Genomic DNA, 123,937 nt, shown 5'->3' on the forward strand with positions numbered 1-123,937 from the left:
AAAAGTTTCTGTGTTTATGGTAAAATGACCAAAAGCAAGGCCTGAGAGGATTCTTTTATAATCAAGATCATTTTCTATCCTGCAAGCAGGAAAGCAGAGGGGCATTGCAAGAGAAAGAGATTTTGTTAAGTGGATTAACATATTAACTAAAAATAAAGATTGGACATATTTGGAATTCTAGGATAATCTTGCTTTTCTGGTGACAATAGAAACCACTCATGCCTCACTCTGCTTTCTGTAGTGCTCAAATTCGTACTAGCCAGTTAATTCATGAGTTTATCTATGTTGTGCATAAAAAAGATATGTCTATGCCTAGAGCACATGGTGACATTTGGGCCCAGATGATCTAGTGATTGGCATGTTTTGATTCAGCAACTACATGCTGAATAGTTTACCAGAAGCTTTATTTTTAAATACAAAACTGGTCTTTTTTGACTTAATTACTTCACTTTTTTTTTCCATACAGCATCTCCCTTTCATTTTGCCCTTCCAAACTCACAAACCTGATCAGGGAGGGGATTTTTAAAAACCTCCTATAGCCTCCACTTAACCTGAAATGTCAAACCTCCCTGCCCTCGCGACAGCAGTCCTGGTGCTATGCCTGAGCCAGTCCAGAGCCTGAAGGAGTATGAGTATTGGAGACATCCCCTGGGGATAATGGTGTCCACCCTGAGCTGTGCTGTCTCATCTTGGCCAGTTCCAGTCCCAGAGGTAACTCATTTCAGCTGGCTTGGGTACCTACTGGTGTACTGTGACTTGTGTGGCATTCACCGTATGATGTGCAGGCATGCACAGGCTTTTGCCTTTCCTCATGATCATGGCTCCTGCTCGGCTTTTTCTGCTGCAAATACACGTTTGGCTAAGCAAGCTGATACACCTTCTTAGCATTGCCCCTTCCCTTGCATTGAAGAGGATTTTCTGTGGCGTCCTCTCAGGAGAGCACCCAGAAAGCCCACAGCTCCACAGGGGTACAGGGACTCCGCTGCCTGCGTTGTCTCCAAGTTGTGTTAATGAAGGTGACTGATTTGTTTTCCCATCTGTCAGCCCTGAGGGAAGCCTCTTGGTGCACACACTCAACACACAAAACTGGGTGACCAGTTTTACCACTGCAGTTCAAAGTCGTGGGGGTTTCAGACCCCCCTCCCCCAATCCATTAGAAAGCACAAGAAGCCCTGTGGGGAATTATTTTGGCTACCCACCAGTGGCACAGATATGGGTGCAGTGTGTCTGCTAGCCAGCGAGCAGCCATTTACCTTCGTATTGGCGTAGTTCTATCCCACAACTCCTATCTACCCTACTCTCTTGCAACTTAAAATTATTTCCTCTTTCTGAGCTGCAAAGAGAGCTGAAAACTCTCAAGAATTAATGAAAAATAAATGCTATGGCATTCTTCTGTAGGAACATTCCAATGGGTTTATATGCATATGTGTGTGTTTATGTATATACACACGCACACACAGACTGCACCATTTCAGCAGGGGACTTTTTCTATTTTACATTCTACTCGGGCTAACACTTGCACTTTAATACCAGATATCACTGCGAGACATAATGAGAGTCATTAAATGTATTTATTAGCTTATTAAACTGAACTGCATTCACTGTTGCAGCTGGCCTGTGTTTTATAGAAACCCCAGCAAATCCCCAAAGTCACACAACAGGAGCCCAACAGACTTTAGCTGATGACAGTGTAAATATCAAATTTACTAGGGCTAGCAAGTGGCAAACACAGTTCTGGTATGTTATTTAAAAACCTGCCATGAGGCATAGTATGTAATTCTCAACTCTTAAGGGTAGAGTTGCTTTGGAAGGAAATATGAGAAGAATTTGATAGGATTTAGTGATATTTTCAAGGATACAGTTTAATTATAAGCAGTCAGGAAGCTCTTAGATACTGGCTGCAGGTCTGATCCAATGACCACTGAAGTGAGAGGAAAGACTTAAGCTGGTTATATGGGTTGGTCTAACATGGGTTTTAATCATAACACGAGACAGATATACTTGAAGTGCCCACATCTTTATCAAAATCTCTGTGGAAAATAAGTTTATATTTTTAGTTAAGTTCAGGCAGGAAGAGGGAGAGCCCAGTGGGTGCTGGTTGTGTAAATGGGGTGTATCTGTGTGTGTGCAGGTAAATGCACTTACGTTTTTTCAGTGGGCAACATGCTTTTCTCACAGGCTGTTGTCTGCAGTGCAGCTTTTTCCCTGATTTTTGAGACGTGAATGTTTCTTCTTTCGCACCGGGGTTCCTCATCCCTCATTTCAAACGTTTGGGAGACTGTCATAACGGGGTCTTCTCCATGCCCTAAGCACGGGTGAAGGCAAGCATGGTGCCAACACAGGATGGGGTTCAACTGCTCACCACCCGTTCCTGGGGGACTTGGCTGGAGGGAAACACCACTAAGAAGCCTGACTGAAGTCCCTGTGACTGTGGGGACAGGCTGACTGAGCAGGGGGCTCTGCCCCAGCAAAACCCCAGCAAAACCCCAGGAGGGCTGGGCTCAGTCTCCCAGCCCTGGGATGTCACAAGGGTTGGGATCCTGGAATTGCGCCAGGGTCAAGCTGCCCTTTAACCCTCACTTTCCGGTAGTCCCACACGTGCGAGGATGATGGGAAAGGCTCCAACCCTCTCAGACATTTCTTTAGCTGTTTCTCCAGGGCAAAGACAAATGGGCAAGTCCCTGGAGTGATTGATAGATGCAGTATCAGCCACACTTTCGGCCAGAGATGGCTCTGCATCACCAAAAAGAAATCAGAAAGGGATTAATCACAAGGAAGTACACTTTGTTTTTAAAAGCTCCTCTCATCCAAACAGCCCTCTCAGCCCTGGTCAGGAGGAGAGTCTCCCAGGGCACTGGATGAGCAATGCAGCCAGGTGAAGACAGAAAAGCTACTCAGCTGCTGTGAGATAGCTGTGACTAAGAATGATGACCTCACAAAACCGCTGTCTGCCTTAATCGAAAAAAAAATAAATCCTGTGTCCCTTTTCACTCCCATTACAAGGAATTCACGAGTGGTTTTGCATCATTTTCCATAAAGCAGAAGGAAAACCCCTGCTGAGGTATTTTCACTCTCGCTCTATCTCACTGTCCTGCTCTAACACCCACAGTTCTCCTGAAGATACAGTCACTGCTTATTCAAAGTTCAAGTGTAGGGGGACCTTGAGCTGTTGTGCCAAAAGCTTCCCCCTTCCACTCCCCCCCTCTGCCTGAATCACTGGCAGCAAACATAATGGCAAAGGGAGTCACATTCTTCTTCCTGTAATTCTGTAAAGCAGACTGCGATATTTCCCGAGATTTCTTGTAAAGCTGGATGCAAGCAACTGTGTGTGTGTGTACGTGTGTACACACCCAATTGCCAGTAAATCATCTTAAACTCAGATGTTTGGAAAATTAATGGCTGATTTGGCTGTTTTCCCATAATTAAGAGTGTGTATTCTAATTATAACTGAAGATTTACTTCTTCAGGCTTTGTTCTTCCAAGCAATTTGTTAAATTTCATACACAAACAACACAAAAGCGTATCCCAGATAGCTGAAAGGCATGAATTAAGTACCCACACCCCTATACACATATTTGTACAATGGCTTCGACCAACACGAGCCAGGAAATTCAGAATTAGGACTCACATGGCCTTAATTCATACCTTTGAACACACAAACTCTTCTGTCTATAGGGCTATATTTTAAAAATAGCCGGTGGGACTTAACCCCAAATTTCTGCGCAACCCTGATTATATTGCCTCTTCCTTTTTCAGCTTTATCTTTTACAGCCTTTCTTGCTCGTTTTTCAAAAGATAACACTGAGAAAGAAGGATTGAGAAAGGATTAATTAGTTTTCTGTAAGACCAATGTTATTTTGGAAGTGCTGGGGTATTTTTTTCATTTTAATATATCTTAAGCATATGTATGTTTTATATGTTCTTATCAATACAGTGAAAAATAGTGTAATTAAGTGATCCAAGGGCTCAACAGTTAAGAAATGCCAGAATTAATTGCTTGCACAAGCCCATTCGCTTCTCTTATGCTTATGTACAGGATGATGGCTTCCACTTAGGGTCAATTCCTGTTCACTCTGGTGCTTGCTCTTATCAGCTTCCTCTGCCCTCCCTGTCCTCCCAGGTCCCTGTCACCTTGGCCAGCCAAGCCCAGTCCTCCAAAGCACTCATCAGATCATGGCCTGTCACTCATCTTTCTTACTCTATTTTTCCACCCTGCTCCTAAGTTCCTGGCCTGCAAAAGCCACAGCCATCTCCCAGCTCTCCTGTCAAAGTGTGGTTCTCACTGAAGACTTTGGCAGATCATGGTGGAGGGAAACTGGCTGTAGATCATGCAATTATTTTGCATGTACACAAATACACCTTCTGTCAGCAAGTCTCCCATACACTTTGCCTGCAGTCTGCCCAGGTCAGTAGAGGATAAAAATAGCCCCAGTTTGCAAATGAAGGCAAAGGAAGGCCATAAGCGCTAAAGGCAAGAGACGAGAGAGAGTTTAAAGCCAACCTGGCAGTATAGGACATTTGCTTGAGCTGAGCAGCCTGGGCACATAGGACACCCTATGCATGCACAGAACTGACTGCTCATGTGCCATGAGTGAGGCTGATGTGCTGCAGAAGTAATTTGTCAGGGAGCTGTGGACATCTGGTTGCCTGAGCTGCTCAAAATTTGGAAATTGCAAGATCTCTTGTTGCACGGAGGAAGAAGCTTACAGGTCTGGCTGTCCTGACTTAAGCAAAAAGCAAGAAATCACATCTGCAAGCTGCTCTCCCCAGTCGCTTTATCACTGGGGCATCAAGATGCACTCCCAGCTTGCTTTGAATGTTCATTTGACCTGTAGGCCAAGAAAAGAAAGAAGAAAACTGAGCCCCTGTCAAAGGGTGGGTCTTTCTTCTAGGAAACAGACCTGAAACATTTTGACTGAAGAAAGAAGCAGTGGTCAAAGCCACCCCTGCATGAGAAAGGACCTTTCTCACCGTGCAGCTTCCCGGAGCCTTCCTTGGTTGAAGCTGGGCCAGAAGTGAGCAAGGCTCTAAGGCCAGCAAGACAGCACGGACAGGACCGTGGGTCGACATGGTGGGACTTGTCTAGAAAGCAACGGAATTCTGGTCTCTTCTGTATTTTCTTTTTTAACTCAGTGACCAGCCCCTTTCAAAATGCATTACCAAGGCTCCCCAAAAACAGGCTGTGGTGTCATGCCCCTTCCTATGCCACCTGGGTGATTCCTGCGTTGCTAAATTTGTCCACAAATGTGATTCTGAGAAAAGCCTGAGGAGATGCAGTATCCTGAGCAGAGTGCTGGCTGACAGCGACGTGAAACAGGGAGCAAAAGGAGTGTCACCTGCAGCTTGAGACCTCCAGGGAAAGCATAGTTTCTGAATTTTTTTGTAAGTAAACAGGATTGCCTCAGAGAGACAGCTGACTCCATCTTCAGTTTCCCGTGCAACACCTGCAGCTCCACAAATTTGGGTAAAGTTTGGGTCAAAAAAAGGGTAACATTAATATAATCAAAAGTAATGTAATGAATTTAACTGAGTGAATGGTTTCTAAACAGCCCAAGGTCTTTTGGGCTGTGGACTGCTGGGATTCTGGACCTGAAACTTGTCAGTCTTTTCCAGAAATGCCAGCAGGTGTTAGAAGGGATATTGTCCTCTCTGACAGCTTGATTGACCCTGTGTTCCCAGGGAGCCTAGAAAGGCTTCCACCTTCATGGACACATTTCTAGTGCCCTCAAAAGTGCTTGAGGGCTTCGGCTCTGCTTCCCCTTTTCCTACCAGTGAGCATGGGACCAGTGCTGAAGACCACAGTCCTGGCATTGCCCACTGTACAGCTGAATATAAAGAGCATGAAGGATTGACACCCTCAAAAGAAACATCTCTGAATCATATCCTGAGTATTCCCTTAACTCTGTATCATCTTACTTACTTTGTCCAGTTCCTTAAGATGCGTTTTTATTCCCAGCTTTGCTCATGGCATCTTCCAGAGATCTGCGGGTTCCTCTCCATCGATCTGTTCCTTAGTTTACATCTCTCAATACAGATATTCTCCTTGGCTGAAAGGATGTCCCCTCCCCCTCCAACCCCATACCTTCTCATGAGTCTTTGAAAAAACCCTGGTGATAAAGACCAGCTTGTTGGTTATTCTCACTGCATTGGCAGGTAAGTCAGCCTGGAGGAACAAGGAGGTTTCTGCTCTTGTGCCAATGGAGGCACAGCCTCCCCTCCACTGCTGCCAGCGGTCTCCAAGAGCACAGAATAACAAAACAAGTACCTCTAAAAAGCCTAGGAAATGAGACACTCTGTACAAATTCAGGTAAAAGGTTTCTTTACACTAGTTGCTTTGTGTGGTCAGGAACGCTGATGGGGTAGAGAAGTCGTGGAAGCTGTTTTCGTGCCTTTCAGCAGAGGCAGCATCAATTGGCTGGGTTTAATATAGTACCACTTATGACAAATATATGCAAAACTGCTGCAAGCAGTAGAAAATTGCTTGCCACGTGGACAGATTTTACACAGAATAAGCTGTGTGGTTTGGATGCAGATTCAGGGCACTGAATAAGAGGAGGTGAGACTGAGAGTTTTGTGGCGTGTGTGTGTGTGTCCATACCCGGTACCTCTCTCTACAAACCCCACATTATAAGCTGTATCATTTCAAACTGAAGAAACTCAAGAAAATATTGTCAGAAGCAACCGGTGTGTGCAGGAAATAATAGATTTAAAACCTAAAATCTCTTTTATTCTTTACTTCTAGTCCACTCAAGTTTCAGTTGTTTCAAAGGACTTTCCTAAAACTAACAAAAAAGAGAAAAGAAGCCTGAGCAGCAATTTGAGCTTATGCTTTGTGTAGAAGTCTCAAGCTTGAGCTTGAGAAAGTATTTTGCTTTGATTCAAGACACAAGCTGCTTAGTTCACTAACACAGCTCAGCGCCTACAAGTTCTCACATGGTTTGCTCCTGTAACCTAGGCAGTTAGCTGAAGGATCCATCCCACTGAGCTATTTTTATTATCCTGGGTTTTTGTTTATCTCCCAGCAGACGAGCTTTTTCAGACTCATTGATACACTTTTTGGGTATTCGCCATTGGGGTGCTGAGTGCACAGGTGCTCTGAAAGAGGTGCAGCATTAGGTTACAGAATAGCTCTGATATGATCTTTTGACTTCTGGGTCTGATTGTTTAAAAAAAAAAAAAAAAAGAAGAAGAAAAAGCAGCAATCGACTACGTTTCATTAGAGCTTTCTGTCCAGCAAACAGGCCAGAAGAATTTCTTAATCCTATATGTTTCATTTTGGGACCTTATGTGTAATATCAAACAGATTAAATGAATTGCATCACTCTCTGATTCAGCATATGCAGACCCTTGCCATTGAAGTTTCCCAGTCAATCCATCCTCTTCCCCCCAGTCATAAATAAAGTCAGGAGTGGAAGATTCCCTTCAAGGAAATTTATCTCTTTGACAGTCAAGCAGGTGGCGAAGTTAATGCTAAGTCTCAAGAGAACTTGGTTGGTAAGAATGGCCCTGCAATAACTAACCACAATGATTTACAAGGGACTAAATTGCCAGATTAGGCCTTGATAATTTTTCAACTCTTGACTTCATTATTACCTTGTGGATCTGGATCTTACATCACCTCTAGGAATGCCTGGGATCAAATTAAAGTGGAAACACCTGGTTGAAAGTCAGTTCAAAATACAGATTTAAGAACTAGGGGGCTATTTTCGTGTGCTGGATCTGCTTTTCATGCATGGTAGACAGCTATAAAGCTCTGTTTCTCTGTGTTTGAGCTTTGTTTTCAAATGCCAGTCTGCCTTGCGTGTGTGCTTGCTAATAACCGCTGCTCTTTGCAAGCGCACTGACTGCTTAGACGTCTACAGATCTGACATGTGAAGCAGATTTAGTAGTTAAATGAAGTGCTCAAGCGAGGTAAACTGCAAACTCAAAGACTTAGACCAGGATGAAAATCTGTGGTTTGATCTAACACAGCATGACTATCGAGGGAAGAAGGCAGAGGTACTCATGAAGCAAGGATTTGCAAAGAAGAGAGATGATCCAGTAGTTAAGATGACATGCAAACCGTTCTTTTTTTAGCAATGTGTGAGATCCAGATAACAGATTTTACCAGGAATTTGTAGCCTGAACAATCCAGTGGAACACTCAGAGGCACAGCGGGCAGTTATTTAATGGCTGGAGACACAGTACCACTACACAGTGCTGTTTGAGGAGGGTCTCCTGCACGCCTTTATGCCTTCTTCCCCTTTGCATCTCAGTAGTCCTTCTCCAGCTCTTCTGCTTGGCTGGGGAGCTGCAGCCTGAACTCACGGCTGGGTTACTGTGAGCCAGGGACTTCAGCACTGGCACAGGACAGGTGAAGCCATATGACAGAATGGCAGTAGGACCCTTTCATGGCACACCAGCTGGAAAGTCAACAATATGTCCAGTCCAGACTACTGCCAGGCCATCTAATGAGAAGATGGTTATCTATAGAGCAAAAGAGAAATCCTATGGTTTTGTTCTGCTGCTGCTGGCACACAAGCAGTGGCTGTTTCAACAGAGAAAGCCTCCACCTCCCAGTGAGCCCCACTAATTTTAATCGGAGCCTGCCTGGATGGCTTCAAGTGACATATCTGGCCTAACAACCCTGATCCTTGAACAGTAAGCAGTTCAACCACGATTGTCACGTGGAATGGCTTAACTTGATCTGGAGCTATTCCTTGAGTGTACCGCTGCACATGGCTGATAGCACTGGTGGGCATGACATGCCTTTCAGAGATCAAGGTACTGGCAAGGCCAGGAAGGGCTTGTCTCCACGTTTCAGCAACCGATGCATTGCTTTCTCCTTTTTAAGGGATGAGGTTCTCCCATGTGTGGTGACTTTCTGTTTGAAAAAGCTGCATGTCCAACTGGCTCCTGGAGGAGTCAAAGGTGCTTGACAGAGAACGACTGCCTACGGGAGCATTGGAGCTACCTGCAGACACCGCTCTGCCCGAGGGGTCAGAGATTCTTAACCATCTATGTACATTCACGCACATATATTCTCACACTCTTTTTTTCTGCCAGGTGACATGGGTGTTAGGATATGTGCTCTCTGCCTATGGCTTTATGTTTTATTTTTCTGGGGCTAGAGATGCTTTCATAGGGCTGTAGGTGGACAATGCAACACAGCGGCTCAAGGGGCAACTTCTCCAGCCCAAAAGGCTGGGCTAGAAAAATCACCCCCATGTGTGGCCCAGCCTGCAAGTGGCAACTCTCTCCTGTTTCATTGTGGGCACTTGAAACTTCCCAGTGTAGGCTGGGAGAGAAGCAAAAGCACAAAGATGATGGTAAATAACTTCCCTTTTCCCCTTGTGAGAATGAAACGACAGATGGGGAGTGTTCGCATTGCCCATGCAGTTCAGTTCCTGGCCCCCCGGGGTCAGACCCGTCAGCCTCGGCAGGGAGAGGAGGCGAGGATGCAGCACCTCGGCAGGTGAGAAACCTCAGAGTCCTGACCATGACACTGGAATTGTCTTCAGGGAGTGGGACTTGAGGAAAAACTCCAGACAGTGACAGAACAGGAAGTTACAGCAGCTGTAGGAGCTGTGGTTAATGAATTTCCCAGTGGGGCTTTAGCTTTTGCTCTGCCTTGCTCCCTCTGGCCCAGAGTGCCGTATTAGTTTCTCTGCTTCCCATCCATCTCGGTCCCACAAGCTGTTCTGTGTAAGAATTTTCAAGGCAGCAGATTGTGTTATGAGTCCCCAGTGAGAGAATAATTTTAGGTCCAATTCCAAATATTTAGTAACAAAGGCTCGGCTTCCCAAGGTGAATCCCAGGAACACTGACAGCATCTCCACATCTGATCATTCGAGCATCAGGAGGAAGGCAAAAATGAAAATATGCCTTTTTTGAGAAAACAAGAAACTTGGGTCCCACAAGCTTAAGGGTCATGGAATTTCATGTGCAATTTTGCCCCTTCAATAAAAAGGGGCTGCCTTGGCTGACCTGACTGTTCTTATTAGATGCTCTAGGTCTTCAGAGGAGAACCTTCACAGGGGACTGCAAATATTTATAACACCAAAAAGGCAGAGAAAGTTAAAAGCTGCTTGTTGGAGACTCTGGGAACACTTACCTCCAAGTGTATTGTCCTTGTTAATTTCAGCTAAAATCTTGTGTCTTTTCCAGGAATGGAGAACTTGGGCAGAACTTTTCTTCCAGTCCCTGTCCCAGTCCCAGCCCCAACCTGAGTAAGACAGTGGCTTGGTGAAAGTTACTACTGTTCTCTTTCAGTAAAGGAGAAATTAGTTATTTCCTTGAGAAAACACCATCTCACCAACAGCTGTGGCTCAGCAGTGCTCTGCCTATAAATAAGGTTTCCATATTAAAATATAGTTCAAATTATTTTTAAAAACTTACTCCCACTTATAACCTTTTCATAGACCTGGCATTACTGCAGAGAGCTTAGTTTGTTCGCTCGTCTAGTAAGGACACTTACACATCTTCTAATTGCTCCATTTGTTCTAGTTTGCTGCACCAAATAAAGATGTGAAAGAATGCTAGACCAGAGTGAACTATCACTTGAACAACCTGCATTTTCAGAACCCCCTTAATATTCCTCAGAAATTCTCAGTTTAGCCCTGGGACTAACAAAGTGCCTTATTTTACACGTGCTAACAGATGATGTATTATGTGAGCCACACATTATTTTTAAATGTCAAAATTGTTAGTTAAACAACCAGAGAAGTGGTCACTTCTGTAAGTTCAGAATTAAAATATAGAGAGCAATTGTTTAAATTATTTTTATTTTGAGTCACTGCAAGCAGAGAAAAGCTGGCATTTCTTATGAGGTTGTTTGGATTGTGGATACAAGTGAGAGATGAGAAAACCCATGTATCAATGTTTTTGCTGGACTGTTCCAGTTTATGATCCCTCCACTGGAAGCCATGGGCTCATCTGCCTCACGCCTATTTCCCACCACTGTGAGCACTTGCTGGACAAGAAGCTGGCAATCCTCAGCATTTCAAGCATTGCAGTTCACAGGCAAGCCCTGGGAAAGCGGAGGCCTTGAGGAAACACTGGTCCCTTGGAGCCGTATCTGCATTAGGGCTCCCACTGTTGCTACCAGAAGCAAGGCTGCACTAGCAGGAGTAACAAGACAAGAACTGGTGAGGAAACCTCTCTGCAGGCACCCATAAAATGATGAACATGGACACTAGCTTGGTTTTGGCATACTTGGGAGACCTTAATTCCACCCTCTCCTCCGATCCTGCTGTTGACATGAAACTCCTCACCTTACATGCCAGAGGTTTAACTAGCTGGGAGCTGCTTTCTAAAAGACAGCTGGAAAGGTCAATATTCCTGGCTCTCATCATGGCAGGAAAACCTAACATCCTAATCACCCTGGCACGCTTCCACCTGCCTATTAACTACTGACGTATGCAAAGGCCTAACTTATATCAAGTAAGTTTGTTCTAAACAGTGGATCAAAATGTTCTTGCCTGTTAAGAAAACAGAACAAGTTTAAGCTAACTTTGCTTATCCGTAGCTTAAGTGGGCGCGTCCCAAAGAAAGTTTGTAATTATCTTCTAAGGGTTTGTTTAGACATGACAGTTGATGTAGATGAGAGTATGACAGACATTCAAAATGCACTGGCTAGTCCTGAATAAGTCCCAGAGCACAGAACTTCTTATTCCAGAGCCGTGTTCTTGTTTAAGTTAGGCTGGAACGGTTTATGCTTATTGCAGAACATAAGGGTACACACACCGATGCACAAACACAGGCACACACTTAAGTGTAGTTATTCCAGAATAACTTCTGAGTAGGGACGGGTGTAGACGAGGACTGGTAGGTGAGCTCAGGACTATGGCTGCCTGCAGCTGTGATGAGAAGAGAGGGCTGGATGTCAGCACACGAGCGGGATGCTGTGCGTGCACACACTCTGCAACAGACGCTGCTAGCGCAGGGCATGGAGGGGAGATCCCTAGAGCCATCTTAGCACCCCGTTCTTCCTCTCCCACTAAAAACCTGACCCTGGATACAGCTACCAGCTTTCCTAGTGGCTCAGCTCTAGCTGTTCCCTATGTCTCACTGTCACAGCAGCTTTTATCGATAATTGGATTAGGAAAGAAAGGCTCCAGTTATCCCAGTGCCATAGACACTGGCCCAGGCACATTGTTTGCCGAAATGTTTTCAATCAGAACAGGCTAATATTTTGAAGGCAGTTTGGTCAGCCTGTACAGACAGGGATGTGCTTAAAGGTTTCATTTTTCCAAAATACATTGCGGCTCCTTGACTAAGAGCTACAATTGCCCTGTTTAGGAAAAGGGAAACAAACATCCTGCCAATTTAACTTATGCACAAACACACACACGCACAAACACTTGATCCTGACTTCTGCACATTCATAATTTAGCTCAAAAGCTTTTTTTTGTGGAAGAAATGAATTGTTTGTGTATTGTCAGCATTAAGCAGATAGGTAAGTATGTAAGTTGGAATGTCACTTCTAAAGGTATTTTAAATATTTGGGTTGTCCACTTAAATTATGTTTAAATAAAGTTGGTAAGAATGTCTTCATTTCTTTGATGGCATGATAAAGCCATACTTTCTGTCATTACATACATCAGCATTTAACGGTCAGGCTGAAACGTGACAGGCTAATTATGACACCAGGTTTGGGGGTTTTAGGTAACTACATAAAACACACACTTTGTTGGGGACCGTCCCTAGACTTCCCAGCTTTTTTTGCAAGGGAGGGGAGCAGCTGTGTGACTAAACACCTGGAATTTAGGGTTAGGAGCTTCATGACAAAGTCAGCCTTAAATCAGGTGCCCCCATCAACCAGTTCTGCCTAACCCCCTGTTTCGGGGGCTGTTAGAAGACCTTATCTCTGGGAGAGACAGTTTTATTTCCTGTTCATGAAGTATGAACTCGGCAGCAACGGAAAACTGAGCAGAGCCCCAAAGTTTCTGTACTTGGAAAACTTGGGTTTAAAGCATTAATGGATAGAAACAGACTCTGAGGCTAAATACTTACCAGATTACCATTTGTGTTATGATCATCTGGTTTTGTTGAACAGATGCTTAGGACTTGTCTACTCAGAGACACAGAGAAAAATTAGGAATCAAATTCAGAGGTTAAGTTAATGCTTTTATATGCATTAAACTCTTGCACAGATGCACGCTTTGAGAACCATAGTGGTCTGTAACTTAATCCTTTAATTTATGTGCATTCGCTACACAGCTTTGATTCCTCCGAATTTTCCCAAGTTGCTCCTGAAGACAAGGCTTGTCAGATTTTGTCTACACACAAAAGTTACGACAGACGATGATGTAAAGAATAATGATTGCTCCTGAATTATTTATTCATTATGAAGTAAAAGGGTATTGTTCCTGATTATACCTCATTTAGAGATCTTCTGCGCAAGTCAGTATGATGTAAGTTAAAGTATGCACTTAGTGTGCATTAACAACTCTACATACACCACCGGAACAGGCCTACCGGGGTGTGGGGGAAAGAATATATTATATTATATTGGGCATCTAGCTTACGTGCTCCAAGCTGCAACTAAATTAATACATAAACTAACGAAGTAGTATGTGGTATGAGAAACTACTAACACCAAAAGCAAAGATACTTGAAGGCCAGACTTGTCTTATCTCACTCCAATTACTTAATGGGTACACCCAGTTTAGAAACCTGGTGACCTCAGATTCCTTTTAAAGACTAGGGAATGGAAGAGAAGGAAGACTCACTTTGAGAACAGCTCAGTTTTTACAGGGATAAGTTTGCTCCCCCAGACACCTTTGTCAGGTGGATAGAGGGAAAGTCTAGGTTTACAGGCTCCTATTTAGCTACATAAAGTTAATGAGATTAATCCAAGCTCTACTGCCCATCGGGACTGTCCATATAGGAGGTGGGTATAGGAGATGTGAATTCAGATTACTCTACATTTGCTTCCTACATGGTCAAGCTCTTAGAAATGCTAATTCACGTTCATAGCATGTCTACTAACCAGAAACCAGGCTCCCTTTTTTCTGGAAGAATCACAGAATGGCTGAGGTGGGAAAAGACCTCTGGACCATCAACTCTCCCCACTCAGGGAGGGCCATTCAGAGCTGGATGCCCAGGACCATGTCCAGATGGCTTCTGAATATCTCCACAACCTCTCTGGGCAACCTGTGCCAGTGCTCAGCCACCCTCACAGTGAAAAAGTGTTTTCTGATGTTCAGAAGGAACCTCCTGTGTTTCAGTTTGTGCCCATTGCTCCTTTCCCTGTCTCTGGGCACCACTGGAGAGAGCCTGGCGCTAAAGAACTATTTGTGTAGACATTTACATGGGAACTACACGGACAAATTCTCAAAGCATAAGCCCAGGAGAAAGCTACCACAAGGTAAGCCTGGTTGTGAACATGCTTCTGACATATCAGTTATATTGCAGCAACTGTCCATGCACATATACTTACCATGGGGCAAATGTGAGGAAGTTTGTTCCTAAGAGAGGGAAAAGTTCTCTCACACCTTCTGAGCCTTGGTTTAAACAGAACATATACAAACCCTTAAGGTACCATTCCTCTGACCAAGCACAGATAGTAATGCCTGCACTTGTCATCCAGACATCTTCTGTAGCGACAAAGCAGCCAGCTCCTGTCTTGTGAAAGTATCTAATCATCAGACTGGAACTCCACTAAAACACACTAAAAAACCCCCAGGTCCCTAAATCTGACAGCACTGATTTCTCTCTGCTGACTGTTAACCCTAGAGCACCACTGTAGATGTGCCAAGATAAGGGTGTAGTTTGTCCTGCTTACTGGGAAGTACAGTGCTATAAAATGATCTTCAAACACCTCGTTTACATGACTATAAGCTTAGCACCATTAAGATAAGAGCTTTCTGAGAAAACTTCCATCAGGTACCTATCCCACCTGGTTGTTACAGCAAGACAAAGACAGGAAGGTGCCCAGAGGTACATCCATATTGGCTCATCCGGGGTAACAGTAAACTTTTGAGGCATTGTCCTACAGAACGAAGGAAAAAGCTCCTACGCTAAGTTACCAGTTTAAAGTGTTAATTTGAAACTTCTACCTGAGCTCCTTAAACTGCACTGGCTTTATGCTGAAATAATGCAGTCTATCAGTTAATTGGTGAGTAGCCACAACCCTAAAGAGACACAGTAATTCTCATAGTTTCTGATCATAAAGGAAACTCTCAGCATCACATGGTATCTGCAGCAGTTTTGGGTAACCTAAACAGGGGAACCCCCAGTTCCCACTCCATCCTCAGTCACAAGTCTTCTCTTCCTGCTTCATAGGAGTCACCCATGCAACTGAGAAGCCATCAAGTCAACAAAAAACCCTCTTGGGCAGGTGACCAGCTTCTTTATGTGCTGGTTTTTTTAAGGTGCGACTAGAGGTGACAGAAGTTTCAGCATTGTTTCTAGAACAGCTTGTCTGTATCAGGAAAAACTAACACTGAATTTGTTTCTCTCGAGGCTTGAACTGAATTTAAGCTCAGTCTCCCATTCTGCAAGACAAGCACTATCCATTTTGTTAAGTCTGGATCCAGGGCTGTCTCCAGGGATGTTGTGTGCAATAACTTTGATATTACTTTACAAACTAGAACAATATAAAATTAGCCTCAAAGATCCTCCCCACAAGCACTTACGCAATTCTCATCAGATCTACAAGGTATCTGGTATCCCCTTTCTCTATATGTATCTACTTGACTTTTGATTAGGAGATTAAAAGTTAAGGGTCTGAAAAAGTTTTAGAAACATGCTCACAGAATGCACCAGTCACGAGCCACCCCTCAGCCACACAGTTTAAGAACTGAAATGGATCGTGATATTTCTGGAATGCTAGCACATTCAGAGAAACCAGGATGACAAAATATTCAATAATTAAAGCAGAACTCTACAAGCCCTGAAACTTGCTTTTTAAGTAAGTCTATAACCATTGTAAATTGGCACGATGCTTTACAGAAACTTGATATTACTGGTCAGCCGCTTATTCTTCCTTTTCCGTCAGGCTAATAAGTGTCTTGAGTATGAATATATCAAACTTTAAAAGTCGCTTTTTAGTCTGAGACAGCAATATAGATTGACACATCTTTGAAAAATAAATGTGTATTAAAATGATGCTATGTAATAGAATGAAATTTGCTGTACTTGCTCTTAGTGCCTTTGCTGTAAGAACATGGGAGTTAATTTGGCCCTGGGGAAGTCATTAAGAGGCTTTTTCAAAAGAGCATGGAATTTGGACTAAGGGTTAATGTAAACAGTTTCTTCTACTTTAGATTAATTTCTAAACAAGCTTAGTTAACAACACTATTCTCCACACAGATACCATTTTTTTTGTGTGTGTGAGATAGATATATATACATATATTCAGTAATAACTGCAGCCGTGCTGAAACTACATTTCCTTGCTAATTCATTAAAACTGCATCCACACCAGGTCATTTTTATGTGGATCTAAAAGATCCATAGAAAACCAAAATGAATATTCTTCAAAAGCTCTTTGACCGGTTACTTTATCGATGAGTTTAGAAACTAGAGAAAACTGTCAGCTCCTAAAGCCTAATTTCACAGTACTTATTGATAGACTTAAGAGGCTACTCTGTAAACCATGTAGCTGACAAAGTGGATACAGGAACTGAGCAATAAATATTTGAACTGTGTTGATACTAAAGAGCTACGGAACAGGCACAAGTAGTTTGCATTAGTTTAGTCTTTCAAGGAAGCATTGCAACCACTGTTTTAAGGAAAAGGTGGCTCACTTTAATAACCACAGGCATTGGTCACTATTTAACAAGACATTCTAAAAAAGTAATCACAATTTGCCCGATAGTAGTTTACAAGTGGATGGTATACATTAAGATACAGAGGTAGAAGTTCATTTTTACAATGCTTCACTAATACAGATTACCAAATTATTCAAGGCACAAAATTGTTCGCTTTACAAAAAATACTGTAAAAACGTCATTTGCTGTTCAACAATGTGAGTACAACTCAAAAAAATCTTTACACCCTTCCATATTCCGCATGTAGAGTTGCATCAGGCGTTATTCTATTTTTTCTTTGCTAATAATTGGCGTATGACCAGCACTTACATAAACAGTTTGTATCTCAGCTGAGTTGCTTTGTCTTTTAGGCGCAAGTCCAGTTACAGAAATTTAATACAACAGCTTCCTCAGGGGGTGGGAGAACTCTGTCGGAAGTAAGAATGAGGAGGAAGAAAAGAAACACATAGTCCATAATATTAGATTGGACTCTGACATATAGAGGGAAACAGAACAGAGCATATTTCAAATCAAGTGACTTGAAAAAAGTCAGTTTAAATCACTGACTGCATTCCTAGAAAACCAGATGCCCAGTACAAGTTTGCTCTGAGAGTATTTGAGACATTCACTTGCCTTTGAATCGTCAGAGATTTACAAATTTCTTTTTATCTTTGTTTAAATAGAACACACACAATTGCTACAAAAGAGAATTACACCACAATTTGGCCATGTGTCCTTTAGAGAGCTTGGGTGAACAAGTGAAGAGACGCATTCAGAAACTGTCCTTGAATTTGCCAAAAAGGTCATGAGCAGTAGCTTAAATCTCAATATTTCCCTCCCCCTTCCCAAATAACATAGGGAAAGACAAACAATTTCCGAAACACTGCATCTTCTAGTTGGCGACAGCTCTTATAAACCTTGGCAGGCTGAGGAAGAGATATCACACAGTGCATCTCTACAAGAAGTAGTATGACTATTTTACTGTACATACAGTGATATTCTAAAGGACAACGGTGGCAGCTACATTGTAAATTCACTTTGCTTACCTATCACATTTTCCAAGTACTCTAGTCAGTTTTATTTACAGTATATAAAAAAAAACATTGATTTTTAGAGTTCAATACACAGGTTTAGGACTCAAGAGAATGCCACAGTAAGATGTTGACATTTGCATCTGTTAGATGCAAGTGCACTTCGCAATTCAGTCATGTAACATTATCGTATTCACCTCTAAATGTTAGTCCATCCAAAACAGTGTTAAATTCCATTTTTTGCTTCATTGTTGTTTGTAGCCTGTTTCCTTTGAGCGATGAAAGGGTACATACATTTGTCTGCTCCCAAAAACCGGTACATGCATACAACTGCTTCAAAGGGCAGAATACTGTGAAAAAAAACGTTACAAAACTGTTAGAAGACAGCATAAAACAAAATCTCTGCTTACACTATGCACTTGGTCTCCTTAAAAGCAACATAATACCTATTGGAGAGGCTTCCTAACAGACTTAAAGGATTTTTATTTCACAGGGACACTTAGAGAGAAAATTGAAATTCTAGAGTCCCAGCCACACAGGCAAGCAGAAAGGAGGAAGAAGCTACTTATTCGCAGGCCTCCAGCTTAGACCAGATTTCCTGCTGCTTCTTCACAAGCAGTGTGATAGCTTGTTTTAAAGCGGGGGGAGGGTAAGGGCATCGCCGAAGGCCTACTAAAAGCAAAGCATCTGCTCAAAGCCACATCAGCAGAGGTCATCAGACATTTAAGATATTCTTTAATGTGGGATTAGTGTTAGTTAATGCCATTCTTTGATCACCAGATGTCTAACAACCTGGACTTATTCTAAACTCAATCATCCATCCTCAAAAAGAGAGGTGGTCTGAAGTAAAGAGAGCAATTTCCTTTTTCCCCCTCCAGATAAAATTCCAAGAGGTGACTATGTGATGGATACCGGGCTACAGACCCTCCCCTTCCCACATCCACAAAATATTACCTTTATTTCAAGTATAATACTCAGGGGCTGTAGTGAAGATGGGATTTCCTCAGCCCCTGGAAATAGTGGCAGACACTCATTCAGTGGAAAGCAATGCACGGAATCTAGCCATTAGGAGTAATGACCACTGAAGCACTGAGAAGTAGATGTCACTGGTACAGGTGTCCTCCCCGCCAGTAGTACTGCTTGTGCAGTAGCCACTGGAGGGCCTTTGATCTAAGTGCTGCTGCCTGGGGCATGGATTATATGGAAGCTTTGATCTCCCTGTTGGAAGCTAAAGTGTTGAAGCAAGGCAACCCAAAGGGCCTTTGATGTGACTGTTGCTGCATAAGGCACTGCTCGTGCAGAAAGCACTGAAGCACTCTCTGAGCTTCTGGTTGAAGGAGCTAGTTCTTAAAGATGCTGACAGTGGCCTTGATTTGTTGGCAGAAGAGACACATACATACTCTCTTCCAGGAAACAGGTGAGCGTTTAAGGCTCCTCTAGTCTTTGGCGATCCTGTCTACCACGAGAGACTTGAGACAGAGGAGAACCACTGCCTTGTAAGCAGAATAAAAATCACCAAGGTTCTGTTTCAACCATCCCTTGCGGAAGGAAAATAAGACAATGCTGTATTTTAAAGGTTCCTCCTACACACTACAGTTTTTAAAAAAAAATAAAAAAAAATGACAGACAGCTGTGAAGCTGTTCTCTATAAACTAGAATGCAAGTGATGTTCCCGCAGTGGAACTGAGCCAACTGCTGATTTACCCTGCACCATTGAAATGTCAGCCTGGTTACAGATTAAACAGAGTTCCCATCTAAAACCTGTAGTGCATTAGACAGGACAAAGGAGGTAATTCCTTTAAATAGCCCCTCCTCCAAACTTAGACTCTGAAAATTGGTTCTGAATGTGCAGATTTTCAGTTTATCTACCATATCTGTGCAAGTCCTAGAGAATCTGCAGGCAGGGCCTCCTACACACTGGTTCTAGAGACAAACAGCTAGAGGTTCCTTTGCTGGAAGCTGCCTCATGCCCCATTCCTAAAGAGGAGCCCAAACAATGGAAAGAAAAGTCTGTTGAAAAGGAAATAGAAATCTAAGGAGAATGGAAGATACCAGGAGCATAAAACAAGGATGCATAATACACAGGATCTCCGTTTTATGGAGCTTCCCAAGCAAGCAACCTACACTCATGCAAGCCAAGAGAGAGACTTATGAATTCTAACAAAACAGCACCTATGGCCTGTGTGGGTGGGAGAGTGTTTATATCCAGAAAGTGGACTCATCTATTTTACTAGTATTCTGTAGATTGTACTGCCAATGAACTGGCATTTCAGCTCTTACCTTTTCATGAAGGTGACCATATACATGAGGCGAGGCGTGCATATCATTGGCTGGTCTGTAAGGATAGCTCTCATAGCCTGCTTCACACAGTATTCTGGTTTCAAGGGTGGAAGGAAAGGCTCAATTTCTTTTCTGAAATATTTGATTAAGACAGATTAATAAGATACACAAAGGACTGCAGACCTCAGTGAAGAGTTCATTAACTCACTTTCTTTGGAATGCCTCAGCAGGGACAAAGACTTCAATTTTTTTATATTCACTGTTCAGTTACAAAGACTTGTGTTGCCTAAGCACAAAAGGACAGAAGATACTCACTGAATTTCAGAAAGTCCCTTTTTTGAGTCAGGATTACAGATCCCACTAACATATATTAAAGCAGAGACAATACTTATTTTAATATTTTTACAGTAGCAGTTTAGCTACCTTCAAGTACTTTTATGACACCACAAACACAGGGCAGAAGAAGAATTTTACTCACCTGATCCTGCACCCTCTGAACATTCCTGTATCTACAAGATAAGGGCAGACTAAAGTTGTTTTGATTCCGTCCTTTTCAGCAGCCTTCAATTCATGGCTCAAAGACTCATGGAAACCTACAGCTCCAAATTTGCTGGCGCAGTAATCCTGTGTTAGCAATGAACAAGGCAAAAAAAGAGGCAACTTAAAAAGGACAAATACAAATCACGTTCAAAGCCAAAGCATATCTGAGGTGATTCTGCACAGATTTTCAAAGCAACAACAAAAGACACCCACTGAATAGAGCACCACATCAACTTATTTATCACTTTACTTTTGAGGCAATTAGCACAGAATCATGAAAGCAGGAAATCTGCCTGTAGGAGGATATTACCTTGGATTCAAGTCTTTGAATCAGGCAGGCTCACATGGCAAGTTGCTCCAGTTACCAGTTTGCTGAATATTAAACATTACAACAAAGGACTGAGATACCTAATACTACCTTGGGTCAGATTTGAAAAAGCTTGGAGAGTTGGCAGGGCATATGTGTAAAGATCTTAAATGCTTTATTTTTAAGGTTAGTTTCAACAGAAGATGTAATGGAGATTTGAATGTATTATTTAATTTTCAGAAGAGGACATAGCTCATATACCTCATAAAAATACTAAGTTTGGCAACATTAAAAAATAATTGCTTAGACAGCAGAAGCATTCAAGTTTTCCGCTGGATGTGTCCACCTCTGCTGGTGGTCACACCCACAGTCCAGGAAATCCTTTGTAGTTTTCTCAAGGCAGTAAATATTCTAAAAAGCCTTAACTTATACCAGCTTCATTCATTTCTGTTATGAAACACTGCAGTTTAAGGTCCTGGACTAAGCCTTACCTATATGCAAAGAAGCCTGTGCTTATGGAGTAATATGACCATTATTCTGTTAGACACATTAATTCATTTTCACTAACTAAATGCTTTTTGTTCACACTTGCATTTGTGCTAATGACCCAAAAAGCAAGATAATAGGCTCTAATCCTAACCTAGTTTTATGTACCAAACAAGTCTCACAAACTGCTGTTCTTGAATAGCTGCTAGCAACTAGACAACCTAACGCTTATATAATTGGGAGCCTAGTAAAGCATGTGAGACACATTCTGGAAGGAAAGCTGGCAGATATTTCCTCACAGAAACAGGAAATAGAAAACATTACTTTTGAAAATCCTTGCCTTTGGCTTCAAGCTTAGCACTGAAGATCTTGACAGGAGTAGGTAGGTGGGCACCTTTCAGGTTCCTAAATTTATATCAGGTAATTTAAGATCATTTAGCATTCTGAAATCCTTAGCTGTCCTAGGCTTTGACTCTAAGTGGCAAGTCCACCTGCAAAGTAAGTAGCTGCCTGAGTCCTGCGGATCCCACTCACAGGGAGCCATGTGTTGATATGGTACTCAGTACCATAGCTTCCAAGTATCTTTGAAGATTTGGCTTTATTTTCTCTAGCTGATAATACAAAAAAGCTTATCCTAAGCAAGAAGTGCCAAATTTATTGTTAATCATAGTCTAACAAACCTCCACTCCAGCAGTGCTGAACAATCCCAAGGAACTTGCAACTGTCACAATGTGTCCATGATTCATTTCCAGCATCTTGGGAAGGAATGCTTTAGTGGTCTACAAAGAAAAAAAAAAAAAACCAAAACCCAAAATAAAAAACCACGCCATGAACATACTACATAAGCAATAAGTGTTCAAAACCTCTATCTCAGTTTATTATCAAGAATTTAAAAGTAAGATCACTGTACAGGTTTTGAACTTCTGAGTTTGTCAAAAATGCCAACAGAAAATCTACAGCTTGTTTGTGAATTCAGACAGCAAGGCAGCAAGGATTATATCTCCAGAAATCCTAAGGTTAAAGGATCAATTGAGCTCAGACATGTTTATTTTTCTGCAAGAGACTAGTTATCAGAAGGAGATAATTTGACCCTAAAATGGAAGTCATTTTTTTTTAAGACATAAAAAGGAATGCAAAGTGTTTAATTACGCCATCCAGCACATCTGCGTTAAGACCAGTGCCGATTATCAGTTCTAATTATTGACAGCATGTTTTGGAAGTTAGATATGGTTAGTTTTATCCAATTAACTTATCATCTTGGGCATTTTACATTAAAAGAAATACTTGAGGCAGAGTTTTGGCTGATGTTACTTTTTACATATAAAATATAGTAAACATCTGCTAGTCTAAATTACTTTTCATCTTTCTTAGTATCCATAAGCTTTGTTCTAACTAAAAAGACAAGTTTCTATTATCAATTCCTTAAGAGTTTCAAAATAAATAAAATAAACCAAAAGCAAGTCTCAAGATGAAGCTTTGATTTTAACCTCCAATTTTTATGCTTTGATTATAACAAAGTTTGTTTCTGTTTAAAAACACAAGTCAGAGTTAACACCTTTAAAAAATTAAGTTTTAAGCAATAAATTGAAGGCATTTGCTAGATCACCTCTGCTAGAATACCTACCTTTGTCACATATGTTTTCTGAAGCTGACTCAACACTTTCCTTTTTTAAGTATTAAGCAGAGCACCATATACGCTAAAAAAATCAATGAAGTAGTAAAATGGTATGCATAGTTATGATTTACTCCAGCTTCTAGGATGTCAGTGTACTGTATGAGATCACTTTTAAATTGCCAAAGAACTTCAGACAATGCTTTTTAAACACAAACATGCCTAGTTAATATATAAATCTGTACATGACAGAGCTATTATTCTATTCTAATTTACTCAGCACCATGAATGCTTAATCCTCCCAGAAACCTGGTCTTCCCATGTAATTTGGATACAAACCCAGAGCATGCAAATGCCCCTGAAGTATTTGCTACTTCCTTAATTGTTGGTCCGAGTTGTGTCAACTGCATTCTTAAAAAGACGTGCAAGCTACAGCTGAATCCATCTAATTCCATTCTTATGCTGTCTGCATTTTCCAATCACAGACGTCAGGACAGTTTTGCTCTAATGATTTTCACATGTTCTTGTACAACGTTTTTGCCTGCAGGTGTTAAATGACTAATCCAGACCTCCTAACACCACACAAAAGAGTGTTTTCACTGGACAGCTGGCAGATGATAGAAGATTAACAGACCTCCTGACTCCTTGCCTTTTCTACTGTTGATTCGTACAACTCCTAGATTCTCTCATAACTGCATAACAAAGCTAATTATAAAAAATAATCTGAGAGCAAGCTGCCTTGCATTTATTTCTTTCCTCATGGCAGGGATCTCTAAACCTCTTACATAGATCCTCAGATAAGAACTTAGTTCTCTGTTAAACTAACCTGTGCCAGGCACACCAAGTTTCAGCCTCTCTTCCCATGTTGCATGGCAACAAAGCCCAGCCATCACAGGGCAGCACCATCTGAAAAGGTAAGAGGCTTCGCTTGGACCCCACTGAAGTTTTACAGTGTTTTATTTATCTGCAGCCTGCCTTACACACCCCAATGCCGACGGTGTGTACACTAGCCCTGACCTTCCACACCATCCCTGTAAGAGATCCACGCTCCCAACTCAGTCCTGATCTACTCCCCTCCAGAGCATTAGTCAGCTCCATCAACAGTTTCCACTTACGTCTCAGTTATCTCTCCACATCACGTTGGAATGACTGATTGACACCTCTCATTGCCAGAAAGCTTGATAATGCAGACTGAAGCTCTAGCTGAAAACCACAGCAACTACAGAAATGAAGGGGCACTCACCTTGGAGTTTGTCTTGGGGGAGAGAAAGAAGGGAAAGAAGTAGTAACAAATGTTTTTTCCTACCACTTTCAAGGCATGAATCAATGTTTTCTTCCAAGAGATAAACAACAGGCAAGTACACCAAGATTAGTTGGACTGGCTTTTGTATTGGCTTTACTATAACGCTGTTCTGCTTTGAGTATGATGAACTATAACTAGGTGTCCATCAATGTCTATATTTATCTATGGCTGAAGAAGAGGAGAATTTTCACAAGCATACATATATATATATAAATATATACACACACACACACACGGGAAATAACCAGAGCAATTGCAGAGCAGTAAATTTCAGAAAGCCCAGTCTTAACCACACTATACTCCTTCAAAGCATAAAGATTACAAAGACTGAGTTTTCAGAGCTTGTGGCTAAAATAACTCTTTTTCACTCAAGAGGAAATTGGCACACGACAAATAAACCCCGTTAAGGACACTTTTGGGTGATGTCTTCAGCAACTCAAGTGTAGACTGAACAACTCCCAGCAGCAGAACTACAGTCACTTCATGTAAGTAATCTCTTAAAAGGCCATTTACAGCCAAATAGGAAAAAAACGCAGCTACTCTGCTCTGAAGACAATTAGCAATTCATGGAAATCTTTGCCTGAGACCTTAGTGTTCTGAAACAACAGGCCCCTGTACTTTGTCATGGGACATTATCCCACAAATCCATTTAAAACCTGAAGCTGAGGCTGTATATAAAGATAGCACAACCACCATATGTACAAAACTGAGTAGTCAACTATCAACGTCTCAGCTAAATGGATGACAGAGAAAGTCATCTCGGTTGCTGCCATCCTCCAGCCATCTGCTACAGCTGGAAGTCAGTACTTGAAAACAAGCACTGTCAGAGGCAGACACACCCTATGGGGGAAATGCATTTCCAGTCTCAGAGTAAAGGCTTGCCCACTGCTCCTCCCAGCCTCCTCTTGCTGGGAAAAACAATCCCAAAGTGAAGTTATTCTCTTTCGTGGTATAAGCAATCCCCAAATAAATCAGTGTTCTTACTAAGCTTCTGGCACAGCCCACTTCCTTGACCAAAGCAGCTTCCTCCATACTCTGGTCCCCAGTTTTTCTGCTTGTTACATAAACCAGATCAACCTAGTTTCTTGTTTCTAGTTTCTTTCAGCTTCAGCTACATCTGCCTACCAGACCTGAAGTCTTCTGTGTGCCTGTTGTGCTGCTGAGAAACTAGTTAAGAGTTTGACCAATTCAGGGGCAAGATGCCTCCTGGGTGGCCTTCCCATCTGGAGTTTGTCTGAACAGGTAGCACAACCCACATTAGTCTTCTGAGCTGATGCATGGACATGCTAATCCTCCATAAAAAAAAAAAAAGTATTAGAAGATACCAAGCAAGACATGTGGTATTGTTCATGACATTAGAGGTCACGAACCAGGCCCCCAAAATAATTCAAATCAACTCAAGTGATTTAATCAAACTATCTGCCTTCTGGTTTGATCCTTTAGGTTTCAGTTTTACCTCTCACAGCTGCAGAGGAAGACATTTAACCAAAACATTTAAGTACTTAAAGTCAGAGCTGGGTCTTTTATTAATGACAAACATAAACTTTTCAACACTGAGGAGAAACCAGTAAGTAGAATACAGTGGATGAAAGAGGAGAAACCAGTAAGTAGAATACAGTGGATGAAAGAAATTGTTGAACAATGTTCAACATCAAGAAATTCAAGTTAAGCATCCCCTTCACTCAGAATTAGCTTTTTTTTTTTTTAAGAATGAAAAACCTCCAAAGCATACTGCTTTTTTTGCATGTGTTTTCTAACCTACAATATAGTTTAGATACAGCAATGTGGTAGGATAGATAGAACATATGAAGCTGTTCTGAACAGAGAGCAGAGCTAGTTTAATCTTTAAGTTTTTTGGAGCATAGAGGTCAATTCCTAATCTTCTAAGCATTTTTCTCTATGCTTCTGAATATACCAGTAAGAACAAACTATTCCCAGTAGCTGTAACCAAACATCTATTTTGTGTGCACACAGCTTTAATGACTTATTTCTCACAAGTGTGAAACTGAACAAGCATTTACATGTCACTTCATAGCTTTCGTAATCTGTTCTCAACATTTTGGTTTACGGCAAATTAACTTCTAACAGTCTAGCACTTCTTCCCTCCCCTTCCCCAAATTCTTTAGTTCCATTCCTAATGAAACAAAACTCAAAAGATTGTGCAACACAAAGAACAGCACAGCTGCAATGTCAAGACAAATTAGTCTAAATACAGCAAATGAGAATATGAAGAAATACTGTGTTTGGGAAAGTGATTTTTTAATTAAATTTTGGATTAATTATTCTTAAAGTAGAAAGCAAGCATCCACAGAAAACAATGTTAGCTGTATGCAGCTCAAGACAATGGATACTGAATGCAAAAAGCACACCAAAGTGGAAAAGTACGTGCCACCTCGTAGTTAGAGAGTTGTCTTTATATCAAAGAAAGAAATAAAACAGGTACCAACATGTAAGTTCCTTTAAGTCTCTATTTTTTCAATACAGTTTTGTTTTTTTTTTTCATACTTTCTGCCCTCTGTCAATGTTCAACAGCCCTTTTAAACTATTTTGATGGCCTAAACAAGCTGCTTTACTGTAAGGCAGAAATTCTTTTATGCCAAAGGAACAGCTCATGTTCCATACAGCCCCTTCAGGTAAGGAGAATGGATCATGGTTATTCTTCTGGGGTTGATCAAAACAGGTGAGTTTTTACACTGCTATAGTTACCCACAACAGTGGTGTACTGGTATAACAGACATTTCCTCCCAAGCTACAGCTATTCCTGACTGCCAGGACAGCTGCCTAACAGTGCAAATGAGTGCAACATTTGGGTAAATGTATTGTTTCGTCTTCATGTTAAACACTGTTTGGCTGTACCCAAGAAGCAAAATTGGTGTGATTAGTCAAGGACTCACTCAGACAACTCTGGGAACCAAGGTACCAGACATCGTAAAAGACTGCTGCCATGCATGTTAGCTAATCCTACAACTACTATCATGAAGCAACAAAGCTGGTGACAAGAAAATGTTGTTCCAAGTTTTTGTCTAAAATACACATTATATCCTCTCTCCCCCTCAGCATGGACATTCAGCCTTCTTTTCTTCCCATTCTTCATGGACCACAGCAGGACACACTGCAGGTTCTCCTACTCCTGTGCAGGACAGCACATGGCCACTCACTTCACCATGGAATGAAATCCAGAGATTTCCACATGCCCCAATTTCTCTTTCCGTTCCAGTAACTAAGGAATGCACAACGGTCTGACGAAATAGCACCTCTAACTCTTCTGCAGACAGGCTGTGGCAGCATTGCCTTAAAGTAGGTTTGTCCAAACTGGGTAGTAATGCACTACTGTATGTTAAAAAGGAAAGAGAGGTGCCTGAAAGGCAGAAAAACCCCATGGCAATCTTATCAGTAAATAGACTGAAGTTATTTTCAGCTACAGTCATACCATCCAGCTTATTTCAGAAGATAACCACTTTAAATACATTTTATAAACACAGGGTAAAACTTCACTTACAGGATTACGGTGAAAGCCATTGCCAAATAGTTTTAGAAGAGGCCTTGAAAGTATACCCTAGAACTGTGTAACTCTCAAAGGAGAATTTATTCAAGTTAGAGGCTATAATATCCAAAATGCCTTCTCACGCACCAAAGCACGCAGTTACAAGCCTGGATTTAACCATTTATTTCCCTTATAGCTTTTTTATTTGGTTCCAATGAGTACTGGGAGTAATTACTTGTCACTTGCACTATCATCTCAATTATTTTTCCTGTATTATCTCCACATCCTTCTTAAATTCCATTTTACAAGCATCTCTAAAATGTTAGGCTAAGGTGAGATTAGTAACTGTGCTGAGACTACATGAAAACACCAAGTACTGAGTTGAACACTAGAGACCGCACAGCACAAAGGATATGGCTCTGCCAGTAACAGGCTCAACATAGAAGGCAGACAGAAGTCTACAACTACTGTTGACCTTGCTAACATAAGGGACCAAAGCGGTGCTTTAAAGGAGCTCAGATGTCTCTCCTGACTGTTTTCAAGAAGTGCTGGGCCTCTTCTGGATAATTAGCCACTGTCTAAGTAAATATTTTAATAGCTGTGGAAATTAGTGCTATTTTTGATCTTCAGTTTCTATTCTCAAGAAACGATAATGAAAAATAGGCCAGAATTACCCAATCTGCCTAAAGTAATGAATTAAAAAAAGTCAGTCAGAGATTTCTCTGGATTGTTGATGGATCTACCCAGATCCTTTCGGACCAAAAAGGATCAGGAGATACACATGATGTCCTCAAGCCAAGCTTCCATAGACAGCTGTATTAAAAGCATGAAAGGAAACTATTCAAGGATTGCCCTCAAGTGTGCCTTGAACAGGCTCTGCGTTCAAAACAAAAAAGCTAGACCTTCCAATATTTCATTTCAAAAGGAGTCCCTTAGTTATTTAGCTCCTGGCAGGCAACACAACCTTCAATTTCTCACTAAAGCTTTATTTGTCCTTCACATAAAAACCCACTGTTTTGGGGCCATGGGGATTCCTTCAGTATTGAACTGCAACAGCAGTTAATGCTTAACATACATGCACAGTAATAATGTTTCAGTTGCCCTGCAACCAGAAGCTCATGAAAGAACAAGATAGACTTAAACAGGAGTCTATAATGATGACAAGTACCAAGGAAGCAAAGCCACACACACCCCCCCCAATACTTTGTATATCTTACATTTGCAGACAGAGTGAAACTACAGATAAGATCTACCCAGGTTAAGAAATGAAGGTAACAAAGTAAAAACCCTGAAGAATTAAGTCACAATGAAAAGCAACATCAGTTAATTTAAAACTGTATTTGATTTACAGAGAAGTAAGTATCTTTTTTTCCTCTCCAACTCTGCATGAAATACTGTTTTGAAGTGCATAAAGTCTTAGATTAGTAAAAACATTTTACTAAGTAAAAGTAAACATTTCACTAAGTAAAAACTATTACTTGAATCACTTGCTTGGTTTTTCATTCATTATTAATTCATGTTAGTAATTAACATTCCTGTTTTCCCCACCCTCATGACCGATCCATACACATAAAATCCCTTGCTTCTCGAGAGACATACTTAATCAGCTGAGAAGCATCAAAGTTGTACAAAACTAGGTTAAACCTTATTTACTGAAGTTTGTAAATGTGTTTGTTAGTAGTAACAAACATCTGTCATGCCATTTTCTAAAGAACAAGTATGCTACAGTCCATATTTACATTAATACCTTGTTCAGCATTTGTAATGTTTAGGGTCCAATTACAAAATTTCTTCAATTTCCAATGCTAATAGTTACCACTGTTTCCCATGAACGGTTCAGTTATTGTAGTGGTTCCTCTTACATGGAGTCAACTCATGTTGAGTATATCAGAAGAAAGCTGAAACTGAGTTAAGTAGTTTCCTTAGTCAGAACTTAGTGCCACAAAGCTGTTTACAATGGGTAGACAGTAAAGATAAGATAAGTAATGCTGTTAAAAAAAAAAATCACAGGAAACTAATACCACTAGTTATCTTCCAAACATTAATCATTGATTTCCATTCTTTACTACTAGAACTAATTATGCCATGCCTAGGGCAACTGAACATTGCCTAGCTAAATTGCCTTTTGTATAGTTTGTTAACAAGGCTTAGCTGAAAAAGGGTTGTGCGTACAGAGAGTGGGATATGAAAAGTGCTTAGGAAAGGACATTGCAACAGAAACTTTTGTTACTGTTGCCTTATCGTGTCACTACATTGTCTGCCCCTCCCCTTTCTTTTAAGGACTTCATTTCCTGTGATCTTACCCCAAATTGGGTAACTAAGACTGGAGTAGAAAACGGCTTTGTTCTCCTCTCTGAAGTGTAGGTTAAGTACTCAAGAACACTACCTAAGTAATACAATTTCTGCTTCAGAAACTTTCTTCCTGAGAGTCAAGGTGGGAAAGGTATCATTACCTAAGGTTTACAGTGGTCTGCTGGTAATCAAACTCCCAGTTGCCTTACATAAAGCTTTTCTGCATTACCCACCATTGCATCACTCTAGATTTTGAGTGCACCTTTACCTAGGGCAGGGGTTTAGGTACATAGAACACAGCCAAATGTGGCCCTGATTTCTCCTTAAGAATGTTTCACTTCTATTTAGAGAGGCCACTACTTTATATGCTTTCTGGGCATGAAGAAGTTCAGGTATTCAAGCTCAACTACCCCCTTATTATTTCTATAACAGCAAGTGGAAGTTAGAGCCTTTATGTTTTTGGTATGCAGTCTCCATCTCTGGTCCAGAGAATTTTTATATTCTTTCTTCCTAAGAGGAAACAGATTTTGGATTTACATGCTTTTTAAATTATTTCCACCCTCACATGTCAGGCCTGTCCTGTAAAGTGTATGATCTTTCTAAAGACTATATGCCAACACTCATTTTTGTGGAAGCATCTAGCTGCCTTTAATGGACATGCTTGTATATATACTACCATACATGCACACCAACTTGTGTACTTTCATCTGTACTTGCAGATATCACTTTTTTGATGTATAACTGCTTCATATATATGCAGCAGTATATATCATTGTTTAAATTACTGTTTGTATATGTAGCCCTCTTCCCTCCAGTTTTTGCAAATCTTTGATTTCATATGTCTATGAAAAATGAAGCACCTTCTCACAGGTTGCCCAGAGAGGCTGTGGAAATCTCCATCCTTGGGGATACTCAAAAGCCACCTGGACACAGTCCTGGGCCATGGCTCTATGTGGCCCTGCTTGAGCAGGGCAGGTGGACCTGATGACCTCCAGAGGTCCCCTCCCACCTCAACCATTCTGTGATTCTCCACTTAAGTCAAGTATACCAACTCCCTGCTCAACAGCCCATTACTCTTCCTCTCACAGAGGAAGAAGTTCATAAGCCAGCAGAGACCTTGCACTCTGTCCCTATGTTAACTGCAAGTTTATCAACACAAAATTTTAACTAACTGGAAAGGATGCCAGTTTTGCCATCTCTCTCCCGTATCTCCCTATAGGAGCTCTTGCCTGTAATAAATTATCCTGCTCTGTCCGAGACAGTGTCTGTTCTACTTCCATTTCTCCTTCTCCTTTGGCCTCAAGTACTTTCAGCTGGAGAGAGGGTCCAATGAAGCAGTGCAGAGCACCTAAATGCATTTCTTGTGGAATTAACATATTTTCAGCTGAGTCCAGAACATACACATACAATACTGTTTTCAAAAACTAATGATGTCTGTCCATCCCCCCCCCCAGCTATTAGATGCCCTCCAGGAATGACATTCCCTTGCCAGCTTCTTAGAGTATTCTGAGCCCTCACAGACAATTCTGCCTGCTTTGAATTTTAATGGCTTTTAAAGCTTGGACAGAGTAATCATATTGGATTCTAGACAGCTAGCAATGAACACGGAGAAAGACAGTATCTTTGCTTAAGCAATGTAAAAGTGCAGAACATAAGTTGCCAATAATGTTTGTTGTGGATTTCAAATGCCAAACTAATCTAAAAGCTAAGAAGGATGAGTAGTAGGTAAGATGGCATGATAAGAGGGCTGTTGGAGGCCCAGCTATGTGTTTAGTCTGCCTTATGCTGCAAAACAAGCAAGATATAAGTCTAGACTGAAGTGGAACTTGGGAACAAATGTATACATGCAGACTTCTCCAGCCGGCACAAATTTAAGGCATAACCAAGCATGAGAACTGAAGCTTTCAAAGTACTCATGCTCAAAAGCTGACCTCTTCCCTCCCGCCCAAAGGCATCTTATTAGACAAGTTGATATTTATTCTCCACAAATTTTAATCTCATTATACTCTCAGACTATCATAGCTACCAAACCACAACTACTATTCGATTTAAAGCAAGTATTACACAGTTGGCAGCAGCCACTGAAAAGTAACATGCAGTTTAAAGAAAGTGAATCCTTCTGCTCAGATCTACCATGTCAGCATTTGCACTTTCCTACACCCAAGACTAACACAGAGCTCCAATATGGCTGTGACAGCCCAGTTACACTCCTGTAAACGCAGGAACTTAAGTTATAGTCCCAGCAGGTAGCACCACCAAACCTGTATTCTTCCACAGGCAGACCTATCAGTAAAGATGACCTAACTTGTATTTATTTAAACATCAAATTTGAAATTACTTCAGTGTTTGCTGGTCAAGTGATGTAAGAAGTTAACACTTGGCTACTCCTTTCCACAAAAGCTGGTTTAAGCTCTGTTGAAGCCAAGCAACTAGAAATTCTACTTTGTTTATATACTGACAAATGGCCGCGTCAAAGGATTTGTAGTGTTTCAGAGCTATGTTGACATTAGTGTAACAAACACATTAGTCCCTCACCTTCGTTAGCACAAGTTTGCAGCAAATGTCCAACCATTTGGAGAGCAGTTATTTATTGCCAGCTATTTGATAATCTTGACAAAAATGAAAACATGCCCCTATGAGTCAGTGAAAAATCCACATAACAAATTCATTTTACAACAACTGTTAGATAAGAGCTCAGAATACTCTGTTCAGTGAACAAGAACACGATCCAACTTTTAAATACACATATCTCTCCAGCTTGCCATAAACTTAGTCATCCTCTGGAATATTTAGTAAAACTTGGTATTTTAGTCTGCATGTTTCCAAAAAATTACTAGAGAACCATACTGTCAGAACTACTTACGGAAAATATGAAGTCATCATTCATGTTATGATTTATGTAACAGACTTTTCAAGAAGTGGCTAAACAGAAAAAGACTGTCTCACATTTTATAGATACCTTAAGGCCAGTACCTCCATAGAACTGCAACTGCTATACTACTTGCATGCAGATGAAAGCTGAGTCACTTTACTCATCCTCTCCAACTCAGTCACTAAGTCATTGTTTTGAATCAATTACTTTATAAAAAGGAAAGTGACTATGCCCTGAGTATCTCACAAGAGGAACAAGATTATAAGGAAAGCTTCCCTTTTCATGTAACAGTCTTACTTAGTGGAACAGAAAAATTAAGAAGATATTATAGTTGAACGGAGATTAGCTTCAAGTTTGTTGAGGAAACACTAAGGCCCTAGAAGGTTCCAAGTTACTACAAAGTAACTCACTGAATGAGAAGTAACATTTTTAAAATGCATGGAGAATAAAGGTTTTTAAAAGGGCGTTCCTGTTTCGTGCTTCTCCCCACCCACTCAAAAAAGGGTCTGCAGAAAATAGTCTTAGCAGGTAAACTTTCACTTCATAAGCCCACAAAGGCTAAAATGACAGAAAAACTCCAGCCAATACAGTGACCAAAACAGTGGCTAATACAATTTTCAAAGATTCTGCTTCCACAGGCATTTTAACCAAACACCAAACTACTCACTTTCTTGGCGGTGAGTTTTCAAAGACAGAGAGATACTTCCTTTGCCTGCCTGTGGAAACTATGCTCATTTCCCACAAGCTGAAACATGGCTCTGGCCTGTTTTTTCCACATTCAAACAGTGTTAGTACAACTGATTTCCAGAGAAGTCAAACAGTGAAGCAGGCACAGAGATCATTTCTCTCGACGGTACACAACAGCAACCATAGTATCAGTGCAAGGCAAATAAGCTAGAGCTGTTAACACAACATTATTTGATGTGTTCAGAAAACTAACTTACCTTTATCCGAGGGTTTTTAATGGTGTGTAATTAAAATACTGCAATCTCTTTAGAAGTCGAGTTGTTACATTCAGACTTATGACAGTGATGGATTTGCTATAGCTTGGAACCATTTATGACTATTTATTTAACTATTTAGAGCCTGTAAATCTATTCCAGAAAATCTCTCCAAGAATAAGGTTTCATTAGACAGCCACAGAGGTCCTGTTCACAGCTATGTGGTTTTATCCTATTCCTCCTCACCCTTTCCCCAGCACACACACCCCATACACCAGCTAATGCAAGTCTGAAATGTCGATGAGCTGATTCTAGTCTCTAAATAGAAAAACTCATCAACTTTGCCAAGAGAATTAACGGCTTTCCTCCTCACCCTCCAGACAAGTTAGTGAGCTGAACTGGCTCACTCAAAGATCAGATGAATACCAAAACTAGTGCAAGGTAAGGTGCAGATTCAAGATCCTATGTGACAGCTTGCCACCACTAAGCTGCGTTGTAGTTTCATACTAAGTCAATAGAAAATTTGGACAAGTTACTTTTAAGCATACGCTCAAGCACTTTTCCAAACCAACGCTGAAAAGGGAGTGCTTGAGAAGCTGTCACACAAGTTCAAACAGATGGCAGAAGCAACCGGCACCAGGGCACATTTAGGTGCAGAATTCCACAGCCAAACAAACTTGAATTTCAAAAGGCTCACACCAAGTCGCTCACCTCGGCTCCACAGCTGTTTTGGCATTCCTTGGCCTACCATGCCCTCCCATCCCAGTTGTGGTAACTCACTCGTGTCAAATGTTAATTTGAGTGGCATATAAATCATTATACTAAGATAATTATTTACAAGAACAAAGTGTTCATTCAGAAGTGTAAGCACAGATGTAAATCTCTCCCCCGTTTGTGACACATCTTCTTTCAAACTAAACCTCAGGAACTGAGATTCTACCAATCTCAAAGTCTATGCCTACTCACCTACACTGTAACTGCATTTTGAAAGACTTTCTTTTTTTTTAACAGACTAAGAAGCCAAAGACCACAGGCAAAAGCATATAGCATCGCATGTAAATCAGCTTCAGTTTGCCTTTGCTGAAAGACCTCTACCATTTTTCGCAAAAGACAGACAGGTATCAGTAACTCAGTTTTACCATCAGTGTGAATAGCCAGAAAACCTCAGAGGTCAAGGAAGTAAGGTTTATCAAGAGAGTGATGCTCTGGCTTTTACATACAGAGGACTGTGGAAAGGTTTACTACTAGAGATACATAACAAAAACCTTCCCTTCCCCCCAAAAAAAAACCCAGAAGCAAAATCAAAGCATGAGAAGCATTGCGAAAGAATAATACTTGGGATCTGATAAAGATAAAAGTAGAAAAGGTTTAAAAAGTGCAGTGCTAAAATGGCAGGGATGGTGCTAGAAAACATAACATTCATCTTTCCTCAACCTGTCTAGTCAGAGTAATTGATGACACTGAGAGCTACAGAAAAGGAGCTCACCCACACAGATCAGTTAAGACAGGTCTTAGGCAGTGATGCAAACACTGGGTTAGAAGGACACTTAGCCACATTATAATTAGGATTGCTTTTCTCCGCAGTGGAGCACATGAACACGCTTGTCTTCTAAAAGTCTGCCATAGTCGCTTGGTTATTACACAAAGTTAATAACATAATGAGATCTCATTAACTTAGCTGCTTTTCATAAAATAAAAGTGGATGTTACTTGTAGATAGAATCACAGAATGTCCTGACTTGGAAGGGACCCACAAAGGTCATCGAGTCCAACTCCTGGCCGTGCATAGGACAACCCCAAAATTAACATCATATGTCTGAGGGCGTAGAAGAATCTGGAACTTTAAACTCCATTGCTCTCCTAACCTCCACAGGACAAGACAGACATACACATTATCTTTTAGACCAAGTATTTCACTGAGACAGTGAAGAATCACTCTCTCCACTTCTAGCGAGGTTAGGCACCATGCTGGCAAAGACTATCGTTCCATCCAAGGTTTTCCTGTCTCCCCAAATCCTTCACAAGTAACAGCATAATATCAGACCAAAGCCAGTGCAAAGTTTTTGCTTATTCAGCCAATGTACCTCATTCCATAAGAAGCAGGAATTTAATCATCGCATTGATCGCTTATTCAGGACCATTTTTTCAGAGTAGATTAGCAATCCTGAAAGCATTCATATGGTTTGCTGACAAGTCTCCGAGCATCAGAAAAAGTCACAGGAGACTGAAGAGTGAGATTACCCCAAGTGCCTTACCTCTGCAAGCTATACTGCAACTCCAGCTAAAATAAATTTAGATAGCTGTAGAATTGCAAGCCACTAATAATTGATTAATACTTCAAATATGTTTCAAATGGTTTGAGAAGTTTTGGCATGTTCGCTTCAGGACAACTTTCCCTTTCCTTAATGGAATTTTCACATTGCTTTTCTGTGAAATATATTACTGCTTTCACCTAAACTCTTCAAGCTTCCTATAGTTTAGCGCATGAAAGTAACAGACTGATCACACCTTATGCTACCACCTTGGACACCGACCTACAGGCAACAAACAATCCATGGGTCACAACCTGAGAATCTCTATTTTCTGTCATTTGAGAGTCTAAGATCCATGCACCTTTCAAATGGCGCAGCAAATCAATTTCCAAAGTATGCCTGAGAGAAGCTGTCGCAAAAGCTAGGGTGTAACTGAAACAGTTTAAGGAAAACATTCTGAACAGTCACTTCACATTTGTTAACTGACTGGGATGAAAATCAAATACTTTACATCATTAAATAGAAGGGAAATGCATGAATTCTGCTGCTATTTGAACAAAAGAGGTCAGCATTCTCCACCGTGCAAGCAAGATGCTCTAGCACAGAAAGTATACGTAGGAAGGTCAGTGTTGTGAGTAACATGCTCGAAGAATCTTCAATATGATTTCCCCACTCCCCCGATAGAAGTGGTGCTAATTAAACAAGTCAAGAGCACTATAAGCTGTTTTGTTCAGACTCCTTGATATGTAATACTCATTTATCATCAAGATACAGTTGACAATGGAGAACCATGGCTGAACAGCCTCAATGGACCTCAGGGACTAGAGTTGAGTAACTTGTGGAACAATCACAGGTCGGTGGGCAGCACTCTGGAATCCCAATTAGGAAGTGCTTGAATTCATGTGATTCCTACACAAGGCAAATGAAGGGGCATTTTCCATAAGACTAAGCACATTGGGATGGGGCGGTAGGTGGATCTTAATTATGCTTGCTGACTCTCCAGATGAGCACGTTGTCCGAAGAGTCATTTTTATCCTCACCCATGTTTACTCTGAAACCAATAAGATCACTCCTATAGCCAAAGCTTAGACATCCAGGTACCTAATAAATGGTTTGGCTTGGTGCACCCCCCCCCCCCCCCAAAATCAGAAAACTGAAACAAAAAAAACCAACTTTAAATGATTTTTTTTTTTAAAACAATCACTACAACTAAAATGTGACTGCAAGGCTAGATTACAGATACACACAGATTGCAAGATACAGGTTACAAAATTAAAGATTGCCTGCTGGTGACAACTATGCTTGACACAATGCTAGACAAGCTCCTCGTAGACCATAAAATAAATCTGTGAGAGAAGCTCTGAGCCAGTAGTCTTGTGCCCACTCAAGCTCCAGAAATATATATCCACCCATTTATTTTCTAAAACTTGTGTTAAGTATACTCCTTCAAAAAAATGGGAAAGTGCAGTTTTCTAGAGTGTGCATCTGGAAGATAGTATTTTCTCAATTGATAGTTTCCTTCTATTTTCCTGAGAAATGAACTCAAGAACATATGAACTGCAGAACCATACCAAAGCACTTATAAGTTTTAAGTACGACTAATATGACTATTTCCGTAGCTAAGAGTGTGACTGCTTTTTCTTTCATATTCACTACCCAGCATGCTACCACAGTATATGAAACACATGTGCTATCCAGGGTAATTTACTGGTGGCATGTAGCTGGAATGATTTTGCAAGGGAAGAGTTATTTTTGATGACACTTTTTGGATCACATGCACATGTTTTGCTTGAACTTGATCCAACTCATTTTTCAAAGAAAAAAGTCAAGAACTCGTAGATTAAACTTTGTAAGTAAATTTATGCATCTTGGGATACATTATCATGAAATTAAAAAATAAATTAAAGCAGCTAATTCCACTCATCCAAAATGCTAAATATAGCTAGCTGGCCTGTAAGTGGAATATTGTGTCTATATTTTATCGTAGATACTAGAATCGTAGAGATGAAAACAAAAATCAAACTGCTATGCCAACAGGCCACAAGACTCAGCATGGTATAGTTTCATAACTTAAGCCATCTTTTCTTCTGTAGAAGGTTCAGTGTGCACACTAAGTATAATACTTCCCTATTTAAAATAAACAAACTATAGGCATAAGTGAGTTTTATTTAACACTGGGGAGCTTGAAGAGACTGGAATAACAATACATAAGTATTGATACATTATAGATAACTAAGCCACTTATTTTGCAATGCTTTAGCAATCCTGTCAGTCTAATTAGACTGACAACTACAGCAGCTGCATAGAGAGGTATTTGATTTAGTAACTCTCCATTAACTTTCTTTTCAAGGTACATTTAAGTTTAATTTTTAGACTATTTATTAACGCCTTAATTACTTGAGTAGTATTTCCCTCTTTACTCAGTTTTTACATTTTCCTGTATTAAGGTCAGGCCACCTAAGAGATATGCTCAATTCCTACAAAAACAAATATACCTGCATAACTTCAAAAATCAAGTAGTTTGTAAATGAATGAACATAATACTCCAGTTAAGACAGCAGTATACAAGTCTTGAAACTCTGGGCCCTAGTCTCTCACTATGTGGATTTTTTTTTTAGTAGACATGACAGCTGGAGCTGAATGCTTTTGCTTCCCCCTTTTGGTAAGTTGAAGAGAACTCCTCTAGGAGGAGAGCTTTAAGCTGAAAGTTTCAGATGATCCACATTCACAGGGAAACACAGATCACTTTTCTCTCAGAGCTGAATACTGAAGATCTGCTGTACAGAAGGACCTTCACGTCACAGAACTTCACAGACCCTGATCATTGCCTTGCCCCTGCCCCTCCATGAGTCCCATTCAACGACCAAATCTAGAAGGATTTCTCAGGTACTATGCTGATACACAATATTAATACCTACTTATCCAGCAATAGCATTATTCTTCCAGAAAAAAAAATGTTAGAGTAGGTACAAGAATCTCAGGCTGTCCTGAAATAAGAGTTTGTGCAGCAGTTTTAAACACAGTTACATGACCTAAAACAGACTATTTTGATACTTCACTTAAGCTTTATTGTAAAACCACAAGAAAGAAAAACTGTTATTTCTGTATTTGCTTAAAGCTAATTAAGCAACAGCTTTATCTTATACTGCTATTTAACATTTTTCAAATCTGAATCCTGACATATCACAGGAAGAAAATTTCCTAGTCTGCAGAAGTTCAATTCCAGTAATTAACACATGCAGCCAAGTAAGTTATTATTCTTACAACAGACTGGCAGGAAAGATAGCATTACACTCCTGCTACAGTTTTATGCATCTGCAAATTATAGTAAACCAGAGCTGGCTTGTTTCAAACCAGGAATGGATTTTGTCCCTACATTTTCAATATCAGAAGCATTCAAGTTATCACAGCATGAAATAACAGGGTTTTAATACTGCAGTGGATTTTATGCTGTGGAAATTGCTACATGATGCAGTGGTGACATGTTTATATAGAACACTCATAGGAAGCATTACACAAATCATGAATGTCAGCAAAATGGAAAGCATCTGTTTAGGTTGTGGCATGCTGCTAAGGCTCTCTTGACTGCCAGTTTGTGATATGGTACACAGCCCAGCTGGAGTCACAACAGCAAACCAGTGACAGACTTTCATGTCACTGCCTACTGCAGAAGTTGGGCAGCCTTCAGATTGTAGCTGCTAACATAAAGCAAGCTCAGATCACCTGCATTCTGCACAGACACCAGGCAATCAATCTTATTTCAGATGTTTCAAGGGGACAGTACTAGAGTCCCATTTTAGGTTTTTATATAGAAAGCACACTAAGGCTTGATTAATGATCAAGGGATAAGGAAGAATTTCCTGTTACACATTAAAAAACCAACAAAAACCCAGAAAGTGCAGACACTTAACTACTGAAGCAATATTACATGGAAGATCCATGTCTTTATAAAATCCATTTACAGCTTTTTGGACGAGACACCCTCCAAGAATAGTTAAAAGCCTACATAATGCTCCAGAGTATTAGCTTTGCTTTTGGACCACCAGTTTAGCTGACATGGAAAAGACTAGCTGTACAAGACTTCACACATCTAGACACATTGTTCTATTTAAGTGAGCATTGACTTGCATCAAAAAAGTTGGCTTCAAATCAGCTGATTCAGATGATCTCTTATGAATTAAGTACTATTACTTTTAATAGAAGTCCACCCACTGTTGGTCAAGCCAACCTTTTCTGGGATCATGAAGAGGAAGACAAGGAAAAAAGCTTTGCCAACAGCAAAAAATAGAAGGAAAAGCAAGGCAGGACACAGGATCTGCAGGAAGTATACATATGAACAGATCTTCAATTAAATATGGTGTTGACTGCTCCTCAGAAGCTTAAGCCAAGATCTGAAGTTCCACAGTTCAGATCTAACTATACCTTCTTGGAGTAGGTTTTTTTTAAAGTCACTTCACAATGTAACATTTAGAGATGAATGAAACTCTTACAGAAACCCAATCATAGCAATACTAAACTCTAAGTTTAGTTTTCTATTACTGTGAGAGACTCGGAACACACAGAGGGTGCTTTAAAAAGGTCTCTGAAACAATGTTATAAATAAGTGTATGACTTAGGCCTGAAGGAAGAACAGCTGGAGAATTTAGGATCCTCCCATATTTTAATTCATGGTGATGTCATAATTTAGAGTTCTTGGAAACTTTGTCAATTCGGCATTTAAACCACATCAATAACAGTCATTAAATTTAGTGCACATCTCTGTTTGCTTAAGCATCAATTTAACTTCTATGAAGGGGAACACACAGAGCTCTCAGTTGTAAGAAGTCATAAGCTTTCTCAGAACTTTTCAAATTGCCTTAAAATATACTTCTGGAGTTTAAAATAGTTTCTAAACATACTATCTCATGTGCACTGAAGTTTAAGCACTGTCTCTGCAAGCTCTACAATACATTGGAAAAAAGACTGCTCTGCCATTAAGTGTTCCACAGTGCAGATTTGCAGGGGCTCCTTTAGGGTTATGAAACAGCATTTCACTTCCATGTTAAAGAAGTTTGGTTTGGGAGGGCCTTCTAAGTTTTGAAGATGAGGCATTTTACAAGATTTTATAATGAAAAGGTAAGACTAGCCAAAGAAGGCTTAAGTTGAAGTATATTTCAGATTGCTTAAGCCTTTGACTGTTATGCAAGTGTATTTCATAACCTTATTTGAAGGACCAAAGAACAGTTTTAATACTAACAATGGGCTCAGTCTGACAGCTAATGCTAACCCGAGTGTGCATCATGCCCTCCTTCGACACTCCAATTTATGTAACTCCACACTACTGTGGGTTTAAAAATAAACCACACAGGAAAACAAGGTTTAGACAGACAAAAAGAGTAAGATCACATAGCTTGTTCTCCTTGATTAGCATCTGCTAGTTATGGAGACAATATCACCCCAGAAATCATATTAAAGATCTTCTTACTTCTACTGGCAGCCCCCAGAGAAAGCTATGAGGACAAATACGCAGGATTCCTGAAAAAGTGTTCTTGGCTTGATTTCTTGCGAAATCTTTTTTGCCTTTTCTCCCAGCCTTCAAAAGGAACAATTTGCCTCCAAGGCAATTCAAACAACATTTCCAGCAGGGGTTTTAAGTATTTTTTCCAGAAATGTGCAAGTTTGCTATTGTAACCATCATTAAAACAGCATCTTAAAGCTGCTAACATGCTGGCAGAAGACTACGGGAGGAAGGCTGAGAGTCATTCATTAACAGTAACAACCTTTAAGCAGATTGAGAGGTTATGCTTGCAGAGGATTTCATATCCAGGGCTACAGAAAAGGGCATGAGACTTGAAACTCTGGATTCCAGGAAGATATAGTCGATTTACAACTATTTGTTAATAATTTTAATACCTACCATTCCTGTTGAACAGAACAGTAAGTTAAAAACAAGAAACCACCACAAAGTAGCGAGCTTGCAAATGAAAGACAGCAAGTACAAAACTCAAGGAGACAAGAGTTAAGCAACAGCAGTTAATTCCCCAAAATTAACTGACAAAAAGGGCAGCAGAAAGGAGCTTATGGTTACCCAGAAGTGTGCGTGACAGTTAACCATCATGGTCCTCTCAATAAGCTCATCAGGACACTCCAGAAGATGGTGCCCGGAGACCACACCGGCATTGTTAACCAGGACAGACACCTCGCCAACCTCCTTGCGGACCCTCTCAGCTGTTGAGTAGACGTTTTCTCTTTTGCCCACATCACAGGTGTACGTGTAAACCTGCAAGTTGCAATGGAGCAGCGCATCTTTTTCTCCATCTCCAGGTACTAAGGAATACAGACAAGAGAACAAGGGGGGGGTGGGGAAATAAAGTTCTTACTTGTATTTTGACATTCAAACAAGTAGCCGAGTGGAAACAGCAAACGTATTTGCATTACAGTAAAACTTCTATTTACTTTGGTGTCACCACAGTACACAAGGACTCGTCTATTTACTATTGCTGCCAAAGTGTTTAAAAAAAAAACCTGCCGGTTTTAAAGCCGCTGTTGGAGTCCAAGGCCACACGAAGCAGGTCTCTCTGCTCAGAGCCAACGTGGAGCCCGGGCACTGACGGGGGCTTCAAGCCCCCGCACCCGGCGGGCTCCAGCCCGTAGCCGCTCTCACCTGCGGCAGGTGAGAGCGGCTCCGGGCTGGAGCCCGCCAGGCACCCAGCCTCGTCTACCTCCTCCCCGGGCCGGCGGCCGGGCAGGTGAGAGGCGCAGGGCAGCGCCCGGGCCCGGGCCGGGACAGCCCGGGCAGCCCGCCCCGGCAGGCCGCCGCTTACCTCTGGGGGCGGCGGCGGCCGCCGCCTCGGCCATCTCCCGGTAGATGTGGCGCACCATGCCCGCCGTCTCCTCGTTGCTCTGCGTGTTGATGTCCCACAGCACCAGCAGCGCCCGGCGCCGGGCAAACTCCAGGGCAAAGAGGCGGCCCAGGCCGCTGCCCGCTCCGGTGATCAGGCACACCTGCCCCGCCACGCTCTTCTCCTTGGGCCGCACCAGCCACTTGGCCGCGGCCAGCACAAAAGCCCACAGCACTCTGAAAGTCACCACGAAGAGCTCCAGCAGGATGTTCATGCTGCCGGACCCCGACCGCGCACGGGGCACCCGCGCGTCCCGGGCACGGCCGCCCGCGGAGCCGGAGGGGACGGACGCGGGCGGCGGCTCCTCCTCGCCGCCCGGCTCCTCCACCTGGGGCCGCCCCTGCCCGGGACAGGGAGGGAGACCCCGCTCCCGCGGGTCCCGCTGCGCCGCCTGGGGCCGGGCTCCCCCTCTCTCCGCGCCGCTCGCACTCGGAGCCGGGCGCCGCCGCGGCCCCGCGCCCTGCCTCAGTCACACACGCCAAGGAAGGAGCCCGGACACGGCGCTGCCTGCCTGCCCGCCCGCCCGCCGCCTCCCCGTCCCCACAAGTCCGCGGCCCCGCTACTGGCAGTGAGCATCTTGCTCGCTCGGCCCCCTATATAGGGCGGGCCGGGCGGCCGGGCCCCTCCCCCGGGCTCCCCAGCCCTCCCCCGGGCCGGCCCAGCCCGCCCCGCATTCCCGGGACCCCCGCCCCCGCCGCGGCCCCTCCTCGCCCCGCTCCGCCCCGCCGCCGGGGCCGGGCCCCGCGGCCGCGCCAGGCCTCGCCCCGGAGGGAACGGGCCCGGCCGGTGCTCCGCGCCGCCCAGAGGCGGGCATCCCGGCGGCTCACAGCGGCCGGGGCCCGGCAGAAACCCGCCTCCCGGCGGGGGCCGTGCGGACTACATGTCCCAGGGTGCCCAGCGCCCGCCCCCCGCCCGCCAGAGCGCCATCTTGAGGCCTGTGCGCCTCGGGTTTCTCTGCTGAGCTGTGAGAAACTGCTGAGCAAAACCCCGATGGTTTTTTTGGCCTGTCAGCCAGACATAGAGGCTATTAATATCTAACCAGCCGCCGACTGAAATGGGAGCCCAGAAGTACCAGCATGCGGAAAGTATTTTCTTCCGTGGGATAACGACTGCCGCTCCCCGTGGATGGGCGCCCAGCGGCGGGAGCAGCCCGGGCAGCTGCCCGCTCCTGAGGACGACGAGCAGAGCGTGCCCTCGGCGCTTCCCACATGCGGGAGGGCAGGACTCATCCCGCTGCCTCTGCCCTCCTGCAGCCGTGTGCAGAAGCCACGTCCTTTCTTCCCTCTGCAGCCACCAGTTTTCAGAAGAGTTGTTGGGACTTTGTATTTGCGAACACTGCCTCTCCGATTTAGCAGAAATTCGAGTTCAAAACTCTTGGGAGAAAGTGCAGACCACCTCTTCCTTCAGCAGATACTGAAGGTGTTTTATTGCACAATCGCGTGCTGATTTTAATTCCCCCTTTTTATAATAGTTTTAATGAGATCAAGTGATACAAGCTTCTGTATTAGCATCAAGTAATACTATTTTACAAAAATCAGCGCCGATACAGCTGCAGCCTAAACCCAAAGCATTCTCAATAACGTTCTTCAGCGCTACCTAGCACCTCTGCGTGCTGTCAACAGCCAACAAATAAAAGCAGCAAACGCAGAGCTCGGCGTTCGTTACCCCCAGCCCAGCTGCCTACGTTTGTATGGGGCTTTGAGCAACTTATCTGGTGAAAGATGTCCCTGTCTGTGGCAGTGGGGTTGGCGTAGGTGATCTGTAAAGGCCCCTTCTAACCCATTCTGTGATTCTTTTTTTTTTTACACTGGATAATTCTTTGCCGCTCCAGGTTCCACTAATTCCCCTTCTTCCCGGTCAGGGCCGGTGCCTCCATGGGTGTTTTTAAGGGCACATTCACGGGATCCAGCCCAAGAGCCACGCTCGGCAGCCTTACGCAGCCTCCCACATGCAAAGCCGCCATGCTGCGATGGGCAGCTCTGCTGGCAGCACAGCTCCCTGAACCGTCCTCCCGTCTCCATCTACGCAATTATTATTTTTGTACGGTGAGTCGAAAAGAAACCCAACCCAATAAAGACATCGGAGCCCGCGGTTCCCATTTCCCCGTGCGCCCTGCTGAGCCATCCCGCAGGCGCGACGGCCGGGATGACCCGGGCCAGGGCAGGGGTGAGCGGGGCGGCAGCCCTCGAAGGCAGCCGAAAGCCCTGCTCCTCACGCACGGCTCCGTCCCGCTGCAGGGATGGAAAGGCAGCGGGAGCTCGGGCTCTCCCGCGGGAAGCGCTTCGGCCCCCGGGGCTGAGCAGGAGGAGCACGGTTATGGATCAGTAGCCGGGCTCGGCCTGGCTTCGGCCTGACTCCCGCTTCCCTCACCCCTCAGCGGCATTTCCCCGATCTCGGCCTCCATCCCCGCCTCGGCGCTGGAGGCGCAGGGCGGGAGGTGGTGTCCCATCGGCTTTCCGACAGGTTTTCAGGCTGGAACAGGGGAAGCCCTGCCTTGCACGGGGTGCCTAGCAGCCCCCCACGTTTTCAGCCTCCTGCGGTGAAGGCTGGGTTTGACGGCGGAGCGCCTCCCGCACCGCAGCCGGGCCCGGGCCCTCTCTCCTCAGGCGCTCGCTGACCACCCCGGCGCCCGCACCGCGGTCAGGCACCGCCGCGGACGCCCGGACCCGGGGCCCTGCCGGCGCCCAGGGCCCTGCCTGCGCAGGCAGCAGGGTTAAGTCGTCCCTGCGCATGCACCCGCCCTCTCTCTTCCGGAGCTGATCATGGCGGAGAAGGAGTAAGTGGCTGTCCCGCCCCGGGATAATCCGCCCCCATCGGCGGCTGCGGCGGTGTCTGCTCCATGCCCCCGCCATCGGGACGCTGGCCCACCGCTCCCGGGTCGCCAGGCCTCTGCCGCCGGCGCGGGAGGGGGCACAAGTGGCCCGGGGCCGGGAGTGGCGGAAGGAGAGGGCCCGGCGCGGCGGGGATGCAGCCGCCGCCGGTCCTGTTCCTTCCGCAGGGGGTGGCGGTTGCTGCCCCGTCGGCCCTCGGTGGGGTGGGGAGGGAGAGCTGGCCCCCAAGGGCCGTCCGTGGGCGAGGGACGCTGGGCGGCAGAGTTTCGTCTGGCTCGGCGGGCGGGCGGGCGGGTGGGCGGTCAGTGCTGCGCCGGGCTGCGCCAAGCGGTGTGCGGCTTGAGGAGGGAGTCACAGGCGGGTGCGCTTAGGGTGGGAGCTCGGCCGGCTAGTTACGGGTCTATAAACACTGCCCTTGCGAGCTTTGTCATACGTAAGAGTTTAAAATCTGAGTAAGCTTGAAGTCCTGTGAAATAAATTTCAGAATACTGCCAAACTAGTTTTTCTTCTTAAAGCACCTGTTGAAACGTTTATTAATCTGAAAGAGATGCGCTTTTCAGACTTCGTTTTATTACAGATTGGATTACGGCAAAGTAGGGTAGAAACTTCTTGTCACTGAAGCGCTCTCAGTCTTTAGGGTTGCGTACATAGGTTGCGTGCAGCTCAACAGCTGGTCTGTCAGAGTGCTTTGTCTGGTGTAACAGGTGATCTCTGCAGGCTGCATTGAGGCTTGGCGACAGCGGGAACAAGGAAAATGCCTCGGTGAACTGGTGCGAGGCAGCAAGGCCTGAATGCGCGTTGTCTTCAGAGTTTGCGTTGATGTTTTTCATGTGTTTACTTTAAAGCCTGGTTTCTTTATATCAGCTAAAAGAGTTTTTTTTTTTCTCTTTTCCTTTAGAGCAAAGAAGGTGCCATCTGTACCGGAAAGCCTGCTGAAGAAGCGGCAGGCTTATGCAGCTATAAAAGCCAAGCGTCAGAAGAAAATATTGGCTATAAAAAAGGTGAATATTTCATGACTCCTTGACTTGAATTGTTTATCTGTTGCGGTATCAGTTACTACCACTGATACAACGCAATACAGAAGTTTACAGTATTTAGGTCTAATGGGTTGATATTTTCTTAATATTTTGGACTAAAATATGCTTTTTTTTTTTTTTTTCCGCCAATAACAGACCAGTTCTGGGCAGAGTAAGGGCAAAGTGTACAGTTTTCTATAAGATTAAAGTTGGCCTTCTACAAGGCAAGAGGTTATAGCCTTTGTGAGGGTAAGGTCGATGCATGATAACATTGTTCATGGTGAAGCATCACTGCTGTGTAAGTCTTCCAGATTCTGTAGAATATCACTGAGAGTGATTCTAAACTCCATGATATGGGCAGGTGTTCCTTAAATCTGTGTTATTTGTGGGAAATTCTAGAATGTCCTACATGATTTTAAGGTGATTTTGATGTGTTAAGAGGCATTGTATAATCCTAAGTAATTTTCAATTGGTTTCAGTTTCGTAAGGCGCAAAGAAAACTCATCTATGCAAGAGCCCAAGCTTACCACAAGGAGTACAGGCACATGTATAGGCAGGAGATCCGTATGGCCAGGATGGCCCGAAAAGCTGGCAATTACTACGTTCCAGCAGAACCAAAACTGGCATTTGTGATCAGGATAAGAGGGTAAGATTGAATATAGATGTAAACAATTGTATGTTCAAAAGCACTGAAATTGGCTTTCCTGTTACCTGTCTGTTTTGAGGGTTTAAATATGTAAATAAAATCCAGCCTTCCGTGGGTGGCATGGAAAGTTGTTGGCAGTAGTGTTGTACGTGCATCAGAGGCTTATTTAATTAAGTGCAAAATCCTTGTGCTGGCTGTGCCAGCTGTCTGAAGTGTTTGTTTAACTCTCCTTTGGTAAAACGTTAGAGAAAACTAACAAAAGGTGTGATTGGAAGAATTATGTTCAGGAGAGCACAAGAATAGTTCTGAATTCTTTCAGTGTCATGCTTATCTCAATTCTTTTAATTGAAATAGATCTGTTTTAACTTAATACTGAAATAGATAGCCACAGTAAATAATTCACTAAGCTTGCTTTGTAAAATAGTGGTGGATTTCATATGGGAACAATGCTATTGTGGGTTTTTTTTAACCTGATATGTAGTGTTTTCTGGGATGTAGATAATTGAGGCATATGTCCTATGTTCTCTAGTACCAATGGTGTCAGCCCTAAGGTCCGCAAGGTGTTGCAGCTTCTTCGCCTGCGTCAGATTTTTAATGGCACATTTGTAAAACTCAACAAAGCTTCTATCAACATGTTGCGGATTGTTGAACCCTATATTGCATGGGGGTGAGTGAAATGGCAACTTTTATCAAATCAGGGTGCAAATGCTGAGTGCCTTTTGCATTTGGCTATACTAGACTTGCAAGTTTTCCTTGTGTTCAAAATGTTTTTATGCCTTCTGTGTGCTTTCCCTGCTTTGAATTGAAAACATGATTAAGGCAGTGCTTTAAAGGGCAATGCTTGCTAGATATGATTACACTCTCATACTAGTGCTGTTGGGAACTTGGTATGAGTAAGATTTGCTTCTCTGTTGCTTTTGTATTTACAATTGGGACATGCTGAAATGATCTTAAATTGTTTGTTATGGAAGTTTCATTCGGGGATGTTAACTTGGAAGGTGGCTTGCAAAGACTAATAATTCTTTTTTTTTTTAACATGACTGTTTCAGTTATCCCAATCTGAAGTCTGTGCATGAATTGATCTACAAGCGTGGTTATGGCAAGATCAACAAGCAGCGCATTGCTCTTACTGATAACTCCTTGATTCAGAAACGCCTTGGTAAATACTGGTTCACTTAACAAAACAAGAAATGGACTTGTTGCATTTGGGTGTTTAACGCTAAGATGGGCAACTATTCTTATTGATCTCTGGAGAATAGTAGTGATTGGTTAATAATCTCTACTTCTGTCTTTATAGTTTAATACAAAGAAAGGTGGAAGTAACTTTCATTATAAAGTATTGAAAACCAGTGTAAAGAATCAAATTTTAGTATTTTAAATCTGTAATTTTAAATGTAAATTCCTTGACCTTTAATAGATCAGTAGATCTTTCAGTAATGAAAAGGTGCTGCAGCAGGAAAGAAGCTTATCATACATAGCTCTGAAGTTTCAAATTTAATATTAGACAGTGTTTGTCTCTTAGACCTTCATGGTCTGGTAAACAGACTTTTTAAAATTCCTGTCAGAAGAACTGGCTAGTAAAAGCCATTGGTGTATTTAGTAAAAACAAAGCATGGTGGTCAGTTGTCACTTGTTGCTCTAGGAGGCTCCTCCTTTCCCAGCTGTGCCAGAAATGAAAGCAAACACTGATGTCTCTTCCATTTTTGGCACTTGATTTGTGTATCGTTTCAAATTTGACTGTCATGTTTGTTCTTTTTCCAGTGCAATAGGTAATCAGATTCTAAAGGTACAAGTATTAGCTATAATCACTTTCTTTTTTAGCATTGTATTTTACGAGCAGTTAACTCGTAACGTGCCGCTGAAGATTCTGGAAAGGGATTAAGAAAACAGGCTGTTGCATTATTCAACAGCATAAGTAGTTCAGTGAATTTCCCTGAGCTACACATAGCTAGGGTTTAAGTGTATTTAATCTAGCTTTTCTTCAAAGAACACAGTCTTATTTTCCTAAGATTCACTAAGTGGGGTTTGTTTGTTGTTCCTTACTGCTGGCTACAAATATTCCAACAGTTGAAACTGATCCTCTTGCCTAATGTAACAACTAAATAATGTTGAGTTGGCTGCAGCTAATCTATTTTAATTGGAAAAGTCAGTCACTGGGTGTTGTGACAGAGCGGGTGCTTTCTGACTTCCTGAAGTTTATCAAAATAAGTAGGTATGACAATAATAACTTGATAATTTTTAGCCTGTCATTGACCAGTGGCTCTGTAGCCCTTCTGAAAACGACGTTTCTGAATTTTAGGAAAGCTTGGTATCATCTGCATGGAAGATGTGATCCATGAAATTTACACTGTTGGCAAGAACTTCAAAGTTGTGAACAACTTCCTTTGGCCCTTCAAGTTGTCCTCTCCTCGGGGTGGAATGAAGAAGAAAACGATCCACTTCGTGGAAGGTGGGGATGCTGGTAACAGAGAAGATCAGATCAACAGACTCATAAGGAGAATGAACTAATGGTGAGATATTACCAAAGGTTAATACTATCCACTCTTCTACCTCTGCTGTGTAGCCTGCTGCCATTACTGGTTGAACATTCAGGTTTAATACGTATTCACTCACGCTTGGGTGGTATCTACAATATAAAGCTACTTGGACAATACAGTGTTCTGATTTTATTTTTAAAGTCTTACTAAAGCTTCAAAAATCTTTAAGAAATTAAATCGTTATTGTAGCTGATCTGTTTAGGAAGTATAACCATTACCAATAACTTATATTTCATTTACCAATAATTTGTTTTAAAACCTTATTTGGGTTTTATGATGGGAAGCCTTGAGATCTTGACTAAAATCTTCAACCCTTACTAATGAATTCTTAATATGATCAAAGTCTTGTGATTGCAAGTACAGTGTTTTTTCAGATTGGCTGATTTCTGCTATAAAAGCCTGTTTAGGACTGGAAGAAATAAAATTTTCTATTTAGACCATTTTAATGGTTTGGGTTTTTGGGGTTTTTTTGTTTTTGTTTTTTTTAGAAATGAGATGTGCAGTTTGCTTAGGAATTTCCAACTTCCAGAGGGTTGGTTAATAAAAAATAGAGGGTGGTGATGTGACTTCACAGCTTAAAACAGGTCCAGTTGTTGTTTGGATGAGTTCTCAGAAATTAAATTTTACTGAAGGGAGGGAAGTCATCTTTTTTCTTTTTTAAAAGGCTTAAAAAAAAAAAAAACTTTTTATAGCCAACAAGGCATAGCACATTGAGGTCATCGAGGTCTGCTGTCTGTCCAAGGAGCTAAAGGAGACCTATGAAATATCTTTCCATTTGACTGACAGCTTTTTTTTTTTTGAAGCTTTTTTGTACCTGTTCTTCCTCGGTTTCCACTCCCACGAGCTTTTTGCATGTCGCTTTGTTGTCTCCATCTGTGAAGCAGCAGAGCTTTAAAGCACTGGTTACATGGCATGTGGAAACCTGCACTTTAGGAAGATAGTTGCTTACTGGGGGCAGTTTTCTTCTAAAGCTTTTGAGCTCAGCTGTGGGAAGAAGTGGGTAACTTTGAGAAGCAGAATTGCTGTTATGTTTGGTGCCTGGGGTGATGTTACATTACTCATAGGAGTATTCTTGTAGAAATTTTGCTGCTGATAGCATAAACTGTTACAAATTCAGTGCTGGCAGATGTTTCCCTTAAGTTAGTGCATGAGGCTTTGCAACCAAGATTGGGCAAAACTACTTCCACTTTCATGCTCCTGTCTGGTTTCTGGGCATAAGATGGAAACTGCTATATTTAATTGAAACCCTGCAGTGTTTCTGTCAGTGTAGATTCTTTCTCCTCCATCTTCCCTGACAAACATCAGAAGTTTACTGGTGGTTTGAGTTTTCAGAAGCCTTCCTACAGAAGGGAAGCTGCTAATTTGCTATTGCAGTGGCTATAAATGTCTCTGAGGAGTATTGCATTGTCAGAGAAACTAGGGATATTCAGCTGGTTGCTCCTGTTTTTCATTGGACTTTTAGCTCAGCATCCCATGTAAGTAGCAGACATCAGAGCTTTACTCCATCTTTCAATTTAGGAAGTGACCTTGCAGTTTCTTACTCTATGCCTGTAAGCAGTTAGTTGTTCTCTTGGACTGCTAACAAACATACCTCTGGTCTAAAGCTAAGATAACTGATTGTTCTCGTCTCCTGCACTTTCTATTCCTGCTGTTTTCCTACTGTTCTGAACAGAGTGCATGTTTTAAAATACAAGTAACCTACATGTAGAAAATAGGAAAACATTGTAGTTTCTACTGAGGTAATGGACAACTGGAGGAGTAGGTTCAGATGAGATATTGGCAGTACTCTCAGTACTGTCAGTCTGAAGGGCCGTGTATCTGAAGATGAGTATTTATTCCTCTTCCCTATATGTAGATGGTTTCCTGCTACTTGTCTTTGTCTTATTACTTAAGTGGTAGTCTCAGATAAATTTAAAAAAAATTAAAGGCCTCCAGTACCGATTCCTCAATGTAGATTGGGGAAAAATAGCATAGTACTTGATACTGAATAAATACCCGGTTGTGCCCTTCTATGCTTTCAGAAAAATAGGAGAATATTTACCAATAGTTCAAGGTAGAAATGTTTATCCTGTTAGTTCTGGCACTTGAAATCTGTATTAACATCTCTTCACTCAAAACACAGAAGTTACTTGTTGTGTGCAAGACTACTGAAGTCTTAAATCCAGTGAAATAAAATTGGTATTTTCAGCCTAAATTATAAACTGTAGAAATGTATTAATTCTTCGTGCGGCCAAAGTAGTTTCAGATCTACATAAGTCTAATGATAATTTTTTTTTCCCTTTCAGATTCAGATGCCCAGCAGCAGTCTTTCAAACTCTGACTCGTTAATAAAACCATCTTGCACAAAACTGTGTCATCTTGATTGGTCTCTTTGTGATACTCTTCTCTAGTGGTGGCGGTTGCTAAGTTAACTTTGGAGTAACCTGCTTCAAAGAGCCATGTGTAGTTTGAATTAGCAGTATAGAGATTCATTAGTTTCATTAGTATGTAGATTCATACTATCGATGTACTATTCATAATCTATGTACTATTCATTAGTATATAGATTCATAGTTTCATCTTCATTTGGAGGAAGAAAATTTGGAAGGATTCATGCAGGTAACAGATTAGGTTTTGAGTGGCAACAATTATTTTTGTTGTGATTAAAAGTACAGTAAACGACACTGAGCTCTATGCTGTTGAGTGGACAGGATTCCTACTCAGTTGTAGTGCACCAGAAAGCTGTGTGAGAAGATTTTTCTATGAAAAAAAGAGGTGAGGGTAAAACAGTTCCTAACATGTTAAGATCCTGATTTTAAGATCATCGTAATTACTTCCAGCTCTGAACAAGTTCAGGTATTTTGTACCAAAGGAAACATTAAATACTTTACAAAATAGCAAATTACTTTCCACATTCTAGATAATTACTCAGCTTTACATAATTTGTTTGCAGTGTTTTATTTCAGATACTATAGAAGTGGAGACCACAGGATTCACAAGGATATGAATAGTTGTTGCTCATGCATAGGTCTAACAGAGTACAGATTAGAAACCCAGGGACTGGTGAAATGCCTAACTCAGTTTGCATGCAAGCTGACCTCGTCTTGTGAGCGCTTCCCTGAACAGATCAACAAGTCACGTCTGCTCTGACTGAAATGCTGTTCTCAGCTACAGGCAAGCTGTATTTACATACTTCACCAATGAAGGATGCCCGTTTAAAAATCACTGGCATTGATTATATTTTTTCCAATTTGTGCAAAAGCTTATTTCTGCACTTTAGTTTAACTAAAACTTTTTAACAGCATTGCTGGTTTATTAAAGCTGTCAAAAGCTAGTTTTGTTTTTAAATAACTTCGGAAATTATGATAGTGGCTAAACTGAAAATTGTTGTGTGCTTTTGTTTGTTAATGTGTCAGGACATGGGCAAAAGCTGAGTGTCCGATGGGTCAGTGTTTCCAGATACTCGAACAACTGAGTTCTACAACCTAAAGTGACAGTTGCCCTATCGTGAGTTGAGCTCCAAAATGTAGTAGCAGCTTGTGTCGAAATACGAAAGTACCAACACCTTTGTCCATTTTAGCTAATAACCACTAAATCAGAAGAACTTAGCAGTTCCTTACAGCTGTTCAGTGCAAGTAATTCGACTACTGATACATGCTTGAAAAGGGTTTACTGAATGAATGAGGTGAAAACTATAAAAGTACTTAAATTTGTCAGGCATCTTTGTAAAGTGATAAGCAGTATTATTTACAAAGAAAAACTTTTTCATAAAGTTGCTGAATGAAGGGAAAAAAACCTTACAGTGAAAATTATAATAACCACTTTGCACTATTAATGGGAAACCTCGGTTCTCGTCTTGATCTTGTAATGTAAATCTGACTCCTTTCAGCTTAAAACTGCACCAAACAGCAATGAAATCCAGGTATTGGAGGATGTACCTGAGAAAAGTTTTGTTGACCTTGGTATCCTTGTTTGTTTCAATTGGTAGCGTTCTTCCATTACTTTGCTACCAGGTGTTGAGTTATTTCCCTTTGACTCATACGCATGTTCTAGTATATTCTGAACAGAAAAGCGTTTCATGGGTATAACGAAGCCATACAAATGCGTAGCAAACTTTGTATGATAGGTGCAGAGAATAAAAGATTAACTCATGAAGTTAATCAGTGCCGCAGGACCTTGCTGGTCCGATAGGAATGCTCTGTAGGTTAAATTTTGTTTAAAGGATTACATGCACTAAAGCATTAGCGAGGAGAAAGTTAATTTGGTCTTCATGCTACTCGAGCAACTAATTTTTCTTACCTGCCTCTGAAGGCATTTTCAGATAACAGCTACAAAATGTTAATACATAGTGTGGGAACTAATATTAAAGTGTAGCTGTGGTTAAGCCGGTAATCCTGCGTAGATGGTCACCTTTTATACTAGCATAGCTTTCAGGTTTTTTAGTATTGTTCTTTAGGCATACCCCATAGTAGGGAATTGCAGAAACAGCTCATGATCTGATAGTTAGGGTCAGAATTTGCTGTGGAAATGAGACACGATTCACTCAGTGCATGAGTAGTACGTTTTGGAGCATTCATGAGGTAACCTGAGTTAAAAATGTAGCTGATGAAGACAATCACTCGGTCCCTAAACAATAAATAATGCAGATCCTTTGTCAACATTCTATGGTAAAGTTCGGGTTCTTGCGAACATGCTCTTATTTTCTCACTGTCCATAACTGCCAGCTGCTGACACATTCTGGAATAAAATTTCTATGAACTCTTATCCTTGTTCAGAATGACCAACATCTTCCTTTTTTTTCCTCAGAACTGAAGCCAGAAGCTTTACCTAATAGCTGTTGGAGAAGCAACAGGAGACTGTTTGAAACGCTAACAACTCACAAATTTTTCAGGCATGCTGAGGTTTATAGGCTTTACAGTTAATTGGTATTCCTTTTTTCGCTGGTGTCCAGCTCATACAGCCTGTTTCACTATCACCAAGTGTAAAGTCATACATCTGGAAATGGAATGGGAGCCTGTCCCAAGAATCAGTGTTTTGAGAGAAAGTTAGGAGACGTGATGGATAGTCAGCTGAACATAAGCTCCCACTTGGCCAAATGCAATTCTTGGATGCATTAAAAAGGGAATATCAAATGGTAGGGGGGAGGTAACGTTACTTTTGTTCCAGTAGTGCTTACACTAGTGCCAAATGCAGTATCCAGTTCTTGTGCCAAAAATCAAGCACATGCCTTACAATACTTGGAGAGCTTAATTTATTCAGTTTAAAGGCAGACATGGTTATGAAATGAGTATCTACCTATAATTACCTCCGTGGAGAAAAGTAGTTTGATAATGGAGAATTCTTTGATCTAACAAAGCTATAGTAGGATGAAATGTCCTGAAATTGAAGCCAGATAAATTTTGGCTTTAAGCAAACAATTTTAATGGAAGATAATTAGACACTGGAACACTTAACCAGTGGTGTGCCAGATTCTTTGTCAGTGGTCATTCCTAAGTTGAGGTTTGGGTGTTTTTCTTCCTCTAAAGCGTATGCTATACTTGGAAGAGATTTGTTGAGGGCAGTCCTGGAGCCTTTCTTACTCATAAGTTACTAAATGCAGGCTCTTTAGGTACTCAAGGGATACAAGTTAGAGCTTTGTTTTAAGATGTCCGGCTCCCCAGAGTGGAAATCAGAACTGTGGATGAGGTGGGTGTAATGTGCTTCACAAGGGAACTTGGACTAATGCAGCATGCCATGTAGCAGGTCGCCTAAACCTTAGCATAAATAGAGGCCAGGAGAGGGCTGGTAGGACTTCGTATACCTTTTATGGGCTTTGCTGCTTCTGCCTGTTTGGAATCCAGATCTCACAGCTCTCTCCTGAGGACTGGGACCCATGTTTTTTTCAGAGAATTAAGCACAGCTTACTGTCAATTCTGAGTCCCCAGCGAGCAAAGTGGTGTCCCTGCTTCACACAAGAGCTGGTTCGCTCACACCTAGGAAACTGGATGCATGAGTTTTGTTCAAACCATTCCTTCCATCTCTCAGTTTCCAGAAGACTGTCCTTTCCACACAACTGTAGGTGAGAAAATCTCTGCATGTTGCCCCTTATTGAAGTTGTGCCAAAGTCTAAGGCAGAGAGAAAACCACGATTTAAGCTTAGATTAGGAAACTGCAGAGCAGACAGAGATACAAATCTGAAAACAGCTGAGCTTAGAACGGAAGAAAATTTTAGTCTCCCAAATCCCAGGTGAAATGTTCTGCTCAATTGGTTTCATTAGGTGTGAGTTGTAGTGGGAATTTCTGTCTTCAGGGATCTTTAACATGATTGTGTCAGTTGTCTTTTGTGAAGTTCCCATTCTTGGCATACTTGTTTTTTCTAAAAGCTTTTGTACCATACCAGACTACTCCAGGCATCTAGGATCCCAAGAATAGCTGTGCCCTGCCTAAATGCAGGTTTAGATATAAGCGGGCTCTTACATGGTGCAGTTTTTCATGACTGAAAAGCCTGAAAAGTCAAGTACTGAGCTCATGAATTGCAAGTGCTAAGAAAGAACAAGGATGTTGAGAAACAATTTTCTACAGAAAGCTTCCATCATTTTTCAGTCTGTAGGTGATCACACCAGCCGTTTCTAGCCTGATCTGTGAAAATAAGTACTTGTGACCTTGGTCATATTGCAAGTAAGAGCAAATTTTCAAAGTTCAGAGCTGTAAGCAATTTTCCCTGAATTATTTTTCTAAAGATAAAAAACTCCACAAAACGAGTTTTTTATCTGCTCAGTATTTCTTCATATAAACTATTCATTGCACCAAATATCTTTCATTATGAGATAAGTAGGTACTTGGTTGGAGGAAAACAATGAGAAATAAGGGAGTGTACAGTCATAGGGCCACGGGATGTATATGGGGAAGAAGCCACATGCAAAGTAAAATCTAGGGTAGAGGAGGAAAAGGGAGCAGAGGGAGGTATAAGCAGCAGTATTACTCCTCGCTTGCTTAGCACTGTTTTGGCAGTGCAGAGAGGCTGTAAATCCAGTTTAACTAGCCAGCATGCCACATGCTTCACATGCTTCCCATCCTGAGTTGCTCTGGCAGTCAGAGGCACTCTGTACAACTTAACTAGTCTTTGGAGGCTGCCTGGAGCGCGGGCTGGCTGTGGTGAATGTGTGCTGCCCAGGCCCTGCCGCGGTGTCGTGAAGCTCTACCCATGGCACGTTTCCACTCCGACTGCACTTTGTTAGGACCTATGCAAGGATTACTGCACTCTGCCATATCTGATGGCATCTGTTATCCGCAACATTATGCTCTTTTTTTATTGCACAATAAAATTCAATTGACGTTTCCAAGTCTTGATCGCTCTGAATATCTCATGTATATAATACAACAGTAGTACCTAATAATTTCAGCACAATGTATGTTTACATTTTTGATACTAATACTGTATATCACACATCATTATAACAAAGCCTCCAAGACAGAAAGAAATAAGATGTAGTGAGCCAAGACAAGTAGGAAAATGCGATTCAAGGAAGGCTCTAAGCATCTCTAGTTTTAGTTTGAAAAGCAGGTAGACTCCTTTTTTTTCCTTTAGCTTCTTTTGCCAGGTATTATTTAACACAACTGAATTGTAAGAGAAGAAGTCGAGCTGGTAAATTGTAATACTGGCACTCTTTTTGTGCCACTTGTAATTTTATAATCTTAACTTCTTTTCTTTAACCTGAAATTTTTTTTTTTGTTATTCTCTCCTACTACTGAAATATATTTTTGTGAAAGAAAAAAGAAAAATTGGGTGGGAGTTTTCTTTATGCAGATGGTCTACTAATATACCCCCCCTTTCTGGGAGAAGACATCAGGATTGAAAGCAGCATAAATAGTGGGTGACAGTTCAGTTGGTTTTAATTAGGAATAGGAAGTGTTAAGTATGTGTTAAGAAACTAAACTAATTATGTAGTAGTGTTTAGCTCTATAACATTCTTTAATCTAGAAGACTAAAGGAACCAGGATGTAAATGTTGCATTTATTTATAACCCAAAGTGTTGAGGGTGAGGGGGTTTTAGCTCTGACTTGAGAACAGTGTTAAATAATCGATGGTGTTACTGTTCTTCTTATTCTAGTTAAGTTTTAATGATTGTTTTGTCAGCGTAGAGCCTGGTGGTTCTTTGAAGCTTCTGCACACTCTTTGCTGTTTTACTTCTTGTGCCTATCTCTGAAAACATCGCTCTCAAGTAAGTGTTTTGAGGACATGAAACTTGGTAGACAAAAGGCCCAGAAAAAATCCCACAACACTCCTTTAATCCTTTTATTTGCTTTTACTTACTGTATAAAACTAACAATTAGCTGGCTTAATGTAGAACGAAGTGAATGACTCCAGAGAATATGTACTTTGAACAGTACTTCCAGGCTAGCTTGTTTCCAATACCTTATGAAGAAGGACCAAGTTAACTGCCTGCTAGGCTCATCTGGCTTTCTGCTGTTACAGTGTTCATTTCTACTTTGTTGGATTGCAATCCCTGGCTTTTCCAAATTAAGGGTAAATGTTTCTAACTACTGTTCTACACTTTCCATTTCTAAAGCCTTTGTATGACAGTATTCTTCTCAGCAGACTTTGAAGTACTGCACCACTGTCAGCAGTGCTATGCTCTTCTTTCTGCTGGGAGAACAGACCTGCATAGACAGCAGGACTTGCCAAGGTTTACCTGGCAGGCTGGTAGCTGAGCCAAGACTCAGCCCGCAGGGACGGGAAGGGAATCTGCATCCTGGAAGAAAGCCTTTGAGCAGTGTCAGGGAGCCGGTGGCTGTGGCTGGGAATGGGATTTCTGCCCGCTGGTGTGCTGTGACCAGGGAGGGCTCTGAAGCCAGGTCGCTGTGATCACAAATGCGGGGAGACGTACCCGAGAAACCACCATTATAAAACTGTGATTGCTTTCTCCGTCCCCATGACTCCCCAGCTGAACCAACCTTGCAGGCAGGGTTGGGACTCAGTGTCCAAAATCCTGTCCTGAATTTAGTCTTTTTGAACATGTATCCCTGACTCAGGTTTTCAGAGGTACCTGGAAAGGTGGTAATAATCTGTGCTCTTTTTAGCAGATTAGTCTAGTGCACGTACCTGGGATGAGGTTGTCTGTGTGTACTCAATAATCTTCTCTGACTTAGATGGGTTCAAATTCACATCTATCAGTCTGCAGCAAAAATGAACTACACTTCCTAGAAATTGAGTTTTTCTGAGTAATGGCTATGTTTTCTTTGAGCTCAGTGTTACATATGGTCTGAGTTATTCTACTGGCTCGAGTATCTTTTGGTCTATAGACATCTTTCGTGGATGTTAAATAAATTTAGACTTGATATAAATACAGAGATTCTTTGCCCTGCCAAAGTGTTCATTACTTTGGACAGGCACAGTAGGAGAATTTTAGGAGACAATTTTGGCTCCTGTAGTCCTGCAGGACTAAGCTTGTAGGGACACTTTAAATACGAGCTGAGGTACCTACCTGCAAGAAGAACTTGGTCCAGAGCCAGGTCTGAGCCAGCAGGGTTTTCAGTTGGAGTGAGGGCTGGGCTGGACCAGCAGCATAGGGGCAATATCCTTGGATTACTCCCTCTTAGGTCTGCTCTTTTTCATATATTCAAATGAGCAAGGCCCTCTTTTGAGACTCAGTGCTTGCTTCTTTTTATCTAAACTGGTTTCTTTTCTTACAGTTTTTACCCCTGGGTTCTGTGAAAACTTAGGTTGTGAAAAAACAGGGAATGGGAATGCAGTAACACTTTAATTTCTATCCCTTCCCTTAACATGTTTCTTTTCACCAAGCTCGTTGATTCTCCACTATAAAAGTAATCTAGATTAGTAATCAGTTATGTTGGAGTAGTAAAATAAATGAGATTTATCTCAGGTACCTGAGATAATTTTGCAGAGTTTGTGTTCTGGATGCTGTACTAGCACTTTCTAGAAGACTGTTGTACTGAGGAAACTATAAATCCAAATGAATGGAGCTTGTAAATCAAGTGATAGCACATACATGTGATCTTTAAAATATAATCTTAGTGAACTATGTTATACTAAAAACATTGAGGGGTAGTTAGATTTAAATGTACTTTTTGTTAAATGCCTGGATTATTATTGGTTTTGTTTGTTCCCTTGTCTCTCTCTTTTCTTAGAATTAGATCCCACAAAACATGCGTGCTTGAGCAGAAGAGGCTATTTCTGCCTGAATTATGCTTTTCAGTATGCAAATCTTGATTATAGTATTTAGTTTCTTACCGTGTTTTAAATCTGAGTGCTGCTGAACCAAGATTTTGCAATGGGAGTAAACGTCTCTTAACTTTTGCTCAGAAGCTGAGCTTTTGAAGTGAATATAGACTTTTTTCAATGATAAGCTGTCACTTCTGAAAAAAACAGTAAAGATATTAAATTTTTCTTCCTATTTTTTTATGATGTGTTTTAACAGTATAGATAAATGTGTGTGGGTAAGAGTTGCTGTACATGGGAAGTGGAAGGAAATCTGTAGGAAAAGTCTGTGTATCCCTGAAGAAAAGCAGGACTTTTCTTCAGCTAGGAATCAGAATGATGAAGTTCTCCCTCCACAGATTATTTTTCCCAAGGAGTCTTGTTACTTAACCATCTGCAATGTCTCCTCTTGAAGTGCTGAACTTAAACCTGTGTATTCCTAGTACAGAAGTACTACGAGTAGCTTCTGGGTCTTTAAGACCGTCAGGATCCTATCGAGATGCCAAAGTTAAGGGTGCTGACAGCTCTATTAGACAGAAAGGCTCCTTCTGCAGGAACACGTTCCTCCTCGTAACACTCCTGTACAAAGCTACACGTAACTGAAGGCTACAGAGGCAATTGCTCTAGTGTGTTGAAACGACTTTATTTCAAAGAATTGTGTTTAGACTGAGATCCAACTATGCTACTATTAGTTACATGAAATTTCATTAAAATTGCATCCAGAGCAGGCTTTGTTTGGGAAAAGAAAATAATCCCTAGTTCAAAAGCTGCCTATTATCCAGCTGGAGCCTTCACAAGTGAAGTACAGTTCCTGTAATCAATTTATAGTTTTGGATGCTGCTGAATACCTATAAAGTAGGAGGTATCGGAGCATATGTCAAGCTATAACCTCTGCAGAAAGTTTTGGTCACTGTCTGAAAGTTTACTTAGGCAAAAAGAGTCACTTTTAAGCATGCATGTTTCGTGGGGTCCATATTCTAGGAATGGCTGGGAAAGACGGGGCATGTGGTTTAGAACCAGTAGTAATCTAAGCACTAAAATTAGTTGTAGCTACTCAACTCCACATACCTTTTCGTCTCTTACATGAAGCCTGTAGGGACATGGCAGGTGACTGTACCACAGTCAATTTGTAGATGAATCTCTAGATGGAGCCAAAACAGATTTAATGTATGAGTTTTGCAGACCTTAAGATTTTCTACTGAAGGCCTACAGCTATGAGAAAACATCTAATTCCATAACAGATCTTTATACCCACCTGAAAACTACTGAGGTTCCTTACTGATTTTTTTTAGGGCTTAAAGCCTAAAGAGTTGCAGTGGTCATAGTCTAAACAATTCCATATGAGGGCATTTTGCTACACATTAATGGCTAATGTAATGCTAGAATCCCTTGTCTCACAGTAAATCTACACCTGTGCATCCATTACATATACAAAATCAGTATGACAATCTCATGGTTCGCCTTCCAATACCTACTTGCACATTAACGATTTTCTGAATTGTCAGCATTGATAAGTGCCAGTCACACATGTTCCCTTTTGGTGCTGTATTTATGGTGTGATGTCTGGTTTGCCAGTCATTTACTTGCCCACTGCTTTAGAAAAGCACTTACCAGCTATGTTATACATACAGGCTTAAGAATCCCAACACTGCTGTTGCCTGAAGTACCTATTGATAGTTTAGGATAGACCAATGCTTGAAACCCTTCTTTTCCTTGAGAAAAGAAATTGCAGAGTGCAAATATAACACTGAGTAAAAATAACCCTTGTTTTGTTTTATATATTATTCTCAATTATTTCCATAATGTAGACCATATTGTAATAAAGAGATTGCTTGCTTTTGCTTTCATTTTTTCCTCGTACAGCTTTATAGAAATGCATGGTTTCACAGACTCACAACAGTAACTGCTGTATCTGGAAGAGTAGGAAAGCATCTGTGTTAAAACTGACCGAATTAAAAGCAACTTTATGAGCTATCAAGGTCCTTTTTTGGCACAGAACCTCCTCTATCCTGCTGTCTCACTGGAGCTGAAGGTAGCTGCACTATGGGACAGCACCTTTCCAGCTAATCTTGTAACAAAACGTAGTGAGTTTGTGCTATATTGTGTTAAGACTAAGAGAAAACTACAGCTCTCAAATATACAGCTTTCTCCACTGTCCCTGAACAACTGCTTAGACCGCATGATCTCAAGTGGATGCTCCCAGCCTCACAATTGCTTTCTACCTTGGCAAAAAGATGAGATGCCAGCAGTGACTGTGCTCAGATACTGCAGAATACCCAGTGAAGCAAGTTGAGAACTGTGAGCATTGCCTCACATGGAACCCAGCTGGCACTAATTCACTTAACTCCCCTGTGATGTTGCAAGTCATCCTCAGCAAGGGCTCTTGGAGAGACTGCAAGTAACCCTTAGGTACTCAGTCAAAAGTCCCACACGACCTCATTTTATTTCTGACTTCATTGCATGAGATAACTCCTCTTTTCAGACAGCAATACTCACATGCTGAGTGACCCACAAACTTTTTTCCCCAATTAGTAGATGATCCTTACTTGTAACATGTAACTGACAGAAGAACTGCAAGTGTGTCCATCTCTCTGCAGACTCAGCTGCAGGGCAGGAACTGCCTTTGCTCAGTCTGTTGCTGAAGGAAGGTGTCCATTAGGCACAAAATGTGAAAGCAGTTATGGGAACTTTGTCAAAGTAATAAAACCACACTCTGTTTCAGTGATTTACTCCTGTTGTGGTGACCTGTGAAGAGAGATCTGGTTAATGTATGCAGAGAGTGTCTTTGCCATTATCTGCTGTTGAATGTGGATAACTGCACTAGGTGATATGGCAGCTCTAGTTCTACCACGGTATTCCTCTGTGATCCCTGGCAAAGCACCAAGAGCCAGATAAACATTCATAGTGAAACATCAAATAGTAGAACTTTATCTCTAGCCTCAGAACAACAATGAAATGTGATTTATGTGAAGAGAAAAGTGTGCTCTGTAGTGACAGAGTGACAAAGGAGCTAACTTTAAAGTAAATGAGAACTTGGATAAACTAGAACTTGGAGTCGTGAAAAAAAATAGGTTGGAAGGAAGCTCTTGAAGTCAATCACCTGCTCAAAGTACAGTAACTTAAAAGTTCGGTCAGGTTACTCAGAGCCTTGTCCCTTGAGTTTTCAAATTCTCCAGGGATGGAGATGCTACAGTCTTTCTCCATGATACCCAATTACTCTCATGTAACCAATTTTCCTTCTTGCAGCTTATGAGAGTTGCCTCTTGTTCCTCTTGCTGTGCGCCTCCATGATGATGGAGTCTGGTTTCATTCTCTCTAACTTCCATTTAGGTACTTCAAGATTGCAATTAGAGCCCCCTCTCTCTTCTCCTTTAGCCTTCTTTTCTCCAGGCTAAACAAATCCGGTTCCTTCAGTCTCTCATCATGTATGTGACATCCCCCTTAATACCTTAGTAGCCTTCTACATTTTCTGTTCTGTGGACATACCTCTTCGAAGGCTCAAAACTGCACGCAGTACTCCAGATATAGCTTCACCAGTGCTAGGCAGAGGGAAATAATCCCTTTATTCCGTCTACTTGCCATGCTCTAGCTAACATAGGTCGGTATGCAGCTAGCCTTCACCATTGCAAGGACAAATTGGTGGGCTCATGTCCACCAGGACCCTCACATCTTTTTCTGAAGAAATGCTTCTTAAATCTAGTTTAAAGCCCTCCTCACTAGGTTAGCAGGTCTGTTGGCAAACATGCCCTTGCCCCACTTCTTCAGATGGATCCTGTCTTTCACTGGCATTTCTTCATTCTTCCCATAGTCATAGAGGCCTAAATCCTTCTGATGACATTGACCAAACAGACAGATACTGAGCTGCATTTCCACTCATGCCTGAACTGTTCCCCATGATCAGCAGGGTTGAGAGGAATGCCATCTGGAGCTCCATACCCTTCATCCTTGTCCCCAGAGGACTGCAGTTGTCTCCTCAAGGTCTGCACTAGTAGTATAGTACCATTAGTGCCCATGTGGAAGAACAGCAAAGCATAATATTCCAAAGACCAGATTACTCAGCAATTTATCCACAGTGTCCCAAATCCAGGCCCTGGGCAAGCAGCAACCCTATTGAGACAGCACATCCATGCAACAGAACGGTGCTCCTGTCTCCCACAGAAGGCCATCTTTAAGCACTATCATCCATTGCTTCCCTTTTTAGCCCTGGTTGCCACCAGTCAGTCAGGCATGGCTGGCCCAGATGCCTCTTCTGTCAGAGCTTGCTCCTCCTCTTGTCAAGGCCCTGTCATTGCTCTCCAGCTGAACAGCTGCAATTGGCAAAACAGCTCTATCTTGCTGTGGAAGTCACCAGTATCCATCCCGTCCTCTACCAGAAGCATAGCTTATCATAGAATCATAGAATCATAGAATTGTTTAGGTTGGAAAAGACCTTTAAGATCATCAAGCCCAACCATTAACCTAGCACTGCCAAGTCCACCACTAAACCATCTCCCTAAGTGCCACATCTACACGTCTTTTAAATATCTTCAGGGATGGGGACTCAACCACTTTCCTGGGCAGCCTGTTCCAATGCTTGACAACCCTTTCAGTGAAGAAATTTTTCCCAATATCCAATCTAAACCTCCCCTGGCACTACTTGAGGCCATTTCCTCTAGTCCTATCGCTTGTTACTTGGGAGAAGAGATTGACCCCCACCTCTCTACAACCTCCTTTCAGGTAGTTGTAGAGAGCAATAAGGTCTCCCCTCAGCCTCCTTTTCTCCAGGCTAAACAACCCCAGCTCCCTCAGCCGCTCTTCAGAAGACTTGTGCTCTAGACCCTTCACCAGCTTCGTTGCCCTTCTCTGGACACGCTCCAGCACCTCGATGTCCTTCTTGTAGTGAGGGACCCAAAACTGAACACAGTACTCGAGGTGAGGCCTCACCAGTGCCAAGTACAGGGGGACGATCACCTCCCTAGTCCTGCTGGCCACACTATTTCTGATACAAGCCAAGATGCTGTTGGCCTTCTTGGCCACCTGGGCACACTGTCGGCTCATATTCAGCCGGCTGTTGGCCAACATGCCCAGGTCCTCTTCTGCCGGGCAGCTCTCCAGCCACTCTTCCCCATGCCTGTAGCATTGCATGGGGTTGTTGTGCAGGACCCAGCACTGAGTCTTGTTGAACCTCATACAATTGGCCCTGGCCCAACGATCCAGCCTGTCCAGGTCCCTCTGTAGGGCCTTCCTACCCTCCAGCAGATCAACACTTCCACCCAGCTTGGTGTCATCTGCAAACTTACTGAGGGTGCACTCAATCCCCTCATCCAGATCATTGATAAAGATATGAAACAGAACTGGCCCCAGTACTGAGCCCTGGGGAACACCACTCATGACCGACCGCCAACTGGAGTTAACTCCGTTCACCACAACTCTTTGGGCCTGGCCATCCAGCCAGTTTTTTACCCAGTGAAGAGTACGCTCGTCCAAGCCATGAGCAGGCAATTTCTCCAGGAGAATGCTGTGGGAAATGGTGACAAAGGCTTTACTTAAGTCCAGGTAGACAACATCCACAGCCTTTCCCTCATCCACTAAGAGGGTCACCTTGTCATAGAAGGAGATCAGGTTAGTCAAGCAGGACCTGCCTTTCATAAACCCATGCTGACTGGGCCTGATGCCCTGGTTGTCCTGTATGTGACGCATGATGGCACTCAGGATGATCTGCTCCATAACCTTCACTGGCAGGTCAGGCTGACAGGCCTGTAGTTCCCCAGATCCTCCTTCCGACCCTTCTTGTAGCTGGATGTCACAATTGCTAACCTCCACTCCACTGGGACCTCCCCAGTTAGCCAGAACTGCTGATAAATGATAGAAGGTGGCTTGGTGAGCACTTCCGCCAGCTCCCTCAGGACACTTGGGTGGATCCCATCTGGCCCCATAGACTTGTGTGTGTCTAAGTGGTGTAGCAGGTCACTAACCGTTTCCCCTTGGATTATGGGGGCTTCATTTTGCCCCCTGTTCCTGTCTTCCAGCTCAGGGGGCTGGGTACCTGGAGAACAACTGGTCTTGACTGTTCCTCCCTCTGCACAATGTGGGGCTTGGGCTCCTGTCTGTCTTTGCAAAGGCCCTATCTTCTGTTCACCCTCTCTCATGCTACTGTATGCTCAGCTCCTCTGCTGTTCCTTCAACTGGTTGCTCACTTGATGACTTCACCAGGGCCCACTTCCAGCAGGTGACACTGCTGTAGCCCAAGCTGTGTTCTCAGGGAAGAGCACCTAGCAGTCTTTGCAGCCTGGGACCTGTACGGCTGCATCCTCCTTCCAAGTCGTGTCTGGAGGTGGGCCTCCCACAAATGCATCTTGTAGCTTCAACTTCCCATACTAGGAGACAGATCACATGTTATGCACATGACTGTAGACAGTCACCTCACAAATACAGCTTGACTGCAACCCCTTTTGAATTGTGTTGGTCTTCGTTACATGACTACATGCAGTGGCTTGCCATCATGTGTCAAAGGGACCTCAGATTTCTGCTGTGTGGCTTCCCACCCCTTGTCCCTGTGTCTTCTCATCCACCTAGTCTGTTCATAACCCTTGCCTCTAGGAATGAACTGAGTTTGTGTAGGCAAGGACACTTTTGTTTTCAGAATCACTGTGTGTTTTACTGCTGAAGTTCAATGACAGTGAGCAAGATACAGGGATGCTGGGAGAAAAAAGAGGTCCCAGTTCATACTATTGTGAAGAATTGAATTCCACTGCATTTAAATGGTTGCAATTGCATGTTTCCTAATTTTCTATGTGCCTGGCCAGAGGTCGCAGGCTATTACTTGCAAAAGCCTTGAGAACTCACAGTAAGAGCAATGGGATCTTCATTTTTGCATATGAAGGGCTATTCATTGCAAATACTTTGAACAAAACAGATCCAGAATGCCTTAGATTAGGCAACCAAAATCAGCAGGTATTTTGAAATGTACTCTCTGTGTGAAGCAGCTCCTCATCTACAATAACAGTAAAATAACTTGCTTTGTGAGACACATGCATGCACTGTAGTGAGGAAAACTCCTAAGAGAACTCATAACTCTGTCTTGAGAACAATATGTAATAAATCAGTTTGAAGGCCACACACTGAGTAACAAAGGGAAAAAAGTACTGAATTGTTGTTCATTAAGTGAGCATCGTTCATCTGATGCACAAAAGGAGGCAGGAATGCTGCTGAATAAAGAGCCTGTGACTATGTAATGACACTACAGGTTATTCAGTCAAGTGAAGGAAGAACATGACTTCCATGATACAAACTCTAATATTAGTACATTATGGAGAGCTTAAGGTAGACATAAACTTCCCACCGCAGTTATCATCAGGAAAGTTTTTGCTTTTTTGCTGAATGCAGACCAACCCCAGAATGTCTCATACCACTTGCTCAATATACAGCACAGCAACACCCTGCACTGTTGCTTTTTTAGCTGTAATTTCAGCGTTACATCACTAATTGTTTAACAGCCTTTCCTGCTCACCGCCATTTCCCCATTCATTTTTCCATCCTTCATGCTTTAATGACCTTAATTTATCTGAGGAAGATGATGACAGTGATGAAAGCATAAATATTCAAAAGGAGGCAGTAAGATCATCAGGCTTGTCAGCTGGAGGAGATGCTGGCTTTTAGCCAGATTTCTGCCTTTCTACATTTGTAGCTTTGTGTCTGTCAAACTTGGTCACTGTTACAAGGCTGAAAGCCTGACCTTAATATTTTCTGCCTCCTAGCCGCCTATTACTGAATGGTTACATTTTCATCATTGCCATCATCTTTCTTTAACTTGAGTGAATTTGAGTTATCTATCAAGGGTGAAGGATGGAAAAAGGAGGTAACGATGACAGTTAGCAATCTGTGACAGATCATACTGAAACATCTCAGCTGCCAAAAAGCCAGCATCTCCTCCAGTTGATGATCCTGCTTCTGACTCTTCACCTTCCACACCATATACACCGTCTTTGTGTATTTAAATTGTACTTAAGTCCCTGTATGTGTCTCCCTTCTGTTACATTCATTCTTATGGGAAAAACTGCTTTGCTGTCTGCTGACTTGCTGACCACTGCACTTTTTAGGAACACAGCCTTCAGGGATGGAGGAGTAAGGTTGTATCAAAGTACCCAGAAGGATAACTGCTTTGTGACGTTGGGGCAGATGAAAATACTGTTGCATTAGGATTTGTTAGCAACCTCCTAAGTCTGCTGATACAATAAAGGAATCCTTCACCACTTCAGGAAAAGTGGACCAGCTCAGTTTAATCCATCAGTGAAGGTGGTTTCAGCTAACCTGCTTGACTTTTACACATACTTTTGCAGGAACCTGTAGAGGTCGTAACCTCCAGATGGTGGGCAGTGATAACCAACTAAGGGCAGTACCGCTAGATCTGAAAGTGGACAACTAAGGATTGTTATATCCAATCCGAAGGATTTATAGCAATGATCCTTTGAAGTTGGCCTTTTGTACTGGTAGGAAGCAGAATAAACTATAGACGGAACAGAAACCCGGTTTAGATTGTGTGTTTTTTCCTAATGGATTCGTAACAGTCCAAAGACAGGAAATGAATGCATTTACCTGCTAATGTCAGGTACCCAGCTACTATAATGAGTGTTACAAAGACTCATGAATCCAGGTTTCCCTTCGAGATCACGGTGCTGTGGGGTTTCTGCTGTGTCCCTGTCCTATAGGATAAAGGAATAATATACTTTGTAAATGTCTCTTTCCAAAACAGAGAAATACTTTATTTTGGGATACATAAGTAAAAGTAGGAAAAGCCACTTCCCATCATCTTCCCACCACATGTTCCTGGAGAACTCAGTATTTGTAAACATTTTTTTCTGCTGTCCATATTTACACAGGAGAAATGTAATTAGAGGTTAGGATAAAGAAGGCTCCAAGCAAGCAAAACAATCCAGCAAAGCATTAGAGCTAGCTTTAGTAATTCTTACTGTATTTCTTGTTCCAAGAAATAAGCAACTGATTCTTTACTGATGTTGCACCACAGGAAGGGTGCAAGAGCAACCACAGAGATCTTGGGCTGATGTCAGTGTTTTCCATGACAATAGTTTGCTTGAGGTAGTCTTTCTAGCAGTCAGGTCTTATTGCAAGATTTCATCTATTACTGGTAAGAAAGAAAAGAGAACACCCACAGACACTTTCTTCTGGGAAGTGGGCAAAATGATGGTCTGGTTTTCTTCCAGCAAATAAACTAATAGCAGCTAGATTTCAGTCTGCTGTAGAGATTTCTCACAGGCAGATTCTCCTTCAGTGGAATCAGGTTAACTCCTTTTGCTTGTTCAGTGTTTTCTTTTAAAAACTGCATTACTTTACCCAGGAAATGTTCAGTATTTGCAAAATACTCCTAAAAAATAGCAAATTTAACATTTTTGTGCTAACACATACAATGACCTCTGAGTATCTAGAGTAATAAGGGCTCCATTACTTCAAATTATGAAGAGAAAAACTTTGAAAACAAGGTATCCAAGAGAGAGTTTATGGATAGCATGACAAAGATGCCTCTGAGTAGCTCTGCATGGAGGTGGTTCAAGCTGAGCTGATCTCTTTAATGTTAGGTCTGGCTTAACATTACTACTTGGAAGTAGATGTTGTACAGAAGCCCTGCTGCCTCTTCCTCGTGCTCCCCAGTACTCCAGGGAAGATTTATTATCTTATGCAGAATCCTAGATAGGGCTGGCTTAGAAATTCACACAATGGAGGTCATGAGTAAATAAACCTTCTGGGAATCTAAAGACCAAGGCAGATGAGCACAGAGATCTTTCACAGAATGACTCTCACCTGAAAGTCCAGCAGGGTTGATGCTGAGACTGACCTGTTAGAGCCCAACTGGACTCGTGCAGAACCACACTGATAAAGCCTACCTTTACAGTGTCTTTCTCTGGCTGTGTATGGAACCAGCTCAAGGGACATCTAGGCTAAATGTGTAACCACAATGGTGCTGAAAGCCGAACAACTGTATTAGTTCATGTGAGTGCTGCACCAGTAGGCATAGTCAGAAATAGGCTGGCTCTTAATGGCACCAGCTCTGCATCTGGGACATGGTTAAAATCTCTGCCACAAATAACATTGATAACTGATAACTGAAGGCTGAGTTCAGTGATGAGTATTGCATATTTTTATGATGAATTTTAAAATATTACTGGTGTTTCACTGAAGTTCATGCATGTAAAAGCTACAAAGCCAAAAGAACTCAAGACTTGCGTGTTCTAGGAGAGACCAGCAAGTGTCACCTGCAAAAGCAAGACACAGTGAGGTCAGCTTTATGCAGATACGGCAAGAAAGAATTGATATATATGTCAAGTCACCTCTTAATTATCTTTGAGTAGTCTCCCTGGGTTGTAGATTAACTATACCATAGACAAGTGCCAGACTGGTTGAAACTACCAGGATTTATTAACTAAGGACAGAACTGTACTAGCATGGCTACACTGCTGCTAGGGCAGGTTTGCAACAGGTTAATCCCTGGAGCTCTAGAGACCTACAAATGATATCCTGCTATTGCCCCATACTATTCTTTGAAAGAAGTTTCTTTTAACAAGAGCTTATAAAGACAGACTTTACCTAGCTATTGTATATGAACAATACAGATCAGTAGATGGAGAGGAAAAAAATGACCCTGACAGAAAACAGTTATGATGGAAGAAAGTGAAATCATAGAATCATAGCATACCAGGTTGGAAGAGACCTCGAGGATCATCTGGTCCAACCTTTCTAGCACGATCTAGACAAGATGGCCCAGCACCATGTCCAGCTGAGTCTTAGTGTTCAGCGTAGCAGAGTCAACCACTTCCCTGGGGAGATTATTCCAACCATTGACTGTTCTCATTGTGAAAAATTTACCTCTCGTGTCCAATCGGAATCTCCCTGGAAGTAACTTGTACCCATTACCCCTTGTCCTCACCATGTGACTCCTTGTAAAAAGGGAGTCTCCGTCTTCTTTGTAGCTCCCCTTTGAGTACTGGTACATGGTGATGAGATTACCTCTAAGCCTCCTTTTCTCAAGGCTGAACAAACCCTGTTCTCTCAGCCTATCCTCATACGGCAGGCTTCCCAGACCCTTGATCATCTTGGTGGCCCTTCTCTGGACCCCCTCCAGCCTGTCCACATCTTTTTTGTATAATGGGGACCAGAACTGTACACAGTATTCCAGGTGTGGCCTGACAAGCGCTGAGTAGAGAGGGATAATGACTTCTTTATCTCTGCTGGTGATGCCCTTTTTGATGCAACCCAGCATCCTATTGGCCTTCTTGGCCACAGCAGCACACCATTCACTCATGTTGAGCTTCCTGTCCACCAGGACCCCCAGGTCCCTTTCCACAGAGCTGCTCTCTAGCCAGGTGGATCCCAGTCTGAGCTGCACTCCTGGATTATGTTTTCCCAGGTGCAAGACCTTACACTTGTCTTTTTGTTAAACTTCATAAGGTTCTTGTTAGCCCACTCTTCCAGCCTATCCAGATCTTCCTGCAGGGTGGCTCTCCCTTCCAGAGTGTCTACTTCCCCACTCAATTTGGTGTCATCTGCAAACTTCATCAGGCTACACTTGATCCCGTTATCCAGATCACTTATGAAGATATTGAATAGCGTTGGGCCCAATATCCATCCCTGGGGGACCCCACTTGTGACGGGTTTCCAGTTTGAAAAAGAGCCATTTACCACCACCCTTTGGGTGTGGCCCATCAGCCAATTCCTCACCCACTGTACAGACCACTTGTCCAGGCCATAATGCATCAGTTTCTCCAGGAGGAGGCCATGGGGAACTGTATTGAAGGCCTTGGAGAAGTCCAAGTAGACAACGTCGACCGCTTGCCCCATGTCAACCAAGCAGGTCACTTTATCATAGAAGGCCATCAGATTTGTCAGGCACGATCTGCCTTTTGTGAAGCCATGTTGGCTTTTCCCAGTCACGTGCTTCATTTGACTCATGATGGCCCCCAGGAGGATCCGTTCCATGACTTTCCTGGGGATTGAAGTAAGACTGATGGGCCTGTAATAACCCGGATCCTCCCTTGAGCCCTTCTTGTAGATAGGCGTAACATTTGCCTTCCTCCAGTCCTCTGGGACATCCCCTGATCTCCACAACTTCTCGAAGATTATAGAGAGTGGCCCCAGGTAACAAAGGATAACCAGATAGAGATGCATTATTTTGCCTTTTTTTTTTTTTTTTTTAAAGGATAGGAGGGAAGAAACTGTGAAGCAATGAGAAAGAAACGTCACATTTTTTAAGCCTTTTTCCCTATAGGATTCAAAAATATTTCAGGTAATATTCAATTCAAACGGAAGACCAACAGTTCTCTAAAAAAATAAAAATTAAAGTCTTTTTTTTCCAATGAAATGATTTTCATTTAAAGCAAACTGAACTGATCTAATCTTTATCAGAGAACCCTTATTAGGGACACACAAGCTGATGTCCTTCCCTACACCCATGAAGACCAAACCAAAGGAGTTCAGGATGGTTTGTCATGTGATCATCATCTAAACTCACTTTCCTTAAAGATCCTTCATCTTGGGTATTTCCTCCCATACATTCTAAACTTGGGAGTGAAAAATTCCAAGTTTCTGGTTTTGGCACCTTTTCCTACCTTTCCTCCTTTCACACATGCTGCTCACTCTTTAGTGAGATAAAACACAGATCTTAAATGAGCTTTGAGGAGAAATGTATTGGTGTCTTTCTAAAGCACTTTCACTGTCTTACTTGTCCAACTAAATCTAAATGCTGTTGCCAGTTATTTATTTGGGAATAACTCAGAATAGAATGATTCAGCTCATGCAGCTGGCACTGATTCAGGAAAACTGATAGGCTGAACTTGATCAGATTTTTATCAGTTAAAATGCATTAAGCTTTTTAAAACACTAAAAAAATTGCCTAATATAGGTCAATGCACAAGCCCATGTAATGACATGGAGAAGTTATTTTTGGAAATTAATGTATTGTCTATCAATTCTAGATTGTCCTTGTTTAGCAAAAAACAGAAGAGACATGCCACAGCACTTATGCATGAAGCTAGAGCTAGTGCTCTTTAAACAAAAGAATCATCATGAGAGCTCTGAGCATATTCTAAAACTAAAATAATTAAAAATGCTGTTGGAGTCTTAAATATTTATTTTAAGGCTGAATCTAATTCTAGCTTTCAGAGACTCAAGACTGCTTACCAAATAAGGCATCAGATTGCTTAGTTTCTTTGATATACACCATTTATTTCAATATTATTTAACGGTAATTCAGTCAACCCAAACTTGACATATTCAGAACCAGCTGTTCAGAATTATACTCCACAACTTTCCAGATTCCAGCAAGAAAGGTAGGAACAAAATTTTCTTTTTTTTTCCCATGTTGTCTATAATGATTACAGAATAGCAACTATTTAAATTAAAAAGCCAACAGATTTTAATTGTGCCAAACCACCCAACTGGCAGCATTAAAAACACCATTTTATGAATAAAATTCAAGCTATAAATCGAAACCAAACTCTACAAAGACTAATCCAAATAATTACAGAAAAGGCATTTACAATAATAAAACTAAATTCGTTCTGCTGAAATGACCAAGAAAAAGTTCTAGGTGTTCAGGCCTTGGTAAAGGCTTTGGAACTTTTAGCTATGGGACCAACAAGAAGAGCTTTCCAGCTTATCTCAGCTAACATGTTAACGAGATAAATATGTTCCTGGGTATTCAGGATTTTAAAGATAGCTTAAGGATAGTTACACAATAGTACCTGGATATTTGTATCCTGGAAATCCTAGGAAGCATTCCTAGAAAAAAGTTCTTTGTCATAGGGAAACAGCCTAGGGCAGAACATTAAGCGCAACCAGCTGCATTCCTTGGTTCAGGGAGCTCTGCCACAGACGTCAGAACTGCTGGACTGATATTGTCAGACAAAGTGAAGGCACACAAGTGCAGAAAACAGTTTAACGGGCTGAAGAGAGTGCAGAAGCAGGGGAGCACTGACATCCTGGCTGATTGCCTTAATTCAGATTTAGACTTATGCACTGGGGATCAGGAGTAGCATTAAGGATAAATTATTTCTGCACCTCCATTTGATAAAGATGGCCATGTCAAATGGCAAGAAAGTTTTTCAGGAAGGAGACTGTCCTCAGTATCCATAAGATGACCCCCCAGTTTTGTTCAAATTCCTGAGACGACTGCAGCATGTTGCAGTTGAACAACATGATGAGGGTGAGGATGACAAGATAAATACCTGAAATTTGGAAAAGCCAGAGCAAAATGATAAATAATTCAACTACAGGAAAGAGCACTTCTACCTCTCTGAATGTAATATATGAGAAGGAGCATCCTTTTATTGCTGCAACAAAATGGTATCATGGTCCATATGTTCAAAGATTGGTTACATATTCAAGAGTTTTCTGAACCTGTGAAGGTTCATTCTGCAAAGGTCTGCAAAGTCATACATTCAAATTCCAATGAAACATTAGTGGAAAACATTAAACAGAATATATTTGACTTGGACTGGAGCATAACCTAATGCAACTATCTATATTTCAATTGGTGTTTTGGATTTTAGCTGACAGAGAGAGTTATTTAAAGGCAGTTAAATGCAAAAATGAGTTCCCTATAAAAACAAGAAAGAGACAAGACTATGTCTTTCAATTTTAAGATCCTTTGAGCGCCAGTTCAGCGACTCTATTCAAGTCCTTGGATTCAGACAGACATGTTCTTCAACTACAATTGAACAAGCTAACAAAATTTTTGGTAACGGCTCTGAAAATAGAGTCCTGACCAGATAAAGTTGTGATGAACTGTCACAAAGCAAGTGTTTTTCTCATTTTAACTTAACTAGAAAGAACAATTAGTTATTGAGGAAATACTCTGGGAAAGCAGAATAGAGTTCATTATGTATACAACACATTGGCAAGACATCAAAACTAAAATGTCATAAAAACTTACAGGAATCTAGGCAAGTACAAAAAAGAATCTTGTCAAAGACTGATACAAGTAAACTTCAACATGTTAGAGAATGACCATATCCACTTGGAAGATTCACCTTCTTTGAAACAAAACCAGCTGAAAGTACATGAAAACCTTGAGATACATGAGGCAGTTGATAAAAAATTAAAACAATACAATACAGGTTTTTCGAATTATATAACCCAGGCCTGGTTAGCCACTCAATTCCCTTTATTGGCAAAACTTTCCTAAGGCTAATTTTGAAAATCATCCATAAGTATTCCATTTAGCTACGTTGCAAGAAGAAAGAAAAATACATAAAAAGAATAAAACCCCACAGCTTTAACAGCTGAGTCATGAAGATACCCTCTCAAAGAAGGGTAGAAGGTTCATAGCCTGATTCCTGGATATGTTTTATTGTAATAATGAGATACAAAGAACAGATTATATGGACATTCATGTAACAGTTGGCAAGGTATCACAGCATCATTTATGTATGATCAGCTTAATTTACATAGTTTTACCTGTTCCATTCACTTCCATGACCCATAGATGATGACCTAAAATGGAATAAACATATACTTTCTGACTTTACAATAGAACAACTATTTAGCAAGCAAAATGTAACTTCCATGCTGGGCAAGACGTAATGATTTATTCACCATAATTCCTGCTTTTTATAGTAGTTGACATCTAGTACTTCAGGGAGAAGCAAAAATTTATCTCCCCAACATTAAATTACCTAGCTACAGGCTTTTTCAGTCAGCACATTATCCAGTCACTTTAAAAATTCAGCCTGTGCCTAAATTTGGGATGTCCTTCAGATCTCCATTCCACAAATTAAGCATTTTATTTTGTACTAATGTGTTAAAAATAGTCTAGGTATTTTGTGGCCCAATCCCTTCTTCTAACCTTTTATCACTGCAATATTATACATGAATGAAAATTAGACTAGTTTACTATGCTTTTTGTATTCTTTATGTATCACATTGATGTTCCTTCCTGCGTTCTGTAATATAATCATTGTTTACTGTCCTCAGAAATACCACCACATTTCTAAATCATTCATTCAATAAAAATGCTTAGCAAATATGTTTATAATCCACTGATTTGTTGCATAAACTTATCTGAATTTTAAAAATGCTGAGCACCTGCAGGTCCTACAGACTTCTTCAGAAATCAGAAGCAAGCTTCCTTTTTTTTTACTCCAAAAACTAACATCCACACAGTAAAAATTGGCATATTTGTTTCCCCACAATTTGGTACTGCGTGTTAAAGGAGATGAAAGCATTATCTTCCTAAACCAGCTAAATTTAGGGTGAAATCTTGCACAGTTCTTAAAAGGTCTGAATGGCTTTCAAGGCAACTGTCACATTTTGTCAAGTTTCAGAGTCGGTTTGCATATTGTGGCATTTTTCTGCAAATCCTGCAGCATCTTCTGCTTAATTGTAGGAGATAGATAGATAAAGAAGTTATTCGCTGAACAGAATGTTTCTTAAGAAGTTTTCAGATCAAAGAAACAACACAATTATTTGGCAATAAAGTGATTATTTGACATCATCAGTGTGCAACACTTAAGGACTAATTTATTTTCCAAGCAGTTATCCACAGATAGTGAACATTTAACAAAGGTATTAGCTCATTGTTTTTCTACCCATCTCATCTGAAATACCATTTTGAGCCATAAAAAACTACAGTCTAAAGGGTGTACCAACTGGGAAGTATGTATCAAATTAAAACTCAGTTCCTCCTGATATTCGGGCTGAATGGTGCTATACATAATAAAGAAAACTCAAAAGAGGTTTGGTTTTTGCTTTTTTTTTACATGGTCCGAATATTTACATCTCTTGGTTTGGAGAACTAGACTGTTGCCCTTACAATAGATTTGGATAAAACACTGGGAACACGGTGGGGGAAGAGGGGGAGTGGGGACAGAGCATGCCACTACTAACCAGAAAGTATGGAGAAAGAAAGTATCATTAATAAAAAGAAATAAGATGATGGATGCCACTCAGAAACTACATGCCAGGATTTGCCTTTTTATGTGTTAAAAGAGTTTGGCCAGTGAGACATCCAAAGACCTGGAAGCCAAGCAGGAAATATCAAATTCCTAGTTGTGCACAATGGCAAGTATCACTTCACTAGTTTTCACTGATGAATTCAGAGGAACATTTGACACTCAAACAACTTTTAGACAATTGGTGGCTTTTGAAGAGGGCTAGGACAGTACATGTCCTATGACAGACAGCATGCTGCACTGGCAGATGCTAACAGGGGACTTAAAAATTTCAGTTCCCTCCCACCAACATTTTTGTCCCTGAGTAGGAACTTCATGTCAAAAAGATTGCCTAGTTACTTTGTAGAAAGTTAGGCATATAGTTGGGATCAATTCTTAATACTCAGGTTAAGAATATTCACAAAAGCTAGATTTAGGCACAGAAGGTTGCTCGCTCTAATTGATGAAGAGACAGATACATTTGCAGAATTTAGTTTCAAATTCTGTAGACAATTCAAGGCAGAAGACCCTTGCTACACCCTTAGTTCAATTTAAATTATCTTTTTGTGAATATTCTTTTTTTGTGATGATTGAAGTCTTTACTTCCCATTTGAGATTCTAAGAATTCTTCCAGCATGGCTGCAAGGGGTTTTTATTGCATTCTGCAACCAGCTGTGATCTGTGATTCTATTAGAAAGACAGTCAAAGGTCTGTTGTCTGGTCCTTGTACAGTACAATTCTGACATTCTTTTCACCCAAGATTTCGTTGTTTCCATTTTCACTAATACTGTCATCTCCAGAGAAAGCTTCATAAATACAATCTGTCTTACACAGATAAAGTTATGCTGAGTTGTGCTGGTTTCCCCAGATATCTGGGATATAAAAGGAGAAAACAAAACAAACCTACCTAGCAATTCTTCTCAGCACAGTCTTGAAAAACTCGAGGCACAGACCACCTGCAGACTGCCATAAATAGACAGAAGGAACATACTACAGGGGGAGCATTCTCTTACCATCTATGCCACCAGGGCGATAACCATAGTTGTGCAAGAGGTAGGGAAGCTCAAAGCTCCAAGTTTACTTCAGAATCACATGTACTGGATTTTATATGGGAGAAACTATGCCACCCAGTGGAAGTTTAAAATTAGAGAAGAAAAAGTGCTGGGGGAGAAGAGGAGGAAAAAGATTTCCTTCATGTTTCAAATTCAGAAATGAAACTCATGAAAAAACTATTTAGCTAAACAATTTACCAGCAAAAGATAAAAAAAATATATGAGGAAATTACTATGATGCTCACAGCTGATTTTCATTGACACCAGACAAAAAAAATCTTCATGTTAATTAAGACTTCCTAAAGACACCTAACCATAACTTTGATTGAAGTTCAGTCTGCCATGAGCAGACCTACTGGAATATCGTGCAGCATCTATTAGCCTGGGGTTTCCCTTCCAAGGAAATTACTGGGGGGTAGAGAGAGAGAGAGGACTAAGTGAGCCTGGTTCATTACACAACACAGAATCAAGGTACAGGTTTAGGGCGAGTCTAGACCCAGCGGGACACAGGCACATCCAGGGCCACCAGACATACCCAATATGATTTGCTAAAAAGAACAGTCTATGTAAATACAAAATATTGGTATAAAATAGAATACATTTTACAGAAATATAAATATGTCTACATAAATATGAAAATATTTAGTACCAAATTATGATATTTATTAATTGCTTACACTGGTAGAGTTTTAAGCAAACATTGAGTATCATACTGCATAGGAAGGTAATTTTTGGATTTCAATGGCAAGAAACTCTTAGTTCCTGAAGTAACATTCTGAAGAACTTGTTCCTTCCCTGTCAGCTTGCCCACATTTCTCTCTTCTTTTTCTTTTGTAATTGTTTTGTTTCTTTCCTCATACACAGTTGCACATTCTAATGAAGCCATTTCAGAAAGCCTTCACAGGTATTCAGGTGGGACTTCATTTAAAGGGTTTGTGTAATGGTAGTTACCTAAAAGGGAAAGCCCCAAACCAAGAACTATTTATTACATCATACAAAATCAAGTACCTTGCAAAATAGTTACTTCTCATTAGTATGACCTGGAACTTTCTTTTGTTCCTTAAATGGATGACTAATCTAATGCTGAAGTTTGGTATTATGGTTTCAAATTAAACCTTAATATTGGAAAATGAAGTTACAGAAAAGCTGACAGAGATAATTGTATTTCATGAGGAAGACAAGCTTTGAAAAAAACCTGCTCCTATGAAAATGTAGTTAAAATATTTTCTGCAGACAAAATAGAATTAGGTTTGAAGCCTCTGTATTTCATTTTCTCCTATCTCTATTGCTTTACAGTCATCTATGATCACATTGAAAAAGCTTGTTTTGAAAAGCACTTAAAAACCCAGCAGTTTACATCTTATTTGGAGATATTTTTCATTCATGTGTCACATTCACTACTAACGTATAGGACACTACTGTCAGTGCCACTTGTTACCCATACAGTTAGCAGAACCGCTGTTTGGACATCATGCAACAGCCAAAAAGCACCATTTCAGGCTCTTGCTAGTGTTTATTTTCTTATTTATATTCAGAAATACATGTATCCCTCTAATCCTGTCGCACCACACATAGTGTAGTGGTGTGCTTATTAAAGCATCACAGTGAGTAACCAATAATTTTGCATTTTAATACAAATACCTGCACACTCTCCCAAATGTTGCCTACCTCATATGCAAAATGTGGAAGATTAAGTGATGTATATAACTAGAAGGCACACTGAGTACTAAATATGCTACATTACAGTTATCATATCTTGCATTTAGTTTCTTTCCATCACAATCACAAAAAAGCACTATTTTTTTGCACATAATTTTTAATACAGACTATCACTTTGATTATTCATATACTCAATCTTATGAAGAGAAAAGTGGAAAAGCTCAATGATAATACAAAAAAAACCCCTTCTTTTAAAAATAATTTTATATTTATACATTTGAGTCTTCTCTTTTACACATTAAATTACATTCAAAGTAATTTCACAGTATTGATTCTAACATTTTTAAAGTCACATAAAAATCGTGTATGTTCACAGTACATTAAAAATATCATCCCTTAAATGAACACAAGTAATTATTAGAATCACAGAAAATATTAGAAAAAAGGGAGTAACAATGTCAAAAACCTTATACCACAAATCAATGGTCATTGCAGTTATTATAGAATTCTGTTTTAAATAAGGAGCTGATTAAAGTAAGAGAGACTCTTAAAAACATAAATATTATACATATCTTTCTCATCAAGTTTGTGGCAGGGTTCTTGTGGAAGTGTGTAAAATCTAGAAATTTTGTTTTTTTTTCTCGGACCTATGATTGCATTAAAACAAGAAGTCTTGAAATGAATGTGTAATAGCATCATACTTAAACATGAAGTACAAGGAGAGATGCCTGGACTCTTTGGGTGTAGCTGCACAGTTTTCTCCAGTCCCCATGGCAATGTAAGAAGTTCCTGTTTTCCTTCCTGCCTAGTTAAGGGATTTCACTCCTGTACTCCTATGTCTCCCAGGTGTGTGCTGAATCTGTAAGCCAGTATTAAGCCTGGTGCCAATTAAATTACCATGGTTTAAAAAACCTCCCCAGCATTTTTGGACAATTGCTTCATTAATGTATGTCCATGTCATAAATGAAAATAGTTGCTTCAACTTTCTCAGTTGGGATAAGCTTAATTTCCTTTATTTTTCTGGTGGAGTACTTAGAAGATGAAGGATTTTGCATGATGGTCAGTACAGCTTCTTACCTATCAATCAATTTCCTAGTCAAATTCCAGGCTGGGAAATTACACTTCAGCAAACTGCAGTGATTTTTGTATTGCTAAACAGTGTTAAAGCCAAACCAAAGATGATAGAATTTTCTGTGGTATGTTTTGTGTTAGCAAACAATGCACCACCACAGCAATGACAAAAACTATTTTTGTAGGAAATCGTCTTTCCTCACAACAATTCTATTGTATTTTATACAGATTCTTTTCTCACCTTACCCTTTCCAAATTTTTTCCAACTTTTAGGATGCAGATATACGGCACAGCAGAAGGGAGATCGACTGGCACTCCTCTGACCCCAGTGAGCTTGTCTAGAGAACTAAACTCAAGCTATTTGCTATTTCTCTCTGGCAGCTGGTCCTCACTTTCCTTCAGTGGCCTAATATTATAGTGGCCTAATATTACAGTGGTCTAATATTCCCTTCCTCTATAACAAAATGTTTATTCCCCCATATTCCACACTACAAATTACTTACCTCCACTTTTCCATCTCTGCCCTCCACCATGCATGCCTGCAGTCCCTCCAGTGCCCAACTTCTAGGATTCTTTTGCCCTCACCTGAAGATCTATCACAGTCACAACTGCCCCACAGACAGTAGTTTTTCTGAAAAAGCAGTATGAGAAGACCAGATTTTTATTTTAACTGCTATTGTGAAGAAAACATGTGGTCACACCATTATTCCCTTTCCACCAAAACCAGAATGGATGACTTGTATGGGCACACACGTGTCAGTTATTCCACAGTGTATATTTATTACAAAGAACAGCTTTGAAGTGTAAACTGTTCTATTGTTTCAGTGGGTGGAAACCTAGACACTGAAGATGAAGTCAACATTAGATTACCTAATGTGTAAAACAAGCACGTAAAAAGAAGAGGTTTTATGAAGACCATAAGAAAGCCTAACATGTACTGGACCTGAAACACACACGGGGGAAGGAATGTAAAAAGGCATAGCAAGCCAGTGTGTTCTGCTTCAAAGGAATAGGTAGTAGTGAACTCAGCCTTGAAAGAAATCTAATGAATAGACAACTGAACAGTTGTTTGCCTGTAAATTATCTAAACCCTGCACACTCCTGGTAGAAGCAGTATGAGGGATGAGAAGGGCTGAACTCAACTATTTGGATTTTGTTGGGTAAATGTTATGAGCACAACAGTGGCTTCTTGTTGTGGTGAGCATGTAAAGGAAGGAACTGAATCTCTTTGGATAGTGAAGTTGGTATAGATGGCATTGGAGGAATTATTTCACTGCTATTTGGAACACACAGGGTCACACAAATATATCTGATCTGTTTTTAAAAAGCTAGGAATATTTCTGCCAAGTGGCAGAAAGGGCAACAAATTAAAAACCAAACCCCCTCTTTATAGTAGGATCCAAACTAGTCAAAGGAGCATTCTAAGAAATGGAAAAAATAAGGGAAACTCTAGTCTGCTAATTACAGCACTAGATTTCAAGCCAGAACTCAGTTTTGGATGGATGTTACAACCATGGAAAAGTTTTGTACAAGAAAGCAAGCTACTTATGTACTTCACATGAATCTAACTGACATTTTAATGAACTGAGTGATGCTTGCATAAATAATTTCATGTAAAGTAGAGTAAGGTTAAAAAAAGAAAGGCACAAAGCTGGCTAAAAAGGCTTCTGCTCTCCAACCCTCACCTTGCTGTTTGCTCCCTTTCCTCCATGGTGTTCTGACAGCAGTGAGTGCAGTGAATTGGGTCAGGGAACTGATCTGGAAGAAAAATGAGAAAACACTCTAGAACTAAAAGGTGGAAATGCATCAGGAAGGATAACTGTCCTAAGAATGGGTAGATCTACATGTCTGCAGATACAGATGTTCTGTTCTCATCAAAGCAGAAACTTTATTTTTTTACACAAATCACTCATTCAGCATAATGCAAAACCATTACTACCATTCACAGTTACGTACAGCTGCCGTATGTGTGTATATATCCTAGTATACATAGTATACCATGTTGGAAATGGGTGCAGAGCACCAAATCTTTTTTTCGTCTGAAGTACAGGGGATGGGATGACTTGACAGCTCTGGAGTCTCTGAGTAAAATTAAGTGTTGCAACACTCTCCTCATTCTGTCTCATGTGAAATGCTGAAGAATATTCTGCTTAAAATGAATGTTTACAGAGACACATATAGAACATTAACATCTGATCATAACTAAGACATTTGATATATTAAAGAGCATTAACCAACTAATTTCTATTAAACTTCTTTTATAAATTTAAAATCAGAGGTGTGTTATTTGGAGAAAAAGCATTCATGTAATGGTCCTACAATGTTAACATAGTTATGTGAAACCTTTAAAAATCGCAGGAAATGCAAGATTTATTAGTAATTTAAAATAGCACTCTGAATTCAGCTGAAGTCCTAGAATGTGCAGGAGACTACTGTACCTTTTGCCATTGATTTCATGCCAAGCACATTGCCCCTCTGACCAGAGTTGCTATGTGATCACTTCTTACCTTATTTTCATCAAAAAATGAGCCAAGTTAATATAAAGCGGTAGGTTTCTGCCAAACTGGCTTGTTTTGATCACTCAGGGAGTGATCAGGGAGTGATCAAATGAGCATTTAGGTGGTAGAGTGTGGCAACCTTCAGCAGAGGAGACAACGACACTGCAGTTCAAGGCAGGCAATTAGCCAGCCCACACAGAGCCTGATTACTTTGTAAGGATAAATTACTTAATGAGGAGAAAAAACACTCGGAAAAACACAGCACTTGGTTCTCATCACCAAATTCTCAGGAGGAATCACAGAATCATAGACTATCTCAAGTTGGAAGAGACCCATAAGGATCATCCAGTCCAACTTCCTGCTCCTCGCAGGACTACCTAAAACTCAACCATATGACTGTCATCCAGACGCTCCTTGAACTGTGAGGCTTGGTGCCATGACCACTTCCCTGGGGGCCCTGTTCCAGTGATGGACCACCCTCTCAGGGAAGAACTTTTTCCTAATGTCCAATCTGATCTTCCCCTGACACAGCTTCACTCCATTTCCTCGTGTCCTATCGCTGGTCATCAGATAGAGATCAGCAGCTCCCCCTTTGTTGCCCTCTTTGAGGAAGTTGTAGACTGCGATGAGATAAGTTTCTTTAAAAGTGAACCACACTCCATTTCATAAAATGACAAGTTTAACCATTTACCTTGTTTCATCCTTTGTATCTTTAACAAAGCACTCCTCCAGCTACTCTCAAAGGAAAAGCACACAAATGGTCTTCCTGATGTAGTCTTTTCAGTCAGATATCTATGACCAGAAATAGGACCTGATGGTGCTTTTTGTTGTTTAGATGCCCAAGATGAAAACGAACTGTTTCAAATATGAAATTCAAAAAAATAGAGTAGATATGCATAAATACTTAAATTTATTGGCTCTTTTTTTTTCAAAGGGACATATCATATTGCCCATATGGGCAGACATGTTGGGCTAGGGCTTCTTAAAATCCAGTTCTTCTCAGATTACTTTTAAGTGTGTTGAATTTTTTTTTCCAAAATAATGTATGTCTGTAAAATCTAAAGGGAAGGAAAAGGTGTGGGAAGTATGCAAAGAATCAATTGTTCTTCCCCGAATCCACCCCCAGAAAAATCTTTGTTTACTTGCTTCCTAACCTCTTGAAATAAAAGAGTGGCTATGTGGCACTCCAAACATGATACATGATAGTACCAATAAATGCAGTAGACAGACAGAAACAGCTTCGCAAGACACCATAATAAGCGTGTCAATCAGTAACAGGCACCCAAATAGGTTCTCCAAACCCTTCATGTTGTTTGCTTTGCTAGCCATGCAGCTCTTTTTTTTTGAATGGCTAATGTTATAAATTTTCTCAAGAAGTCAAATGGTTTGTGGATCACAATTACACAAGACTGACATTGATGGGTGTCTTGATTTTATATTTTTAAACATAAAAATGGATTTGATAATGTGTATTGACTGCTCAAGCAAGGGAGGAAATTGACATATTTTAAATGAAAAAAAAAAATCAAACTTATCAATAAAGTTTTCCCCCTACAACTCACTGCTTTTCGGTACAGCTCTGTACTCTCTGGATAAGTCATTTGTATATCACAAATCCAAATGAAGCATGATTGAGTATATGATTGCTATGAATACACCGTGAGTATGAATGATCTGTATTGATTCAGAACCACAACAACCCTTCCCATGAAAACTTTCTGTAATTATGAAGTGTTCTCTCCTGTCAGTACGGGTTGTCATTAAAAACATTGAAGAAAAAATTCAGAACGGTGGGACCCTGGTGCAATAATCAAGAATAAAATGTGAGTTTGCAAAGAATGGTCTTTGTGGTTTCAGCAGAGAATGGTAAAAAACTTTCAAAAGTAACGAAAATAATATATAAAACCAGTTTTTCTTCAAAACCAGCTTCTTATACTGTCACACATCCTGAAATCTTCTGGATATCAGTTTTGTATTCTTTATGAGTAAGAACTTGTCTGAGGCTGACTGTGCTTTATGTTGTTTTTACTGTAACGCCAACATACTGTTCCAGCAAGAACACAGGATGCTTAAAGACAGGATTACTCCAGTTACATATTGTGGAAAGAATAGACCAGCACAGAAAATGGTGATACAGCAGCCATTAAGGTGATTTTACATCACCCTCAGACATTAAACAAATAGTTAGAACATTGGCATGTTAATGGAAAATTGTTTAAGTTAATAAAAAGAAAAGCTATTAAAAAACTCATAATGTCAAGAAATTCTTTAAGCTCTTAGTGATGGGAAACAGAATCATCCGGTGGAATGCAAACAAATGTTTCTGTCAGCTATAAAGAGATCTGGTCTCCATTACCAAGGCTGTCATGACATCTTGTATTTGTGAGGTGGATTTTTGAAGAAGTCAGGTGTCTTTGTCAACCACATGTGCCTGCCTGACCTGCACGTACCACCTGGATCAGCTCTGTCCCTCTGCAGTGTCCATGCTGCTTTCGATAGAAATGAGTCTTGCATTTTTAATCATTGCCTATATTACAGAAACTTTTGCCTCTGACCCACATACACAATAACACAGAGCCCTTGCAGCCAGAGACAAGTCAGATCAATTAGGGCTGACCTCTCTTTCTAAATTTCAAGTCTGCCTGAACTGATTGCAACACCAAGGATCCACAAAGCACAGGAAAACAACAAAGAGTGCGGATTTCTGAGGTATACCAAAATCAGTGAGAGTTCTAAATTCTTTTAATGAGACAGGTATTTCATCACAGTCTTTGAAAAGTCCTGTCATTATTTTCTTGAGGCTTAAAAAAGCTACAGAGGAGACAAGAGTGGTGACAGCAACACAGGCAGCATCTTCCTCAAGGTTTTAATATGCATCATGCTCCCTATTTGTTTAATTTTGAAGAATACCTCAACAGAACAAATGCCATTTGTGATTTACATTAATGTCCCTGGAAATGGGTACCTGCACACATACAGAACTGGAAAAAATAAAGGTTCTGCCTCCACACCAATTCAACTTAATAATTGTATTTAAAAAAAAATGGAAAAGAACAACCACAAAACACTCAACCTGACCGTACCGTGTTAGATCTAGCAAAAGTGCAGCCACAGATGAACTGATCCAAGAGAAACCTTTGCTTGGGAGAGAAGAAACAGAATTAGTTTCATGTGGCATGGGCCACATAAGCAGACTAATCCTGAAACCACACAGTCACTAGACTGGATGAAAATGAAATAGGGGAAACTGGCTGCTATGGCCAGAGAAAGAATCTGCAGATGGAGGGCAAATAGTGGGCCTGCTCCTTTTGGCAGCAGCTCACTGTCACATCGTTTTGCTGTGACATGGAACCACAACCTCAGCCTGAAGGACATAGTGCAAAAAATTACAAAAGTGCAATAAAAGCCTCTTTAAATCTCTAGAATTATATCCCTGCTTTTTGAAAAGGAGATTGCAGGAAGAAGAGAGAATCTGGAAAGAGTAAGGAGCAAATAACCCACTTCTGTTTTCCCCTGAACTAGAGACCACAGGCAGCATGAGACTTGGAGAGTCCTCCTGTCCGCACATTAGGTAGGACACTGCAATAATGATAGATCACAAGACAAAACAATAATAATGCTGATCCAGCCATCCCAATTTGCAATACAGAGCCACCTCTCTCATTACTATGGTGTGTATTGCAGCAAGTCTCCTGACAAACTCAGAAAACCACGGTATCTGGCTGTAGCACACCAGAGCCTTCAACACTGTATGCACTTAAACCAGCTCTGCTACAAATACAGACAGTGACACGAGTGGAAACTAATTAGAAAAGAAGATGCTCTTTGGCATTTTTTGAAATCCACTTATTTTGTGGGGAAGTATCATGCTGTTTACGCTACACACCATAATAAAAGACTTGCCTTTCAGAAAGAAATTAAGCACCCTGGGTGCTTAATTTGTTTTCTATATGATTCTGAAATGCAAAAGGCAATAAAGACAAAATTTAGAAAACTGCCTTTAAATATAAAAATAAAATATTAGCCTTAATAATATTTAAAACAACTTAAATGTTAGTTAATTTTAAAAGTGAACTCATTCACCAGCTTTTCTTATGCGTTGTCAACAGACTTTAAGGTTCGTTTTCCTAAAGATCCTGCTCCCAGTGACTACTAACGGTTTCTTTCCCAAAGGCCCTGGGTTTCTTGTTGCACAGATGATATTCCCTACTTGACTTGGCCTTCTAGGTTGTTGTGCGGTGTGCTATACGCCATGGTCATGTCTCACACTCATATAACGGGCTGGATTTCATAGAATCATAGAATGGTTTGGGTTGGAAGGGACCTTAAAGATCACCTGGTTCCAACTCCCCTGCCATGGGCAAGGACACCTTTCACTAGACCAGGTTGCTCAAAGCCCCATCCAACCTGGCCTTGGACACTTCCAGGGAGGGGGCATCCACAGCTTCTCTGAGCAACCTGTTCCAGTGCCTCACCACCCTCATAGTGAAGAATTTCTTCCTTATATCTAATCTAAATCTACCCTCTCTCAGGGTAATGTCACTCTTATTTCACATTCACGTTAAGGTGTTCTGGGTTTCTATGTACAGCTGTATTTAGATGAGGCTTTCTATGCCAACCAGTTTTTCTCCACTCTCCGTTTGCTGCAATGAAGCTCTGAGTGTCTGTTCAGGCTGCCACACGCTGAGGCAGGGCTGAGTGGCAGGCAGTCTCAGCCATCCGTGCCTCCTCCTCCTCAGCGGCCTCCTCCCACTGAGGCCGCTGCCTTCCCACCATCATGTGCCGCCCATGCTCTGGCCCCCTTGCCCACCACCACGGCTGCTGTGCCTCATGGCTGCTGACAGGGCCGGGGGTTGCAGAGCAGATCAGGTGAGGTGCAGCAGCCATGGGGATGACAATGGCATGGGCTGAGGCACTGGCCACAAGTGTGAGATGCCGGTGTTGGTGTCAGCAGGATGTTAATAATAAACTCCCTCACCTAACAAGCCATGTCCTGAGAGACCCCCATGCAGGGTGGGCACATTAGGACATGACTGGTTTTGGGTTGTGTGGAGCAGTGTCACCTTTGCAGTCCCTTGTTTTCAGAGGTCTGACTTCTGCAGACCTCGTTCTAGGTTGCAAGATGATGCCAGGGAACTCCAGTACCTCTCACATTAAGAAACACCATCACTGAATTTCCTAAACCTTTTTTTGTTTTGTTTGTTTGTTTGTTTGTTTTGCACTATCTGCCTAGCCTTCAAGCTTAACCCAGCAGTCCTTTCTATATCTAGCATCCTCCCCCATGCCACCACAAAACTTGGCCTTCTATTAGCCATAATTCTAACCTGGTAATCCCCATGAATTCCCACTTTGGGTTTGGGTTTGGGTTTGTGTTGGCGACAGTCCATGAAGGGTTTGATCCTGGTCATGCTTTCTTCCTCCCCTTTACAGAAGTTGCAAGTCAAGATCAAGAGCTATTGTGGGGTGCTGGGATGAAACTGGGTCTGGAATAATGGTGTTTGAGTGAAGGTACCATTGGGGTGATAAGTGCTGTTGATCTGGTAAGTATTATTAGAGGACAGTTTATACAATTTTAACAAGCCCAGTAATCTACTTTTTTCATTGTTTTCCCCATTTTCAGACATCTAAGAGATTTGTAGCATCTTACATATAGAGAAAATGATGTGCCCACTGTCACAAAATACTTGAGGGTGAGATCTGACATTACAACTACTAGCTCCTAATTCACAAGCTAGTGAAACACATTGGGGTTTGTGCATGGTTACCTGTTCTTGTCCTAGTTTTTAACTTGCTGTGCATGCTATAGCAGCGGCATTGCTTGCACTTGGGACACGGAGATAAGTTTGAGAGAAATAATAGAAAGCAGGTTCTCATTATAACATGTAATTACATCATTTCCTCAGATTATATTTCAGCAAAATACTGTAAATTCCTTGTTTTCACATAAAAATCTTTGTATGATATCAGCATTGTGCCTCTGACCCATAAAATTTACTTTTACATTAAAAGGGATATTAGTTTTCCCTGGCATCAGCAATTCCTACGGCCCTTTGGAAGAGATACCAAGTTCTGCTTGTCCCCTTCTTGGGTCCTGGCCTCAGAATTCATCTGCTGCAAGATCTTATCCACATTAAAAAATTCTTACGTGACTCCATTAGCAGCTAGGATTGCAAGAAAACAACAAATGCATACCTATTTAGTATATTACTGTATTTGGTTATTTCTAGCAACACCATGAAAAAAGTCATTGGTGAAAAATTACTTTTAACAGTGTTGTAGGCTCATCTTGTTTCTTCAGAATTGAGTCAGTAACAAACCCTTGGCTCTCTGATATGCTTTTGTGCTACCCTAGGCAGACACACTTTATTGACTTAAGGTGGACACTTATCGAGAAAATTTCTGCCACATAATTTTGCTTTTGCCTGTGAAGCTGTGAATTCTGTTGGTGCCAATAACACATCATGGATAAGTTATTCAAGCACTTAGCGACTGCTCTGGCAATATCCTTAAAGAGGAAAAAGCATTACAAAAGTATGAATGTGGGAACAAGTGGAAGTTATATGATTACCTTGGTGCTGCTTACAACATTGAACTTTAAGTATCTAATTGAGTTGTCTGACTTGTTGAAACCAGTGACCCCTGCAGGGGGAACATAAATTTGGTACATACAGTTAAACAGGGTGAGCACTTTTCCTCTATGTGAAGGTAATATTAGCATAATGTGACTGTGAGAAGTTTCCACATGCTTTATTGCTCTCTTTCTCTTTAACTGGAGAGCTCAGGAAGCGTCCCGCAGGAAGCAAGAGTACCAGAAAGCACAGAATGAGCAGAAAGATCCCACTGCAATAGGAGGATTTACTCTTGCTACAGCTTTTCTCACACATTCCCTTGCACACCTGCTCTGTCTTGGTATTTTCAGGCCCAAGGGTGTCCGATGGTGTGTTAGTGTATTCTGGGAGCAGCGTGAGCGGATGGATGTAGGGTGCTGTGAGGTTAGGCTGATTAAAACATGGTCATGGCAGAACAGATAATGCAGGAGAGTTTCTGGGGGTACTGGGCAAGACAGGAAGTGAGATCAAGAAGCAGGAAAATGAAAGGCAAAGGTTTTATATATAGGGGAAGAGACACAAGCATTAAATCCAGTTAAATAGTAATAATTAAATAGTAATTAAATCCAAATTAAATAGTAAGTTTTAAGCTTTCCCCTCTTCCCCCACTTAATTATCAGATGCGGTTGCAAACCAAAATTAGTCATCCAAGTTAAAATGTCACATAACCAGGAAATCCCACTGAAGTGGTACCATTCCTTACCACATTTTTACAGAAACATCGTCTTGTACATCTCTGCTTTATTCATTTGATACCACAGGCTGATGCTGCACCTCTTGAAACCTAAAACCAATAAACACTATAAATGTTGCTAGAAATTTCTGTAACAGTGACACTTGGAAAAACATCCAAACTTCAGATGGAGCTGGGCAAGCAAATCTCTTGAAAAGTTTATAAATGGGGTTCTGGAGTACTGAGCAACTGCAGGGTTGAAATTACATCCTGTAAAGCACAGTCCCTATGTATTGCCTCATTGTGGCAAGCAGGTAATGCTTTATTTGGAAATTATTAGGAAGGCATGCCTTCCCAGTAAATGATTGTTACAAGTTCCTTTTGAACAATAATACATTTAGCATAAGAATTTAGACTCTGGAGTTACTGAACTTTATGAGGTTGGCTTGGTTTCACTGTGGAACTCTTAGCTTAGAGCATTTCAGAGCTCTGGCTTTGTAAACACATATGTGAACAAACTTGCCAAAAATAGAAGTGAGATGCCACTCCATTTTTTAAAAATTATTTTCTATCATTAAGTGTTTCAAGAATCTTTCTGCCATAGCAACAAAAGAAAAAGACTTGCTTATTAGGTTTTATATGTCAGAGAGGGGAAATAAAACCAAACAAATATTATGCTGCACATCAAACCATGCACATACCCAGCACATTAAATAGGAAAAAAAAATCTAATAAAGCTGGATTCTCTCTCATGAAACAGAGAAGCAAAATTGTTGGAGATACTGCCCAGATATTCAGATTCAGCCATCCAAGGCTATCCCTGGGAGGCCTATGCATTCAAACTGGACAGCTATCCAGAATACTGGTGTATAAGATAAATGCTGAACGCATGACAGAAATAGGTGTTGTATGAAAGTCTGAAATAAAGGTGTTTTCATTCTTATTAAGAAAAACGTTCTAAGAGTTTTGTTCTGTAAATAAGAAGTGCGTTCAGAAGCCTTTATGCCATTCTTCTCACCAATTGCAGTCTCACTGTACAAACAGTACTACACAAACAGTATCAGTTACATTATACGCTTAAACAAATTTGGATGGACACCCATGGTTTTGTCAGTTGGGCTTTTCAAGAAGGTTGGAAAAAGCAGTAGGCATAAAAATTGCAAGAAAATAATTTCTTTCCAAAGAGACTCTAAAAATTGCTTTGGAAATGTTTGTAAAGGCAAGGAAATAACAGGTTTAGAGGATTTTAATGCCAGTTTACTGTTTGCAATGTGCCTTAAATCTGCAAGCTTCTTAGATTTAGTTCTCCCACTGTAATTGTTGAGATTAATTTTCACTAATTACTAGCTTCTCTAGACAGTTCCAGTAGTCTTCCCACCAACATCACTGTAATCTTCTCGCTACTGCTTCTTCATCTAGCAACTAATTTCAGTTAGAAAGAACTACTTCCAGTTTTAAGAGGAACCTCATATAGTCATCAGTAGGAAGAATGAGATTTCATGGAAAGATTTATAAGAGGAAGGAGGAACCTTTCCCATTTGCCCACAGGTCACGAGTTTTCTTTTATTAAAACTGAGGATAATAATACCTATCATCTACCTTTCAGGTGAATAGCTAATAGTAGCTAACTGCTGAAATAAAGAATGTCTTCAAAAGCTGTATGTTATTAGTATTCAGCTGAAGGAAAAAAGAGTCTTCAGCATGAGACATTAAAGGGTATAGAAACCTCATGGAAAGAAAACACAGGTCTGTGTTACCAAGAGAATGAAGCAGGGGACTAATGAGTGAAGGCCTGATGTACTGAGAACACAGAGTTTACCATGAAGTCGGCATGAGCCTTAGTTGCTTAATATATTTTAAAATCAAGTCCAATAGTTTGTTTTTATAAGAAACAGCAGCAATAGCATGTGGGAGGTGAAGCAAATCATCTTCATTAGTAAAGAAAGATGTCTTTGTTACCAAAACTGTGAGAAACCAGAGTTAAACCTTCATTCATCTGAAATACAACACACTGACAACTTGCTATCTCTCTCAACGACTTAAGGGAGGGAGTAGTATGCCTTTTTTCAACTTTTAGAAATGTGTTGAACAGCCTTCCACAGAAGACAAATGTTCAGCACTTGGCAGAATAAGGCAAATTTCTAGATGCTTGAGAAGTTTGAAATTTCTAGCGAACATCGAAGCCTTTCGTGCCACCAGGATTCTAACACTAGTGTCACACTAAGAATATGATTCTTGTGTTATGTCCTGTGATCACCCATCATTCATTTAAATGCTAATAAAGCATCTATGCCTGAGTTCACAACTTGTTCATGTTAATTTATCAACACACAGCAGCTAAAATTAAGGTTTCAGTACCTCTTTATTACTGAGATCAGTAGGGAGAAACAGGGCACACATGGTACAGATGGGGACTGTTACATGCATGAGAAAGTTAAGCACCAAGGTCTAGAAATCACAATAATTTTTCAGGTTGAAGAGTGCTGTAACTACGTGGGTACTTTGGTGTTTCTGTTCCAATGTGTATTTTATTTTCAGTTTTTTCCAAAAGCACATACCACATCCAAGGCTCAACTGAGTCACAGCCAATGCCAGAGTTTTCTTACAGTGCTGTCGTTCCCTGAACAGCATTAAGAGCTGGTTGCGTTGTGGGGAATGGGTTATAGGTGAAAGCCATTCACACCTATGGACTATGCAAGGTACTACCACAGTCAAAGTATATGTTATAATTAAGAAATTTGTAAGAAAAGGGTTCAAACAGACCAAATGTCATAGGCCAGCCCCTCTTCTTCTCATTGCAAGTCTGGTAAGAGGGAGAGCAATCACAGTGTCTCTCTTGTTACGGCTTGCAAGAGAAGGAGATGCTCACATGTTCCTTTTCAGTTTTCTTTTAGCTTTCAGTAGTTCAGTTAATGCAAATTATCAAGTGAAGGGCCAGACATATGAAGTGAAGCAAGCTGACTGTGGAAGAAATTCAACCTCTTATGGTAACTAAGGATGTAGTCAACATTATTCAGTGTCAGGATATGTACATTGTAACACATTAGGTCAGATTTCTGGCACAATTTTTGTTCACGGCTGGTTTGAGACATCAAAGGGAGTTGCAGTAGATTTATTTCCACAGAAAATAGGGCAGTTTACCCTGCCAGTTCCATGCTGGCCTGACTTATTGACATGTGCTACCCAATTGTTAGCCACATATGTTGTAGGCATGCCTGAGCTAGTCCAAACCCAAGGAAAAAAGTTGCAGATTCTTCCTAAAAACCTGCCAGGATGCCAAAAAAAAAAAAAAAAAAGAAAAAAAGACAAGCTTTCAAAGTAGCAGCTATATAATGGATCTAGTTTGTCCTGAATAAATGACAGTGAGATTTGACTTAAGACTCTGCAGTGTACACAAAGTATTGAAGACTTGCAGACTCATTTTCATGTTTGTCAGCAGTTACACACCTTTCATTGACTGCACTGAAAATGCTTTGATAAGTAGCAGCCTGCCAGTGGGAGTAAAGGGTTTGCAATCTTATGTACATTAATTATTAATTACACATTGAGACTTAGTTTGAGCTTTTTTGTTAACTCCTCTATGGCTGTCTGTCATGATGATATATTCCCAGGCTTAATTTGTTTAGATTTACATAGATTTTGCTAAACAGTAGGTAGATGTTGTTATGTGAAAAAGATAAGATGCCCATGAATGCCAAGCACTGAATAAACTATAGGTGTTTTACAAACAATGTCTACAGATCACAGGAGGAGCTGAAATCCTGATGTATTTGAACTTCTCCTTGGAAGACTGCAGCGGAATTATCCACATGACCATTTAACTGAGAACCAAATCAGTGTACCAGTCATGCTCCAGAGAGCATAAAGCATCAGTAATAACTGCACCAGTTTCGACATGCCAGTCTGTCAATCTAATGGTAGTTTTTGAACTCTAATATGTCTTTCAAGGGAAGGGCAAACCTCAAAGGAAGACAAAATGTTTCACTTCAGAATGACATAGAGAAAAACTTGATCTTAATTTTTGTTTTTGTTTACTAAGATATGGAAGAACATTTTTCAAGTTACTTAGTGATCTCTGATGAACACGGAAAAAATATTACAGATCTCAGTCCAAGCCCTACTAATGATTTCTGTAACCACACTGAACACAAAAAAAGATCAGAGTTTCATTGCTTAGCATTTACATTTGGTTCAGATCAGCCCTCTCGAATTCTTAGGAAAATTTATCGGTCTGATAATGTGCCCATCTTTCAACATGCTGGCAGAAAACAATAAAAAAAAAGTGATTATTTTGCTCATTTCTTGGGGAAAAAAAGCAAGGCAAAAAAAGTTACTCATTCCCCTCTAACCAACTTTTTTCCTGGGGCCAAGTGAGTAAATAGAACCATACAAAGATGCCAAATTTCCAAGGACTGAGCAGTTTAAATGTGCAGAAAATAAACACACAGGTTGGTCATTGGCTTACCCATGGCTATCTACAAACTGCTGAACTCAATACTCCCCTGCTACTGCAATTAAGTGGCGGTGACAATAGTTTTTGCATAGGCCCAAAACTTCTCTAGGTATCCCATTTGTTGCAGTTCCTGCAAGAATTATCTCTGAATCTTACTTACACTATGAGACTTTCTCACACTGGACAGACATAGACTCTACATGCATGCTGTGAGGTCCATTTAACTCTAAGTTTTTTCATTGCACAGGCTATGTGATACTGTTGCAGCTCCCTCACATTTTTGGCACTTGTCTGGACTGATGCAGTGAATTCAGCTGCATTTTAAGGGTGAAATCGCACTTCATCAATACCCATTTTTATGTTTGCTCATTTTATATACCATATGCAAAACCAGTGTGGTCTGACTGCCAGCACACAAGTCAGATCTGGGTAACTGGATGCTTCCCTCTGGTCCACTACCTCTTCTGAAGAGCAAGCAGAGAAGAGCTTGTTGGTTCTCTCTTTCAAGCTGCCTTTTGTTGTGCTTGTGAGCAGTGTGTATATGCTGGTGTGTGTATGTTGAGCCACTTGTGCTGCATGAATGAAGAAGGGAATGGGCTTTGAAATGCATCTCATGCTGGATGTGAATGCAGGTCTGGTTTCAGAGCCAGGAGCTACTAATGCTACACCAGAGTGACTCACAAAGGTGTCCTTGCACCCAAGAGGATGGCCAGTACTTGGTGAGAGGAACCATTCTTTAATTCAGATCTCTTCAATCTAGAAATGCTCTGCCAACTCAGGCACTGATTCAGGAAATTTTGTTCTCTTTTTTCTGAAGCAGAAATGCTCCCCAGTCACTGATACAGAGACAGGCAGTTCTCTAAAATTTGACAAATTTCAGCTGATGCTTGATGGCATAATAGCAGCTCTCTGGCAAAGAAGCATTTAACAAACTTGAGTCTCCATTTCAATCAATCAATCAATCAATCAATCAATCAGTTATTTTCTATCAATCAACTGTGCTATTAACAGTTATGTATTGCACTGATCTCACAACAGAGATGGCTTAATCTTTTACTGATCAAGTCACAAGTTCTACCTAATCCCTAAAAAATCAGATAGTGTAACTGTTAGTTTATCAAAAGAAACTTTTTATCCAGTTCTAGATTCTAAAGTTTTCTGTTGGTTTTTTTTTTTTTTTTTTTTTTATTTCATTTTTACTTGGCCTATTTCACAGATTTGGAAGTTGGTAGGTTCTTAATTTCCCAATTTTAATAGATTCTTTGTGGGTTTGTTTGATTGTATTTCCTAAAACAAGTACATATGACTTTGTGAATGTGATTTTATTAATAAAGGTAGATAAACTTCTTATCTTCTCCCCTATGGGGCAATTTGCTCTTTAGTGTCTTTTAGTAATTGCCATTTCTTTCCCCTTTCATAATTTCCTTCCAAGAGGTCCTTCCTGCTAGTTTCCTAATTAAATGCTGCCTTTTGAAGTCCAAGCTCCATAGTGGATTTCAGTGTTTGTGGCCATTTTCAGCAATTTACCTTCCACCTTTAATTCTTCCTCTTACTCAAAATCTGGTTGCTATCTAACACCTTTCACTTTACTAATGCAGTTCTCACTTGTCAGTCTGCCAGCGACCTACCCTGCTGCCTTCCCCAGACGCACGCAGGTAAATGCATTTCCTTTCCTGGGTAGGAGTAGACCCAGTGCAACTTATCCAGAGATCCTACACTTCCCATTACATGAGCTGACCTCCACTCCTGCCCACCCTGTCCGTTCTAAGACAGAAGAGCCAGAGGTCTCTCCCCTCCTTGCTTACAACCCTTTATTATCACTACTATTTTTCTTCTTTCCCCTTCGTCTTCACCAAAGACAGCCAGCAAAGTCTGCCTCTTCCTTCTCCTTGAGCTTCAGCATAAGGAAAGTTCAGAAAGTCAGTATGTACATTCTGTCCATACAATAGGTAACTTACTACCTTTTTTCTTCCTTTTCTTCCCAATCCTTCTATATCCTTCCATACCAGTTTCCTAGCCTTGTGTCTGGTGCTGGTCTTTGTCAGAGACAGCAGGGCAGACTAGATTAATCATGGCTGATCCCTAGCTGAGGCAGTTCCATGTTTCTTTTGAACTTTTTTTTTTTTTAATTTGTGGAAGTCTATATTTTTTCTGGTGGAGGTGCTCCTATATAGTCAATTTGGACTTACTGATAATAGTTTTGCTATTCATAGCTATAGAAGGCTTAGAAGCAGCTCCAGAATGAAAGAAGTTTGCAGAAAATTTGAAAACCAAAGGCACAAAAAATATATTTGTGTTTGGGCCCAATCCTAGAGAAAACTCCCGTTCAGCTCATCTGCAGAAGGAATGGAAGATTATCCCCAATCAAGTTTTATAGGAAGTCTAACCCCACCCAGAAAAAGAAAGTGTTTCCAGTCTTTGTTTCATATAATTATTTCTATCTGTCCTCTAGAACATGTGTGTTTCTTATGACTACAGTATATTCAGTCTTAGTTTAAACAGTGATAAATATATTTATAGATCTGTGTAAAACAAAATATTACCAGCATGTCAGCATTTGGTTGATCTTCACATTCTTGGCTTCAGAATGGTTTAAAATAAAACATACACACAAAGCGGGGTTGTTTTTTTGGCTCTGGTTTCCTCATTTTTGCCCACAACAGACCTGGCAGATGTGGGATAGCTGGAATGTGCATATCTAACAATTCTCTTCTGTGCCATCATTTGAAGCTGTAGGAGTGCAGCTATTTGGCTGTAGCACAGAACGGAGCGATGAATGTGATGAAATACAGATTTCGTTTATGACCAGGGGATAAATGCTGTTCAGGTCACGAAAACAGATTAGTGCATGGGGACAAAAAGTTCAGGAAGAATTCCTTTTTGGAGGTGGAGGGAAGGGTACTAAAGAACTGCAGTGATTAAACTGAAATGACTAGGTAGTTACTGAGAGTATATAAAAACAAATACAAAACAGGAACTACAAAAGGATGCAAGTTTCTTAATTGCTCTGGCCTTGGGATGGCCTTGCTGGAGAATCACAATCTGATTAATCATGATAACAGAGAAACTGGATTGCTTCACAGAAGATTTTACATTCATATTTTTGTGGAGAAGTCTAAAATTGTTTCAGGGGCCTCATACCCAAGATAAACCCAAAACAAATAAAAAGAAATCAGATAGCTGTAAAAATGAGTTATGAACCAAGACTTTCTCAGATGACTATTAAGCCTTGATCAGTTTATAACAGATCAAAGAAAGTCCTTCCCAGTGTAGGCAGGACTGTTATAGCAGAAATTGTGCTCTGATCAGAGCCAAACCCTTATCCTGAATTCAGATGTAGCTGCAAGCTTGATAAATGAATCCGTTTTTAAAGTTGACCGCTCACAAATCTAAACATGAGCAAAGGTGTTTTAAAGATGGATTCGTGGCATATAATGCCCTGCATCTGTGTGCTGGATCAACTTAAAAAATAAGGCTAAAAAGATACAGGTCAATATATGAGGTTCAAAAAAACAGAAACACTCCCTACTATTTTAGGAATAGTGGAGTATTCTGAAGATTTCATGAAAGTGGGTTCGTGGGAGTTTTTCTTTGGTAAGAGTATCAGTACTGAATAGGGAGCTATCTGATAGATCAGATAGAAACACCCGTTACCACTGAGATTTTTATGTAAAAACAAACCTGTTTTCCAATGCGTGTCTTGGGGTTTTTTTTAACAGCTCGATTATTTCTTCCAGCAGGCTATATCCATGCAGCATTTTCCATAGAACAGGGCTCAGCGGCTGGCAAGTCAAAGAAATTACAACCATCCAAGTCAGAAGCAGGGAAAGAGGAAATACTTTCCGAAAAACCTTTACTGTGTCCCACGTAGTTCAAAAAGGGTGTGTCTGACCAGAAAATCTTTCAAACGAGAGAGCAATCTGATTGTGTGAGGTCCTTCTCACAGATGTGCAGGTGGAGAATAGGCTTGGCAGTTAATACTGGAATGATATGACCCAACAAAAACTGGGGGATAGAGGTTTTCCTTCCACACTGGAAAGTTTAAATATTGTTTTGCCTCTAGTAAAAAATGTAGTTGATCTGGGAGGGAAAGAGAACAAGCCTTCACTCACTGCGGGTATGTGGATGCAGGTGTGGAGAAGATAGCAGAGGACAAGGAGAAGTGGAGGACTTTCAGTCTGTTGTGAACTTTCTTGCAGCTTTGGGCTGTCCGGGGGTGTTGTTTATCCCCATCATAGTCATAGCAGTCTAACAGCTTTGCTAGTCTCACTGATCCCCTTCTCTGAGGCAGCTCTTCTATCAGGGACACTAGCCATAGGCCACCATTCTGAGAGCTATGCCCTTTGCACAAGGAATATTCTCCAAAGACAGGTCCCACTGGTATTATAGGCCATTTTCACATCTCCAGAGACCATAAGAGTGTGCAGATATTACTTGAGTCATAAAAAGAAAGTTTTCCAAAGCACTGAGACATGGTATCTTGCTATTTCAATATAAGATAAAGCATAGGAAGGACATGACTCTGGGCTGAAGGAACTCTGTTAGCTCCTACTTTCTTCACTGGCTTCAGTGGACTTAGACCAGGTTTTAACTGAGCAGTGTTCAACATCTGGCAGGGTTTGCAGAGCTTGTCTAATCAGATCCATTCTCATCTGCTGTTTCCAACAGCTGAGACATTAAGCCATTTCACCACAGCCACCAGCTCCAGGAGTCATAAGCAGAGAGTGAAGACATCACTAGTTCTACAATGTCACGCATTCTCATGGGGAAATGTATGTCTTTCTCTTTTTTTTCCCCTCAGTTCCTTAAGCTATCCTATGACCCGTGCTCTATAGTCGAATAGTTCGACATGCATTTGTTATACCACTTCTGAGCCTAAGATTTTTTAATCATCTAATGATGATGGCTCTCCTCCTCCAAAAACACTTAAATACAATCTGATCCAATTGGTCAGCTTTGTTGGAGTGCTGAGCCAGCACGTTGTTTGACTGCCAAGAGTCAATGAAGCCAAAAATCAGGGTCAAAAGTTGCTATTAGTTGGCACATACCTCTGGCAAGCTTTATAGAATATCCTGATTAAAGCGCTTGTTAAGCCTTGACTGAATTCTTTTTCCTCTTATAAATACAGTTTTGTCAGATTTCATTTTTTACTCTCCACGTACTTTTGTGAAGAGGCTGTGATCAGGATGATAGAGTAGCAACCTGAAGCAAAAAGCAGGATTTCTGCCATACCAGAGGGATTTGTGTCACTCTAGATTATTAACTGCTCTGGTGACAGGTGTTATCTTCTGCATTATCCCAAGATCATTTGCAAGGTAGGCTGTGAGCCGCTGTGACCACCGCTGCAACACCGAGTGGAAACAATTTTGGGAACTGCTGTTGCACTTAGTCTACAGAACCACCAGATGGTGCAAAGAAATAAATCACCATCAGATGGAAACTTAGCAGCCGACCCCTTCCAGCCTGGGCCAGGGCTCAGCCACCACTAAGTGAAGCGTCACTTCAATTGCAGTGGAGATAGAAGTGAGCTCCAACTGAGAGAAACCAGATGTGATTTTGTGGGCTTTCACATCAATCCAGGCAGATTGGTAGCTAAGCTTAGTTTTGCTTTCAGGTGTTTAAATGCAAAGTTCATATACATTAAAGCACACACAAAGAGGAACAATTGGCTCAAATTTTTGCAGGTCGAAATGGAGTTCAGTGCATGTTGAAATGTGGAAGGAGGGAGATAAATGAAAAATCCAGCCATATTTGGTTACATTTCAAAGTTCAAATCAATGGTAAATCCAAGATTAATTGATGGGTGAATTTTCTGCGTCCAAATGGTGAAAATCCTGCGGGTTTTTCAGTTCTTGTGCAGTTTCTATTTCCTTGGGTTCAATCTGGAAAAAAATCTGGCAAATTAATCTTTTTTAGTTTGCACTTGGCCCAGACTCAAAAGTTTGGAGTGAAGTATCGATTCTTTGGTGTGAATCTAACCTCTCATCTAGGCATTTGGCATCTGGCTTTTAGGTGCTATTTGGACCCATAGCTGATCCAAATATGATACAGTACAGCTGAGCATGTGCTGTTCTGTCACAAGAGGAGGTAATCCAATGGTATGTGCGTTCAGAGCCTTCCCAGTGAACCAGAACACCATTAAAAGTATCATTGATAACGCTTGCCTCTTCAGGACAAGTCTTAAATATCTTATTATTTGCCTCGTGTGTTTTACATTTGTATTTTTTTTACCTGTGCCACGAACTAAGACTGCAGTTCATTATACACCCTCGGTTTAGGAATGTTTTCCTTGCACACAGGGACTCTGAAGCACAGTATTATGAACACTTATTATCGCAGGAGAGGGAAGTATCTGGAATCCACTCATTGCCTGTGATTAAATTTAAACTGTGTAAGCTTGTTGAACATCATTTTAATTCTCACACTTTTTGGAATTTGTGAGGTCCTACCACAGTGCACAACCCTTTTTGTATATATAAAGATGCTGAATCCCTGTACAGATTATGGTCATCATCTTATACAATTTGTGCAATATTGGGCCTGTAGTGGATACTCCTTGATAGTGGATTTTGGTATAGTTATAGCTAATGCAATGGCAGCAGCATTAGTAGTAACAATATTACATTTCTGTATCATAGGATGCAGAAACTAGAAGCATAACGTGACAAACCTGCCCAGGATCATGTTTGTCCACCTCACCAAAACAGATATCTCTGGCATGGAATAGCAACACAATTAAACCATAGTGAGGATTAGACTAGCTATGGAAATCTTGTGTTATCATGACACAGGCTTTTATGGACCAAGGTCCAACTTGGATAAAAGACCATCACTCTGGAATGAGCAAGGAACCTAGGGAGCATATGCCTACCAACCTTGAGGAGACAAATTTCATTACATTCTTTCTTTACCCAATGGAGAAAGACAGGACCTGCAGGCATTCCGACTGCTTAAGCCAAACCCTTGCTCAGGAGAGCTCCCCACAGGGTCTGTACCTCTTCCTGACTGCAGGAAGTCAAAGATTCACCTCTTTTTTTAGGCACACTGGTAAGGTTCCCCATCTGGCTAGCATGAATACCTCCTATGATGCACATTTTCTTCCAACAGTTTGAATTTTTCCATATTCAGTGTGATGTAGTAAACAGAAATACAAGCTATTTTCTTTTGGGAACAGTCTTCCTTAATAGTTGCTTTAGAAAGAAGAAATGTTGAATTACATTTAATTAGGATTTTTTTCCCCTGAGAATTTGGAGGGCAAACATTCATGCAGTAACCAACTAACAATGCATAGCTCTCTCTTTTAGGAGAGTTCACCCTGGATAAGAATAATTTTTGTTTTCCGTCTTTCCTTTGATGGTTTGTTCAGATACAAATTTGCCTGCCTCCTTTGGAAGAACCGCAGGGCAACCAAAAGCCATTACAGCACTGCCTGGCCTTTTCTTGTACCAGTAGCATTTTACTGATTTATACTCTCCCAGGAATTAAACCCACTTTTCATGAACATTGACTGCAGTAGTCTTAAAAACTCCCAAGTTGAGAAGTCTGAGCAGTACTTGGGCATTTATCTGGCCAGTGATATTTAAAGGACACAATTCAAATGTCATCATTTCTATAGCAAATTACAGATATAAAAGTGCCTGTGTAATTAAGAGAATAAAAAAACAAACCAGCTGCTTGTGCAGACTCCACATCTAGAAAGAAGAGATGAAATCTGTGGAATAAATTATTCCCCTCAAAAATAATCTCTTTAGCCCTAGTCTTTAGAAAGTTTCTGTCCACTTAGATCTTTGAATAGCCTCAGCCCTGGCTAGAAACTCCAACAATCCTAGATGTAAAACTTCTTTTTGCATTATTTTCTGGAAATAATTAATTCAGAACTGCATTCTGAATGCCAAGAAGAAATCAGAAAATATTTACTGATCAACATTTCAGTTTTCTCTCAATACGTTTATCAAATATGTTTTATTGTAGCAGGGAAAAGAATAAGTAAGCACTTTGAATGAAAAACATCTTCGAATCTTATTCTGAAAACTGGAACAATGCTCATGCTTACAAATGAGAATACGAAACATGTCTGATGATAGGTGATGTCACGTTTGGCATAACTGCATGATACAAAATACAAATAGGTAATGTTCTCTGAAATGTGACTTGAATGACAGGAGAGGAAGAGCAGATAACCAAATTGCATATGATGCTACTGTGGAGCAATTAGTCTCACAAATAGTGAGACTGTGTTTCTGTCACAGATGTCAGGAAAGTTCATTCCTCAGCAGAAAGCAATTACCAGTTGACACTGAATTCAAACTGGTACTTAGACCTCAGTCTGTGAATTACTTGTGCATGTGAGCAGTATCAGGCAATGAAAATAATTCAGAGTTTATTATTTGCCAAAGGAAAATGAAGAAAGGAAAATATGTGATGGGGTCATTCAAGTTTTGTTACTACAAATTTTGTTACTGCGAAAAATTTTCCCAAGGGCTCTCCATTCTACCATGGATCAGCCAGTTAAAGACTTGAAGGCCTAGTGTCTGGCTTATGTCTCACCTGACAAAAATCTTAGAAAGGAAGACAGTTTTTGCACCAGAACTATATTTAAAAGGGTGAGATGAAAGGCACTTGAAAAATTACTTTTAACTCCATTGTTTACTGGAGACTGTAAGGAGAACCAGAAAGACAGAATCATACCAGGCTGTGATCCAAAGGTACTTACTAAATTAACAACAAACAGGTGCTTTATCATGAACATCCTTGTTTTCTTACTTCTCTGGAAGTCAAGTTTCCAGGGAGTGTCTTGGATCAAGACCAGTTTCATAAAAGAATGAAGTCACTGCAACAATACAGCCACACTGGATTTTAGAGTTGGCTCAAGCTAAACAAATCGACAAACCTTAAGGTGCTTGAGGAGGTTAATATTTCATACTGTCTGTCCCTGAATCTGTATGGAAGCAGAAGATTTTAGTCACACAAGGAGTTCCTTTGCTCTGCTTGCCACTGAGGACCTGCCTAAGTTTCTCAGCCCTACTTGCCAGGTGACTCCAAAGTGCGATGGGTGAGTATACCCATCTGGTTCCTGCCACAACACTCTAGCTGTCAGAAGCATCACATTTTTTTCTAAACACAGACTGCATGTCTGAAAAGAGGGAGCACTCTGATGGACAGGAATGGGTATTAGGCTCTTGAGTGTTATCTTGAATGGGTATTAAACGCACTGTATGAAATGCTGAGTCCAAACAAAGGATTAACCACTCTAAAATGCCAAGGCCATTATTTATTTTTCACCATCAAAGTGCAAATGCTCCCCCTGTAAAAGAAAGGCTGAAGGAGCTCCATTATCATAAGGTAATCACTCTCTCAGGGACTAGAGCCCTTTGGCTGAAATTCATGCCTCCCAGTGCTCAAGGGCTGTGATGATCTCATGGTGTCTGTACTTTTATGTTTACTGCTTCTTCTGAATTGTTTAGTAAGTGGCATAGACACATTCCAAGACCTTTTTTTATATACCACATGAACAGCACTTAAGACTACAAGACAGGTTCTCAGCTGCTATATTATCTTACAGCCTTCTGCAGTACCATGTCGATTCATATTTCCGTAGGACACAGCCTACTTACTGGAAATACTTTGCAGAAAGAAGGCTTATTTTCCTAAGCTTTTCAGTTTAAATTACTCAGCCAGAAGAATCCTTTGACTGGACTGTATTATCTTATAAAAAGGTACACACTTGTAAAAAATGCTATGTAATCTTATTAAAAGTCATCCTCTGTAGCTCCACCCAGCTGGGATATACATCCTCAGAGGGACTGGGGAACCACCGTCAGTATCTACCAAAACCACAAATGATGTAACTAAAGGAAAAGAACTGGTCAACATATATAAAGAATTGACTTCAAAGCAACTGCCTGTAGAGAAATACTCCAAACTACAGATGACTCTAGGGCTTAGGACCAAGACTACCTTCTACTGGTGAATGCAGAAAAACTCCTACAAAGCCATCAGGATTGTGTTCATATATTTTCAGCTTTTAAAGAAGCTATTACATCTCCCCAGTGTATAACATACAGCCAGATACTTCATATGGTATAACATGATTTAATGAAGTTGTGACTACCCATGGTTATAAAGGAAAAATTCTGAACAGACTCTCAGTAGAGAAACAGTATGCTAGCAAAGGAACTTCCCTGGCTACTCAATCATTATTTCTTGCCTAAGCAATACTGTGGCTCCCTGTAAATTTTTTGGCCTGTTAGAACCACCATAAGGGTAATAAGAATATATGCATGCTGTGCTTGCAGAACACAGGGGAAATGTTTGTGCATGGTATTAAAGAGCTACAATCTGTGGGATCTGGCTGAAGAACAATGGTCTTGTGAAGGTCCAGCTGGTCCAACCCTCAGCAGAAGATAAGAGGAAGAGCTGCAGGAGACAGCTGGTCTCACACAGGATTGATATTGTTAATAGGATTAAGAAAAAGTGATGCCATTGATAAGACCAAGAAAGAGCAATGCCACTGAAGTAAAAGATGGGTCAAGATGGGTAATTCTTTAAAGACCAGAGACTGAAATCTGAAAGATAAAGGACACTTGTGGATGTTCTCCACATGAACATTGAAGGAGCATCCAAGTGCTCTGGACAGCAATCTGGCTCCACTTCCCAGTGACTTGGTTAGCCACTAGACAGCATGGTGGGCAGCTGAGACTGGTGAACTGTAGAGACTAAGTGAGCATATATTTGTTCCTGCAAGTAGTTTTAGCTAAAAAGAGGCTCCTCCTCTTGTAATAATCTTGCTTATTTAGGATACAATGACTACTCATGTTAAGAACTGTTGGCACCTGTTATTGTATCATGTAACTTGGCATTGTGCAGGCATCTCTCTTCTTCAAGGTCAAACTCCTTTTGTTCCAGTTACTTTCAGACTGTTTGCCTATGGAACTGCAAAAATTGCAATCTGATCTGTGTTTTATTTTTGCTAACTGCTAACCACAATGATTTTGCCAAAAGACAATGTGCAACATTTGACACATTTGCATTTTGTGATCTGACTGGAAAATTATTAAACATATATTAGGTTATATTCATGGAAGTGTAGTCTGGAGAAAGGATGCCAAAACTCACGGTTTGTGTCTCTTACTGTGACAATAGCTACCTGTAGCTACCAGTGTCTACAAAGTATTGTGCACATAAATATGAGCTCTTTCTCCCTGTCCTCTCACTGGGCACAAATCTCGTGGCTGTGGCACTGAATCCCAGCTAACAGACAGGGTATTTTAGTGTTGTCTTAGGGATGCATTCAGCATAACCACATAATTCTTGGTCAGTAGGCAGTGTGAGCTCATGCCTGCCCTCAAATGATTGTACAGGCATGCTTTCTGCTGCATTTCTGTAAGACTGAGAAAAAAGTTGAATGATGACCATCATTTACCACACAAACAAACTTTGAGATCATAGGGGCTAATGTCATCCCTCCTGGCACCTCCAGTTCTGAACCAAATCCTTTTCAAGGCAACATCTGTTTCCAAAGCATGCTATCTCATAGCTTATGCAGCTTATGTGACTTTGTCAAATCATGTTTCCTCTCATCCTTTATCTGCATTCTTCATGTAATGTGAACCAAATGGCTGTACATTTGGACAGCAAGGAACTCCTATTTAATACAAATGAGATACAATGAAATGAAGGTGCCCCAGTTCAGCAGCATTTAACCTCCTCTCAACACACCACTGCGGCTTCCTACTCCTACTAGCTCCGATCTTTCATTGCTTGCAGTGTTCCACACAGAGGCGTAAATCCATCAGTGACCTAGACCTCTACCCAAAGTCAATAGGAGTTTTGCTTTATTGTAAGCAATTTTGAATAAAAGAGATAAATATATATTGGTTTGAATACATTCACAAAGGTTTATTTGAGCAATAACAACATAATTAAAAATCCAAACACATTTCAATACCTTTTGGATCTAATATTTTTTTTCTCTTCCTTCTCAATTCACACAGCTTTGTCTCAGCCATCTCTCAGTAACTCTCTTTTTGGCCTATCAGTACTCTTAGTAGTCTATTCTTCTTGGACAGTAAATAAACTTTGTATTTCAGGATGACTTTCAAGCACCATTTTACTGGATAACAGCTAAACCTTTATCTTTGCTGACCCATACTCTACCTAAAACCAACTGGAGGTCCTTTTCAGGTAAGCATTTTGGCAGTTAATGTTGGATTGCAGTATTTTTATTAGCACTGAATGAATCCCTCAACACACTTCAACAAGTAAATGAGAGAGAAATCATTAAACGTATCTGTGCAATTAATTACCCTAACATATTGCAAACAAAAATTATTTCATGAGTAGTTGAACAAATGAAGTCTAGTTTCCTACATATCTGTGTGTTACATGCCTTCATTTACTCAGTCCCCTCTCCTTGCTGCAGTATAATCAGATCCTTTGCTATCTGCTTTCTGTTTGACTGAACAAGACATAGCAGGGTGCATTGGTCAAATGGATGCTGCATTACAGAGTAGAAACGCAGCTATATTAAAATTGCCTTTCCTTGGTAGGGGAACGACTTTGATCTTTCTATACACCTTTTGGTTTTCCTAAAGCTTACAGGGACTAAATATATTCAAGATTTCTCTCCCTCTGTCAAACATATTTGAGGTCTCTATCCTTTTTTTTCCAATATATTTAAAAACTCCTACCCTTTGTCAAACCAATGACAAAAAAAAAAAAAGAGGTACAGACAGGCAGGGTGCGTAAGTCTTGTTTCCTTGCAAAGCCTGGCAAAAAATACCCACTCTTACAGGAGACTGCATGAATATTTCTCTTAAGTTCTCATGCCACATCTTTAAACTGTCTTACCAAAATATACTTTGGAGTTGTCAGAAATGTTCTCCTCAGTTATTTGTGTTACTGTGCTATGCTGGACAAGCACATTTAGACATTTAACACCTCTGTCTGAAACATTTGGGAGACTTCTGCCCACTTTTTGTTTCCAAATCAAAACTGGAACAAGTATATTCCTACTGTTTAATGTAAAAATGGTAATTAAAATTAAATGCAGTGTCAATGAAGGATGTTCAAGAATTTATGATAACAAAATTCTTTGCTAACATCTTTGGCCATAGTCTTGTGATTATGTTAGATTCAGCCTGCCCAAAGTCCTGCGGAACTGCTCCATAGAAGTCTTGTAGGGCTGCCCCATAAAAGTTAGTCCAGAACTGCAGCTGGAAAGCCTGTAGTGATTTCTTGTTATTTTCAAACACTAAATTAAGAAGTTTGTTCTGTGAGTTTTCTAGTAAACTTTGCAAATTGATTTTCCCGGTATTAGGGGGAGCCTTCTGCTGCTGGCAGAGCAATACAGAAATGGACATATCTTGAGGAGAAAGAAGACATTGGTCTCCTGTGCTTCTCTGGGAAGAAGTAGGGCTATGGTAAACCTGACAGAAACCTGCTGAGAAGAAAGTAGGCTATTGCTAAGTCCACTCTTAGCTGGACTAAGCACTTCTTTCCATACGTCTGCTGTACCACTAGACTCAAACGCAGTAGGAATGCTTTGCCCATTTCTAATCCTTGCAGGAGCCATTTGCTGTTGCAGGAAGGTATTTGCCCGTGGGCTAAGAGCATTCATGCATATCAACTGGGTCCAGGACACTTACTTTGGCACAAAAAATATGGCCGAATAAGGCTGAAGAAAAGATGTTAATCGCTATCCAGCAGAGAAAAAATGACATTATTGGCACGAGAAAACATATTTCAAGAGGTGGTCTGGCCTATTTGAATGCCATTTCTTTCTTTGTGAGCAAGGATCATGTTGGATTTTTTCTTCATATGAAGGACATATGTTAAATACAACATGAACTCTCAGCTCCAAGTTCCTTTATACTAATGGAAGACTAGAGTTAACTCCACAGCCTTCCAAATCTGGTTTATAGAGCTTAATCAGAAGAGTTGTATGGTTCTTCTCATGTATTTAAGAGGATTGCAATATAAATGAAGGGAAGGAAAAAGCGGGTCACAACTTTGGCAACCCTTTTTCCTTCCCTCTATTTTTGGTCTCAGAGTTAAAGCCTTCAACATTTCCTTGTATGGACAAAACAATTAATAAAAAAACAAACCTTACAGTGGAGGCAACCATACAATCAAAATGGCTTTACTTCACCAGTGAGGAAAACACATAAAAATGGGCAACAGCCTGTAAAAGGCCCAATATCATACCACATATGGTGTGAACTGATAAAATTAGCGTAGGTGATCTGCAGATAATGTCTGGGAAATGTTAACAGTAAAACTGTATGTGCTGAAGGCCTCCAAAGTTTAAATAAATATTCCAAGTAAATGTTATGAAAACCTCTACTCCTTTCATGAGAACCTGTTCCAAAAAGGCTAAATGAGATATAGTTTATTTACATGAATCCCATTTTGATCTTCAATAAAAATAAAGTACAGGCTGTGTTGGACAGGATGGTATTGCACACCCAGCAGGACAGGGCACAAATCCCATTCATCTCAGAGATATGCCCAGCCTGTGGAAACAGGAGATATTGTCCTCCTAGGAAAGCAAGCAAAATTTTGTTCTATGTGTGCTTCAGTTTTGCAGCTTCCAGGGTGCTTAAAAATGCAGGTTCGATTGATCCTTCTCTAGGAGGGAATCCAATTCAGTTTATTCTCTTTAGGAAAGCTATGAAAAGCCAAAGGGAGGGGAACATGTTCTGAAATGCTGTGTCCACACACAAGGCCAAAAAAGGCCCCCTGGTCAGCAGGGAGAGAGTTCCCCTGATCCTGGCCCAGCAGGACCAGGTTTGCTTTGCAGACCTAATACTGGCCTTGGTTTAAGCACAGCCTGGCTTGGAAGCAAGAGCAGAGGAGGTTTAGTGAGATGAGGGGAAGGTGAAGTTGGGACGCTGACACAGGTCCATGATGTTTCTGAGGCTGGTGGACTTAACGAAGCTTTACGTGGGGATAGGGACAAGGAGAGGTTTCAGGCACTGCAAATGGGAAAAAATTTCTTGAGAGACTACAAGAACAAGGTTGTTTTCTTCATCTCCCATCCTCCCAAGAAGTGTCTCCCTCACACAAAATGCCCAGCCACCTCCACACTTGTGTGGCATGTGTGGCCAAAGAAAGAGGATGGAGGAAGGAGGTAGGGTTGAGGACTATTTCCCCTCATCAAGGAAGGGACAGAAGCACAGCTGGGCTAGAGAGCCAGCAGGAGAGCCCCAGGGGGATGCATTGCTGCTCCCCCTGCACTGGTGGACCTCTACAGAGGGCAAAACCAGCTGGAGGAGGGAGATGCAGAGAAGGAAGATTGTTCTCAGCCTGGGGTGGGCTGGCTGGGGGTCAGGGTGGCAGTGCCTCTGCAAGCAGGGAGCCATGGCCAGCCTTGCTGCTTGAGAGTCCCTCCAGGACTTCAGCTCAAGGCCAGGAGAAGCCCCCAGCAGGATGAAAACAAAGGTTGGCTGAAACCAGCTTTCCTATCATCACTCCCCTCCACTCCTACCACTGCAGAATTCATCTATGCTTGACTGGAGGTCCCACTGTGCTTTATTTACAAATGAACAAATTCCTTGTAGGTTGTGGACCAAAGTCATAAGCCCTGACTTTCAAGTGGAAATGATCCTCTCAACATGGTGGATCACCAATGCATGTTGTGTGTTGTTATCGATGGGCTTGGGCAGTGGGATCAGGCCTTGATACTCCAGTTCCAAGACATTTTGACGTGGCATAGAGGTGGGGACAATGCAGAAAGCAAAAGCAGATGCTGGGGCCATGGAGAGGGCAGAAGGGCCTCCCTCAGGGCCAGTTTATGCCATTTTCTGTCTGAGAGAACTAGGCCATTTGATTCACCTGAAAAAACACTTTTTTATAGATTCAAACTATGGCACGACAAAGCAGGTAGAATCAAACCTGAGTCACCCATATTTTCAATTCTTGATTTTTAAAGGCTAAAATCTGAAATCCCAATAGAATCACATTTGTCAGGTTTTAATTTAAATTAATGTCTTCAGTTTCATAAACCAGTTTGCTTTTGGGCTGATGGTATGTGTGTCAGGTTTCATATTGATGACTGAGTTACAGACACTGAATTAAATAAATAATATGGAACCATGAATGCATTCTACTTTTGTAGCAATTTTTATTTCATAGAAATATAAAAATAAATATTTGCATTTAATTAATAAGTTTTAGCTTGGTTGCATGACTGTATCTTCAACTTTTCTTTGTGTTCATTTAGTATAAATTAAATGGCAGAGAAAAAGTATGTTTCATGACAGCCATGTAAAATACTCTGACGACAGAGTTACTCCATTTACTGGGTAAGCAAATTGCTCCTTGGATTTTTGTGCTGCATAACTTATGGGTAATACCTAAAGACAGGAAATAAATAAACGTTTATTCTTTGCCAGGCTGTGTGTCTATCTATAAACAGGTCAAATTGATTGGGGAAATAACAGTGGAGAATGTTCAAATTACCAGTTTTTCACTTCTGGCTTGGGCTCATGCCTGTTTTGTGCGTGATCCAGTTCTTAAAACTCAGATGCTAAAGAGAATGTGAACTGTATATTGTCTCTGCTAACATCATAATACGATAAAATAATTTCTGAGGATTTTTTTTTCCAATATTAACATTTCAATGGCTATATTTTCCACAGGTAGGGTAGAATTTTCTTTTATTTATCTACATTGTTACATTTGATATTCCCAGATGATTCACTGAATATGGAAATGTTGCTATCAGATGAAGTATCTTTGACAGAACAAACAGCAACATCTAACTTTTGGAAAGCTGGCAGTTTCAAAAAACTCCTTTGTAGTACTTACAGATTGCCAACCTTGATGTCCTAGGGTTAAAATAATATTAAGCTGAAAGAAACTAAAAATATCAGCAACTTGGGTATTACTTAAACATCATGCTTCCCTTGACACAAAAGCAATTTCATTCATCTGCACCATTTCCTTTCATTTTTATTAGCTGTCCAAATCTTGGAGGCAGCTCTGCAAATCCCAGTCCTACTTTTTTCAATTTGATAGGTCACACTGAAAACTGATAAAAGATGTTTGTTTTTTCCTGCTACATTTGCAGTTCTGCCAGCCACAAACTTAAAGAGAACAAGAATATCATCTCCATAGTCTTGAAATGGTGTAATAGTCATGAAGAAGAAAAAGAAAGGTGGGTTATTCACATCTAACTTGGGAGTTTTAAGCTCTGAAACTATAATTGCCTCACATTCTTCATACTTCATCTGCAAGTAAAAAAGACAGAAGCTTTGCTTTTAATGCAAGGGGAGATTCTTGAGAAAGAATCTTGAGGCCTTAAGAAAAAACATAAGTAGTGAGACTCGTGATGAAATTGTGAGAGCTGGCAACACCTCAGTCAAGCTTGTTCTTCATTTTCCATTGAAGTTGAAAGGAAAAATGCCAAAACCATACTTCTGGTGCAAAAAGTGATAAACTAGCAGGAAACAGTCTTGCCCAGTCAGCTTTTTCCCTGAAATGAAAGACAAGCATCTTGTAAAAGGTCTGCTCAAAGTTCCAATGAAGTCAAATTGCAAAATCGTCTCTCACTGACTCCAGCATTAAAATAGTGTGCTCACTTAAGGGGTTGTTCAAGGGAAGAGAGGGTACTTTACTACCAAACTGAAATTTGGATATTCTTGGACTTGATAAGCCTGTAGCTCTTTAGAAGCAGGCTAATACAAATATTTTTCTTATTGCCTCCTTACCAAAATGAATTTCTGCTACTGGCTTTGCTGTGAAATATTCAAAAGTGACACTGAATACCGTGTTTCTGTTTATGTTTAAGAGAAGCTGAATTTACCAAGCTAAATTAAATGTTTAATAGAAGTTGAAGTTAGCAAGCTAAATTAAATTTTTGCAATTTACTCAAGAAAGAGAGTTTATTGGGTAAGGGGTACAAGCCTAACAGGATGAGGTAAGTTAAAATAGTGTAGGTTTAAGAGTAAATATGGCTTCATGATTAATAGCATATAGAGCTGTATACTCATTATCATTAAAACATGATAGCAATGCTAGTGCCAAGTCATATTCAACATCCCAATACGCTTTCTGTAGGTGGTGTCTTAATCCAATGCAAGGTCATGTTGCCATCAAAGATGCCTGTGCAATCATCTGTGCTCCAGTTGTGTGTGCCTACCATGTCTTTCTCATTAGCACTGGCAATTATGCAATCTCAGAGCTGTCCGATCTGCTTGCATAGCTGCTTGAAAATCAACCCATCAAAAAAACCCCACAAAAAACAAAAAGAAAATAGATTAGCATTTAGCTGAATCAGTAAGCTGACCTGACTCTCTATTTGTCCTGAATATCAGACACGGGTGGTAGCAGAAATATGCATGCAGTGACAGTGGGAAGGCAGGACTACCCTTTTGACAGAAGCATGGTCTTAAAAAAGCCTAAGCTAATCATTAAACTGGACCCTGACATTATGAATTCGTCTGGGGTAACAAGGTCTGGCTGGTTCTAACTGTGCTGCCTTTCCACCATCTTACACTTTAGGAAACCCTTCCGACCTGTGCAAACTGGGCTTAAAAACCAGAGCAGATGAACTGACAGTTCTCTGTTGGCAGTGCTTTCTCTCTGCTTCCTGCAGGTGTAAATCACTCCACCAGGTGCTGAGCAGAAAGCCCAACGGCTGGATTCATTTTTCTTCCTTAAGACTGCTTTGTACTACTGTTGTAAAAATGAATGTGATCATAGGAGAAAACTGTTTGCAAGTCATGACAGTATCTAGCTCAGCATTAGCTTCTTGATGCTACCAGAGTGCAGAACTTCAAATCAAATGAATTTTACATTAAAGACGAGATTCAAATTAACAGGCTGAAATAGCTACCAACACAAGGTTTTGCTACTGTAGCAGAGACTTGTATACACTTCACTTGAAAATCTTAAGCCATTGCTTGAGGATTTTCTATGTCACAAAGCCAGTTCCCTGCTACCCTCCTTGACAGTAAGCAAAAAATCAGTGCTTCGAAAATTAAGGGAGAAGAAAATTAAGATTTTCTACAATATAACATGAAACTTTTCTGGAACACAAAGAGCATTGATCTATTAGTGTGGGCAAACAGCTAATGAGTAGTGCTGTGTCTTTTACTTTGCCACTGTAAAGGAACCAAACGGGGGCAGTGAAGTCAAAATTGACATGTCAAGTCCAGATACACAACTGGCTGTTTGATGTGAGCAATGGAATGCACAGCAGTTCGGAATTACTAGACTTGCTCTTGTTGAGAAAACAGCTATTTTTTTCTCATCAGATAGCAATTATATACTTGATAACTAATTGAGCAATTAAAATCCTTTCTAAGACAATCCCCTTCCTAAGCTAATACTTAGACCATATTCCCTTTCCGCGTTCACTAGGCATCTGCCGTTTGTGTTTCTTTTTCACTGTACAGCAGGATCCTGTCTCTCGGTTTTGCTTGTTTCTCTTCATACAGTATGCAGTCCAAAGGAACCATGTGGGTGAGGTCCAAATATCTCCATTTACTCTTTGTAAATACTCAGTGTGTAGTGTGCAAGGCCAAGCAACAGATAAACACCGTTGCTTTGACTGAGTTCTTGTGGCTCTGAAACAGAGGATACACTCAAGGTCACTAGACATTTCACAAGCTGTGAAAGGGGACTCCTCAATTCCTGGCACTGCAGGCATAAGGCATTAGTTTGAATAAGAGGAGACCTGTATTTAAAATCCTAAAGCAATACTAGTCTAACAGGACCTCCAGAAGTCATCTAGCCCAAAGCAAGGTCAACTTTAAAGTTACATCAGGTTGCCGGAGGTCTTGTCCAGTCTAATTTTGAGTATATCCAAAGATGGTGGTGATACCACAGCCTCTTTGGGCAACTGCTTCCAGTGCTTGACCACTCTTACTATGAAGAATGTGTCCATTCTTTCCCAGAGATTCAGTTCAGGAAAAGAGGGGATTACACCAAACATCAGAGCTGAAGATGAGGGTCAGCATGTGTGCTAGGCAGATGCTGGAAGGGCAGGTGGCACCAGAGGCACGGAAAAGGTGGTTTCCAGAGCTGTAAGGTCTTTTAGTTCGCATGCTGGGTAGTAGCAGTGGGAGCACTAATGCTGTGCAGGGCTGGAGGATGATGTCTGGATCCATGAGTAAGAGAGTGATGCAGAGCTGGTAGTTTTTGCTTCTATTCTTTTAAAGGTGAAGATCTTCTGCTTGAGGCCACTTCATCTTGAGGTCAAGATGGTATTCAAGCACTTCTGTAGCTCAGACTGTGATGAGGGCTGTGTAAAGAGTCTGCATAGCCAGTTGCAACCTTTTTAACATCCTTTGTAAACTTGGGTTTACTGATGGAAAAAGGCCATTTACAGTATCTTCCCTAGCCTGGGAGAGATTACTGGGAATTAGTGGTCCTGCAGAGCCACCCAAACTGTCATATGGCTTGCCACATTGCTCTGGGGAGCCGTATCACTTGCTTATGGTCAGACTTCAGGCTCTCCAACACAGCACCAGTTGTTGCAGCCATTCATTCCTGAGACTATGTTGCAGCAGCAGTGCTAGAGGCCTGAGGCTCTCTGCTTGTTGGCTGCTTGGTTTTTACCGCCAATAATAATTCAGTCCTATTAACAAACATGCTGTTTGTACTATTTTGTCGCCTTAGACCACAACCAGAAGTTGGGACTGCCTTGTGCTACATTTTCTCTGTGTGCATCACAAATCCATATGCTACTCATTCAGGGGATTAGTTTTAGTCCTGCTGCTTTAACTGAGCTGTGCTGGGCAGTACTGGTCTTACACTTTTAAATCTGGTGATGTGTAAAGAAGTAGAACCCCATTTTTGTCAGTTTTTTTGGATCCATCTCCTAACTGAGAAGGCCCATTGATTTCAGTGGAGTTGTGCAAGCGATTAATCTGCTTTTTGTGTATGGTAAGTCCTGTTCTGTAGACAAATGAAAACCCATTAAAGGGCAGTGTTCACCATCTTACCAAGACACTTCCAGAGGGGATGGGAGTTGATTTGTAAGGAGGTCAAGAAACCAAGTAATATAACAAAGAAACATTTTTTTTTCCCTTAAATGTTTGCAGAAAAGAGGATAGAGGCTCTTTTAGGCATGCCAGGCTGAAAATCTCCATTTTAAGAAACTGTTTTTTCCTCCAGAAAAACTGTAGAAAAATCTGCTTAAAGCTTCATGTTTTGCAGCACAATCAGCTGCTGCCTGTGGCATCACATCCAAGCCAGTTTTCTTTTCCTCATAAATAATCAAGTCCATTTTGTTTGAAGTATTTTACATCCTGTGCTAAGGCACTCGTCTCATACACACATTTAAACATGCACACACATGAATATGCTGGGAGATCTTTTTCTCCAAGGCCAAGACAGGAAAATGGTGAAGGCGAAGTCTGAAGTCTCTTGCTGTCAGTGATGGAGATTCAAAGGTTACTGGATAAGCTCTGAGCCTCTGTGTCTTAGATCATCTGAGTATGTGTCAAGGTCTATAATGTTACCCAGAAACTTTAAAACCTCTCTGGATTAGGAAAACTATTCCCACGGCTTACTTTGCCCCTTGGGCAAACATCATCATCTCAAAATGGGATAACTTATGGGACATTACAAGTCTAGAGGCTCTAGGTTATTTCCTTCTGACAGTGCAGTTTGGTCCTCATGGGGTATTAGATGATTATTTTGATTTTATTCCTAGCTTCACCTTCATCATCAGTCTGCAAAATAAGAAAATGAGATGGATCAGTTTTGCTGTACTTATCTGTTCGTGCCCCCATAATTCTAGAAGACAGAGTTAATTTTGACAGAAGACATATTATTTTCCAGCAATTGTACTCCAGTGATGAAACATGGATTCCTGTTAAGCCTGAGCAGAAATAAATAACAGAGAAAAAAGATGTAATTCTGCTAACAGTTTTGCTATTTTTTTCACAGTAGTTTGGAGCATGGGAGAAATAGAAATGGGAATGGGCAATCCTGATACAATAATGATTGCAAACATAGCCCAGCGTTGAACTTCAGGTCAAGTAGGATTACAGAAATGAAGGAAAAAACAAGTAGGCTAAGAAACATAGAACAAAATATACCAACTAAAATTATACCTAGGTTGGAAAAAGCTTTTGTGTATGAGCTTGTTTGTAAAGCTGATGCACTACCCATCTCAGGCAAACTGCTGATTATTTTTTCAATTCCAAATTCTCTGATCACTTACCCTGGGAGAAAATGTTTGCTGGAACTTGCTGTATTTCTACCAGACTTTTAATTATCCTACTGGGATGCTATTTACAGCCTGCATTTTAGGGCGAGTCTTGGAGGTGCAGTTCCCATTAACATTAATGATGTGTGCATGCTGTGAAGATAACTATAATCCCTTTGCAGATTAAACACTGTGCTGTCAAACTTTTTCCTAATGCTGTAAATCTGAAGGCATTCAAAATGGGTGTAGGGCTTTTTTTTTTTTTTTCATATGAGTGACTGCAGTATTTTTGATTGCTTTAGATGAACAAAAAGATCTCTCCAAGAGTGATGTTGTCTGCCAGAAAGCATAGTTATGAATGGGTGGCCTGGTTAGTGTAGGTGTTCCGGATCTTTGAAAGTCACGCCAAAGAGTCTCTATATATCTATGTATAGAGTATATCCTTGTTGGAGCTAATGTAGTTAAAGTGTATAAAAACTTACAAATTTTAATTCTTCAATTTAATTTAAATCCACTGTCAGATTGCTTGTGACCCATTTTGCATTGATATACATTCAGTGCAGCAGGAGGACCATTCTGTGAGTTTCACAAGTTATGGATAAAACGAGAATGTGATCCTATGAGAAAAGTAATTGCTCTCCTTTCTGAAAGATAAGCTTCTCCGTGTGCTAAGTGCAGTATATCTAGTTTTGGTCTCCATGGATGTGTTATATCTCCAGCTGAACACAAAACTGATTTAAAGAATTTAAACATCAAACTTGTAGACATGCTGTGCTGGTCTACAATCAAATTAATGTGCAGATAATTGCACAAGGAATTGATAAGCATGCTTCAGACAGAGAGGCCTAACTGCGGGTATCCTCTGCCCTGGAGACCTCTGCTTTGTAACTAAGCCAATATGGGAATCCAGAGAGAGACAGAAATACAGCTGAAGTACCACATCTTCAAGCTAGATAGCAAAACAAGGCATTTAAGAGAAAGATATAAACAAATCAAGACACAACATAGCCCTAAAATTAATTCTGTCTTTAATATTATGCAGTTACACATATAATACATACATTTAAACACAGAGATATTGAGATAAATTCAGGCCCATGGATAAGTGGGTTTCCCAGGTGGGAAAAGCCCTTGTGCTTGTTGGCATTGGCTGATGAGATATCTGGTTTACTTCATCTGCTACAGGCAAAGCTGAGCTGGCTCCGGTTTAGTTCAGGGCTGTATCTGCCTTTGCCACCCATCCACCCCAACAGAATGTAAAACCTAGCCATATTTATTGCCTCTTTCTTCTTCTAGCCCTGCAGTAGTAGTAAATTATTAATTAATTCTTAAGGGTAATCTAAAGGTTTAGCTAATTAAAATGTTCCCTAAATACAGTGTAGTTATTCAGGGACATTATCTGGCCTACCCAAAGCCTCATGGAAACCTCGGTGGGAATGGAAAGCAAACGTACTGGGAGAGTCTAGGAGCTAGTTACTACCATCTTAGATCCTATCTGAAGTACCCTTGAAGGAAATGGAGTGTCACTCATTCGCATCCAAATTACAATCTGCAGTTGTGTGATATTAAGAACAAAAGTTTTAAAAATGGCACAATAGTAACTTTGTGTTGGGGAGAATTTGGCTCAGGCTGCATAAACTGTTTGTGCTCTTTAGCCCTGTTCAATAGTCTACGAATCTTCTGTACACTCTGGGTAATCTCCATTTTAGGTGACAAAGATGTGCCCAGACTGCATGTACACCGGGACAGGCTTGGTGCTGTTACTACTGAAGCAGTAGTAAAAAGAGATGCATCCATCCTATGTTCAGAGTCTGAACTGGAGGCAAACTCAACACCTCAGCAGAAAAGATTATTTCTCACTGCTTGTCCCCAGTTATCAGTCTCACTCCTTCACTGCTTGCAGCTGCACCATCTGTGAAGAAAGCTCTTCCAAACCTCTTTAATAATATTTGAAATTGCCTTTTTAAAAAGGGAGAGGAGATACAGGTATTGCACACCAGAAAGAACCCCAAATTCATTCAAGGCCATTTTATGCAGTGCAGACCACTCCAAGAATTTCCAAGTACATGATCTAGGTGAAACATGGAAAGCCAGATCTCTGTGTAAAATAACATATTTCCATGTAAGTCACGTGGAGTGACGCCAGCTGAGACTGGGGATTAACCTCTTCTTTAAAGTTTATAATATTATTTACCTTTAGAACAATACACAGGTTTTGTAAGTGGAACTGCAAAGCACTCAAGAATATTTACATTGCAGCAAGGAGGGCCTTTTGATTCTGTGATCAGTGCTCCTGCTTGCACTTCTAGTTAGTGTTTCTATAAATAAGAAAGTATCTGTTACTGGTAGCCCAAAAAAGGAAGCCCGTGATAGTCCTCCCAGTGAGGTGAGTGCTAAGAAAACACCAACAGTCTCCCAGCCCCTTCACGTATACTCCTCTGCAAGTCTGGGAGGGGCTGCTTACCTCTACAAGGAAAGCTTTCAAAGCTGGAGATGGGGGTATACCAGGTGATAGGTCATTCAGGGTGTCTGTGGAAAATTTCTCCCAATTCAGCTGGCTGCCTCTGCCTACATATCACAAACCCATCAGGTGCTGCAAGTGCAGTGAGTGCAAAGGGCTGCTGGGCAGCACTTGGCCATGCCGCAGGCAGAAGCAGGAAAGTGGAGGAGGTGGTAGGAGGGAGAAGCAAGTCATGTTTGGTGGGTGATGCAGTCTTGAGGACAGCTGAAGAGAATGTCCTGAGAGAAGCCTTGAAGGTCATGGTGGCAATGGAGGGATCTTCCTAGACTAGATCCTCCACTTCATGTAAGTCTGCAAGGTTAATTGGTTTCTCGGCTTTATAAGATGAGGCTCATTTTCTACCACATACACATATTGTGGTTCTATGGTAGCTTGGACAAAGGATATTGCTATTGAGACAGATTTGAACACAAAAAGAAAGTGGTAACAACTGGACTAACTGCATACTTCTGAGTTCCCTCCCCTTCAGAGGTACCTACACATCCCCTGAGGACCTTCAGGTCCTGACCCTGGTATTGCAGGTAGAAGAATATATTCAAATCCCGTGGTGTTGAAAGACCAGAATGGGCCATGGTGGGCCTAAAGCACATCCTCCAGCCAAGCCAAGCACTGGGGTTCATTCCCTCACCCTCTCTTCTCTTTGTCATCCAGCCCTGTCCCACTCCGGCTGAAGGTCACTAGTGAACTACAGCAGGTTTGGTAGTTAAGCTGCTGGCAGGATCCAGGGGTGGGAGGCTGAAAACATGGCTGAACACATATTAAAGCACAGCTATTTGGATTACTGTAGGATCTGGTGACTTCTCCATTATTTCCAGTCTCTAAACGAATGCCTGATTTCTTCCTGAAAACGATTCTCCACTTCAGTGGTTATCAGCTTGTGACCTGTGTGGCTTTTCTATGAGCTGCTTCTAAGATGATTAAGAAAGGTAAATTTTTGTAAGCTGGATATTGTGAGTTTTCTGCAGAAGTCTGTGAATCTAATGGAATATTTTAGGGACCCGTAACCTGAGAAGGGTTGAAAATGCCTACTCCTTTAAAGTAGAGCTACTTTAACTGTAATCATCTGCCTCTGCATGGGAATTATCTGGTGAAGTGTTAAAAGCCTGCATTGCACAGATGACAGATGACTGGAGATAATATTTTTTTCTCTCTTTCTGAAATACTTGGTTTCTTTTACTGAAAATAGTATCAGGACCCATTTCATATATGCAGCTAGGACTGATCCTAAACTTGACATGTCTTGCTTTTCTGGTTGCCATAGTATTGGATAAACTTCCACAGGTGTGTTTAACAACATGAGTAATATTTGTCTTTTTTTTTTTTCTTTTTTGTGCACATTGAAGGGACTTATTTTGGTAGATTTTGGAGTTAATTTCTGGTAAACATGTATGCTTCTTTTTATTTAGGCAAGATCAAAGAATGCGGTAGTGCTCAGTGTACAGAAGGAGCTTGATTCTTTGGGAGACCTCTTAACTTCTGGTGGATTCCTCCACAGGTTCCCATTATGGATACTACTTCCACACAGATAAGCTCCCCCCTGGTAATGGAGCCCTCATCAAGTTAGAGGAATTTAATTGTTGACTAGAGTAGAGGCATAGTGTGGGACTGGGCTTTGGGCAACCATGAAGAAAAGGATCAAGACACTGAGGATGATTTCAAATTCCACAGGAAACTGATACAACAGGGCTCCATGTCTTGCCTCTCATCTGAGACTGTTACATATGGAAAAGCTTTTTCTATTTCCTTCAGACTAAATTAGGGATGCACCTTTACCTGCATGGTGCACACACGTGTGTGTACACACATGGGTAGAACCCAGGGTTTCGTAAGGTCTGCCTACAATGCAGGGACTCTAAGATCTCTTAGAGTTGATTAGATGAGTTACAAAGAGGTGCCTTATCAAAAATCACATTTGCGTAAGTCCATCATCTGACTGAAAAGCTTTGTTCGTTGTTCCGCTCTTAAACAGAAAGATATGCATGGAATTTGGATGGGCAAAATTATTCAGAATTTTCTAGATGCTGCAGATGCTAGCTCTGTGCGGTTCAGGATATTTCTCTGCAGCCTGAGAGCCAAAATCTGCCCTGTACACTGACACAATTACACTCACTTACATGACGTGACATGGCTGTAACTAATTGGGCTAAGCATGCAAGCTTTCACTGCACGTAGCCAAAGACAAACTCTGGCTCCAAATGTTTTTCCCTGAATACATTTTCATGGTACCTGGCCTCATTTTAGCCTGAACAATACATTTCTGTCTACAGACACTAAAAATAGTTCATGTACTAATTAAAAAAACACAAGCTGTGACAGAAAACAATAAAGGCAAGGAAATGGGAAAGCATTTTTACATAGCCAGCAGCTTCCCTGGCACCATTTCTAGCTATGAAGAGGGTTATTAGCAAGCCCAGAATTATATAAACAGTTTCCTCTGCCAGCCAGAGCACACCAGAATCACCATTTGCTTTCAAATTATTCAAGTCAGCAAAATCCACCTTTTCATCAGACCAGTGAAAAGATTGGCAGAGGTTTTTAAAAGTGGGATTATGATCAGAAAAATTACTCTCTTTCTCAACAGTTCAGTGCCCTAATTTCATAAACTCATTGTTATTCCTGCTTTCTTCATTGACAAAAAAAAAAAAGTGTGCTTATTCCTGCTAGCAGAGCGTGTTCATCAGCTGCAGGAGGGGGAGCTGCATTCTTCTCTGCAAAATGCACCATCATCAAAACCACCCACTAACTCCAAGATGCCGAATCTTTGCTACCGGACATGATAACTGAGAAAGAAATAAACAGATTAAGTTTTGGGCTATGCTAATAGTGGTTACAGTTTAAAACAGCAGGCCAAATCTGATCTGGAGTTAATGAGAAATAAACAGTCTTAGCCACTTTTTGCATTAATTTAAATAACGAATTTGAGGATAAGCTATTCATCTCTTCGGCTTTATATCCTGATGTAAAAGGAGCTGACCAGGCCTAAATCAGGGCTAATGTTTGCTCTACATCTGCCAGAGAGTAGTGTGGATGCTCTGAGGCTGTGCAAGGAGAGGCTGGTGGCTGCAATGTGCAGCTGAGAGTGAAGTAGCTGCCTCTCAGGGAGCCCTTGGGCACACCAGAAGGCCCAGGTTCAGTAAATCCTCCAAGACTGCATAACTTGGAACAAGTGAACAGTCCTGCAGTGGGGGGTTATTATGTGCCTTGGGTTATGCAAGCGCTTAAGTGTTTTGCTGGATAGGGGCCCTAATCTCTCAGTATCGTTTTCTCCTACCTTTAAAATGGTAATAATGATTCCTCCGTCAGGAAGGGAAGTAATTGATTTAGTCATGATTACAGAAAAGAGGGGGTCTGTAACTACCAAACAAAATAATCCAAAGCAGAAGAAACGGGGAAGTATGTGGAATAATATCCTGGGATGCTTATTTTATAAGAGGCAGTTCTGTTTTGGGAAGTGCTTATGTTAAACTGCCGCCTTCTCTTACTCTGGCTGATAATGTGCATTTAAAAAGTAAAACTACCTGGTAAACCCTGCAGAAAGATAGCTAACAAACAGGAGTCAAGTAGATTGTGTTCCTCACACATCATGAGTAAATGCCTTCACATCTGAGCAAAGCATGAGTGGCCTATTTGGCCTGAAGAACCAGGACAGGTTGCCTGAGAAACAGGTTGACTTTCCAGGTCCAGGAGTTAGAAAACTCGTCACTTTATGCATCACTGGTTATGCTGCAAATGCTCTTTTTCAAACACTGCCAGGTACTCAGCATGCTCCCTTGTGAGTGATTCCTGGGGAATATTGTTCTCAACATCACTAAGAGAAATGAAAATTGGAATGACATCATGTTGACACTTCTAGATTATAATAGCATTTAGAATTAAGATAAAATAAGAACTAACGCAAGAAAATGTACTTATGACTGCGATACTATTATTCCATAAGCCATAGGCTGTTTCTTCAGACAAAAGATGTAGTTGCAGCCTGACAGAGTAAGGGGAATGTTCTACCACGTGCATTAGCTGAGCCAGTCTCTTTGCTAATTGCTGCTGGTGGAGGCAGTCCTGCTGCCCTCTGCCCGCCCTGCCCTGGGCTCCCTCCTCTTCCTCA

The 123,937-nt window shown here is 41.0% G+C and overlaps 2 protein-coding genes across 3 annotated transcripts; one reads left to right on the forward strand and one right to left on the reverse strand.

Moving 5' to 3' along the window:
- Positions 1-16,710: 16,710 nt before the first annotated feature.
- RDH10 (retinol dehydrogenase 10) lies at positions 16,711-43,567 on the reverse strand. 2 transcript variants are annotated; one of them, XM_087751546.1, is made up of 7 exons: positions 42,938-43,567; positions 42,202-42,440; positions 22,060-22,158; positions 20,525-20,670; positions 20,047-20,178; positions 17,964-18,116; positions 16,711-17,163 (listed from the first exon to the last, which is right to left on the reverse strand). In XM_087751546.1, the coding sequence occupies exons 1-6, from the start codon at positions 43,227-43,229 to the stop codon at positions 17,993-17,995; spliced, it is 1,032 nt and encodes a 343-aa protein (XP_087607672.1). In that variant the 5' UTR covers positions 43,230-43,567; the 3' UTR covers positions 16,711-17,163; positions 17,964-17,992. The 2 variants fall into 2 exon arrangements, with proteins under 2 accessions (XP_087607672.1, XP_087607665.1); XM_087751539.1 differs by having other exon boundaries at positions 16,711-18,116.
- Positions 43,568-45,735: 2,168 nt separating this feature from the next.
- RPL7 (ribosomal protein L7) lies at positions 45,736-52,396 on the forward strand. Its single transcript, XM_009469005.2, has 7 exons — positions 45,736-45,791; positions 46,745-46,847; positions 47,342-47,508; positions 48,038-48,175; positions 48,558-48,667; positions 49,808-50,018; positions 52,331-52,396. Exons 1-6 carry the CDS (start codon positions 45,778-45,780, stop codon positions 50,014-50,016), a joined length of 741 nt encoding a protein of 246 aa, XP_009467280.1. The 5' UTR covers positions 45,736-45,777; the 3' UTR covers positions 50,017-50,018; positions 52,331-52,396.
- The last annotated feature ends 71,541 nt before the right edge of the window (positions 52,397-123,937 follow it).

This window comes from Nipponia nippon, unplaced genomic scaffold, assembly GCF_047370975.1.
Source record: "Nipponia nippon isolate SJK-2023a ecotype South Korea unplaced genomic scaffold, ASM4737097v1 scaffold_1, whole genome shotgun sequence".
Classification (NCBI taxonomy): Eukaryota; Metazoa; Chordata; class Aves; order Pelecaniformes; family Threskiornithidae; genus Nipponia; species Nipponia nippon.

Bases quoted from the DNA above. Each gene is read 5' to 3' on its own strand.
- RDH10 (XM_087751546.1), bottom strand. From the start codon at position 43,229: ATGAACATCCTGCTGGAGCTCTTCGTGGTGACTTTCAGAGTGCTGTGG. The intron at 42,441-42,937 runs GTAAGCGGCGGC...TGTATTCCTTAG, and splicing joins GGCCGCCGCCGCCCCCAGAG to TACCTGGAGATGGAGAAAAA. The intron at 20,671-22,059 runs GTTTGTTAGACT...TTGCTAACACAG, and splicing joins TCAGCACTGCTGGAGTGGAG to GATTACTGCGCCAGCAAATT.
- RPL7 (XM_009469005.2), top strand. The intron at 48,176-48,557 runs GTGAGTGAAATG...TGACTGTTTCAG, and splicing joins GAACCCTATATTGCATGGGG to TTATCCCAATCTGAAGTCTG. The intron at 48,668-49,807 runs GTAAATACTGGT...TCTGAATTTTAG, and splicing joins CTTGATTCAGAAACGCCTTG to GAAAGCTTGGTATCATCTGC.